At 37.8% G+C, this 129,750-nt stretch overlaps 5 protein-coding genes and 1 long non-coding RNA gene across 10 annotated transcripts; 3 read left to right on the top strand and 3 right to left on the bottom strand.

Annotated features, from left to right (window-relative positions):
* Positions 1-26,176: 26,176 nt before the first annotated feature.
* Positions 26,177-27,438, bottom strand: LOC136239150 (interaptin-like). The gene is made up of 2 exons (XM_066029887.1): positions 27,409-27,438; positions 26,177-27,329 (listed from the first exon to the last, which is right to left on the bottom strand). The coding sequence occupies exons 1-2, from the start codon at positions 27,436-27,438 to the stop codon at positions 26,328-26,330; spliced, it is 1,032 nt and encodes a 343-aa protein (XP_065885959.1). The 3' UTR covers positions 26,177-26,327.
* Positions 27,439-27,479: 41 nt separating this feature from the next.
* Positions 27,480-28,102, top strand: LOC136238662 (uncharacterized). Its single transcript, XR_010693136.1, has 2 exons — positions 27,480-27,920; positions 27,968-28,102. It is a non-coding gene; the product is annotated as an uncharacterized lncRNA (long non-coding RNA).
* An 11,309-nt stretch (positions 28,103-39,411) lies between these two features.
* LOC136238982 (uncharacterized) lies at positions 39,412-42,852 on the top strand. Of its 5 annotated transcripts, none has more exons than XM_066029708.1 (9): positions 39,412-40,007; positions 40,099-40,345; positions 40,428-40,623; positions 40,686-41,235; positions 41,287-41,563; positions 41,628-41,777; positions 41,844-42,015; positions 42,227-42,375; positions 42,429-42,850. In XM_066029708.1, exons 1-9 carry the CDS (start codon positions 39,591-39,593, stop codon positions 42,590-42,592), a joined length of 2,322 nt encoding a protein of 773 aa, XP_065885780.1. In that variant the 5' UTR covers positions 39,412-39,590; the 3' UTR covers positions 42,593-42,850. The 5 variants fall into 5 exon arrangements, with proteins under 5 accessions (XP_065885780.1, XP_065885776.1, XP_065885777.1 ...); XM_066029706.1 differs by having other exon boundaries at positions 39,413-40,007; positions 41,287-41,473; positions 41,522-41,563; positions 41,628-42,015; positions 42,429-42,841; XM_066029707.1 differs by having other exon boundaries at positions 39,413-40,007; positions 41,287-41,473; positions 41,522-41,563; positions 41,631-42,015; positions 42,429-42,841.
* LOC136238983 (uncharacterized) lies at positions 42,238-43,692 on the bottom strand. Its single transcript, XM_066029709.1, has 3 exons — positions 43,199-43,692; positions 42,853-43,071; positions 42,238-42,808 (listed from the first exon to the last, which is right to left on the bottom strand). The coding sequence occupies exons 1-3, from the start codon at positions 43,435-43,437 to the stop codon at positions 42,643-42,645; spliced, it is 624 nt and encodes a 207-aa protein (XP_065885781.1). The 5' UTR covers positions 43,438-43,692; the 3' UTR covers positions 42,238-42,642.
* A 1,811-nt stretch (positions 43,693-45,503) lies between these two features.
* Positions 45,504-46,694, bottom strand: LOC136237695 (uncharacterized). The gene has a single exon (XM_066027909.1). It carries the CDS (start codon positions 46,692-46,694, stop codon positions 45,504-45,506), a length of 1,191 nt encoding a protein of 396 aa, XP_065883981.1.
* Positions 46,695-46,806: 112 nt separating this feature from the next.
* Positions 46,807-115,561, top strand: LOC136239414 (E3 ubiquitin-protein ligase MYCBP2-like). Its single transcript, XM_066030145.1, has 71 exons — positions 46,807-46,934; positions 46,989-47,100; positions 47,182-47,424; positions 48,850-49,003; positions 50,418-50,617; positions 50,764-51,006; positions 51,111-51,176; positions 51,532-51,628; positions 53,948-54,018; positions 55,154-55,295; positions 65,861-65,937; positions 65,997-66,210; positions 66,568-66,735; positions 66,839-67,000; positions 67,785-67,977; positions 68,125-68,366; positions 68,866-68,973; positions 69,080-69,161; positions 69,238-69,352; positions 69,550-69,760; positions 89,882-89,948; positions 90,729-90,865; positions 90,978-91,190; positions 93,113-93,249; positions 93,776-94,204; positions 94,334-94,499; positions 94,875-95,155; positions 95,513-95,633; positions 95,971-96,038; positions 96,093-96,203; positions 96,339-96,425; positions 96,489-96,698; positions 96,756-96,854; positions 97,156-97,328; positions 97,623-97,729; positions 97,786-97,880; positions 98,021-98,203; positions 98,624-98,977; positions 99,166-99,256; positions 100,042-100,145; positions 100,456-100,625; positions 100,861-101,005; positions 103,094-103,255; positions 103,320-103,375; positions 103,581-103,696; positions 104,332-104,528; positions 104,587-104,649; positions 104,759-104,812; positions 104,868-105,002; positions 105,061-105,154; positions 105,302-105,429; positions 105,492-107,348; positions 107,511-107,675; positions 108,746-108,877; positions 109,011-109,196; positions 109,383-109,604; positions 109,675-109,740; positions 110,374-110,607; positions 111,364-111,450; positions 111,651-112,013; positions 112,115-112,373; positions 112,687-112,829; positions 113,166-113,285; positions 113,360-113,461; positions 113,631-113,759; positions 114,004-114,139; positions 114,190-114,503; positions 114,553-114,660; positions 114,713-114,925; positions 114,976-115,083; positions 115,140-115,561. The coding sequence occupies exons 1-71, from the start codon at positions 46,843-46,845 to the stop codon at positions 115,419-115,421; spliced, it is 12,771 nt and encodes a 4,256-aa protein (XP_065886217.1). The 5' UTR covers positions 46,807-46,842; the 3' UTR covers positions 115,422-115,561.
* Positions 115,562-129,750: the final 14,189 nt, after the last annotated feature.

The raw sequence follows: 129,750 nt of genomic DNA on the forward strand, positions 1-129,750 counted from the left end.
CATGTTCTGTTTTTCTAATATTGCTTACAACTGAACTCATCCATCTTGTACCCCCACAATCTTTCAGTACAATAGAGTATCTGGTTAAAAATAGCTTCCAGATTCAATCTTGTGATAGCTATATTCCAAAAATTTCCAGAGGAAGCATCACCGCAGGCTCCCCTAGCTGGAAAATTCTATGTGTATGCACACTGCACGGTGAGTTTATACTTGCCCACTCTTCATTGTTACTGTTTGGACATTATAGTTTGAACCATGAGACTGTAAAGCACACTAGCTATACCTTAAGCCAAGCAATACACTATAAATTAGCAATCTTGTATATTGATGAATTTACCATATAAATTTTAATAATTCGTGAATTGGTGTAATCAATTAGCAAAAAACCAAACTCTAAAATTGTTAAATTTAATGCACCGCTAAATTAAGGTATTTCAAACACAAAATTACAGGCAAGTATTGATTATGTATAGCTGCATCCTTCTCCTTCCTGTTCTTTATGTAAAGAATATATTTTTAGTTACTGGCTGTGCCCTTATTTGACAGCTACCATTACAAGTGTTCTGGAATAATGGTGTCATTTCATCATTATTACACTTAGGTGACTCATAAAAGTATTGTGAATCACTTAACAAAGTGACATCATTTTCAGTCAAACATATTGCCAAATTTTAATACTGAATAGGCTAAATTTGCAAAATTTTTCTGTGGGGGCATGCCCCCAGACCCCCTAGATAGAGCATGTCTGTACACTATAGCTAGTTATTGTCACTTTTCTTAGCATACCAACTATTATGTTAGCACCCTCCTCTGAAATCCTAGATCCGTCCCTGATAGCTACTGTATAGCTATAGGTGATCACTTGCAAAACAATCCCTGTTGAAACTTTAATATTTTATAGAAAAACTCTGAGCAAATTTGAGTGTAAAATTTCAAAGTTCAATTTCACATGATTATAGGAGTTGCATGTACATTCATGGACTATATACCTAATACAGAGGCAAACTAGCTAGCAAGCTATGGAAGATTTGAAGCATTAGCTATATAGTCTCTCACGTAAATATAGTTAATTTTTCTACAAAATATGTATTTTCCTTACAGTATAGTAGGGATAATTATTACAATCAGCTATATAGGATATTTGATTGTGATATAGCATGGTTTCCAAAAACCAGTTTTTAAAACTTCTATATCCAACACTGTGATCACTTGCCCCTGCAGGTAATGAAATGTATGACCAATCTTTGACATCTTCATTACATTTCCCTTAAGTACATGTTTTTAGTAAGCTATGTAGTGTGTTCACAGAGCTATTAGAACACATGTACACCTTAAACTTCACTTAGTTGCTCAATCCATGCATGCACCTGTAGTTGGTGGTTTCTATACCATTACTGTCATGATAAGGTTTTGTTGTGTTACTGTAACTGATTCTCACTGATGACACTATCGATTTACAAACCCATAAATCTGTGTTCTACTGAAGAAGGCATTGGAAAGTCTCATGTTCCTCTTTATGGCAAGCAGTAAACTTTGAACTGATACAATCTCCCATGATTCAGCAACAGGTGTTGCCCAATGGATCCAGCACCTCCTGTTGCAACCTGCTGCTTCCTTAAACCACACTGTAGTCACATGAACAAAACCTGGTGGTATCGAATATGACACAGAATGTGACAATTTATAGACAACCCTTATTATAATAATATAATTATATTTGATGGTGAAATTCTTGTAGTTCTAGTGCCCATCCGTACACTAGAGGCCTTCCATCTGTTAGATGATAACCATTGTGTGCTTGGTTAGTAACTGAAATGGTGGTCTCCTGAGCAGGTGTAGTGATGGGATTGATTTGCTGCAAACATTGTGGTAAAGCATTCTTTCAGGATGACACTAATACTGCCATTCAGCACTATTTTGGCATAAGCAATAACATTGCTGTTCTGTTCTAGCACAGCTCCTAAACCCTCCAAGAGAACTGATTGCATGTCATCAGTCTGCATACACAACAATGATACTACAAACTTAGCTAGGATATGCCAAAAGACGTTCTCCTTTAAGATCACAAAATATAAGTCATCCTGGGCAGCCCCCATGTGAAAAAATGAATCTTTCTGTGTTGGCTGTAAAGCTGATGCAATGGCCATGCAATATCAAAATGCACCAAGCAGCTAATTTCAAGAATGTTCAATTATCTGTTTTATTTTTAGAAGTGGGTCATTCCTGAACTGCATGCAAACACTATCAGGGGACGTACCTCTAGTCCCATACTTGAAACACATGACTAAGCTATGACTCTGCAATATTTCTCAGAGTTATACCTGATAGCCAAGCATTTCTTGCAGATGCAGCAGGTTTGTTTCTTGTCAACAGAGTATACCAGGATGTCATTGACATGGCCACCTGATTCATCAAATGTTGGAATGAGATAGGATTCCATCTGGGAGTACAAATCAAATCAATTAATAGCAAACATCAAACTATAAAACTCCTTTCCAGCTATGTAGGTCATGAACAGAAGGTTGTTTTGAGGCAGCCATGCAGTGTCTGGCTGAAGCTCAGGAGGTCAGTTGCCAATATCCTATAAGTCAAAGATAGCAAAAATTATTGATCTATGCAGTAGCTAATTTATCCTGAACCTCACACTAATGGATATGGATTCTTCTATTCTTTCTTATTCCCTTCATGACAACTGACTGACACAGGGTGTAAGTGTCAGAAATGATTTTACTTCACAGTTTCATAAAGTATCACAGACTTGAACAAACTGTGATATACTTCATGATCATCAACAGCTGCAGGGTACATCAAACTGTGGTGCATTGCCATACCTTGAATATTTGTCTATCATATTAGGGCTTTGGTCACTCTCACTCACTACAGCTGCAGCATATAGCTTGCCCTTTGCCTGTTGCTCTGCTATGGTTCCACCAGTGGTGAGAATGACTCACCTAAACAGATTCATCATGATAAATTGACTGTTGTGGAAGTGAATCTACTTAAAGGTACTCCCAATAGAACTGAGATGGTCTACCATCATAAATTCTTAGTCAATCCTGAAGTTGCAACACTGTGTATTTACTTGGCTGTTTAATGTGATTGTTCTATTAGAGTAAATTAGTTGTAAAAGTGCTTGTGGGGATTATGCTAACTTTCCTTTCCCAACCTATAATATTTAAGTCAACAAAGACTTAACATACTTTGAATATCAATTATTCAGTCTAATATGCATGGTTTCTCATGCTTTTTGAACAATGGTCAAAAAAAAGGAGCAGGACCAGCATTGCCTCCCACCCTAAATCCACCCTTGCCACCAAAATTGTGCAGGTCACATAGGTTTTTTCCTTGATAGTTTAATGAAAGCTGTAATGAAACCCTTTTGAATGTTCAATTAGTATAGTCGACTATGTTCAATTTCACTGTTCTATAAGAGCATTTCAATATTTATCAATTTTATTATTTTTGTTTATTTAAAAATTTTCGTGTAAAAATGTTTTCGTATGATTTACGTCAATGACTGCTCTATTAGACTGAGTAGTTCGGTCTTCTTTTTAAAAAAAATTTCATGCAATAAATTTTCATATATACAAGTTTAGCATTTTTGCAACGAATAAAGGAGAGGGTAAACGGAACCATCATTAAGATGTTCAAACATACAATTACAATGGAACCTCTCTTATCTGGGCGGTCTGGTACATACTACTGTCCGTATCTCAGAAATGTCTGTAACTAAGAATAATGCTATTATGTTAAAATGACTAACTTAAATACAAGTATAATGTTGTTATTACTTCAGTTAGTGGTATGCAGTTTCACCCCCTCCAAAATTTTACCATGTGCAAGCTAGGAAGCTTCTAGAAGTTGCAGTACAGATGCAATTGCATCTTATACGTATGCATGGGCAATGAAAAGATGGAAAAGAAGGGAGAATGGCTAATTTTTCTAAGAAGGGTTCAAAATATATTTTGGTGTGAGACTTAACCTAAAAGCTGCTAAAAATCGAAATATTCTAATAGAACAGTCAACTACTCTAATAGAACATCCATAATAATGTTTTTTCAAGAAGTTGCCAGTGTGTTTTCTTGACCTGTGCACTGCTATCTTACCATTGCTCCAAAATCCTGCCATATACTAATCACTTTCTGTGGACAACTTTTGTCAAATGGTTTAATATTATAGTGGGTATTTTCAGTTGTTGTAACAAACTTGATGCTTGGGTTGACATGCTTAAGTAAAACAGTCAATTTCTTAGAATGTATACAGTGAACCAGGCTTTAACATCTGAGAACTGTTTGTTTTTGCTTTATTAGTACCAAAGTTCCATGCTACATTTATCATTTTTGAATCTAGCATCAATTTAAGCTAATAAAATTTAATTTCATGCAGGGTTTGCACTCCCAAACCCCTTGAAGCTCAACTTTATAAGCTCAAATGATACTGCAGCATTTATGCTCATTTATGCTGTCATGTTATAAGGGGGTTAGTTGTGGCCAAAAACTAGTTGTATATGTAAGTGACTTTGGACTCATGTTGTAAAAAACTATTATGGTGATGCATGGGGCCGTAGTTGTAAAACGTCAGATTGAAATAGCAACAGAATGGTTTGTGGCTATATTACAAAGTTGAAGTTATATTTGTGTGTATTTTAAATCTCTACAATGACCTTAAGATCCAATCGACCTGTATATACTGTCTTTGACAATCTACTATTATGTATTACCTTATAATCCAATATCATTTAAAAGTGTAGCTAGCTTGTTCTGTTTTTCTAAAATTGCTTACAACTGCACTCATCCATCTTGTACCCACAATCTTTCAGTACAATAGAGTATTTGGTTAAAAATAGCTTCCAGATTCAACCTTGTGATAGCTATGTTCCAAAAATTCCAGAGGAAGCATCACTCCAGACCCTGGCCCCCTAACTGGAAAATTCTACATATGTGCACTCTACATGCACACTGATGGTGAGTGTATACAATACTTGCCTTCTCAAGCCCTCAGCTCTTCATTGTTACTGTTTGGACATTATAGTTTGAACCATGAGACTGTAAAGCACACTAGCTATATGTACCTTAAGCCAAGCAATACACTAAATTTGGCGATTTTGTATTTTGATGAATTTACAATATAAGTTTTATTAATTCGTGATCAATTAGCAAAAAAACTATTAAATTGCTAAATTTAATGTACCACTAAATTACGGTATTTCAAACACAAATTTAATGGATCATGTATAGCTGGTCGATATTCATATCCTTCCCCTTCCTGTTCTTTATGTGAAGAATAGATTTTTAGTTACTGGCTGTGCCCTTATATGACAGCTACTAATACAACTATTCTGGAATAATGGTGTCATTTCATTATTACACTAGGTGACTCACAACGCTTTGCAAGTGTTGTGAATCACTTATACAAAGTGGCATCATTTTCAGTCAAAAATATTACCAAATTTAATACTGAATAGGCTAAATTTGCAAACATTTTCTGTGGGGGCATGCCCCCAGACCCCCCTAGATAGAACATGCTCCACATGTTGTGTGTGATAGTTATTTGTATTAACCAGTTGTCACTTTTCTTAGTCAACCAACAATTCATGTTAGCACCCTCCCTTCTGAAATCCTAGATCCGCCCCAGCTACAGAGCATTCATGGTCACTCTCCTGGGCTGTAAAAATCTATTATCACCTAGCAACCAAGTGGTAGTTATTATTAGTAGAATAAACAAGTCACCAAACAGGTAAACAGCAACCTTTAGGCTCCCTCCTTGTGCTTTCATCTAAACCAAACTCCATTATCGTCAATAAACTACAAGCCACATGACCAATTTGGGCTGTCCAGACTGCACTGAAGTGTGGAAAGCACAGCACAGGCATGGCAAGGAAACTATAAAAATAAAATAAACAAATAAAATTCAACACACACACACAAAACAAATTAAATATTCCAATCAATAGGCTTGCATCGATTATGCCGGCATAATTTTTGGCATAATAGGGGATGAAAAGCATAAAGCATAATGCTGGCGTAATGGAGCATAATTAGGAGCATAATGGGCAAATTTCTGCCACAATAAGCATAACTTCTGCTATAACAGTCACAAATGCAAGGGCTAACCTGTTTTGGATGATGTAATGATACCTAACAACAAGTAGAAAATCCACTACTCTCTTACTACAGATTTACATTCAATGGAAAAGATGCTTTCATTGTGGGTTTGAGTTTTATAGGACATATGTAGTCATGTTCCAACTAGCACCAAGCCATGGCAAAGTAGTTTAACTGAGCTATTACATAATGCATCTCATCGTCAGATTATGAATAAAATGTGATATGATGATTATGATTATTGGAAGCTCAATAAAATTAAGCTCTGATGATAATAAAGTTAGTCTGGACATTGAAACTATAGTGAAGTCTCTGCGGGTCTACTGGGGTTAATATCAAACCAGGAAGATATGTCAAAAAATTGAGACTCTAATAGAACAGTCAAACACTCTAATAGAACAGTCATCGCATGCAACAGCCACAGAAAATGAAAACCATTTAGCTAAGTGTTTATCCCCATGCAGGAGGCTAATATGTTCTTTGCAAATGCTAGTCACATATTATACTGAGCAGTTGCTGTCCTTTGAATACCAATTACTAGAACTCAGAAGATCAATCAAAAACCATAAATAATTATTTGCACACAAAATTATACAAAGATAGTACTAGACAATACAATGTCATGTCTATAGCTTCTGACAGACTACCCCCTGCTCTAATATGACTACTAACTATGGAGCACATCCCTTTTTCAAACTAGTGTTATTATTTGTATGCTGTAGTTGAAGTGAAACTTCTCCATTTACATTCTATCGTATGAAAAACTTCTTTGTGCAGAGAAAAAACATACAAAATAAAAACATAATGTATTTCTGAAAAGCATAAAAACAAGCATAATAGGCAGAAAATTGGAGAAATGCCAAAAAGCATAATAGGCAAATTTTGGAGCATAATAGACTCAAGCCTACCAATATATCAAGACACACGGTAGTGTGTCGTGCGACCCAAGAAGCCGCCCCACACCGTGAGTATATTAGCAGGAAGAAAGTAAATGCGGTTTTCACACCTTTGTAGCTCCGTGATTCCTTATCCGATTGAAACCAAAGTTGCTACAGAAGTGCCGGCTAGGTAGGGGAGTCCACATTCCAAATTTGAAGAAAATCGCTCCAGCCATTTCCGAGATACGAGCGGCAAACATTTGGAGTTTTTTTTTCTTCTTTTCGAACACTTCGCAAAATCCGCCGTAAAACACGAATTGGTACTCCAAACGGGCTGAAATTTGGCACACGTGAAGGGCTCATTAAGGCGAATCTCAGTACCAAGTTTGGTAGGAATCCGATGAACATTCACGGAGGTATGACCGATTATTTGCGTAAAAATAAGGCCGAAGGTCTGTCACGCCCACAGGGTAAACCGCTTGAAGGAATGAGCTGAAAATTGCTATGTAGATGGAGTAACTATCGTAGGAGTGCATTTTTGTGGTTTGAAAGGAATCCAGTTAACAGCCATCGAGATATGACACAAAACCCAACCTGTGTCACAATTACGCGATCAATTTCTATAAATAAATTTTTTTAAAAACTATTAGTTTTCACGCCTCCAGGCAAACCGCTTATAGCAATGAGCCGAAAATCGGTGTGTAGCTGGAATAATTATCATAGAAAGTCCTTGCAGTAGTACAGAAGAATCGGAGTACAAACCACTGAGTTATGATTCCAAAGCCAACTACGTGTAACATACGCAAGATCGAGATACTCTAATAGAACAGTCGCCCTAATAGAGCATTCAGCTACGTTTATAACTTACTCCATTATAGAATTATATTACATTGCAACTTATTCTGTAGGAAGTTCAGCTACAAAATGTTAATTTTATAGACAATTCAGCTACAAATATGTTGCTGTAGAGATTCAGAACATTATAAGTCACACTGAAGAGAATTCAGCTACAACAAGTCACTCTGTAGAGAATTCAGCTACAAACAATCACTGCATAAAGGGTTCAGCTACAAAAAAGCTACCCAGTAGAGAGTTCATCTGGATCAGCTACAAACAAGTTACTTTATACAATGTTCAGCTACAAGTAAGCTTAAGTCACTCTGTAGAGAGTTCAGCTACAAACAAGTCACTCTGTAGTACAAACAAGTCACCGTGTAGCTGGAGAGTTCAGCAACCAATCAAAAAAACCACTCTGTAAAGAGTTCAGCTATACAAACATGTTATAACTCTACAGAGAAAGTTATAATTCTATAGGGAGATCAGCTAGAAACAAGTCATCCAGTAGAGAGATCAGCTACAAGACATCACCTTATAGATAGGTCAGTTACAAAGAAACCACCATGTAGAGAGTTCAGCTACAAACAAATCACCCTGTAGAGAGTTCAGCTATGAACAGATCACCCTGTAGAGAGTTCAGCTAGAAAATGTCATCCTGTAGAGAGGTCAGCTAGAAGGATCACTTTGTAGAGAGTTCATGCAACTACAAACAAATCACCCTGCAAATAGTTCAGCTACGAACAGATCACCCTGTAGAGAGATCAGCTAAAAGAAATCACCTTGTAGAGAGTTCAGCTACAAAGAAACCACCAGTAGAGAGTTCAGCTGCAAACAAATCATCTGTAGAGTGTTCAGCCAGAAACAAGTTCACCCTGTAGAGAGATCAGCTATAGAAACAAGTCATCCCGTAGAGAGATCAGCTACAAAGAAACCATCCTGTAGAGAGTTCAGTTACAAACAGATAACCCTATAGAGAGTTCAGCTACAAACAAGTCACTGTGTAGAGAGATCAGCTAGAAACAAGTCATAAAGAGATCAGCTAAAAACAAGTCACCCTGTAGGGAGATCAGCTACAAAGAAACCATCCTGTAAAGAGTTCAGCAAGAAATCAATCACCTTGAAAAGAGTTCAGCTACAAACAATGAGAGTTTCAACTACAGTTCAGTTACAGTATGTAAGAAGTCACCTTATTAACTACAGTATGTGATAATCATCATTCAATGTTAAATATACAAATATTTCATCAGACAAAAGCTATACAAGGTTATGATGTACATAATGACATATACAACTCCAAGGTGCCTATAGAATTCCAAGGGCCACCGAATCGAAATCTTAGCAAGTTATTAACGATTGAGCCCAACTACAAAATTCACTCTGCAAAGTTGCTCAAACAAAGCGCTTTGCAATTGCATGGTGGCGTGTTTGATTGATAAGCAACTTTTGCAAATAAGGTATATATGATATTGCAATATATTCTAATAATTCTAATATAGTATCATTGAGCATGTATTCATTTTAATGAAACAGTTAAGAAACAGTTAATATCACTAGTGAAATATATTGTGTGATTGATCACCAGTGATATATATTGTGTGATTGATCACCAGTGATAAATCTGTGGGATATTTGGGACCCATGAATGATTAGGGACCCGTCGATTTCGCCAGCAAAATGTTTGGCATAATAGTTGGGTAAAAGCAATGAGCAAAATGCTGGCATAATAGGTGCAATTTTTGTGAAGTGGACATAAAAATTGCACAAAAGATCGAGATACTCTAATAGAACAGTCAGACACGCTAAAATATCGACGATGCATAGCTAATTGTTACAGGAACAATAAGTGACAATCGAGGTACCCTAATAAAACAGTCACACATGTTAAGCAATATTAGCTGGCTTCTTGCTTTACATGTTAGAAGTAATTTTTGATCGAGATACTCTAATAGAACAGTCACTTTAAGGCGAAACTGTAGCTTTGCACTTGTAAATATTCAATTAACAAAAATCAGTGCTGAGCAAAATATGGAGCATAATATGTGAAAAATAAAAGAATTGCTGGAAAGAAAAATAGGTAGAAAAAAAAGCAAAATAGACTGGTCCCTACCCATGATCCCAGCGGCGGAGGAAGTAGTTGATATGAGGGTGGGCTGGGCTGACCCAGACTTATTTCTATAGTTTGGTAAGGTGAGACCAAAAAAAAAAAAAAAAAAAAAAGGTCACAACCAACTGACAAGAGCTTTCCACCTCAGCTACCATTTCTAGCTGATAAACTACATAAAAATTCTTACATAGCTCGCTACACACTGACTACTTTATTAGAGTGACTGCTCTATTAGAGTATCTCGATCTTTATCATGGTTTTCAGCCCCACTCCAAGAAAGATAATTTCGGTGTGATATCATTCTGAGGAGGGGCTTTAGCCCCCTAGCCCCCCCCCCCTTTCCGCCGCCTATGCATGATCCCACATAATATATGTTTTCTCTAACTCAGTAAACATATACAATGACCTACATATGATATACCCAAGAGTTATATACCTTTAGAGTAGTTGGCCATGGTCTAGCTGTATAATTATATAATTTTGTACAGATCATGCAGGCTTCACTGGCTCTCAGATTGCTAGTGGGCCTACTTTTAACTCATTATATATACAGGTAACAGTCCTATATACCTTGTTCTTGATGTTTGCATTCATTGTCAGTATGCATATACGTAGGAATACACACACACACACACACACACACACACACACACACACACACACACACACACACACACACACACATGTATAAATATATATATCACATAGCTACCTAAGCAGCTGCAGATTTTCATAAACAGGCCAGGTATGCTGATTGCATGCATGGATGTTACATGCCAATGTGGCCAATGCTGGTATAAATTAAGTCATTAAGTAGTACTGATATGCATGGATAAACTCATTGTTGACATTTACTATATATAACTAATTGTAAGCAAATTAATTACTTAATTAATTAACCATATTCATATGAGAGTCTGTAGAACTTCGTATAGCTGATCGTAAGATAATGCTTCAAATTTTGTATAGCTATAGTTTGCTTCTGCCTTAGGTACCAAAATTTGATAGTCTATGTACAAATCCTAGTCATGTGAAATTGAGCTTCAAATTTTACATTCAAATTTGCTCAGAGTCTTAATATAAAATATCACACTTTCAACAGGGATATATAGTAGCTATACAGTGCATGACATAACATTCTCAGAAAACCTCATTTTGAAAATCCACTATAGAAATTTTTCACAGGGACCACATTATATGGCCTAAGCATTCATAACATATTAGACATCTTTATACCACAAATTGGCCTTCCTAGTAACAGTGTGTAATAATTCTCCTGGCATCAGTGATCACAATTAAGGCTGTCTCATATCTGTATAACTCATATGACTGCTAGAATCCAACAGTTATCTGCATATCTCTGATTCTTCTACCTCACTATCAGTACTCTTGACTACCCAGTAAATACACTAGCTATTGATTGATTTAAAACTTGTGTGAACATTGCCTCAATTAATTATTATTTGATACCATTTAGCTCATTTCCACTAAAAACAACCATCACTGAAATTCTCCTATCATAAAACAGTTCTCAAGAAGATAGCAATGTTGCTACAATAGAGCAAAGCAAACACATACAGTGCTGAAGTCTGCTAGAGTTGTATTATTGATTCCAGAAGGACTGCGCATGCTAGAAGCATATTATATCAACAGATTATTTAAATTGATGTTGCATAAAATGATAAAAAGAGGCTATATTCTTTTATCACACATAAAATGAAACATCAGTGTATAGTTATACCCAAATACATGCTTTTATAACTAGCCATGCCAGGGAAATCTAGGTTATGATTATTTGACATCAATATTTGCCCAAGAAGTTGTGTCAGCAGTACAATAACGGTATTCCTTTTCCTGAAATACTGCATACATATTTCAATTTTCTTTGGAGGAAGTTGCCAGTCTATTAAATTATCACATAACGCAACACCAGATAATATTTCAGCCTACTTCTAAGAGAACTGTACCACGCAATCTTGATTTTGATTTTTCAATCACTCTTACACCAAGGGCTTCTACCAGAAGAATGCAATTATTCAAAAAGGGCAGTCGCACTCAGACTTATAGTTACCACCCTGTCTCCTTAAGATGTATTAAGATCATTGAACATATGCACAGTATGCTCCATCTTCTTCCTATCATAAAATTCTATGAAAAGAAATCCAACTATATATAACAATTATAAATGATTTTGCGAACTGTGTAAGGCAAAATGACAGTATATTTCTGGACTTTTTCATTGCATTTGGGAAAGTTCTATATACTAGATTATGTAGCAAATTTTGTGCCCTCTTTGATCAAACACAAATCTACTTGCATGTCTCTAAATCTTTTCTTGTTGAGGATATCTTTCTGAGCATCCAAAACTGCCAGCACAAAGCATATTCTAAAATTGGTATAGCTAAGGATTTATTGTTTCTGTGTAATGATATCCCAGTTCAGAACTTCCTTTTTAAAACTGTTGGAAATATGTTCTTGCAATAAATACATGAAAAAGAGATGGGCCTGCATTTTAATGAATAAACACTTTAATAGTTATTTGTCACCAACTCACCATGTTTATTAGTGATGTGTAGTATATATCAATAATAACACATTACAAACTATCTAAAAATATCTTGCTGCTCCATAAATTTATTTTATTTACTTTACAACACCAGATGCGAGATTACAGAATTAAAAATGGTTGTACAAAAATAGTGTGGTGGTGTTGAGGCCAGTCAGATGGCAACATGTGCCAACTGCCCAAACTAATATACAAAAACACATAGCTATACTTACAGGGGCAGTTTTAGGGGGATTCTGGGGTTTCCAGAAACCCCTTGGGTTTGGCTTACTTTAGAACAGCTGTCCAGCCATTAGGCAACTGTAGCTATGTATACTGACTCTTCCTTAACTACCTAGCTACAACCAAACCATCCCATAGGGCATAACACATGAATTGTGCTCACCAATATTTATCAGCTAACTAGTATCACTTCCTTACAGCAAAGGATCAGAGGCAAGCAGCGAGGTGGGTGCAGTCAGATTACAGTTTTAAGAGTAGTGTAACAACAATGCTAGACAATCGTAATTGGACCACACTGGAATAGAGACATAAAGCATCTAGATTATCTTTATTTCACAGAATTACTCACCAGCAGGAGCCAGCATTACAAATACCCAATTGCTTTTTGCCACAATCCACCAGCACAAGACAATACCACCCACTCAGACTCATACTGCCAGCAGCCAACACCACCAAATACCAAATGAATTATTTAGAACTATTAAAGAATGGAACAATCTACCCTCCTTATGCTATGACAAAGACTTTGTGATAAATGCACACACTCTAGCTAGTTATCTGTAAAATTAATATCCCCAAACCATTTTTATCTCTTTTTTTTTATTGGATGTAATCAGCATTTTGTTGCCTTCCAATTATAATAATCATAATCATAATCACACCCCAAGTTTTAAACTTCTAATTAATGCCCATCATTTAATCATTATAATATTATTATTATAGTTTGTGCATTACTCAGGGGAGGTGGAGCAGGCCAAACAGTGAGGGGGCCAGGCCAGCTGTAAGCTGAAGACCAAAAAAAAGGGGGTGACTACCTGCTGACAATAGCTGCCCTCCACCAACTATAACTCCTTATTTATAACTACTATGGCACATAGATACCTAGCTAAGTAGCTTGCTACACTGCTTTTCTGAATTACAGCTGTGACTGCTCTATTAGAGTATCTAGATCCTGACTGTTCTATTAGAGTATCTCAATCTTTTCTTGCAAACCATAAATGTGTGGGGGCCATGGCCCCCCGTCTCCACCGCCTATGGCATTACTAGTAGTAAACCTTCCAAGACTACATGCAGAATTCGAACAAACAGAAGAGGTGATGGTAGTAGTGATAACGAAGGACAAATGCCAAGATGAAGAATTGATTAGCTCCTTAGATCGATATACTCTCTAATAGAACAGTCACTTTGTAGTGAAATACTCTAATAGAACATTCACTGCTCAATATGTTCCAAGTTAGTCAGAGAATTGTTAATGAATTACTTACTATCCGACGTAGTCTCAGCACCTACAGGGGCGTAGCCAGGATTTTTTGAAGGGGGGTTCCAGCACCAGCATTGAGTTACTAGAAGCAGGGGTCTGGGGGCGCAGTCCCCAGCCGCTGAGAGATTTTCAATATTTTAATAAATCAAAACTCAGCAAATTGCTATATTTTATGCAAAAAGTACATTAATTATGATGCATTAAGTGCCCCTGGGATGAAGGTAGTACTAGATAAAGTCACCTAGTGGAAACAGACAGCATAACACATAGAGACACATATAGTAAACTGTAAGTGATGGTTATATCTCACTGTGGTATAGGAGCCATGAATCCACTGATACAAATGCATGACAATCAAAACAATATAACTATACAAATATGCATAGCATGAATTCATTTTGCATAACACAAGTGATAAATTGCTGGAGCTCTATATCTTTAAACACTGCACACCAAAGCTATAGCAGTATAAGGTCATGTATTTAATGTTTGAATGTCTGAAAATTTCATATGGACATGGATATTTACATGCATGTTCTATTAGAGTATACCTGACTGCTCTATTAGAGTATATACCTGACTGCTCTATTAGAGTATATACCTGACTGCTCTATTAGAGTATATCGATCTTTTAAACAAGTTTTGAAGAGGACTCATGTTACCTCTGCAAATCCTTCCCTGAGAGATGAATGTAAGTTTTATCAATTGTTGTGCTGTGCCATTACACTATATTGCTCACTCATTTTCACTAAATGGTGTGTTAGGATCCTGCTTGCAGAAGTCTAAATTTTACAGGGGGGGTTCCTGAACCCCCCCGGAACCCCCCCTCCCTACGCCCCTGACCTACTAGCTAGCTAGCTATATCTTCCTTTAAACAAAAACTTGATGGGTTCTGGGAAGTTCTGAGTACAGGACATGGATATGAACAAAGACCTGGAGCCTAAACCTCTATTTTTGAACAATTAGCTATGTATGTATATATATCCATAAATAATTAATAAATAAGATAATTGTTGTTAGCCTAGTGAGCTATTGCTAGTTAAATAAGCTATCAATATAGTAAGAATTTAGTAGATAGATTGACCTATCCATGATCTATTAACTATTGGTCAGTTTGTAGGTTCAATGAGTAGCTACAAGGGCAGCAAATGATTTCCATCAATAATTTAATTTTATTGGAAGGATGCTTTAACTTAGATGAAAATAAGTTTTAAGTACTAAATTAAGTCCCATTGTATTTTACCTAGTACATTTAAGTTTCCTATAAGATAAGCTATAGCTATAGAATATCCGTGAAAGGTATTGGTCTTTTAACTGAACATAGGTTAATGGACTGCATACTTACCACACATAGCTAGATAGAGTGTAAGTACTGAACCCTTTCTAAGTTGGATTCTGGTAAAACTGATAAGCTATAGTCAAGACACCATTGTATTTCTGCCATGCAGAAGTTTCAAGAAACACCAGCTCCGGCAGAAAATGATGACATGAGATCAGTGATTATTCTAGGATTTCTCCTTTGGGGGGGAATCAGGAATTTGGGGAGTGACCAGGTGAAAGCCTATTATAGTTGTCCAAGCTCATAACTATGTTAAAATGTTGAAATAGCTAGTTGTCAAACTGGTTAGTCATTTAATACGTCATGACTCATGAGTGTTGATTTTTGTGATTGGGTGAAGCCAGATCCTATGCTTGATAGAGCTTGATGAATGAGTGATGACATAATGATGTAATATTGAGGACAACCTGGAAAACCATGTACACCTCATGAATACAATTACGTATTGCACTGCGTATGCTGAATCTGTTGAACAAACAATTTATGTGAGATCATGTATTGACCATTATTGTATGATAACAAAGCACTAGCAAATTAAAATGGGTCGGATATTTTCCAAGAAACTTTTATAGGCTATTTGAAAATGTAAATTATAGGTTATGGAGATGTTTTTAAAATCAGACTTTTGGAGATTAAATTTGGGAGTGGCTATATTGCTGGCTGTGCATGCCATTTTGAAAGTAAACTGGCTTAGATTTTTTTACAAAATTACACTATCTGAGAGGACACTTTTTAAACATGCTATTTAGAAAGAAAAAAACTATGAAATAGGTATTGAATAGCCATCACTATATCAGTAGGAATTTTTGTTAGCTAGTTATACATTTACCCTAGGAGATTTTTAAAAATTAAGAGATCTGATAAAGCATGTTATAAGGTTGCATTTGCAATTTTTAACCTGGGAAAATTTTACATATTAAAACACTCTGAGATCTGAGAGCATTTTTGATAAGTTTTGTGTGCTATTTTAAAAACAAGCTAGCTCAACCTAAGTGTAGTGTAGTAGTCACTCACAATGGTGCGTCTGAGATTTTAGGGGGGAAAGTTCCCCCCTAACAGCCCTAGAATAAACACTGCATGAGATGATAGTATATATTGGGATCAGTAGCTAGACCAAAACTAATGTGTATATAGTGACCATCAAGTTTCAAGCATTATAAAATTAAAGCCTTGCCAGCAGCCAAACTGCCCAGACCCCTGCATCTGAGTCCTACATCAGGGGCGGATCTAGGGGGGTTTCTGAGGTTTCCAGAAACTGGTCAAGTGTATTCAGGTAATCAAAATATTTTACAGTGATTTGCAATGGTACAAAAGTTCAGATCGAAATACTCTTATAGAGCAGTCAACCACTCCAATAGAACAGCCACCTTTTGTATTTCTCTTAAGAATTGTAAGTAACTAGCTAGCTACTTTATTTACCTGTGCCAACACAGTAAAATATAGTCCAAAATCTTATAACAGTGTTAAAACCTTAAAATCTTCCTGGGGGCATGCCCCAAGACCCCCAGAACAACATCCATGTCTGTTGTATGCTTCAAATGTCAAATTTGCTCTGTCCCTTATAGTCTTCACCTGATACTGTACCAGAAGCAAGCACAATTAAGCAGCCTACATTATATCTAACATAATTATATTTTTTAACTGTTTCAATATTGCTACCAGATTCAATTTCAAATTACACCATTTTCTGGAAAATCTTTCCCCCCCCCCCCCAAGACTTAAATTTACAAATAGCAAAAGTTTGGAAACCAATCACCAAAATCCCTGGGGCCGCCCTTGTACATCCACCTCTGACTTAGCTACATAAATGATTAATTTACAGGGAAGGACAGTTTAGAGCACTTACAACAGGGACACAAGTAATGAAGTTGTTTACATCAGACAATAAAATGATTCCGGCCAAATATAAGTTCAATTTTGATTTGCCAGATCATGTAGGCAGAGACGGAGGTATTAATCACTTTCAGAGTTTCAGTACAATTTCAGTACTGACAGTTAGTTTATTTATTTATGATTACTGGGCAGTCAGCGCAGCTGGTGTGTCTAGGAAAAAAAAGGGAATCACAGTCACTGATCAGTATAAGTACAATTATATACTAACTAGTGTGGTGCTGGTTGCTGAGTAAAGTGTGATATCAAGTTAGTGTTAAACTCATTGTAGTTTATTATCTCTATAATAAATACAGGCAGTTCATTCCATTCTTAGATTGATCTTGAGTAAATGATTGTTGATATTGAAGATGTTCGGTTGATTATGGTGTGGGCAGGATAAAATGCAAGGGATGATAGTGTCTTTGTTTGTCTCTCTACGCATTGATAATATGGGGAATTGATAGGGATACGTCTTGAGTTTCAGTATTACTGAATCATTGTCGATACAAATGATAATCGATCAGAACGAATCACGTGCAAAATTAATTATTGAAAGCTCTATATAAAGCGCATTACTGATGGATAGAGGGCATCGAGATAATCCCTTGTTAACCCTTCCGACGGAAATATTGGTGTACATAATGTCGTTTGTGACACCGGTACTTGAAAGGATGAAACTGCGATACGTTTCAAGGAGGCTGCAAAGTGCGTGCGAAACGCCGTCACTATGGAGAACATTTTTGTGGCCATATTACCACAGTGGTGATGAAGGTTGCGTGAATAACATGTTGAAAGTATGTGGACAACACATGAAACGTCTGTCCTTTCCCTATCACGTGATGCCAGTATCACAACTGTTGAGTACGTTAGCTACGTATTGTAACAATTCCGTTCATCTCAGCCTGCCAACAACCAAATTAGATTCAGAGCTATTAGAAAACATTTTGGAATGTTTGCAACACTTACAAAGTTTGGACTTTCAATGGGACCATCGAGACATCAGGCGATTGCTTAAGATTGTCAAATGCAGTAGTACAAATTTGAAGGAACTTACAGTCAGAGAAATATGGATGACATATGACTTTTTTGATAGAGCAGTTAAGCCATGGGTAAATTTCTGGATGTCAAATGGATTTGTACCACAAAGATTAAACCTTGTTGTCAAAGATATGGACAATGTTTTGGAAGAGCTACTGATGAGAGAATCCTGCAAGATGATATCCACTGCACCAAGTGGTGCCTCTGGTCTAATTAAGTTCTACAACAGTCTTAAAACGCCATTGAATCTTGCTCATGTGTTGCCTGTATTCCAAGTTGAGTTTGGTCAAACAGCAACCCTTCCAATTGTAAATGCTGATATTTGTGGATTTTCACATATGCAGTTTTTGATATTAACTGACAGCATTGTTCATAATCAGGTGGTATACAAAGCTTCACTGCGACAATTTCAGTTAGCAGTACAAGTAAAATGCACGTTTAGTAATCTTGAATTTTTAACTGAATTTGATGCTTCACATTTTGATGCAAACTCAGACCAGTTGGAACAGCTAGCTTTTGCCTGCCCTAACCTTCAGCGACTCAATTTATACCGAAATAAACAGTGCTTGAAAAGTTTGCGAGGACTATATACCATAGCCAACTCCTGCCATAACTTACATGGACTAAACTTGATGGGCATATCAGTTAAGGATGTAGAGAATCAGATTCAACTATGGGAAATACTGAGAGGCATGGAGTTGACCCATCTAGCAGTAGAATTGTGCATTTTGTTGCCATCTGTAGAAGAAGACATAATGGAATTGATAAACTTGTTTCAGAAATGTGTATATCTGCAAGGGTTAGAATCTTCAGTTACTTGTGATGGATGCACATCAGCCTTTGCTAGTAATAGTTTATCACTCCTGTCACATTTCCAAGCACTTACCTACTTTAATCAATTTGAAGCTCACAATCATTTCTGTACTACTTCTCTGCATGACATTGTAACAAGCTGTAACCAGCTTAAATACTTGGTGTTTTTTGAACATGCTGTGCATCGTCATTGCCTCACCCCAACCCACAGTAATAGTTTAGAACAGTTGTCTATTCGTTCACTTGATCTTGATCTTCCTGATGACTTCATGAGGTCAATATCAGCTCATGGTGGACTGGTACATGTAGAGCTGTTTGTCAGGTCAGTGACCAGTGAAGGTATTACTCTACTGGTAACAAACTCTTCCAATCTCTTGACATTCCATGCCTTTCTTGATGATGAGCCATTTGAATTGCTGGATCAAAATCTTGAAGCTGCTCTTAAAGAGAAAATGTCTGGTCGACAGCTGTTTAGATGTGGGGGCTACCTAGTGGCAGAATCATTTAGTGTTGTTGGTATTGAGCACATGGACAAGTCACATGTGGACCTGGTGTCCTTTTGGAAGTAACTGAACTTGTATTAACATGACATGCATGACTTATGTAGATAGCAAACTATGTATACTAAACTATTCAATTGTACAGGATTGTAATGTTTTTGTGCGATATTTCCTTTACAATGACTTGTGGTTGACTAAGTATGATCAAGCCAAACTTGCCTTCAGAGTGATCCTAAATGCTTTCGACAAGTTCTATGAAACTTTAATGCATGTCCCATTAATGCTCGTGATGCTCTATTGAAGTACAGTGGAACCTCTATTACGGACATTTTGGGACCCACCAATAAGTTTTAATTGTATATAATTATATCGGATTAGTGGATGTTTTTTTCTGAAATGGAGCTCCACTGTAAGGTATCTTAGGAGTTGTTTTAAATTCAAATCTAACTTGGGATGACTTGTGTGCTTTCGTTGCGGCCAAAGGAAACTAGATTGTTGAATCTACTCCATCACAATTAATTTATACCCACTTCTGAGTAGAACTTTCCATGCCCTTGTTATTCCAATACTAGAATTCATTAACTCAGAAAAAAACATTATGTACATAGAAACTGTGAAACACTTCGTTACTTACTTTTAAATGATTAAACCATTACCTGATTGCTGTAGTCACCTAAACTGGTCTGAACTGTCTATCCACCTGACCATCAGTACTTGTCTTTGTTATCTGTACATTATATCTTACAAGGGGTGTATTGCTCTGAAATTTAGTGATTATTCCTTATTCACTGCTACATGTACCAGGTCGCATTCTACTCCATTCATTGTGAATCATCTACAATCCTGCATACTTCATGGTTTAGCTGCATGTTTCTGACTCCCTGTATTCACAGGACGGGTCCCTATGCATTCACAGTGAAATATTTGCATTTTGTAAGCAGTATTTTTCACTGGAACGAGGTTCATGAGTCTGTCTTATGTATATCCCATCATATGATGGCTCTGTTCTTTGATTTTTGTAAATCTAGTTTTATGTTATATGGCCTAGGGTTTATCCTTTTGTACACACCTTGTCTTACAGTTAAATTATAAGGAATAAATTCTGCATATAGCTAATACAAAATTAATACAAAAGGTGTTCATAGCTATGTGATTAAATCAAATTAATTCAACTGTTGTATAAAATAGTGCTAACACCAAGTACCACCATAACTAGAGGACGCCATCTAAGATTCCTATAGCTACCAACAAGAGTAGATGCCTATATGTAAGAACTCCTTTTTTCCTTTCACTATTAAATTATGGAATGAACTTGATGATCACATTGTCCAAGCCTCGACACTTGATTTATTAAATCTTAATAATCATATAAATAGTAAATAATGTAATTTACTTCAAGACATGCAGACATGCATGCATGGCCATGGGGTAACATATAAAAATCACCAAAATTGTAGAAACATCACTGCTTGAAGGTTCTTAGTTTACTAATTTGTTAAGATGCCTTACTGTAGTTATACTGAGAGTAAAGTGTCAGTAAACTTAAGTATATGGAACATAATTATTTTACTAAGTTTTAAACTCTCAGTAAAACATCAGTGAATGCGGGTTTACTGAAAAACTACTAAAATAACAAACAATTAACTGTTCCATATACTGGGGATATACCACTGTAGTAAACTAAGATACTTTAAGCAGTGCATCTAGCTGCATGTTTACAATTGAACTATAAGACTACCGTAATTCGCTTTATTTTCATGCAAAATTTTTTCACGATAGCTAAAAATTTTGTGTAAAAAATAGTTTAGTATGTAAGATTTATGCGAATGACTGCCCTATTAGAGTAGTTCGATCTTGAGCACAAAATATTTGTGTAAGAAATTTTCATACAAGTACTTTGCATATGAAAATTTGAAGAAGAAACAAGAAGCAAATTACGGTATATGAACACAGTTCAGGCATTCCATGGACTTTAAATACTTACTGGCTCTGGATTTACAAAGTTTTAAGTTTAAACTATGGATGGTAAAGGATAAAATGTCATTTTTATTTTGCAAAATTGCTACAGGAAAGAATGACAAAAACTAAATAAATTGTGTTTCCAATGATACGGAAACAAGGAAGATCCCTATGATGACTGGAATAGACAGGTTTTACTGTACAATTCAGTGATTGCCACCAGCTATGAGCTATCACAAATGGTGTCACAGGAGTCAGGGTGGTGACTCTGTGTCTTCCAGTTGTTTATATCATATGTGTGCCTGCATGTCTGTTGAGTCTTAATTGTGGTAATTAAGTTGGGGGATGCCAGCAAGATGTTGTCTGCTATTGCTATTATGTTGATTCAACTGAATCTGCCACCATACGTATCAAGCATATCTCATTCATCACCTATTCTGCCTATATCTCCTTAAGGTATCAGAGTTAAGATTCTATAAGACAGTATACTGTCACTACATCAGAGTAGTGGACTGGAATGGTGGAAGGATTATTGAACTCATGTTTTATAGCAACTGGCCATGGTGTAATATACTATGTACTGATTTCTATAAATGCATAATAATTTATGTTGGTATAATAGGTTCGAATTCATAATATTATTCTTTACTGAAGGATTTTGCACTTTTATTTCTGCTGATTTGTGCTGACAAAATCAAATAACTTTGTTTTCGAAACACATTACACAAACAGTCCAGTGGTAGCTAGCAACCTATAATAACAACATTAAATTGTTGGCAAGCACATTGAATAGAAAAGTTTTAGGTAGCCACAGTGGTCATGTGTTAGACTTGTATAATAATGAATATCAGTTACACTTTAGAAGTATTGGTTGTTTCTGTAATATCAGTTTATCAGAAATCGACAATGAATATTGGATTGGATGTAAAGTGTGGTATCAATGCGTCTTAACTGTGCTTGAGATGGTATGGCCACTACAATGAGGCGGTCTTTACTTATTAATTAGCTCATGAGCATTTATGACCTGTATTGGACTTGGCCACTATAATATTGTTAGTGATGATGTCATGTACTGCAGACCTATTTGATAATATTTCACTGTGGATTGTCATGTTACACATTTGTTTAATAAGTGCATGATGAGTGGCAATCAGTGTTGATATGAAGTAATGACTGGTTATATATAATCAGAAGCTATACAGTAGCTTCTATTAGATTTTGTTGAGATGAATTTTTTGAAATAAATTATAAAGTAGCAATAAGAATAAGGCCAAAAATTGAGCATTATGCTTTTGAGCAGTGCTAAAAAATCACCTATCATGCTTTTGAGAATTTCCCATTATTCCCAAAATTATGCCACCATAATTGGCTAGTAATGCCAGTTTATTGCTGTATCAAACTAATTTCATTGATGTCTTGAATTCTGTAGCTGGTGGCTGTATTAGAGTATTTCATTTCAATGTGACTGCTTTATTAGAGTAAATAATATTCAGTGACTGTTCTATCAGAGTTTCTGACTGCTCTATTAGATTATCTCGATATTTTACTGTCAAAGCTTTATAACCACCTCAAAATGCTAGCATAATTCCTGATTCCCACACATACCGCTATGCCTGAAACTATGCTGGCATAATCACCGCATCCCTAAGCAGCAAGCCAAGGTATTTGTGAAAATTGTGCTATGAAAAACTTTAGTAGGCAGACTTTTATCTGGGTAGGTTCTTTTTAGAAGAAAAGTGGACCTTTTTATATGGTATAATGCAGATTACATTATGGTGTGCAAACACACCCAGCATGTGAAGCATGCTAAACTAGGGGGGTCTGGGAGCATGCCCCTCCCCCTGGAATTTTTTTTGAAAATATATATACTAAGATTGAATTTAGTGGAATTTCAGTCAATAAAATAATTTTTAGGTGAGCTCAAGACAAGTTATATGGATAACATCTGGGAAAATATCTCCACAGCTACTGCCTGTACATACATGTACCTAAATATAATATATTGCAAGATTGGAAATGATTGAGTGCTCTGATCTGTCATGGGGCAGTGTCGTAAATAGCTTCATTGTCTACCATGAAGGCAAAATCAAAGTGCTCCAAAGTGGTATGCAGGGGCGGATCTAGGATTTATAAAAGGGGGGGGCTAACTCAAGGTACTAATCTGTTGGGTATAGGTGTGTGAAGCACACTTCCCAGCATGCGAAGCATGCTGGAACTAGGGGGGTCTGGGGGCATGCCCCCCCAGGAAAATTTTGAAAAATAGATGCTAAAATACTGCAATTTGGAGACATTTCCACATAAAATTCATACCTGTAGATATTTTATATACTGCCTTTAGATTATAGGTGTGGCTCTCTGAAGCATTTTGCTAATGGAAAAGTTTGGGTAGGTACAGACAACCAAGTACATGATGTACCCCTATCACAATTGCACAACACTGAAAAGGTGCATGTTAGAATAAGAATGTTGAAAGTGGAAAATTTTGAAATTTGAACAATACAAGATTGAATCTGAGAGCAAATTAAGTATTGCCATACATATTGACTACACAAGTAGATGAATGAAGCCCTTTAAACAGACCAATGCACTTCATTGTATGTATAGACGCAGGCAGATTTGGAAAAATTCCATAACAGAACCAACTACATGTTTCTAGTGAATGTTCTATTAGAGTAGTTAGCTGACTGCTCTATTAGAGTATCTCGATCTTGTACACCTCCAATGCTGATCAGGGTCCTTGTTGCATAAACTTTAGCATAAATCCACTGACATACCTTGGAAAGATGTTTATAAGGTGGTTTTATGAGTATTTGTATTATTAGTGATCATATAATTATGCTAAGACAAAATTTCATTATAATACTCAGCATATTGATCAAGTAAAGCCTAAATATGAAGGGGGGGGGCTTCAGCCCCCAAAGCCCCCCCCCCCCCTGGATCCGCCCCTGGTATGGGTGGTCAGGATGGAGTTGTATGGTTCAGCAACAGCAGTGGAGATCTGGGGAGCTGGGTACACTGCAAACTCCAATTTGGACTTCTTTCCATACACTATATAGTCAACAGAGAGATGTTCCATCAACAGGGAAGCAAAGGAGCAGAACAAAGAGTGCCTTAGACAATGAAATTTACACATTCCATGCTATTCATGGGCTCTGCATTGAGAGATTGCTGACCAAATTTTAATATTTTAATGAAAGCTCTAGCTAGTTTAGACAATCTCAATATATACATTAAGTAGTCACTAGTTACATACTGCTTTAAAAAGAAAATGTAATGTGACTGTTCTATTAGGGTGGTTGAGTATCTCGATCTTGCACAAGCACTGAATGAGCAACTTGAAACACTTAATCTAGTTTCTTATTAGTGGTATTTAGTAAACTGTAGCTAATGGACTTTTGCTACTGAAAATTTGGACTTGTATATATATACTAAAATTGTGGATCTTTTTGCTAAACTTGTGGACCTTTTTAATGAAATTGTGCACCATTTTTTCAAGAAGGTGGTTCTTCAGAACCCCCCCCCCCCCCCCCCCCCCCCAACCCCCCTGGCTACGGGCCTGATAACAGCATAGCTGCATCAATTTTGACACTGATCAGGCTAATGATATCAGCCACAGTGAGTAAATACAGTAGGAAGTGCATGCAATAAGGGTTTGTGTAGATAGACTGTTGAAGAATCTAAAATCAAGACTAGAATTATGTCACCTTGACATCACATGATAAGCCAGTGAGATCAGTAGCTACAGGATGTTGATAATTTGCAGGATTTGTCAAGGCTGATGAAGTGTGAAATTGCCAAATTAACACATTTATGAAATGTGTCACCTCTGTATATCAGATACTTATAGTTTCAAATGAATCCAGCCCTTACTTATGTACACAACCTGATCAGACAGTCATTAGTTTATGTTAGTCCCAACTGTCTGTATAGCTACATAAAGATTATACTTATACTGACAAGGTTATTATTACTTATAATACTTAGCTGATATTGACAGGTGCAGTTCAGGTGGGGGGGGGTGTTCTCAAAAGGTTCCAATTGAGAACACTAAATAGATCAAACGACAGTCACTATTATACTTCTAAAAGCTGCAAGTACATGGCTATTTAGATTACCAGCATAACAACAAGTGTTTAAAACCCCTGTAGGAGCAAGCACGACCAAGCATCCACGTCTGTTGTAAGCTTCAAACTTCACCCCTTAACTATTTGGCTTGCTCCATCGTAGAGGCAAATACCATACAACAACCTCTATGTTAATACGATGCTGAGATAATATCCACTTGGTAGTAGTTACTAAAAGATTTCGACCACATAATTTAAAATAATTTCCTTTAGGAGGATGCCCTACTTCTGACCCTCATAATTTTTGAGCGTACATGCATGCACCAGGAAGTTTGGAAACCAGTCACCAAAATTTCTGGAGTTACCTATGGTTGATACATACATGTCTACGATTCTTCTGCTGCATGTACTACTGACACCTTGTATGTACGTATGGATGTATGGCAGCATGCATAAGTATAGTTCAGGTGGTAGCTGGTAGCTTTCTTTAAGTTGTCACTATTATTTAGTGTGCATACATTTTACACATGCGAAATTATGAATACGTGAGTTTTAGTTAGTTACAGTGCATACGCTCTTTGATTCAAAGCAGCATATTATATAGCTGCAGACTTAGCAGTGAATGACTATAGACTATAATGATCTGTAAGAATGCATGCATGAGCACGTGCAGTGATATTCATACATATACACCGACCTTAATTGTGATACGTACATGCTACAGTGGTCAAACAAAAAAATCTTATGACTCAAATGTGTCATCAGTTGGATCAGGTAAAAAATTTCTTAAATAAGTTCCATGCATATGCAAAATATTTATTTTCATCTTCTTTTTCTTCCAATTCACATATAAAGTGACAGGTCTCAGCTGGTGCATACTTAGTCGTCTGTTGTTGGGCCTCCATTTCTTCGTAATCACCTTGGATTGTCAAATCCACTTGAGCTGCTCTGAATTTCAAGATTAAACTGATGTGCTTTAGGAACGAATCCTGTATTCTATGATAGTAATCAGCTGAAATACCATTTTTGCAATCCAAATAACCTGAAAACCTTTCCATCTTTATAGTTTCCAAATCAGTACGGGATGTCCCCTTTTGTTTCAAGGTGCAGTATGTTTCTAAAAAAGCATAACACTGGTCCATATTTTTAATTTGCTTGTTAATCATCTTTAACATATTCAACTGATTTTGATATATTGTAGCAATGTACTCCTTTTTACGAAGCCGTTCACTTTGCTCTGTACAATTACGTTGTAAGATTTGCAATTGCTGGGACTGTTCCACATTTGTTTCATTTTGTTCTTTGATCACTTGTGCATTTTTTTCGACTGTTTCTGAGAAAAGTTGTTTTAATGTATTTAGCTCTTTAGTAAGTTGTTCATTGTTTCGTTTTTCTTCAAAGTAAATCAGCTTTAAATCTTCAATTTGGTGGGTCATTGTTTTGTTTACGTGCTCCCATTTGTTCAATAGTTCACATTGTTCTGTATAATTTTGGCGCAAGGTTTGTAGTTGTTCAGTGAATTCCTGTACTTCTTTTAAATTACTATCCCTCAAAACATCAAGTTCTTTGGCAAGCTGGTTACTGACTTGTTTTTCTTCAGTGTATTTCTGCTTTAAGATCTCATGTCCTTGTGTCAGTGTCTTATTTTTGCTCTCCAATTTGCTTAATTCACTTTGGAGGTTTGTATAATTGTGCTTTAAAGTTTCCAGATCTTGGACGAGCGTAAAATGTTTTTGTATAGCTAAACCATGCAACGAAAAGGACGACTGCACCTATGAATACCAATTTACAAAACGACACTATCCTTTCACGTATCATTCCTGATCGCATATGCTCTAGATGTGGACTTACTTCTAAATTTTGATGGTCCTCCATATTCATCGTCACTCTTTCCAAAACCACGCCCACTTTTCGGCCGCCATTTTGAATGGGGCTACTATGCCATGCGCATGGCGTATTCTCCGGCGTATTCAGTCTTTGCAGTGGAGTTGTTTCGTGTATTTTGAAGAAAAGAAGTAGGAAAAGGAAACCACAGATGCTTCTGACGAAATTTAAGACGATGGCCATGATTCTCGGAAGTATAATTTCAGTCAAATTTCCACTCTCCATGGCTTTGTTGTGAGCATAAATTGTTACTCGTGACAATCATTGTGAGTAAGGACAAGGAGTGGAATGTACAGACCGTAGATACTACATTTTGTGAAGTTTCAATCTGGCAGATCAATTCAGTGCAACCCATCTGATCTTACTATTAAAGGATAGGGACGGAGACCGGGAGCTCACAAAGTCCGGAGCTCCTGATAAGACAGATGCTGAGTTGTGCTGTAAACTGAATTTCTGAGACAAAGACAACATCATTTGAGGTGAAACTGCTGCCTCAGCAAACAGTATAGTGGGTATATCATTTCAGATAATATGGCTTGTTAAGTAACTAAGGCATTGTAACTAGTGTGCAGTGGTTAACTGTGCATTTGTAAGAACACATACAGAACTGGTAATCACTTTTCCATGTACGTAGCTTATATAATGTGGCATGATCACCTTATGTGACATCGTTATACATACAGTAATGTATGTTTGTGAAAGTTTCATACGTTAGTATGTATCTTCCAGGACTAACTAGACTCAGTTACTAGTGCTACAGACATAAAGTCCGATTAGACTGAACAGTTTAGATATCTTTTCTCTCTCAGAATGGATACCTGCATTGCACAAATTCTAACCATATAATTATGTTACTCAGTGTTAAGTTTAATCCAAAGAGATATCCAGTGATGTCATCCTTGATACAGTACCATATAGACCTTAACATTTTGATGAGAAAACACTCCACTGGTATTATATTCTTTGATAATATGACTTACTGTTGATAATCAGGGAGCTTGCATGAGTCAGTATGACCAGCATTATATACTTATAGCAGATTTGTAAAGTGTAGTATTTGATAGTTGTATAGCACACATTTTAATCGGACATGTATCTAGTAGTCACATGTGAATGTTGTACTATACAGTGAAAATACCTGGATCTCATTGGCCGCAATTCTTTTCATATGAAGCACTAGGTGTGATCGCATGAACACCTTGGGATGAACTGAATAGAATACAAATGGGACCATGGAAAAGTATCCTTAGTAGAGGGGTATCCTAATTTGTTGAGAGTTTAAATGTGTGTATATACAAATGGGAGTACTGGCAAACATTTTTTAGGTGATTGGTACCATTGTAATAGGTTGCACTTCCGCTTCAACAATTGTCCAGTGGAGTGTGGCGCTTGGCCAGTATCCGAGTGGCCTGCAGATCAAAGTCAGGCTAGGGATAGATTTTTTAAAACCTCTTCTATGTATTTGTCCCGTTTCACATTAGTCAATTTTTGTCTAGGTTCCCTGTCTCATGGTAAACACCTCGTACAGGCTTTGCCTCCAGTGCCTAACTGGTAAAGCAGATAAAAACAAACAATTGTTAAAAGTACTGTATAATAAGAAACCAAAGTTTGTTGATTCTGAAACTGTTGTTGCACACCCCTTATAATACTTCTGAAATGAGTGTGAATTAAAATTTTGCATTTTGACTATATGTTCAATAACCACATTACTATGGTCATAGATAGTATACCATAGACTATCTATGCTATGGTAGCTACTTGTATATCAGTAACTAGCTGAAGACCCAAGTGAATTATATTAACCATTTATACTCCTCACTGACTCTTGTACTGATAATAGTGACTGTAGTGGCAGCTGATCATGCAAACTTGATTGTATGGGCTGACAACACCTCTGACAAAGCAATTACTGTTGTTGACTGCTGTCGATGTCTCATGCCTTGTTCAGCCATGATAACCAGCTGCCTTTAACCAGAAACACTAATTCTGCCACCCCAAAGGTATTGATGGGTTGTTCCTCAACAATACGGCTCTGTTCCAGGCGGATTGCTGAGTACAGGATTCACATAGAAAGAGTTATTGGCAGAGGCCGGCGATTTAAAATCCTTAACCGTCAATTTTCTAATTGTATGTATGATATTGTTAGTGATATTAATTGTGTATGCATGTATCTTACTAACTTTGACAACCCTTTAGTTGTTGGTTAATTTATTGTAACAAAACACTGTAGCCTTAGATCTTGGTGATCACGGTTGTTGTCTCACGAAGGCTTGTGTTAGACTTCATACCAGCATAGAACCATAAACAGATCGATACTCTCTCTAATGCAACATTCACCTACATGCATGGTTTTAATAAAATACTCTAATAGAGCATTCACAAGTTGAGCCAGTGGCGGAGGAAGTAGTTGATATGTTAGTAATTTTTTTTGCATCACTTCCTCCTGTGCATGATGAAAAGGCCACAAAACTTAACAACTAGTGATTATTTTGCAAGATGTGATCATAGAAAATGTTTAGTTATCAATTTCTACATGAAGACCTCAGCTTATTGTAACCATGGATACTATGATGTAACATGGTGCAACAAAGATGCATAAATGCTGCACCAGCTGTTTGTCAGTATTCCATGTCTAAAAGTTGTAAGTGTTTTAATGGAAAGCGTTCAGCACTATGTCTAGATTCAGTACCATGACATCATCACAGGTAGTTACAATAAGATTGACCACATGAAAAACTACTTTAATAGAGATTGAAATTAACTACGATTATCTTCAATCTGTGTTACCATACCACTCTGTTGCTAGGGAGTGATTACCAAATTCAGTAGCATCTGTGTAGTTACTTGGCTACTTGCATATATACTGCATGTGTCAAAATTTACTGTAGTTTGTATATCAATGATACAAGGACAGACATGCATGTCCTAAGAATTCACTGCATGGATGATTGTTTTACTTTGTCTGCTTGCATTCTAATTAATGACTGCTTTTCTTTCAACAACAGAAACTCTTTGGCTCTTACTTGACAACACAGTTTGAATTTGCTAAAAAGTATACATGCAGTAGCATTACCCAATCAAAGAAAGTTGACCAGAAATTTATACAAATAGCTTTCCCAGACAGTAAATATCTTTAATCAAAGAGTAAATAATAGAGAAGAGGAGAGCGTGCAGCCAAGATCCTCTACAAATGATTCTGCGTGAGTTAAAGGGATTCTATCAGACAAGTTAACATGCATGCATATTGGAAGAACAAGGAAATGTGATAATTGGAATGTTTGCCTCTTTACTATAACACAGAAGGGTAGTGCTAAAAGCCGGAATGGAATGGAACGGGGCGCGCGCCAAGTTAATAAATCGTTTTTGCAGATTGTACACCGTTTCTTACCATTACATAGTGACTAGAATAGTGCTGAAGTTAGTTTTCTTCTACTTGTAGGCATGCTAGAAATCGCTTGCTCGAGGTTTCTATTTAATGCCCACTGCACGAAAGCGTTTTGTAATTACATACGCGGAAAAACTATCATTTAACCTGCTACACTATTTTGTAAGCATATGATTCGCAGCCACTAACATGCACCGTGGTTAACTCTCGTAAATTATTGCCCATGCTGGCAGACTTACTATTTGTTGCATTCATGATAGTCTCTACCACAGGAATTCCTTACCATTTAGTGAACATTTTCAGTTGTCCCAAGCTCCCACAAGGTGTCACCCTCTATCTTACTTGTTAGGCAGAACTTTTTTACAAATAGAATAGTCAATCTATGGAACTCCTTACCTGACTTTATCATTTCAGCACCAACAGTTGCAACCTTCAAGCTGCGCTTGGATAATTTTTGGAAGCAATCTAGATATGGGCACCTTCAAAGGCCTGCGGCCTAGCCTGGCAAGTTAGCTTGCCTTGGCATCTACAAGCCCATTAAATAATAATAATAATAATAATCTCTCCGGCCTGTGACATCGTCTATCAATTCGTTTCGTTACTCTTTCTTTGTGAACAGCCCATTTCTGTGGAATACCATACCCCATACCATCCTGCGAATTAAACAGCCACCCTTGTTCCGTTTAGCCCTCCGTCGTTTTCTTTTTTGAATCTTCTGTATACTCAATGTTCTTGTTTTGTTAGTATTTATTTTTGTTCTTGTAGTAGTTTTGTTTTACAGGTGTATTTGCTTATGTCATTGTTTTTGTAATTTCTGGTGTGCATGTGCTTTTTGTGGGAAGTACGCCTACAGGCTTGTCCTTTTGTACAACCCGGTCTTTTGACAAAATTGATAATAACATAACTTCAGAAAACCATCCTCGCTGTTACTAAAGAGTTGGACACGACTATAACATGAAACTACTACAGTAGTTTACCTTTTACAATGATAAGGAAGCAATTCTACATCAAGATTAAATAGAATTTGATGGATTGGTAAGAGCACAACATGCCACGTGACGGGCATTAAATAGAAACTTCGAGATCGCGATTTCTAGCTTGCATATAAGTAGAAGGAAATGAACTCTAGCACAATTCTAGTCACTGTGTGGCAGTTGGAAACGATGCAAAATTCGTCTCAAACGATTTTTCTATTTGGCGCGCCCTAATTGGTTCCGTTCTGGCTTTTAGCACTACCCAACTTAACACAGAACCATTAAATTTTGATCATTTGTAGTGGTGTCAGATATTCTCCTTGTTTTAGGTAATTAAATAGCTAACAGGTTTATTTCACTGTCTAATTAAAGTTTCCGATCAATTTTCTGGCAAGATGTCTTGTCAGTATTTGATGGAGGATTAGGGGTGTAGCTAGCTTTCAGGATTACCTGGACACAAGGTTTGACTGTCTCCATGTGAACTATTTATAATTAGCAAGAAACATGTCTTGAGGCAAGATCATAGTTTACCCAGTATCCCTATGCACCATTGAAAATGTGTAAAACCAAAAATACAATGTCAGTCTTATATACCTATACTCCAGTCCAGTAATTACACTACTGTCAGAGAATAGGTGGATATACACGTGAAGTTGGAATAAGTTATATAGTCTGGTTCACTTTTACAAGGTTCTATATACTGCAATCTCTTATCCAGAGAACTTTAAGTTATGTTGGAAACCAGAGGGTTGGAAATTTTTTGGTAGAGCAGTTGAGCAAGCAGTATAATATTCTATCAACACAAAATACAACAATATAATTATTATATATTGTAGGACTTGTATATTAGTTAAATAAATATAGTAAAGCGCCTGAGAAACCATCCTCAGGTCAATATGAGGAAATAAATAATGCAAAAAGGTGAACTATATAGGTATTAGACATTACGTGAAAATATTGACCAATTTAATAATTTGCACAATCACAGGATGCATCACTTTAGTACTGTATTTACTTGGTTAAATGCTGTGGCATTTGAGATAGTTCTAAAAATTGAGGCCACTATATGTATTCAAATTTTACCACCTCTCGATGCTTGAAAACAATGTTGAAGCTCTTAATTTTTAAAAATTGGTCATTGCACTACTCAAATGCGGCTACTATTGAAAGTGCGGCATTTAAATGGTACCATGTTGTACTGGAATATCTAGACCAAATGGTAACTTTAACTAACTTAATGAACTGAAACAAAGGAAGTTTAACAGTACAGAATTGTGTATATAATCTAAAGGTCTGAAATCAAAGTATGCAGTTAAATGTATTTTGGGTCAGGCGTCTGGAATGGAATGGAGGACTGGAATGGTGGAATTGATGGTGGACTAGCTGGAACAGAATGGTAATTAGATAATTTCACTTAGTGGTCACCTCTTTATAAAGACCACCTTCTAACAAGACCACCTCTTTATAATGACCTTTTTACTTTAATGTTTAAATTGCTGCTATCTTGTTTTAGAGTGTATCCTCATAGTTATTGATCAGTTGTGTGCCACATGCCTAGAAACATCAGAATGCATGATATTTGTGTAATACAGCAATAGTCCCATGCAAAACAGCTTGGCTATACAAAAACGCCATGTCTATTAAACTGACGGCTAAAGAAGCTAATATCTGTTGAGGCTAAGTAATGAATGTTAATACTGGCAACTAATTAACTATAATAAAAAATAGTTTATCATTGACTCATGCAGTCTTGCTGCATTCATAATTAATTCCCTGTAACTCTAATTGACTAGTAATTTGGCCACATTTTTCCTCTACAATGAATATTGAAAAAGGTACCAATTTACTAGTCATTTAGAGGGAATTGCACGAGTCAATGATAGCGAGTCACTGTTATATAGATTTTACATTTGTAAATTATAATTAGTTGCCAGTATAAACATCCATTTCTTGGCCCCACCAGATATTAGCTCCTTTAGTTGCTAAGTTTTGTGGATACATCTTTTTTGTACAGTTAACTGTTGTGTGGGGAGAATATTAACTGTTGTATCATATGTAAATCCATCACTCTGGCTTTTCATAAGACTGTCCTATGGGGATACACTCTAATACAACAATTTAGACATTGAAGTAAAACGGTCTTTATAAAGAGGTGACTACTAAGTAAAATTACCTAATTACCATTCCATTCCACTAAATCCAGACGCCCTTTTGGGTCACATGACTTACAATGATCCTTGCACCCCTGCTGAGGAATTTAATTAAGGATTAGCAATGTCTGGAGTATTTTCTAAATTGGTGACCATGCAAACATTGGAAGAGTTTTGCCACTGCAAACTGGGTTGATTTCAGGTTACTTGAAACAATTCACACACGTTATTATTAACATGGCTATGTGAATGTTTTAGCTAATGTGCGGATACTTAGTTAACTATGCCCCCTGGCATAGAGGAAGTTGGTTATTACAACCAAGAGTACAGCTCCCATATAACTATTATGTACTCTTGTTACAATGTCAGCATGCAAATTGTTGAATTGCATTGCAAGGCCAGAATCTGAAATCGACTGTAGTACAATTGCATGCTCATAGGTGAAGATATGGTTTCAAGAATGTACCGTATAGCCTACTTGAAATATTTTGAGGAGCAATTTTTCAAAGTTGAGCAATGTTGCTAAAAATAAAATTTTCACAGATTTGTAAATACCCCCAAAAGTATTAGACTATGTATATGGAGGTTTAATATTTCAAGGATAAAACTATTTCACTGGTAACCCTCAAAACCGTGAAATCAGCAAAAATCTTCCCCCTCAAATATTTAGGCTATACGGGTAGTACATACTACATGTTGTGGTGAAGAATAAGCCTCTTACTCACAGCACAACTTGCTTATAAGATCTTATAATGCATCAGTATCAAGCTTTAATGGCAGTGTAGTAAAGGACAGTACTATACTCCCTCTTGTTAGGATTACTTGCTGGGGATTGTTACAGTAATTGACTTTGGTTTGATTTGCTATCCTGTACAATGCTATTGTGAATTTTAGTAGCAATATCACATAGGTTGAATCAAGAGCCCTCCCTTTATATATTATGATATGAACTCTTGGTTGATAATGTAAGATGAACTATTGATACTTGTTTTTATATCAAAATGATCTGTCTGGCTGGTGTGACTACAAAATGATGATAACACAGCATGCATTAGCCGGTATGCATTCAGTGGTTTGCCCTTCATGATGTATAGTCTAGTCTCTTATGTCAGTTTTAGGCAATATTGTGATTTACCAGACCAAAGCTCAAAACTTGGCACAGTTATTCCTTAGGATGTAAAAAGTGATTTTAGAAGGGGTGCCACCATTAATTCACCCTGCACCCCTTTGTACGACAGCTATTTTCAACAATCTGCAAAATTAAAACCCATCACATTTACTATATTGAATAACTTATGTTTTGTTAAACACATCTCTAAGTTTAATAATTCCTATTTGTGAGTTAGCACTCTATTATATTTTCATTGGAATATCAAGGCGCTCTATAAAGATACAAGGCTTACACAAAAAATAAGTTTGGCGAAAATTAAAATCACTAAAATTAAATAAAATTATTTTGAGAATTTTCTATCAAAAACCATGTCTATGTTTCCACTACTTTGGCCAATCACTGTATATCTGTTTACTGGATATTTTATCTACTTGGGGGGCAAGCAAGGTCAACCTTATAGAATTAACAAGGTTTCAGAGAGCAATGATTGGAAAAATCTTTGGCTTGAATCTCTTGCCAACATATCTGTCTATTAATTATGTACAGTTGCTGATCATAGTTATCTATTAATAAGCTGAAGGTGTACATACAGGTTTATTTATTAGCCAGTCTTCTATTAGCACTATTATGTTCAGGAAATACAATTCTCTAGATTTAATGTTATGTTTAAAGCACAGATTTCAAATGATTTACAAAACTCTATAGCATATACCATGTAAGTTACTACTTGATGAAGAGTATTGAATGTAAGTAGTACAGTGCTTTTAATCCTGCAACTATGTGTACTGTAACAGTTAGAGATTATAGCTAAGAGCAAAAAATTAATTATCATTAACAATACGGGACAATGAGGAGGTTACACATGCAGCTCTGGACGGATACTTAATCAGAGAATCTGTACAGACTTTAAAAAATAATTAACATTCAATGGTGGATCTAGAAATTTTCAGAGGAGGTTTGATTCCACTCAACTTCAGCCTAACTGTAAGTCGAAGACCAAAAAAAAAAACCATAGTTGTGATTTCAAAGGCATAAGTATGAAGTTTCGCCAGTATAAAGTCCTACTATAACACACTATGTATAACTCGTGGTGATTTTATCAGTCGCATGATGAGTCGTCAATAAATTTGGGGTGCGCGCTATTTTCAGAGGCGGTTTCAGCTGAAACCATTGCAACCCTCCCCCCTGTCTCCACCACTGGCATTACATTGGACTCACCATTAGCTGATTTTGTCACCTCTTGGAATCTGAGTAATGGTTAACTGTGTATAAGGGTTCTAAGCCTTTAAAAACATATCTCTTAATTGGTTAAAAACATGAACCTACAAAAAGTTTTGCATTTACTTTTCGATATGGAGCCACCTCAGATTTGACCTTTGGGCTTCAGTGACTTTTACAGGAATTTAGCATTCAACCACTGTCACTAAATCACATTTACATGATTAAAAACATTGGTTTCAAATTGAAGCTATTGCCCCAAAGGAAAAATAGTGGTTCATGATTGAAGTAGCTGTAACTTTAGAACAGAGTACAAGCTATGTACAGACTTTCTGCAAAAACAGACTAATATTCTTTCCATGAACAAGCTTGAAATATACACAGAACATATTTATACAGTGTACTTAGAAACTTAGCACCTTAAATAGCTAGGCATTATACTTATCAATGAAAAACAGTATAATGGGGCTCTTATGGTAGCAGGTTTATGTTATGTGTGAGGTTCGATTTATGTGAATTTTGACTAAATTTTATACACATTTTGATTAAACCTTCCGGATTTTTTTATTGAATAGCCAAGACAATTGCTTGTGTTTTGTAGCTTGCAATTGTAGAATTTCTGATTTGCAAACATTTACATGTACTTACAAACATAGTTTCAGACAATATTATACACATTATCACTGGTAAATATGTCACACCACCCTATAGAATGCAATTATTTTATTCCAACTAAAAATTTTTTTTCCTTATGTTTATTATCAAAACTACCACAATGAAATCTCTTGAATCCTACATCTCTAGCTCTAATACAGAATGATGATCTGTAATTTGCTGCAACAAGAAAATTTTGTATGTGTGATATTGCACCGATACAGTAATTCGACATCCTTACACAATTTTTCTACCCCACATCGGAATTATAGAGGTTTCACTGCAGTTGTTCAACATAAGCAAACTCTCTGAGTGTCTACAATTTTTATGGTATCACAGCATAGCATGAACTTTTTCTCAATGCCATTTTAAAATAAAGTATATGTTTACTGGGTATTATATTGCTACCAGTCATGGTGCATGCAGGTTTGAAACCAAAACATGTGCGTGATGCGGCTTACATATCTTAAAAATAATGCAGAAACTTATATAGTGCAAGTTTTCTTATTTAGATTTAATATATGTGACCAGATTTGTGAAAAGGGGTCTTCCACACACACACCTAATTTACTAACTTTGACAACTCATAATAAAAAGGCTATTGACTAGAAAGTAGGTCAGTAGTGAGCCCCCACACAGCTTAGTAGGTGGAAAAATTTTTTAAATAATGTGTTTCTTTACCACTATATATATATCGGTCTTCCAAGTTCATAGAATTGGAACATCCCTTTTCACAAATTCGCTCACATATAGTTACTGTGTACTATCAATAGGGCTGCATGACAGCTCCTTTGCTCTTATAACTTAGTGCAAGCTATGGACTTTCTTTAAATGTTAATGTTCTCTTTAGAGCAAAAGTATTAAGCTGATTGAAACTAAGCTAGTGTATACTGAATTGTGTATGGGTGAAAATCTGACCAATTTTAGGCATCAAATTGGATGTAAAGGTCACTTTAGTGGTGGTGTGGCTCTCTATTTAAAAACTAGTTTTAAAGAAACAAACTATGTGGTGAAATTTCATACTTTTTCCAAAAGTGCACAAAAAGATCTTAGAATCCTAGCTAGGTGCATTTTACTAGGAAGTAGAAATGAGTGCAATTCTGGAACCCAGGAGGTGAAGTATCCACACATAGGTGGTGCTCTGTGTGCAGAACTTAGCCATTGTAGTACATGGCTTTTAATGGAAATAAGTAACAAGCTAATATTTGAAAGTTCTTCATGAATAGCCGTGTTCAAATTTTAGCAATTTTAATTTTTGCTAAATGTATAGTTTTGTTTAAGTTATGTATCTTTATACTGAGCCATAATACTATTTCAATGAAACAGATTGTAAGATGTTATGGACTGTTCACTCGCAAAAAGAAATTATTAAAATTGGGAATGTGTTAAGGAAAAGACAACTTATTCAATAGGGTAAATATAATAGGTTGTAATTTCGCGGATTGTCCAACATAGCTGTTGTACAAAGGGGTGCAGGACAAGTTAATGGTGGCACCCCTTCTGAAATCACTCTGTATACCCTAAGAAGTCACGATCACTGTACCAAATCTGGTGCTTTGGCCCAGTAAATCACGATTAGAACCATAAGGAACTAGACTAGGTAAAAGTACCCTGGAATTCAGGCATGGGGCAGATTACATGTGAAAGTACTTAAGTAAAGTACAAGCACTTTGACATTTGTTAAGTATACAAGTACAAGTACATGACATTGTTTTAAGAGGGGTACTTAAGTAAAGTATACAAGTACTTTTGAAAGTATTTAAGTACAAGTACAGATTATACTTGCAGTGTTCACAATTGCATTTATGTAGTTTTAGTTGCACCTAATAAAATTGTGAAAATCTGCCATCAGTAAGGCAAAATCTTTCAGGAGTAAATACCTTTCCTACAATGCTAAAGAGTCTCTCAACAGGCACAGAGGAAGATGGTACTCCTAGGATGTTTTTTGTCAACCTTGAAAGCAGAAGATATTTCTTTTGGTTATCTTATTTGCTGGATTTTGGGCCATTGTTACTGCATCAGTTTCAATGTATTCATCCACCTGTGTACTTTGCTGTTGTTGACTTTCTGTTGAGGACATAATCTTTCTTCTTAGCTGCTGTAGCTGCCTGCTTCTTATAATGATTAACTAAATCTTTCAGGTCAAAAGCAGTGACAACTGTTTCTAAGATCAACAGAGAAATGAATCAGATTGAAGATGGGAAACCTTTTAAATCTAGCTGTTTTTAGAGCAAATGCAGCAATTGTGACTTTAACAAGCTGACCATGTCAATTCAGGAATATAATATTATCCTTGAGCCAATATATTTAGCTACAACTTATTTCACTTGTACATATATGTAAATGGACTTCATTGTACTTCGTGTACTTCAAAGCACTTTAAGTACCTTAAAGGGAGGATTGCATGAAATTTTTGATGTCATTTTTTTTACATCAATATATAGTGCATGTAATGTGTTTACTGTTTGTAAGATTTGTTTTTGAAAATAAAAATAATTTACTGGTGAAAAAGCAAGTAGAAAAACAGGATTCCAAGCCCGTTTATGGCTTCTTCCGTTTTGTGGTCCTGTTACTCGTGACGTCACAGGTGTAAGCGTATAAAGCTATGATATTGGAATACCATGTAAGTTAGTTGTATATTATCGTTTGTGAAGATAATGTCGAAGCGATGCGTGGCTTATGACTGTTCTAACGTACCTGGAGAAAATATTAGCTGCTTTCTATTCCCTAAGGATCCAACTTTGCGAACAATTTGGACGAAAAAAGTACAAAGTACTAGAGCTAACTGGACAGGTCCATCTCACACATCTGTTTTATGCAGCGAGCATTTCACAAAAGACTGCTTCGAAAAAGATACTGAATTAGCAGCAGGTTTTGGAATACAGAAACGACGTAGACTAGTAGAAGGAGCCATTCCAACGATTTTTAAAAGGCCAGAGACTCCCTCTGGCTCTGCTTCATCCCAGTCATTAGAAGGTTGTTCCTCGTCACTAAAACGAGCCATTTCGTCACACCATGAATGGAATGAGCCACAAAAGAAAAGGCAAGCCTTTGAAAAGAGAGAGAGATCTCGAGTAAGTGTAGTCATGCACAGCTATACACGTAGCTATGTAGTCCATGCATATTGCAATAATGATGCCTTAAGATATACTATCAAACATACAGATTGTCGAGGAGGCACTACTTGCATCTTCAAGCATCCAGTTAGAACCAATTAGTGATCCACAGACAGGAGAATCAGGCACCCAGTCAGGACTCAGCCATTCACAGCAGATGACTGTATCATCAGGCACCCAGCCAGAATCCAGTAATTTGCAGTTGGGAAGCAGTAGCATTAACACCATAGAGGCTGAGATTCAGCCAAAATATACTAATTCATCCACACAGGTTATGTCTGAAATGATATCTATAGGTAAGTGCTATATGAGGTAACAATATAGCTATAGCTCATAGCTATTTTAAATTGATGTACTGTATTCTATGCATGCAACTAGAAACTCAAGCTAAACCTGAAGTTCACGACGTTGGTGTACAATGTGACTTGTTGAGTCCAATGCATATGTCATCATCACACCTACCATTAACCTCCACACCTATTAAGGATGCTGCTGATTTCTACGAGACAGACACTACCACTACTGAAGAGGGAATTGATGATACATATGCTCCATCTGAGGAAAGTATGATGTTGTAAGTATTCCACAATTGACAAATTTAGCAATAAAACTTAAAACCAATATTATACACTCTAGATCTGAAGATTGCTCTGATCAGTCTGGTTCACAAGCCAAGTACCAATGCTACTTGGTGTTTGATTCAGCTCTATTGCTGCTTTTTTCACTCTGTACTGCTTGTAGGAGCTCTTCCACAAGTTTAGTCAGAAAGGTGTGTGGATCACTACTCTGCATTCGACAAATCTGTCATGAATGCAATCATGTATTTGTGTGGAGGAGTCAACCGTATTTTGGTAGAACACCAGCAGGCAATATCTTGACTTCTGCTGCCATTCTCTACACTGGTGCACAACCTGCAAAGGCACTGAGACTATTTTCAGTATTCAATTGTCCAACTATCACTACATCAACCTTTTTTCGTCATCAACGAAACTACCTACAGCCAAGTATAGACTTTATTTGGGAGAAACATCAGCAAAGGCTACTAAGGGAATTGAAGGAGAGTAATAGCCACCTGATTATTGGAGGTGATGGAAGGGCTGACAGTCCTGGACACAGTGCCAAATTTGGGTCATATTCAATGGTTGAGTTAACTAAGAATAAGGTGATAGACATTAAATTAGTTCAGGTATACTACATGTGCAAATACTGATTATGGTACTATACTCTGCCCATACAGAGCAATGAGGTTACAGGGAGCTATCACATGGAAAAAGAAGGCCTTTTGCAGTGCATGCAATATTTAGGAGATAATGGTTTACAGGTGGATACACTGATCACAGATCGTCATAAGCAAATAAACAAATGGCTCCGTGAAACGTATCCATCTGTAAAACACCGTTATGATGTGTGGCATGTAGCCAAAGGTAATTCACTGATGTGCAGGATTAAAACATATCTGAACAAACATGCAGGTTTGCGTAAGAAGTTGGAGAAACTAGCTAAGCAAAAGAGCTGTGAGTTAGTAGGAGAATGGCAGAAGAGCATCATTAACCACCTGTACTGGTGTCTCCTCAACAGCAGATAGCAATGAAGATGTCATTAGGGCAAAGTGGTTATCATTAGATAATCATGTGCATAATGTGCATAGAAACCATGGAACCAGACATTTTCGTAAATGTGATCATGGTAGATTAAGGCGGCGTGATAGAAAGAAGTGGTTTAAGAGACGTGAGTTTAAAGCATTTTTTTCTTATAATTGCTTAACTATATGCATGCTGTTTAATATTGGTGTAGATACCAAAGCAAGCGAGAAATTGGGTGCACTATTGACAAACACCTATCTTTGTAATGACATGGTCAAGCTGTCCCCGAAATACCAAACATCGTCTGTAGAATCCTTCCACAATGTCATTATACATTTTGCACCCAAGTCTGTAGCATTTTCATATTTAGGAATGCAATGCAGGTAGGCATAAAATGTTTCATCAAAGGGATTCTGTTATACCTAAAACTATGTGGTCATGGTATCTGATTTAAGATATGTAGGATACACTGTGAGATACACAGGACATGAAAACATATAGTTGTCCAGTAACAGAATACCTTTTGTGAACCTGTTGAAGTATATGATGACTTGCATTGTTTTTACTTAATTAATTAAATTTCCTCACATGCAGGTTAAAACTAGCGGCACTTCATTTCAATGAAAACGCTAACAGACCTCAAGCTGTTACCAAGGAAGGTGATGAATGCTATGACATTGTATTCCCTAAGTATAAGAAGGGTGGGTACATTGTAAAAAAAGTTTTGGTAAAGCCAACATATGGTAAGGAATAGATACATGTGTATTCAGTTACGTATGCAAGCACATTTTGGCAGGTTACATTGAGGAGCTGATGGCAGAAACAGCAAAACGCTGTACAGCTGGAGAAAAACAGGACCATTCCAATGCACCAAAGACTCCAGAGGCTCTTGCATCTGCATATGAAAGGCCAGATAAAGCTAAGGCCATTCAAGAACACAAAAGTAGATTTAAAACATGATTTAAGTGTATTTTATTATAGTTATCATAATATTATGTAATTAGATAACATTAAGAAGGTACAGTTGTAGGATACTTAAATCCTGTATGTGTTGACGAAGGAAACTTATTTCGTATCTTCGTTACAGCACAGGCAGGCAACACTACTCTCATTGATCTTCCAAGCCAACCCCAACACCATCTTGTCAGTTGTCGATATGCTATAAATCGATATTGCCTGCAAGATAATTATAACAACAAATACAAATTATTTTAACTTACTCATTGGCTGATTTTTCTACAAAATCACCATACTGCTGATAATACTGAAAACAAGCAGTTTGCAAGACCCACACATTCAAACAGACAGCTTCAAAGCCTTCATGTTGAGTGATACACAATGCACCTGTCTCAGTTATTTTATCTACTGTCTGATAAATTTCACAACAGCACACACACTCAACTGCAGTTGGCATAATTTCACAATTGTCACATCTGCACCTTGTATGAATACGTACAATACATGAATAATTAGCTGTAGCATAATAGAGTAGCTATCTAGATTAATATCTATGTTATATATAGTATGTAGCTAGCTTTATAGCCCAGCTAGTAGCTCCTGACTTACCAGTCTTTATTCAGTAGCCTTTCGCTGGAATCTTCTTCGCTATCTACCGAGTACGAATCTTCATCGCTGTCACTGGCTACTGGTTCGAATTGATATGGGTCAACTAGGTGCTCCATCTCTTCCTCCATGTCCGCGCTAGCTTGCTCACTGGCTTCGGATGACTCGGTGATTGTACTGGTATCTGAGCTAGTGATGCTTGCTGTATCGCTCAAATCGTCATCGAGGATTCTGAAGGCCATATCATTACAAAGCTTGGCAGAGGATGTATGAAAACAGTCTTTAAAGTCTTACTACACACGAGACAACACTATGCAGGAAGCCCCGTGACTATCAACGCTTACACTTGTGACGTCATGAGTAACAGGACCGCAAAACGGAAGAAGCCATAAACGGGCTTGGAATCCTGTTTTTCTACTCGCTTTTTCACCAGTAAATTATTTTTATTTTCAAAAACAAATCTTACAAACAGTAAACACATTACATACACTATATGTTGATGTAAAAAAAATGACATCAAAAATTTCATGCAATCCTCCCTACCTTAAGTACATTAAATTTGTACAAAAAGTATTTAAGTATAAGTACAAGTACTCAAGAACAGTGTTGGGAGTAACACGCTACTTATGTAACGCGTTACGTAATATTATTACTTTTGTGGTAACTAAGTAATATAACGAAATACACTATAAAAACAGGTAATATAACTCAAGTTACTTTACTTACAAGTGTAACACGTTACCTAAAGTAATATAGTTACTGTAACGAATCTAATATTACTACAAGTAACGAAGTTACTAAACTCGTTAGTAATCCACTGAGTAACGCCTAGCCACAACGAAGTATAACGACGCCTGCTGAATGAAGCTTATATTCACCAGCTTCTTACTTATAACCAACATTTGCACATTGCCCAACAACGCAATCATGCCACGTGATAAGGTGGTAGTTTCACACGTGACAGCTTCAGGCTGTGGACACAAAGTAATATAATATGTAATATTATTACAGTTACTTTATTTTATGGGTAATATGTAACCGTAACTAAATAGTTCAGTTGCAAGTAATATGTAATATGTAACTAGTTATTTTTACAAGTAACTTGCCCAACACTGCTCAAGAATGTGTACTTAAGTGTCCTTAAGTACAAGTACCAAAGTACTTTGCCCCTAGTCTCGCGTGCCAGACGGTTTGTGTGGGGGCGGCAAATAAACAGTTTATTTGCCGCCCCCACACAAACCATCTGGCACGCGAGACTACTTTGCCCCATGCCTGCGGCTGGAATGCAAGGTAATTACACCGACCCATACAAGTAATGAGCAAGGCCTTGTCAGTTATCCCTAGACCATAACTGCATTAACGAAACTAGTTTCATAAACTTGTGGCCACAATCTATCCCATACTTCTAGTGTTAATGTAATTTATTATCCAATCAACATTCCATGGCTTCTGGTAGTGGACCCTACACACCATCCATATAGTGTTCAGCAAGCTTTTGAATTATCAGGTAGAAACTAGCTGAAGGCCAACACTATAGCCTGCAACTGACTTCTGATCTCTCAGTGAACAGCACGAGAAGCCATGTCAAAAACAGCACACGTGACATTCACAAAATTCGGTACATTATATAAAACAGGCTTGGGGTCAAATACATGAGTATTTGTATTTAGCTGTATTACTATTTTTGAGTATTTGTATTTTGAAACAACATGTATTTGTACTTAAATACTTCATGTAAAAACTTAAAATACTCTCTGCAAATACTTCTGCTTGGAAGAGAATCTGTATGACCCAATCCATAAAATTTATTTGGTTGGAAGATGATCTCTTTGACTTATCGACACCTTAATCTATAATTATTTTCTTTGAATGGGAACAGAACTTACTTTTCTTTGAAGTTGAATAGTATATAAGTACAAGCATTCAAACCCTGCATATAGTTCCATAATGTCATCTAAGAAGAGTAAAGAAGTCTACCCCAATTGTTTTCTGGCATTGTAATGTTATAGTTGATTTTACCATACACTTGAAATTTTATTAGAACAATATTAATACAGGTGTGTGTACTATAGGGCAGTTGTGTAACATGTAGTTCAGATCAGAGGAGCAAAATACGCAAGTATTTAAATGCTTTTAAAAGTATTTGCATTTTAAATAGTATTTGCATTTAAATACTTTTCAAAGTATTTGACCCCAAACCTGATATAAAGTCAATGGACAAAACTCGGTCACTTCATTTATATACTGCTGTACAAATACAATAGTGTATTACCATTCAGTAAAGTACTTCATGACCACAACCACTAAACTAAGTCCAGGGAAACAATTCAAATGACTTGGCAGATAAATGATGAGAAACTTTTAACAATGATAAGAATGGATTTAAGTCTTCCACACAATATCTACGGTGAATATCCAGTCCAGATATCAGCTTATCTTGTTTTGCGGACAATTCACAAATACGTTGAATCATTTCGGATGATTTTACAAGGCGTTCATTTATTATATTGCTGCGCATAATGTGGTTCTTGAGCTCTTCGTTTTGTTCTTTTGTTTTGTTTAATGTCTTATGCTCTTCTACTCGCAGCTGCTTTAAAATTATATATTCTTGGATGAGTAATGTTTTATCCTGTTTCATTTTGCTTAATTGTTCACTTTGCTTATAATTCTGGTCACAAGTTTCTAGCTGTTTGGTATACTTTGCATGTTTTTCTTCCCACATCTTAAGGTGTTTTACATACTTCTGTTTCATTGCTTTGCTTTCTTGCATGCACATTTTTTGTTGCATTTCAAGTATACACATTTGTTGCACAGATTTTGACACAGCAGCAGCAAGCCAAACATTTTCCTTCCCCTTGTTAGCAATGATCTGTCGTAAGTATGTAATAGTCTGCAAATGCTGTGCGATGGTGTGCTCCATTTCATCTAGTTGTTTACGCTGTTGCTGATATTGGTGCTCGATTTCATCTAGTCGTTCATGTTGTTCCTGATATTTTTGAGCAAGGATGATTACGAGGATGCCAAGACCAAGAATTGTCTTTTTACAGAGTAGGTTATCAAAGTATTCCTGTAGTACAGCTACTAGTTGAGCTACTGCTAGTACTAGCTCAAGCATGTACCATCCTCGTACCTGATCGCCGTGATTTCCTACTTGGTTCGCTGGGAGCTCTGGTGTTTGATTTTCATGTCGTTCTTGTCCCTCTTCTGGTGCCACTCTCAGTAACTCTATTGTTTCCGAGATTGCTTCTGTAACATTTGTTGATCTTTCACTATTTCTAATTTCCCCATCTTGATGATTTTCTACTTGATCATTTAGTCGAAGATTTCTGGTGGTTCTGGTTGTTTCTCGTCTGGTGTTATTTAATACCTCTGGTGTTTCTGTAACAACTGATACTTGTAATGCTTGATGATTTTCTACTTGACCATTTTGTCGAGAAGTTTCTTGTTCTGGTTGAACCAAATCATCCCAATCAATGCTGCTATATATGTCGTGCTCCATTTTCATTAGAGTGTACTCTTCGAAGTACTCTTCTTGGCTGACTTATCTGAATCACGTGATTCATTATAGAAGTGGTCGGGTGCGCGAAACTACAGTAAGAGCATATAAAAAAAAAATTTATCACGTGTGCTTTTGGCCAAGAGTTGCAATGGAGAGAGAAGGCTCTTTCCTTCTTGGAGCGCTTGGTAAATCCTTTAAAGATGTTCTGTGGAAGGCATTCGACACTGAACAAACAGCTGAGTAAGAGTTTACATTTTGGCGGTCAATGTCTTGACTTGTTTTATGTGTTTGCAGTCATCTGTCTCCTCCCTCTGATAAGGGCACAAAGAAAAAGAAAGCAAGCAAAAAGAAAGGAGCGGACAAGTCTAGTTCTGAAGATGAAAAAGCCAGCAAAGAGAAAACCGAGGTATGATAAGGCGTTTTGATGGTGTACCGTCCGTTTCCGGAGAGTATGCGGTCTTAATTTATAAATACCTTTTGTTTGCAGAAAGAAAGTAAAGATTCTGAAATTGTAGAGAAGAAATTTGTTCCTCGTGATGGCAGCACGTCACTGATAACTTATCCCAATGCATCCAACTTTGCGGTCTTCTCTCATGTACGGAACTTCGTACTACAAAACCAACTCTGTGAGATGTTTAATAACCGATTTGCTCAACCAGCTGAAAGTGAAATGGAAGAAGACGAAACAGAGGAGGAAGCAAAGAAACGAAAGCAGCATACGCTATCAAAGGTGCAACTGTAACTTTGTATCAATGTTCATGTAAAAGCAAAGCTGTGTGATTTTAAATCACAAAAAACAGGACACCGCCATTTATGGTATCACATAAAATGTATTGTATACAAGCATGCCTTTCTGGAACCATTACAATTAGGGCAGAAGCAAATATAATACTCGACTAGTATTCGTTAGGGATTTTGGTACTCAGATAGTAAAATGAGCTTTATCCGAAATTACGTCACAGACATAAAAATGGCCGCTGTAGTGTGGGGACATTCATAAAATTTGTATGGGCGAGTATGTGAAGAAAATTTTTGATTGGCAATATCTCAGCCAAGAAGGAAGATATCAAACTCTAACTAGCAGGTATGGCTATAAGACACTACAATAAGTGTGTAAAAGCGATTTTCGGCTGATTTTAAAAACAACGCTAGATTCCTATTCTTTAAGCTAATTTATAACCATACCTGCTGGTTAGAGCTCGATATCTTCCGTCTTAGCTGAGATATCGCCGTTCAAAAATTTTCTCCCCATAGTCACCCATACAAATTTTACGAACATCCCCACACTACAGCGGCCATTTTATGTTTGTGACGTAATTTTGGATAAGGCTCATTGGTATTCATGTACTCGTTAAGATCTGATCACATGACCTGGCTCACATGATGTATTTGCCATCAGGGAGTGACACAATGAAGGCTATATAGAGTTTGATTGGTGTAATTTATTGTCAGGGACACTAACATTAGCACTTTAATACAGTGTGTGTATCATTGTTGTTACTTGAAAGCTGTAAACTGTTTAAGGTTGGTATATACAAAATGGGTCAAATGGATGTGACTACATGCAACTAGTATTCATGAGCACTCGATCGTTAACTCTAGAGAGTGTTCAAATACTAAAAAACTATGATTGTTTTAGCCCTAATTACAACTGTTCATTGTCATTATCCTAATTTGTTGTGAAAATCACTTGTGAACTGCAACTAAACCAGTCAGGGATAGTGCTGCTTATATAAGTAAAGACCACTGAACTAACCCGTTTGTCTTGTTGAATTGTTTTGGCACTGTAGGCAACAGATAATAACTGTAGTGACCAGACCTGGTCAGATATGGTGCCAATTGTTGACATGGCGACACTATCTAATGACAAAAGTCCCTTTTTGTAGCAATTCATGAGTACTAGTGTTTTCACAACAAAATAATTGAATTATTGGTATGAAATTGTATTGGAGTATCACACAGTGCGGTAGTAGGATGTAGCTCCGGAAGCAAATACCTGCAGTATTTTTATTACATTTCTATGAAGTTTTATTTTATGTGATACCATGAATGGTCCAGTAATACGTGATGTAATCATGCCAATTCACTATTGTGTGTGTACATGTAGGTTATTGTAAAAGTTGAGGGAGATCTTTATTTGATGCCCACCATGTAGGTTGTTAGTATGGGAGTACGTGGAGTGTTTGAAATCATCCGTGAGACATGGCACACCCATCCTGAGCTGTGTATCAAGGCTCTACAAGCTTTCCTGGACCTGCTACAAGGCCAGGCTCCTTCAGGACTGAAGTATGAGCCTAAAGACATTACAGGTAGGTACAGGTAGGTCGTTGGTGATTATGAGATACAACTGATAGCAATATAGTAAAGTTATGTGTTACAATGTATTCTTCTTTTTTTTTGAAACCATTTGTGTAGAATGTCTTAACCCATCATGCCATTACAACTCCATCACAACATTATAATGCCAGACAAATGCTATAGATCGCATTAAGTATCATATCTTGGTGGGATCATGATATAGCAAAATAACATATTTTAGTTCATACAGGTTTGGGCTTTTCTTGCCAAAAAATATCACCCACAAACTAGTCTCACTTTTCCTTCACAACAGATCAGCAGTATTGGTAGGGATTAATGTTTTCAGAGCATTCGAACACGTTTCTATGAAATTTTATTTCTAACTGACTGATGCCTCCAGTCAAGCTTACCTTGACTATGGTAATGCTATGGGCTTGATTTCTTCTCTGTTCGACATCACTTCTGCCCAAGACATGCCTTTTCGCTAACCACAGCAGCTACAATGCATACATCATGGACTTACTTTTGTGCTCCATTTCTTTCTCCACTACCACGTAGGCCATGAGAGTCATCCAGTAGGAAAACATCCATGACTGAAGTAGGAATTAGTATAGCTGCAGGTGTAGATGGCCTATCTCTTGTTTCCTTGCTTTTTATCTATGATCCCTACTCAAATTTCTAATTTTTCCTTACGTAATAACTAATAAACATTATCTTGTGTGATTCTAAAAGTTGTTCATTGTAAAGTTGATGTTTAGCAATACCACAATAGTCACTGTCTTAAGAGTTAAAAAAATAGGGTTTCATGCTTTTTTTTTTTGCGCTTCGACCTTAATCTTTCTTTACATGTCCCTTTCTTCCTTCTCAAAATGTTATGATCCCTTCTTCTGCTGAACCATCTCATTGCCTTATTGGTGTGTCTGTTTCTAGCATGTTATTTATATTTTTATTTGTGTTTTAGAGTGATAGCTAAATCAGTTGTGTGCACAAACCTTGCATTTTTTCTTCATCAGTTTCATTTAAATGCATCTCCTTTCAGCCTTTTTTCTCTAGCTTCATTTTTCTCCTCATCCACACACATACTCCGTGTTTGTAGCAAATACTTTCGGGAATGTGACAGTTGTATAGACAGTTAAAACGAGTACAGCCAGTGTGGGCTTGCCCAAATATGTACTCTCTGAAATGGTTAGACTGATACTGTATCAGGTCCGGAAATTATGTTTTGGAAATGATCTGACAAATCCTGCTATTTGGTTGGACATACTCAATAGTACTGTACAATTTTTTCTAGAAGTGTTCAGACATTAGACAAAAATGGTCAGAAAATGGCAGATGTCTGACCATAATTTTGGGCTCTGCTGTATATGTATTTGCTTCTACAAACCATTCTAGTATTTTTGATTGTGGTGTCTGGTTTTCTTGCAGATCCTCTGTATGAGTTGTTGTCACAAATGGTGTCAGAGGAGTCAGGGGGCCGGAGTGGTGACTCTGTGTCCTCTCAATTGTCTAGTATTGCGTGTGCCTGTCTGTTGAGTCTTGTAGTTGGGCTGGGGGACACCAGCAAGATGTTGTCAGCTATTGCCATGATGTTGATCGGGTCATCCCAGCAAACTGCCACCATACAAGTTTGTAGTGTGTAGTAGTGGTATTGTACCGTGTTTGTAGGTGTGTGCAGTGTGTATGTGTGCGTGAGAGTGTGTAGTGTGTGTAGTATGCATACGTGTGTGCGAGCATGCGTAATGTGCATTAATTAGAATTTCTCTCTTTGCAGGTTCCTCAGATATTCCTATCACTACAAAAGTCAGTCCAAGCTGTGCTACTCAAAGGTATCCGAGAGGTGAACTGGAGTGAACATGGTGTCCAAGCCAACTCGATGGTTGACAGCTGGAACGTTGATGAGCTCACCCTACCCACAGATGGACATTCAGCCATTGCCAGTGATGGCCAGTGGCTATATGTACACTGTGCTGCTGGTCTGCTGAAGCTTGGGTCAGGCTATGGGGGAACGAAAAAGGTAAATATCTTTTAATCAAGTCCTTCAAGTTGTGTTGTTGATATTAATGGAGTGCTACATTGGCAGTGTTGGTGTTGCATTGTTCACATGTGTTTCTTGTGTAGGGTATGGTTTATGATGTAAACAAGGAGTTCTATCCCACTGACAATGGATGGTTGGGATATGGAAATGTGAGTGGTCTGTATGTTGTGAATGTTATGTATGAAGTGTTTCACATGGCTCAAAGATTAATGCAGACTAGTTTGGAGTAGGAGTAGAGAGTAAACGATTACAGTCTAAAGACTCTGATAGTTTATCTGCATCTCAGTTGTTTTGTTTTTTTGTTGTTGTTGCTCTTTAAGCTCCTCGTGTTTGTAACCAAGATGGGGATTTATTCTCTTGCACCCTTTGAATGTTGAAATGTCGTGTGTGTATGCGAGTTAATATGTTTGCTAGTGTGTGTATAAAGCGCAGTAAGTTGAATGATATTATCAAGAGTTCATAATATTCGTATGGGGGATATTATCAGTGTTGTTATTTTTTTAGGGAAAGTTGTATTTCTTCAAACTTGCCTTAGACTCTGAGACTATTCAGGTTATTGATCCCAGCTCCTTGAAAGTAGAATCTGAACTTCAATTGCCAGGTTAGGTGTTTGTGTGTATACATGTATCTTTATGTGTGGGGTCAAGATATGTATAGCAAGTGAAAGTTTTGCAGATAACCTAATTGAAGAGTATGTACGTATTTTGAAGTCTAGTTGGATTTTAAACTTTCTGTTAGAAAATATGGAACAATCCTAACAGTGTGCACTGTATAGAAAACTTGAGAGGTTTCTTTAGTGTAGTCTAAAGTATACAGTTTAGTTGTATCTCCACAAGAGTAGCAGTAAATGACATTATTTTGAGCAACTACTATTGTAATTCAGCTGTTTACTGGCTTATAGTGGCTGTTGGTTTAAATAGTTTCAATCACTAATACAGCAGCTAAGCTGATTCGTAATTATGCTGTTGTTTTTGGTTTCTTCACTGCTACCCAGAATACTAGATATCGAGTGTGTTTCACAACCAGCAAACACACTATAAAATTAATGTCCTTAATATTTTAACCTCCAAAAATATATAAACTCCTCTTTATGTAGTAAAAACCACTAGATGTCAGCCAGACAGACAATAAAAAAGTGTCAGTCAATATTGATCATGTAGTTGCACTGAGCCAGTAGATATTGTGTTTATCTTATTGCATTCAATTTGAGTACTCATTCAGTTTTTTAGTCATCGTTTATTTCTCTCTCTTCTTTGTCTGTTGCATTTTCTTTTTCTGAGCCATTCTCCGTGTAGCTTACTCTGCCACACACACACACACATGCACACACACACACACACACACACACACACGCACACACACACACACACACACTCACGCACACACACACACACACACACACACACACACACACACACACACACACACACACACACACACACACACACACACACACACACACACACACTCACACACACGCACACACACACACACACACCATTGCTGTGACTTTCGGTGGATGTACTGATTGTTGAAGCAAGTACTGCCAGCGTAGGGCAAGAAAAAGTTTTGTAGTAACTCATCCGAAGCATTTTGATTGGTTTGAATGCATGTTTGAGTTAGATTCTACCTGCTAAGTTGTCGTGGAGGAAAGGTATGACTGGTTTTGAGTGATATTTTATGATGGGAAAGTGTAAATCTTTGTGATCCCTACTATTCTTTGCCACAACCCTCCACAGCAGATTATCTGTTCATAAATGATTTTTCTGTCAAAAAGCAACTTCCTGGTGGAACTCCCTACCAAACGATCTTTTCCAAAACTTGTCTTCATTCCGTAATGATTTATATGATCATTTATTGTATGGTGTGTAGTTATGTTTTGCTTGTGTAGTTATGTTGTGCTTTTGTATATGTGACTGAATTTGACAAAACCCGGCTTCGACGCACAAAGCTTCGTTAGGAGATATGGCGATTTTAAGTAATCACTGTGTAATAACTTTTCAGTGCCTACAGCTGTGCAAACAAAATTTGCACCAAGTATGCATCTATTTACTAGCTATCACTGAGTGGGTGTATACATTTCTGATACCCAAAATTAGCCCTGTTTTGGGCAACTTTTCTCGAGCGGGTAATAATATCACAGGTGGTAGTAATAGGGTGGGAGGGTGGGGGGCGGTGGGTGGGCTTAATATAGGGGTATAAAATGAAGCAAGAAGACGATTGGAATCCAGAGGCCAAGTTTGGGCTCTCCGTGGCCCTCAAATCACTCCAAATTGACTGAGAACACTATTGGTGAGCTCTCTGTGAAGTCCCAGGTCACTACACACCACTATCACAAAGCCATGGCCATTCAACGGCACCAGTCTCCCACTTGTGGCTTTGACAGGGTCGGAAGAAAGCTGCCACAGAAACCAGACTTGCCAGTCCTGAAGGAAGTACAGTGTGGAATATGATAGTGTATTAGGCCAGCAATCCATTTCTGGTAAAAACGTAAGTTTGATTTTGTGTGTGTGGAAGCCTTGTTATGTGAAATCCGGTCACATATTACTTTGTTTATGTACTTGTATATGTCACTATGTGTATACTTTGGAATGGAAGAATGGCCTTGGCCGAATTCCAGAGTTAAAAAAAAAATTAATCAATATGTACAGTGCTATCGTACTGTTGAGTTTATTTTTTGGAGAAGGAATATTTGTAATAAAAGATCCAATTCAAAATATCCAAAAATAGAACCATTAAAAATTACTCTCTACATGTGCATAATTATTAGTGTTGTGAAGTGCTAAAATAAGTTTTGTCAGCTATTGGCCTGTTTTTACTTAATTCCATTTTTGGTTGGACTGCACATTATCATCCTACTATAATATCAGTGGCAAACTATAGGTAGTTGCTCGATCATTACTCTATGTTGTTCTTCCAGATGATGCATTAGGATCACAATCTTTGTTTGTTACTGGTGAAAAACTTGGCCAGATAAAAGCTACAAAAGAGGTATGGTGTGTGTGTGCATGTGCGTGCGTGCGTGTGTGTGTGTGTGTGTGTGTGTGTGTGTGTGTGTGTGTGTGTGTGTGTGTGTGTGTGTGCGCGCGCGCGCACGCTTGTGTACAAATGCCCAACTGTCCTTGTCTCGCTTAGTTGTTGGGGTTGCTTTCGAACTTTGAGTTCCTCTACCCCTCTCTGTGAGACCTCTTGTGGTTACTAGTCCTGCTCTTCACTGGGAAGCAATAGCTGTGTTTTACACCACTGCTGTAAGCTTATGCTTTGCTTTGTATTTTCAGTACAATTTAGGCAAACTGCAATACAAAGTAGACTTTGAGTGACCACATTTACTGTACATTGCAATACTGGTGTCCACTGGACAGTTTTAAAAAAGGCCGCTCAATTTCCAACCCTGAACTCTTAATATATGCATGGGTGTTTAGAGCTGTACCGCTATGGGATTTTGGCATGTACTGATATCCGATTTGGATACCACCAAAAGAAGCCAATAACCGATATATAGTTGATCCGATATTTGCATTACAAACAAAAGTCATAGATAGTCTATGCAAAGTGTACTCTACGACAACATGTGGATATATTCGTTACTCACTCTATGCCCATGGTGATAGTGGCTTGGATTTCTATTGTGCAATCCAGACAGTTAGGCACCCACAAGCACTCCCATGAAGCCTTAAACCGATATTTCTGCATTTTATTGGCTTGTGTGAAGGCTGGTACAGTAGGTTTCCTTGTGACTGTTCTTTTATATTACAAAAGTACTATATATAACTGCTTCATTTAAGACTGATAAGCTTTCCAGCAACAAACACTAGAATTATGTGTATGGCTTCTCGTAGCGTAGTACTTGCTGTAGAGTGAACAGTAAGCCACTGCCACTGAACAGCCACATGGATAAAGTAGAAAACCAATATTATAATCCGTTTATGTACAAACTATTGCTGTATAAATATCGGTAGCGATATCAGTTCTTCTACTGTTGAGTACCGATACCGATATTAGTAAAAAATGCCATAATGGTGGCCAATATTTTGGCTGATCTGATTATCGGTACAGCTCTATGGGTGTTTTCACTTTCACATCTTCTGTTGGTTCTTTACTATACCCAACAATGTTAACACTACAGGGAGGGTTTATGATTAGAGAGTTCACCACGCTTGCTTCACCATTGATCTGTGTGGAAGAGAAGCCATTGAATCTTGCCCAGAGGAACTTGTTGTGTATGGGGAAAGCCAAGTATGACTCACAGGAACGTCTTCACACACTCTGTAAGTTGTATGTGTATTTTTGTTATGTAAATTCAAACCCACAATCAAATCCTGCAACCTCCATTATATAAGTAGCAGCAGTGTGAGGTGTAGGTCATGTATGTATAATCGTGTGGCCAAGAAGCCGGTGCGACAAGTGTGTATATTGTTAGCCTTTTGCTAACCGACAGGTATTTTTTGGAGGGCTCTGCTATTTCGTACCAGCAGAAGCCTGGAAACTTTATGCAAAAAAAAAAAAAAGAAGGGTGTTTTTGTGATGTTTCAACATTTTTAGTGATGGCTTCTAAACTGGAAGTTTATTTTAACTAGCCAAACTTATAGGCTACTCATCATATTCTAGTGGTATGCATATATAGTCTTAGTATAGTAAGTACCATATAGCCTAAATATTTTGAGGGAGAAAATTTTGCTGATTTTGAGGTTTTGGGGGTTGACAGTGAAAATTTTATCCTAGACTTGCAAGTCTGAAAATTTTTATCTTAAAGTTTTGTCCCTCGGAAATTTAGGATATACAGTACACTAAGGGCTGATTCCTGTAAAACAATTAATGACTCATGGATGATTTCACACAATCTTGGAATTTGACTCATTTGTTGACCCACTAAAAATATTTCAAAGTCTTCATTCAAATGTCTGACACAATGTTTATGGTCATTATCACCATACATTTCCTATGAGAAGCCATGAAGTGCAGTGTCTATTTCTGGACCACGTGTCTGTTGTCGACACCTTTACCGTTGCCTTTAATCTGGTTGGCTGAAATGTTAACTCTATTAAGAAAAAAAACCCACTTTTCGTTTCCCCGAGGGTTACAGTAGTTGTCTTGTGTAGCTTTGTGTAAATTTGTCTGTTGCCACTCCAACTGCTGCGTACTTCATTTATACAAGGGTAGGTCATGATGTGTTCAAGCCCACGTGCTCTATGAAACGTTAGTTAAAATATTTTTATTAAATGTGTGATACTACCTGTTGGAAATACCATATCGTACATCAATGATCCTATTATAATCATCTATAATCAGTATCAGTGTTGGCGTGAAACCGTGACTGCCATGCATCATCATCACTATTAACCCCATTTCACCATATTGGCTGAGTTTTTTCAATTGAGAATCGCACCGTTGCAAACAACAAACAAAGTAGAATTGAAATATGTATCACACCACGTTGCACCCCTTCCTCTACTTTTTCTACAGAGGCTATTTATTGGCTCACGTGAAATTCTTTCAGCATTTGTGTAATACTATTGCAAATTCACGTGGGCTTGTACTACCCCTGTCATTTATCATACAGTACGATAGTAACTGTATAGTAGGGACCACAAAGGAGTAGGCGTGGCCCACGGGATAAAATCACCCAAAACCAGCCTCGATTTTCCCTGATAATGATGAGGCAGTATTGGTAAGGTAAAACTAAGCCCAAACAAGCTTTCAGATCAGCCCGAAACGCTTTCAACAAGTTGCTACGGAATTTAAAAAAAAATTATTCAATGGAATTTTCTACTGACTGAGTAAGTAACTGACTGAGTAAGTAACTGACTGACTGACTGATGCCTTCAGACAAGCATAACTCGATAACGGCTAAGGCTACGGGCTTGATTTTTGCACTGTTCGACGTCGCTTCAGCCCAGCAGGTGCCTTTTGGCATACCGCAGTACGTACAATGCATTCTTCATGGACTTACCAGTGTCCTCCTTTGTGTCCCATTCATCTTTGCTGACAGCAAAAATTGTTGATTTGGTGGTAGCATGTGATGGCTTCCTTTCGTAACAGAAACTGTCCATATTTTTCATAGTGGCTACTTTGATTGCAGAGGTGCTTTTTGAACAGTTCTTGATTCGTACTGGTGTGTAATGGGTTGTAGCTTACATTAAAGTATAATGGATACTTCACTTTTCAGGTGATAATTGATAGCTGGGGCGAGCAGTGCCATTTCTTTCTTTGATGTGGTATTCCTGGGTTCACCAGTCATAATAGTTATTTACAAAAAAGTTAACAAACAAGTACACAATTTTTTTTTTTTCAAGTAAGTAGGGACCATGACACATCAATAAAAAAGTACTGAAACAAGCTGGAGTAGTGCATGATAGTAAATCACAGTAAAACAATAAGAAGTGTTATTTTGTCTTCGCCTTCCTTACTTCTTAATGAACTCTCAATGTATAAAAGTGATAGCAATAAACTCTTTTCAACAATAGTAGTGTATTACATCTAGCAATACTCCACTGATTCAGATGAGGAATCCACTAACTGAACAAAACCAGGGGTGAATTTATAGTGAGATTTCAAGATTTCCATTATATCTTAATTATCGTTAACTTCTCCAAACTTTTACCAGCAATCTACAACATTTCAGGCTTTCTGCGAATGCCTTGGAGAAGCTTCTTGGGTCTTAAATTAACGAGCCTTCACGGATCACGTGGTCAGTAACCCTATGGTAAAAATTGTGTGTGCCACAAAAGGCTAATGCCTAACAGGGCTAAGGTCCATCTAGTTCTTTCTGACATGAAGGCTAAAAAATAAATCTAAAAATACATTGTTTTGTTTTTTTGGCCCTTGAAAAAATCAAAGTACAAGCTCTGTTATAATCACATGCTTTTTTTTAAATCACTTCCATATGACTGATTGTGGATAATGTCATCTCTCTATGTATTCGTCCTACCAGTGACAAAACTGTATAGAATTCAAACCTGAAATTAACACCATCATTGTATAGTTGCTGTTCGAGATTAGGACATGGTGAAAACTGCTACAACCAAGATGATAGCTACCATAAACAAGTTTTCTGCTTTACAAATAAATGTCTCATGTCAGTATACAATTTATTAGAAATATGTTGGTAAACTAAAACCCACAATCAATAGCTACAAGTGTCACTATAAATAAAATCACACTGTTGGGAATTTTTAAGTCTATCTGTAGAAAGTTCAATTTTTTGGAGAGGTTTTGTAAAATCAACAAAACCTTCAATTATAATTGTTGTTGAATCCTTATTATGTTATACTTAAATATGGTGCTAATAAAGTGTACTATATTTTCATCAGGCTGCTTTATCTTCCCTTGTATAGTAATAATATACACTTTGTGTGACTGTGACACAAAGACCACAGAGATACTGGAATGACCAAAAATCCCCCCCACTAAAAAAGCTGTCAACAACGTTACCATGGTAATTATTAATGGCTACACACACATGCACTATACTCTCCATCATTGTAAATATAGCAACTTCTTGTCCATTACTCACATGCACCATAGTTAGCCTTCCTCAGTCATTCTCCTCATCCTCCCGTTGCACTACTAAGTGAATTCTGGATCTGACGAATAACAAATCATTTGATAACTCAACATTAATAGTTACAAATTAATCTTCTGCTAATCACGAGTAGGCACTAGTTTACTCACTGCCATTGTGGCATTCATAAGTTGTATTATTGGTTAACTTTATTCTCTACTGCAACTCCAGGTTCATACATTAAACCAGTAAAAGCACCACTTACAGTTGTGCATTACAGAAAATATAGCACTTGAGTGTGGTCTCGAGCTAAACATAGCACTTGGCGAGCACTGTTCTTGTGAATCTGTACAGAATGTGTGGTGTGTGTTTATAGGTTGCACACCTTAGTTTCAATGCTGCAAGTATATCAAACAGATAGTTGGCAACTTCTTGCCAACTTAGTGCTTGCTATGAAGTCCTTAGATGGTTTATGATACGGCAAAGATTTTGGCCCAGGTGAATTGGACACTCACAAAGAGCTACAAACCTTTGTGTCATTCAGGCTACCGTAAAGTGAACCATCGATTTACTGGTGACATTTGTAAGCGACTCTATCCACTAGTTACAAAGAGCGTGATCTACAGCTGAAATTATTCTCCTGTTAAACAGTTTGGCATTAAGTGCTGATCCAGTTATGAGGGTATGGGATCGAAGTGAGTGATATATATATAATTACATAGAAAATGGATTTAGTTTCCAAGAGATGATGTTAGTTGCTAAGTACATAGTTTAGGATATAAGTAACAGCTTTTGAATAACAATTGAAGTAGATATTGTCACAGCCACTCTATGCATTTTATTGAAATTACAGAAGGTGATCGCAGGACCTGGATTAGTGACTCAAACATATACAAACAGCATGTGCGTGTGTCTGACTGTTCCAGCACATTATGTGATTTTCTTCAGCATATCCATTTCTGTTCCACAAGTTCTTGTTCAGATATTATGTTATCTTCAAACAACCATGCAAATAACGTAAGTTTTTCATCCTTGAATTGGCAGCTTTAGCTGGAGATACCTGCAGAGTGTTAGCACTTGTACTGGTGGACTAGCATGAGAGTGTGGAGTTGTACGGTCCACCACTTTAGCAAAAGCTTCACTAAAGGCATCCATTGTTGATACCTTCTTATTGCTACTGGGATAGCAGGCGGCTCATTGTAGTCCACCAACTATCATTCTTACCCATAGCCTTAACTTTGATGTTGGATGGTGTATAGTTTTAATTGATTTGAGTCTACCTTCTCTGAGTAATAGACCGATAAAAACTTGCATATTTTTTCTTTCTAGCATGCATAATTTTACAAAAAAAAATATTTCACTTTCGTTTTCTCAATACACATGCTTGTGCAAGCAAGTCAGGTTTTGCTGAGACAGTCACATATACTAGTGAACATTTAATCCCTAATATTCAATCATGACTATAGATTGAAGTGATTAATCCTTAAACACGCATGAAACTTTTAGGAAATTAAGCCTTGTATGTGCATGGAACTTTTAAGGAATGCGTGTTCACACAAAGCAAACTTATATGGTGAGGTAAGATAGCCTTTCCTATAGTATGTGCACGTTGAGCTGAATCCTCAAAAACATTTAATAACTCATGGATGCAATTACACACGATCTTGAAATTTGGCTCTTTTGTAGTACTGCTTGACCCACTAAAAATATTTCAAAATATTTTGTTTAAATATCTGACTTAATAGTTACGGCCAATCAAAATTTTCACAATACATTCCCTATGGGGAGTCGTATAAGTACAGTGCCCTTTCCCAAACTTGTATTGGAGCCATACCGTACGTACCTGTTGTTGACACCTTTGCTGTTGCCACCAATCATCTGGTTGGTTGAAATGTTAACTCTGTTGAGAGAAAAATCCACTTTTAGTTTTTAGTTGTATTTTAGGATTCAGCTCAACTTGTACATACTATAACTCTATTAGTGTATAATCATGCATCAATAGAAAGCTTATTCACTGTCCAACTTGTGAAGGCTAAATAAACATTGTAACAACAAAGGCTTTCTTATTATAAAGCAAAGAAGAATAATGTCTCACTTTTTCACAATGGCACATTCTTCATCTTGATTGTCCTATTGATTGTGGGTTTAATTAATCACATGACCTGCATATGGCTTTATTCGCCATTGAATGGTGATTTGACTAGTACTTCTTTGCTGATTTGGACCAACTGGCAAGGAATTATGGATCATTTTCTAAAGGTATGTAATAGGATAGTTGTGGTTCTTAGTTAAGAATTATTTTGACGGCAAGTTTTCGTTCCTATACTTTGGTTGTAGGGTAAACCCTAGGTACCATTTTAATACTAATTGCATCACGAGTGGAGTGGTACAAATTTTCAGCCATACGATGAACACTTCAAAGGTTACAGTGCTTTGTTTACAGCCATGCGTAAAGGCCTATATATAGGATTATGCATTTTCAAATGGCGTGTGTTATACATTTTCAAGGGGCATGCGTAATTTGCCTATATATATATATGTATATAGACTTATGTGCGTTTAAGGGTTAAATGTTCACTAGTATATCTGCAGGTGTAGGCAACCTTCCTTGTTTCCCTACTTTTTTCCCCCTATTTTTTTTTCTATGATCCCTAATTGAACTTGAAATTCTGAATTTTTCCTTATACTTGTGTAACTTACTTCATAATGGAGGTCACCATCATGGTCGCTATGCTACTGTAGTCAGGCCGAGATGAAGTTCTTTGGAGTTGAATAAAATTACGGTGGCCCTATGTGTGTGTGTGTGTGTGTGTGTGTGTGTGTGTGTGTGTGTGTGTGTGTGTGTGTGTGTGGTCAGAATGATGGTGTAAAAGTGAAAATCATTATTTGATAACCAAAACCCACAATCACTTGTTGTATGGTAGTGTATATAATGGATAGTCACAGCTTCACTATATCCTAGTCTTGCGTAGCCAGGCCCATCTAACGTGCAGGTCGCTTATCAATTAGAGATTATAAGCGCCCGCACTGGATGGGTCTGGTGAACTGAACGTATAAAATCTGTCCAGGCTTGCACCAAGAATCTGGTGCGTTGATAGGTGTAAAATGCCAAAGTGACCAAGATGACTAATTACACAAGTGCGTGTGCTATACCTGACAAGGATACAGCCGGACGTCCAGGCCGTGATCGTTGTGCATCGTGCTGTACGTAACAGCGATGGAAGCACAGGGGTTAGAGTAAAGGTTTGTCCGCTATTTTCGAGAAGTACGATCTTCCAAAAACTTGCTAAAGGTTAGAATCAAAGAACAATAGCACACACACTCAGTGGAATTAGTCACCTCGGTCAGTTTGGCACTTTACATCTATCAACGCACCAGATTCTTGGTGCAAGCCTGGCCAGATTTTATACGTTCAGTTCACCAGACCCATCCAGCGTGGGCGCTTATAATCGATAAGTGACCTGCGCGTTAGATGGGCCTGGCTACGCGAGACTAACTATATCCTACATCCAGATTCTTTTTAATTGTTTAGTGTTGCTTATAAAATTTTTGCAAGGCCTTTACAGGCCCAAAATACAGTGCAACAGTTTTATTACCTCATAGTCACACACAACACATGTTCATGTGTTAATGGTTAAAACTTAGCTATTAGAAGCAATTGTACCTACAAAGTTTTTTGTAATAACGTTAGTAAGGTACACACAACTAGAATATGAGAAAGGAGCCTCATAGTCTTTAGATGTATGTAAGAAGTAATTCTTAATGGAAAGCATGACACAGGATGACACACAAACTCAGCGTACAACGTCTACTTGTAATTATAACAGGTGTGTGTTGTATAGCAAATAATGTAGCTTTGGTAATGGGCCAGCTCATTTTTAACCGGATCTGGCTTCAAACTAATTTGTATAATGTTAAAACTGACATAGAAAAGCAAATACGTTTATTGGACACAGTTGGTTCAAAAGTGTTAACGGTTTCACTATAGATACTAACAAAACAATTACACACCTGTTTATATTATAAGAAAACAAAATGGTTTGTACTTTGACAAAAATTATTGACCAGAAGCCAGTGGCACCTTGACAGTATTGGTTAGGTAATAACCAAGCCTAAAATGTTTTCAGTGCAATCCAGAATGAGTTGTTATAAAATTTTTATTTTTATTTTTACAAACTAGTTGTCGAACTGCTTAATGCCTTCAGACAAGCGTAACTCAATAATAGCTGAGGCTATGGACTCACTACAAAGCATCACTTTAGCTGGACAGGTGCCTTCACTATATAATGCGTGCATTACATTTGTCCTCATTCCATTTGATTTACAGTAGCACACTTATGACTGTTAATTGTCCACAATGTTTACATCATGCCTCCAAAAGTAGAAGTGAATAGATTGGTTGTAAAGTAGTTCCTCTCCTTGTGTAGGACCGTGTTACAGGTAGGTTAGACAAAATGGCTACATTGAGTCTTGTTTTGTTGTTAGCGACATTCTTTACTTTGAGGTGTTATATCAGATGTATTATGTTACAGTTAACAAATAAGTGTAAAGAAAAATTTAAAAATTTTACAAGCTATTAGGACTCATCATGCAAGAACCCTTTCACCATTGAATTTCCCAATGCACTTTACAAGACATACTAAAGTATGTACCTCACTGTGCACTAAACGACTTAGTTACTTTATTTCTATGGACTAATGATCTTGCTGAGGTTGTTTTTGTTTATGTAAATAAAATTGCAAAGTAATTATAAAACAAAAAGCCACAAAATACGCTAAACATGAATTATTCCTAGAAAAATTATGCTTATTGTACATTTCATAGTATGATGCGCTTAACTTGAAATGGGTACATGCCTGCAGAGGTGTTGTTTCTGGAATAACTGTGTAGTTCACACGCTATTGCGGTTTATTGCATAACCCGGAAAAATCCAATTGCAGCCTTGGAAGAATCAAGAATCATAAAGTTTGGGCTTTTCTGACCAAAAATGTCACCCTAAAACTGGCCTGACAATACCTTCATGGTGTCTTGACAGTAATGGTTAGGTATGTCCTCCTTTGTGTCCCATTTATCTTTGCTGACAGTGCAAGGTGGTAGTACCGTGTGATTGTCTTCCCCACATTTTTAATGGGAACCCAAATTCTCTGTTGTGACTGGATTGATTGCAGAGGCCCCTCTCCTAGTGTTTTCATTTGTAATGATGTGTAATGGGCTGAATATAGCTGAAAACGGAGTATAATGGCCACTTCACTATTTTAGTAATTGGAGTGTCTGTGTTCAGATGGAAACAATTTGTCTGGCACCATTCTTTCTTTTACTGTGGTATGCAGAAGTTCACCAGTCATAAAAAGTGTAAACAAACAAATATATTAGGGATCAAAGAAATTAAAGCAGCAAAAGAAGGGAGGTCTGATATACTGGTAGACATTTAATCCCTATTACCGCTACCGTACAACAAGTGACTGTGGGTTTTAGTTTTCACATAATTATCACATTTCAACTTTTATACTGTGTACTATCTAAATATGCATGTGCATGCACACACACACACATGCACACGCACACACACACGTACACGCACACACACACACATGCACACACACACACACACACACACACACACACACACACACACACACACACACACACACACACACACACACACACACACACACACACACACACACACACACACAGAGGTTAAAACTCAACTTGGGTTTTTAGCACAGAGTTATTCTTTGATCTAGACATATAAGACTACTACAGAAACAAAATGAAATAGAGATTGCTAAAAATTCAAGGAGACAAGGATCAAAACAAGCCAGCAAGTTAATCCAATCTAGGAATACAATTGATGATACATGTCAAACCCTTACACCTGAAACTGTCACACACAAATCTCTTAGTGGATATGACACATACCCTGTCTAATAGTGTGACATATGTGAGGCTCAGCTTCGCTCTTGCCCACTGAACCGCTCTCTAAATAATTTAATTATTACCAAACTTTTACTTTACAAAAATAACAATCTATGTAAATTTAGAGCTTTGTCTTTATTGTGGCAATTTTATAATTGTCATTTTTGGAATGATATTTACCGTATTTGATGGTTAATAGCTGTGAGCATAGTAGCCATTCCCAGATAGTATCCGCACCATAGTCTAAAGCTTTTATTTGAATATATGGATGAAAAGTACCTAACATCTTGTTTATAGATTTCATCCCTCTTGTCAATTTCAGTATCAGTTAGGTAATAAAACTACAGAAAATTGCATAAAATTCAAACCCACAATCAAATCCTAAAACCTCTATTATATAAGTAGCAGCAGTGTTAGTTCAGTCAATGTATGTATGTATGTATATTGTGTGGCCAAGAAAGCCGGTGCAACAAGTGTGTATTAAAAATTAACAGAGGGCTCTGCATTCTTCAGTGGAAGTCCCAGAATTTTTATCAGCCGAGTATAAAGAGGAATAAGAGTAGTCATCTATGCCTGTAGTGGACATTTAATTCCTACTTTACCCTATCTAATAAAGCCATAACTGAAGTAAGGATTAACTGTCCAGTAGTACAACACAGCCTCAGTGATCTTACTCAAGTATATTTTTTTCCTTACACTTGTTTGTTTACTTTTTTGTAACATGATTTATGACTGGAGAACCAATGCATACCACATCAAAGGAAAGCAAGGCACTGGTCAGACATAATAAAAATCAATCAGTGACTCTACGCATGTCTCATCTATCACTTACTGAAAACAATGTGGCATGATAGGACCCTTGTTCACAGTGTCAAGTCTACATAATATTGTGGACTTTAAAACAGGTACCGAAATGGCACAATACTACTAGTTTCTTCTGTGAGAAAGGCACTCAGTGGCTTCCACCGAAGCAGCTTGTACTGCTGAACCTTACAGAACTTACTAAACCTACAAGAAATATTAATCTTTTTTCATGCAGTAGCAAGTGAAACATGCCTTGTATCTAACAAGTAATGTCAAATGTACTGTACAAGTAGTGTACTGGGTGTGTGATGCCTGTTTCCAATCCCTATTAAGAGTTGTACATCTATGCTTTTTCTGAATGATTTGTTCTCGTTTGATTCAAGGTTCCTATTTCATTTCTGAGATAGAACCTTGTCAAAAATTCAAATTAAATGGAATGAAATTTACTACACGTGACAAAGATAATGATCAACCATTCAGAACACTGGTTACTGTTTTATAGTGTGACATGTGAGATATGATTGTGGGTTTGCATTGTTTTAGCTGTGTTTCCTGGATACAATTAAGTTTGTTTTACAACTATATGGTTTTAATATATTTTTTTTACAGATGCCACTAGTGCTCATACTATTGAAAGAATGGTGGCCTCACGGACTTTTGCTGTGGTCCAAACTACACAGGGAAAGGTCAGTACAGTGAATACTAATATGAGTGTACCCAGGTATCGTGTTGCATGTCCCTGTAGCTCTTCTATACTGGTAATGGTGAAGTGTTTGGTATTACTGAGAACAAAGAGACAAAAGCTGGGGAATGGGCTGAGGTCCCACCACTGCCAGAAGCTGACAGCAAGATCATACACTGCACATGTGACACTAATGGAACTTATTTTATTATTGTTTGTGAGAATGAGACCGTATATTTTAGTGGGACAAACAAGAAGGGAGAGTCAGGCGAAGCTCGTAAGAATCACAGTTTGATTTATATGTGCATGAGTGTATGCATATATTGAGTGTGGCCTAGTGGGAGTTTTAAGTGTCTGGACTTTCTCAACTCCTATCCATGGAACTTGGTACTGGGTTACTAGTTTTGCCCTAGGAGAATTTGTGTGGGCAGCAGAACTGGAGTGGTCTATAGGTATCCCATCAGTGACAATAATGTGCAATATAACTGCTAAGGCTTTGCTTTGCATATGCTGAGAATAAGTTTATCTGCATGTTGGCCAGTGACTACTGCTTACCTTTAGATTTCCTGCCTGTAACTATGTATTTGTAATCGTCATGTTGATTTGGGTACATGTATGTTAATTACTCTTTTAGCTGCTAACAATCCTAAGCCAACTCCATTTAAGAAGATTGGCAAGGCTAAGGATGCTGGTATCATATCTGCATCATGTGGTAACCATACCACAGCCCTTCTCAACAAGGAAGGTCAACTCTACATGTTTGGGGACCTGCCAATATCAGGGATCACTGATGAAGCTTCTGGTGAGGAAATTCCACCTTGATTCTGGTTGTACTGTGTATGTGTGCTATAAATTGTTTGTACCTGTTTTATTGTTGTTAGCTATTGATTGTGGTTTTCATGTAGGTGTTGTAACTGCACTGCTGGGGATTCCTGTTAGTCAGGTGATGCTGGGCCACTCCCACACTTGTGTGCTAACCCAACTGGGGACAGTGTACACTTTTGGAGGAAACAACTATGGGCAGTGTGGACGTGACTACCAACCCCCAGAGGAAGAGAAAAAACAAGGTGAACCATCCATAGTGCACGTAGCAACCCCATACAATTCATTATGAGTAATAATATGTAAGGATTTGATGTTGGAAGTTTTAAAAGTACAATATACAGTGGAACCTCCCAATTACGGACATTTTGGGACCCAGAATTTTTGGCCACTTTTTGCTGTAGTATAGAGGTTTTCCTCTCTCAGAGATAAAAAAATGTATTAACTAGACCTGTTGTGACCAAAATTATGGAGATATTTTGTTGTGTTCTTAAGTCAGAAAGTTTGTTAAGAGAAGTCACAATGTAGTGAACACATGGTCCGATGATGACAACTAGTCACTGACACATTTTACCTGTGGAGGGACACTAGGACGGGCTGAGGACCATGAGTATTGAGTGTTTGTATGATGTATGTGTGTGTGTGTGTGTGTGTGTGTGTGTGTGTGTGTGTGTGTGTTCTGTGTGTGTGTTCTGTGTGTGTGTGTCTGTATGATGTGTGCATGTGTATGAGTGTGTGCATGCGTGTGTGTGTGTTTAGAATGTAGTGGACAATCAGGGGTGGTTATCTCCTACTTCTCTGGTGGACAGTAGTATTTGTCAAATACAGTGTTTTCATGCGTCACTGCTGTGACAGAACATTTTCTGATACCTTGGCAAAATAGGCTGATGCCCAGGTGTAGCTATGTATGTCTCTGTACACTTGTATAGTCGGAATGAGTAAGTGAATGAGCATGTCTGTGTGTGTGTTTTTGTTCAAGATAGATGTGTACATAATTTAATACTTGTTTCATATTGTCCATCATTGCAGACATGCCAGTAGAAGAGTCATCTAGCAGTGAAGAAGAAGAAGAGGAAGTGTTGATCAGGTCTCATGGTGAAATAATGTGCAAGGGAGGCCACTCGTGGTCGCGTGGCGAGTGTCATGTGTGCAGTGTCTGTGGTTACTGTACTGGCTATGGTCCCAACTGTGTCAACACTGACAAGTATCTTGATCCTGGAACGTGAGTGTGTTTGTAGAATTGGGTTTATCTCTCGTTTGTAGTGTGTGCATACCTAGCATATATGTAAAACTGTTATCGGTGACAAATAGGTGGGCTTTAATTAGAAGTAAACCAATCTGATACTTTACTTCACTTGTTCCTTTCTAGTGTGTGTGGTTGTGGTGCTGGTGACGCAGGCTGTGAGGATTGTGGTTGCTGCAAGGTGTGTGCTGGTGACCTTGACCCTCATGAAATGATCAACCACGACAACTCCATTGATGATGACATTGAGTACATCTACGAGGATGGACGAGAAGATGTGAAGGCTCGTATGGATGCCAATGAGATTGAGATCAAAAGGAAGGTGAAGAAGAAGAAAAAGAAACAAAAGAAGGACGACAAAAAGAAAGGTACTTAGTTGATTATTTTGCCTGCTACTAAGAAGCCTACAAGTATGCTACATATGATTGTATGTTGTACCTCTAGAGATCTTCTAGAATTTGAAAACCATGATATGTTAAGGGATTTGTTGTTTTGAGTAATTAACACCGTGAGAAATTTGCCACTGGTCTGTCAAATTAACAATTGTGTCAAAAAATATCTTTTGCTTAGTATTTCCACTCTACAGTATTGTAAGCTTTACTATTCAATGATGTTTACAGTTGTTGTTTTTGTGTTGTTTGCCACATGGGGAGGCCACCATTAGCTGCTAACTATTCATGGTCACATGATACGATGTGAGTGCAGCACTATACTGTCTTCCCTACACTAATGTAGAGCATCTCTGTCAGTTTGGTTGTAGTGTCAGCTAATCTGATCGTTCCTGCTCTAACATGTGTTGCTGTCTATGTCACACAGACATGGGTCACACGTACACGCACATACATTTCAGCAATCTTCCTGTTACAGATAAAGATGCATTAGCTCAAGACCCCAACTACTTACCAGTACCATCAGAGGTCCACTTCCCTGATGACATGACTGCTATGCAGATTGAGTGTGGAACATTTCACACAGGTGTGTCTATATGTATTGTTTTCTACTATTGTATTTAGTTGTGACGCTGTTTGGTAGTGTGTTCATTTGTTACTGAAGTGCTTGTCATCTTGTCTTGTTTTTGTAGTGGTGCTCCTTCATAGTGGAGATGTGTACACGTTTGGTAATAACAATCATGGACAACTGGGTCTGGGAAATACCAAACCATGGTATGTGTTGTGTGTGTACGTGTGTGTGTGTGTGTACTGTATAGTGTGTACCCTGAACATTACTTATTCTCTACAGTGGTGATCCAACTATGGTTGATCTACCAGGTCCAGCCTCTCATATAGCTTGTGGTGACAACCACACTGTAGTGCTACTGTCCAGTGGAGAAATATACACCTTCGGCAAACACAAGGTACTCTATATACTGTGTACAATGGAACCTGTGTAATATAGTGACCTTTGACCAACTAATGGTGTCCTTATCATTAAGTTCCTTGTTGTTTTATACCAAGGTATTTGGGAACTAATCGCCTGGATTATGCATGTGTCTTCATTTCTTTGAATGTCCAAAGTAAAGCTCAATATGTTACTTTCCTTTATATTCTATAGGAGGGCCAACTAGGTCGCAGTAAAGGAGAAGGTGATGATCTCTGGCATGCTAAACCTGGTGCCATGGCATCTGTTGGTGATGCTAGTGGACTGCGTAAAGCTTCCTGGATCAGTGCCCGTGGCAACCAGACATTTGTTAGTGTGCACGAGTCCCTTCTCTCAGAGACCTCAATTAGCCGATGCTTGATATTTGCCAACAGTGAAGTAATAGGTGAGATTTTGTGGTGTTGCTAACCGTATGCCTTTTATCTTGTTGCCATAAGTTTCTATGTACATGTTCTATAGTAGTGTGTGATACAAGTAGTGTTGTAAATAAGTCATTTGGTAATGATGTCAGACGGATATGTTAATGTAACCTTAAAGTGCTGCCACTGCAACCAAAAATATAATGAGGTAGTCTTACAATGTATATGTGCACGAAGAAGCTGTTTGTTTCATTGATGCTCGCATCCCGGCACTACAGAATTAGCATATAGATTAGCTTGTAAACATTTGAGAATGGTTATAAATTTTGGTGCAGGACAGAACTGATTCCTAATATTTCTTATACCATTTTATGACTAGTTAAATTAATAATAGCAGGTGCTATGCAAGCAAGCAATGTACTCTTCCTTCTTATTTGATCATACAAAGGATCACATTAGAAAGTGAGGTAATGAAACAAGGGAGGTTGCTTACACCTGCAGCTATACTAGTGGACCCTATATAAGTCACCACTATACTATTGACAAGCTATATGATCTCTTACATATTCTACTTATGTACTTTCCTTCAAAGGCCCCATCAGCATGATAGGTACCATCCAAAAATGGAAACTATGACCTCTATCCGAAATGATGTCACAAACATAAAATGGATGCCAATAGTGGGTGGGGGGGGGGGGCTTTAATATTTTCAAGTACTGATGCCTATGGAGAAAAATTTTTGATCGGTCATATTTCAGCCGAGAAAAAAGATACGGAGCTACAACCAACAGGTATCATTATAAGACATTACAATAAATCATTTAAGCATCAAGTTCATCCTTATTATTATTATGTATGACCATACCTGTTAGTTAGAGCTAATATGATCGATCAAAAAAATTTTCTCCATATGTGCCTGTACTCAAAAATATTAAAGTCCTCCCACTATTGGCAGCCATTTTGTATTTGTGACGTCATTTCGGATAGAGGTCATTGTATTATAAAGAAGACATGGTTGTTAAGGTTACGGTATAGTCACAGGCAGCCATTCAAATATTTGAATGCCTATCGATACTTTTTGAGAAGGTCATAAAACCAGTCTACTGAGTCTAGCAGCGTGAAAGGTTTAAAGTGATCATATTTAATGTTTTTATGTTGCTACAGTGTAGTTTGAGGAAGGTGGAACACTACAAGTAGTTGTAGCAAGACAGGTAAGCTAGCCCATACATCGCTCAACTCCAGCTGTCACTACCATGTTTTTCTGCTGCCAAATGCAGCAAAAGCTGTAGGCTATACAGGAAGTTCTGGGGCATGGTGATACTGTACAGTTTATTAGGTCCTGTGGAAATGTTTTTGATGTATTTCTTCCCAGTGACAGAGATACAAGCCTTCAAAGAGCTTGTTTCACTCAAAGAAACTACTAAAAGTTTATTAAAACATCTTCACAAACAGTAACTTCCACAAGGACCTAGATATTTAGTTGCTTAGTCACTTGTGTCAAAATTATAGGGATTCAGTATTCTGTTAGTCTGGTTTTTAGGGCGCGTTTTTGAAAAACATTGCTCTATCATGGACCACACACCCAAGAACAGTTGTTCTGCAGTAGTGCTGTACCGATATGCATATTTTCACATTTACCAGTACCGATTTTTCACTCATTCCTGTAGCTGATATGCTGATATTTACCGATATTCTTCAATTCTATAGGTCAGGGAAGGAGCAAAAATCATCCAAAGTTTATGTGTGCGTGTAACATTAATTACAATAATTTAATTACTTGCGTGGGCGGCCGTTTCTACAGTGTTTACTACCAGTGTACCACTAACCCCTTTCATGGAAATGAAAGTCAAGTAGTTATAAAACACCAAAGTCAGCTTCTCAAACGGGAGTTTTGGTGGGATTCCAGACCCTTTGCAATAGTGATTGGTTAATTGCATGGGCGGCAGATAAATATACGCAGTTTTGCAGCCACACTATTCACAGATAAACAAGCCTAAATAGTTATAAACAGGTACAGCAAATAAATGTTTACCGCTTACCTCTGCATTCACTGCTTTCTTTTAATACTGTCACGTGTTTATTATTGTCGTTAATGATTGATTGTGGGTTTAGGTTATCAGCAAATAATTTCGTCTTTGTAGCCAGTACTGATACTTGCAAAATCACCATAATATATCGGCTGTTACCAATTATTCCACTGATGATTGGTGCAACACTATTCTGCAGTATAAACAAACAAGTACAAATAGTGGTATTACTTCCAAAACACAGTTGGTAAAATTATTTATCCCTTGCTTGGTGTAGAGCAGGTTCTGTAATTTGTTCCATCCACACATTTTAAAATATACCATAACCTTACCTAACTTCTGAGTTATTTATAAAGCAGTTATAAAAAGTGATTGTGGGTTTAATTTTTATTTGCTAAGAAGCTGACATCAGAGGAGGTTTGTCATATGTCATCAAACATCTTGTGATCTCAAAAAGAAAGTTCAACCCATAATCAACCCCTACACCTCAGCATCGATATATAAAGTATTCTAATTTGCGAACTGATATCAATAAATTACAGTTCCCAGAGCCCTTCTTTCTGATACCAGAATATTAGAATTGGCAAGGGAAGATGTTTAGGGAAATGATTGACTGCAAATGCAATAGCTTGACAAATACTTTTATGATATCAGAATGTCTGGAAGATGTTACAACAGTAAAAATGTTTAAACAAGGTAGGACATATTTCATTACTTTTTATTTTATTGCAATAGAATTCCTTGTAACAAGGTCCCATCAGGATTGATATGTACCATCCAAAATATACCATAGATTATGGATTTTAAGACTACTTGATTTCTGTGATTTTATTTGTAATAGTAGTTGGAGAAAGTGGTTGTAGCTTTTATTTTTTATTTACTGAAACAGTTTTACAGGAACCTAATGATCAGTGCATGTCATGGTACATCAGGGAATTCCTACTTGCTTTGGTATGGCAGTTTGTGAGTGGACGTTATTCAGTGGTTCAGCTCAGTAGTACAACACCCGGGATATACAGAATGGTTTTTGGTTTCTGGGGTAGTTTTGTTTTGGTATGAAAATGTAATCCTTATTGTGTCCGTAATATTGGAAGTGAAATAATTAAAGCCCACAATTAATTATTCTACAGGTCATTATAAATCACATTGGAACAATGGAGTGAGTTGTGTTTGTTACTAGTGCTAAAACGAGTACTAGAATTGAGCATTCGAATGTTTGAATGAAAAACTACGGATGTTTCTAATATTTAAAACCCACAATCTAAATTTTTAATTTATTGAATCTAACTAGTAAGACCTATTGTTGTGAGAATTCTATTCACTTACTTGTTGAAATACTCTTTCATATAGACAGTAATAAAGTGAGTGTAAACAGTAGCGAAGTAGTAGTTTATCACATAATCAACCTCATGGTGTGCTAGCCATAGTGTATAGCATTTTTGGGTGTAGCGTTTTTGGCTTCACATACACCTGACTGTAGACAACAGGCTGTTAACTAAGTGTAAACAATAGTGAAGTACATGTTAACAACTTGGCACCTGGTGCGTGTAGTGTCCTGTACTATTTTCAGCTGCATTTGACCTAATTATATACATTGGGTGCTGTATATAGGATTCGAATGTTATGAGTTCATATCCGAATGCTCCCAAACGAACAAACATTTGAATTTTAGAACATTTGTTTATGCACTATTTGTTACACATGTTTGGAAAATTATTTTGTGAAGTATATGAGATATAACTATTTTATATCCGAGTGCGCGGAAGTTTACGGATAGTAAATTATTATACACGAAAAGGTCCACATAGCTAACAGTAAAAATGGAGTACCAAAAAGGTTCAGAATATTAGAGAAGTTTACATGAAAAGTACGTATACTGTACATCGATAGAACACAAAAAAAAAATGCCATCTAAAAATTACAAAAAAAAAACTGTTCAGTGGGAGAATCAAACCCACTATTTCATACTTTTAAAGCACTTGCCCTAACCACTATGCCACATGAATATCAAGACACATGGTAGTGTGTCGTGCGGCCCAAGAAGCCAGCGCGTAACACCCGTGAGTATATTGACAGGAAGAAAGAAAACGCAATTTTCGCACCTCCGTAGTTCTGTGCTTCCTTGATGAAACTAGACGATTTTTGCTGTGGACACTCCCTCCACCTTCAGCACTCCACATTCCAAATTTGAGCGAAATCGCTTCAAGCGTTCCCGAGATATGCGACTTCAAAAATTGGTTTAGTTTCTTCGTTTTTTTTTTCTTCTTATTTTTCTTCCTCTTTTCGCACACTTACAAAAACTGCTATAAAACGCGAACGCCATATCCAATCGCCTTGAAATTTGGCACACAGAAGGGGGGTATAAAGGCGCATCTCTGTACCAACTTTGGCTGGATTACGATAAACAGGCAAAGAGTTATGAGCGATTATTCACGAAAAATAACACCAATATGTTGTCACGCCTACAGGGTAAATCGCGTATGGGAAGAAGCTGAAAATCGGTGGGTGAATAGGTTAACTATTGAACCTCGAACCTTTTGTGGTTTGAAAGAAATCGAGCTAAAAACCAGGAAGATACAACGAAAAAACCAACAGTGTGTAACAATTATGCAATCGAGATTAGCTAATGAAAAACGACTGCTTGCCACGCCTTCTAGGTAAACCGCTTGGGGTAATGCTTTGAAAATCGCTGTACAGATGGAGTTATCATCTTAGAAAGGTTCTTCAATGGTGTAGAAGAATCAGACTTAAAGCCACGGAGTTATAACACGAAATCCAACTTGGTGTAGCAAGTGCGAGATCGAGATACTCTAATAGAGCAGTCATCCCAATAGAGTAGTCACCCTGAAGAGAATTCAAGAGATCAGCTAGAAACAAGTAACCTGTATAGAGATCAGCTACAAACAAGTCACCCTGTAGAGAGATCAGCCACAAACAAAGGACAAGGAGCTAGTAGTTGAAGAGTGAGATGAGTTTGGTATAAAAGGCATGCATAAGTTGAATAGCACAGGTGATTACTTGCAGTTTGCATGCAGTTTACAGAAAGAATGTAGACAAATTTTGGCTCTACACCCGTGCATTCAACACACTGTAAACAACGGCAGTTAGAAGCTTCATTACTCAGATGATGAGCACTTTGTTTGGTGCAAAAATTGCTTTGATACATGCAGCGGCTGGCGCAAAAAGTGTGAGATCAAATGGACAGGTGGACGCTCAGTTTTATATATAGCAACCACACTGTATGATACAATGAAATATGCTTTCATATGCTAATTCAACAGTTTTATGCAGTTCATACATGAGCATGCAATACATAAATAGTTAATTAATATAAGATCCGTTTGTGTTCTCCTTTGTTGTGCTTGTAAATGGAACAGATTTATTATATAGTATCACAACTATCACACTCTGTATGTTGCCAAAGATGAATGAAAGTAATATTATTGTCAGAAAAGCAGCCCTGGCCTTTGGGTAGTGGACCATTCAGCTGTCCATAGTCTACTCTGATGTTCCAACTAAAAACGAAATCATAAATACTAGCATGGTAGCTCTAAGCAGGTATGAGTAGCAGTTGTGTAAGAAATCAACCTATCCACATTCAGCCTTTATTTTTGATAATATACTGGTAGTCATTCTTACTATTGTTATATAAGAATAACACTACAGACATCACTGGAATCACTGCTCCTGCTATTACCAGGTAAAACTAGAAAGGTGATATGATCCTTTTTCGGGAGTTACGTATTTTGATCACAGTTTCGTCAATGTTTGGGACACCATAGAAGTTGTCAGCATAGACACAGATGACTACTTCAAGTCTGTAGCAGTGTATGGGATTGTCTTGTCTCTGAATGATGGTTGCAACAACATCTTTTGATGTCAGAGCCTATTTTACACAGTATACGGCACTGAAAGATAAAGCCAATACAACAGAATAGCATATCTACAGCAAACGCTAAACGATTTCCACCAACAAATTCAGTAATAACATATACAATATAATATATATAAAAATCAACAGGTGGTAAATAAAGGTTAACGCTGGATGGCATGGAACTTCCTTTCTAGAGCTGCTATTGAACCGTACATCCTGTAGTACATTCACATCAAGCTCACACAAGAAAGCCACAAACAACAACTGTGCATAAATTCCTTTCTTTTGTACTATCTTCTTCCAAGCTTGTGAGTTGGGTATCATTCTTAACACAAGGTCCCATCAGAAATGACAGGTACCGTCCAAAAAATAAAATCGATTATGGGTTGCCCAAAAACTATCCACTGATGCTTCTGTGAATGTATTTATAACAGTAGTTATAGAAATTGATTGTGGTTTTTAATTTTTATTTTCTGAGGGACTGATGTGTTGTATTGTAAGTTACTCTTGTGAAAAATTTAATTACCAAGGATTGAAAGCATATAGGTTTACACTCATACTATCTTCATTTACTGCTTTATCCACCGTGTGTTATGATTATCTATATACTAATTCCCAATCACCCTGCACATGTGTATTTTGAGCACAGTCTCAATTTATAGGTGGATGCACTTCAGAGGGGTACGCCGTTAATCTATTTTAGAAGGTGCATCTTTGGTGGAGATTAGGTGGCGACTCGTTGCTAATGGATTTTTGGCTTTAAACAGCCACTACTACAAGGAGAAGCCGACGTTGGCCCCATTATCTGTGGTAGCCACCACAATTCCTCTAACTGACAAATTCCATTCAGATAGTGAATCATTAATTTCTTGAACAATATTTTCTGCAGTGTGACTCTCAGGAAGCTCATGCATATGTATCAGAAAGCTTTGCAGCTTAAGGTCCACAATGAAATGAACGGACACAGCACAATAAGCATGTTTAGCACGAGATGTCCACTTATCAGTGGTGATTGCATACCACTCCACATTATTCAGCTGCTGCTGGACTCTTGCCTTCTCTTGCTCATAAAAAAATTGCATGTAGTAGTTTGAAATAGTTTTCCTATCAGGTGGTTGGTATTGTGGCTCAAACATATTTATTAGATGTCGGCTGTTTGCTGTATTGAAAGGTAGCATATCCTTTGCTATGAAGTAGCATACAGAATCAGTTAGCTTCTTCCATCTTGGATGACCATTGGGAAGTGGCTGTTGAGCTTCGTAAAAAGCTGGAAGCTGATTTTCCACTGGTGTAGTTTTTGATTTAACTTGGACATTTTGCAGAGTCAGTTTCTTTTTCTTCTTTCTCCATCATGGCAAAGTCGCTGAGGTGAAGTGCACTTAAATGCGAGTGTATGTTCGAAGTATTCCCATTCTACTCGAAGCATTTCCTATAGTGACCATAAGTTACTTCGTTTCATTTCCGCTTGTCCCTCTTATTGTACTGGCCATCTTTACCAGGAAACCCAAAGTATTTCCATATTTTGCTGCTACAACCTTCCAGTGGGATTGATTCAGTTTCCCCAGAGGTGCTTCTACTGTTCTTCATTTGTGATGATTGGAAATGGGCTGAAAATAGCTGAAAGTGAAACATAATGGCCACTTCATTTTTGAGATAGTTGGGACTTGTAGTCAGTCGAAAACATTACCTCTGACATTATCCTTTCTTTTGATCTGTTCACCAGTCATAATAATGTTACAAAAAAGTAAACAAGTATGAGGAAAAATTAAGAATTTCGATTAGGGATCATAGAAAGGAAAGAAGGTATAGGCTGAATTTGGAACAGTTATTGAACCTGATCCCACAAAAGTCTAGGAGGAAGGTTGGTCCGACTGCATTATACTATAGTATGTTGACATTATGCTCATACCAAGAAAGCCACAATAGGCTAGTAGTGGTCATTGTAATCAGGTATGTGTTAACACATACACAAGGTTCCATCAGTAATGATAGGTACCCATCCAAAAAATCCACAATCGATTGTCCATTTTGAGCAAACTAAGTACAGTAGACCCTCGCAAATCCGACCCTCTCTAATCCGGACGCTCGGGTAATCCGAACAGGTTACCCAATGCCAAAAAAAATTTTTAATTAAAAATATTCTATTTAACGCCTAGCGAAAATGCGCGTGTAGCCAGAGTTGAGGATGCCTGAACAAAAGAGAAAGTACAAGACATTATCATTGAAAGCAAGTTGAAAGTGTTAATATTTGTATACAGTAATATTACTCTTGCTTTTATTAACACTTGTGAATTAAACATGCTTGTACAGTAATGTGCTATTGTGATTCACAAATCCGAAAATTTCAGTAATCTGAATAGCCTCTGGTCCCAGGGGGGTTCAGATTTGTGAGGGTCCACTGTACTCAGTTGATTTCTATAATTTTATTTATAATAGAAGTTGTAGAAAGTGATTGTGGGCTTTAAATTTTATTAAGATTGCATAAGGAAGCTCAATTATTATTGTACTATTGGACAGTCACCACACCAAGTGTCTAAGTAGATTATCCTTTGGAAAAAAAAAATGTTACCAAGCAATTAAAACATAAGTTGTCTGCCGAGTTATGGTATACAGTTTATACTACTGTAATACTGAGAAAAGTAACCTGTTAAACTCTTACGAGTTTACCTTGGACATGGCTTGTGGTCACCACAAACCAGCACACAAGTCTACCTTCTAGTACTAAACTCTGCTATGTCCATGAAAGGAAGGAGTTTCTTTCTGGACAAATTCAACTGTGGCCTGACAAATAATGTAATTTGACCAGTAATTCAATAATTATTTTGTACAGAAGTGTTGAAATCATATTCAATGGGTGTTACATTAGAACAATCTGCCATATAGTGGCTGCAGCCATACGCCTTAAATATAGGCACATTGCAGAGGTTGTATACAATCACTGGACTGGACTAGTGGACTGGACTGGTGGACTCAGTTTTCTTTTCATTTCAGCACATATTTGGGTAATTGATTGTAGCTATTGCTACATTGAATGTAAAATATGCAGGTGGACCTGTCTACTTGGCACTATCTCTTATCTTAGGATCATGTGCAATTCTCTTTCTTGACATAATCTCTATTGTACGACTACCATTTGTCTTATCATGAAGTACAAACCATACAGCACATGTGTATGTAGTGTTGTAGTTACCATGTATCCTACAAGTTATAGTCATGGAGTCAGCTAAATTAAGTGGTGACAGTTAACTGTCTTGCTATTCGATAGCTGATACAAAGGTTCTATAGTTTTTGCACGGCAGCAACAACAAGTGAAATCATGTGCTCAAGATTTCAACCAATCAAGTTGATTCAATTTGAATTCTAAACTATAATTACCGCATGTGACTTCTGTTTTAGATTTGTTGACATGCAAGAACTATTAGAACCTCTGTACATAGCTGAAGCTGGGCAATGTTGACAAGTCTGGCATGATCACATCTTTCTTTAGTTTGTGTGTGGGTTTCTTTAAATGTGGGGGAGTGGTCTAACTACATGAGACTAGCATACTTACAACCAGTTTCCCAAATGTTTGATTTTAAAAGGGAAAATACCTGAGTCCAGTAGTCCAGTCCACCAGTCCAGTCCACTAGTCCAGTCCAGTGATTGTATACAACCCATTGCAGAGCTGGCTGAGTGTAAACTATTTGTACTTTAATAAAGTATATTTCAACACATACTTGATCCCATGCCTAAGATCCTTTATTTTCAGCACACAAACAATCATTCACTATAAAGTTTGGCTTATAAGTGTATTGACAAGAATTAATAATGTAACTCTTAAAGGGTACTCAATGATTGAAATGCATCTACTTGTAGTTGGCCAAACTTTCAGACATTGCCTACCTCCGAGTATGATAATAATTAGGTCCCATCATAAAATGACAGGTACCGTCCAAAAAATCAATCGATTGTGGGATTTAAAAATCTACTCAACGTGGGTTAACAAATTTCTGTGAGTGTATTTATAATAGTAGTTGTAGAAAGTGATTGTGGGTTTTAGTTTTTATTTACTAAGATAGTATAAAGAAGCTGACATGTTGTATTATTGGACACATGTCTTATCTCATCAAGTACCTGGTGTAAAATATACTGTAATACAATATCTTTACTTAATAATTTACTTCATGTAATAGTTTGCTTTTCTGTCAAAAGTACTGTACCGCCAAAAGTAATTCAACAATGTCCTTATTGTACTACTCTTGAGTTTTACAGGTTTTTGCAATTGGCTTTGTCCCATTTGCAGTAGAATTCGTCCTGTTTGCAATTGGATTCGTCAGTTTTGCAAATGAATTTGTCACTTTTGCATTAGACTTCATCGCGTTTGCACAAGAATTCATCATATCTACATTGACTGCCATAAACCAGCCACTCATCACAAGGTGGATCATTTTCACCATGGAGAATACCACTTGAGGCACTACAAGGTATAACTGGAGCTGGGCTGTACGTGAAGCCATTCGAGTTAATTAGCTTGTTTGCAAGTGACCACACCCATCACCATATGGTAAAGCACAATTGTGACTGCTAGCTGTAGCAAAAGAATTATTGCCTTATATTGAGTTGTTTACAGTTGTACTTCAACAAGATCATGAAACAGCTGCTATGTCTTGTTTTCGTGTTTTCTACAGCTGCCAATCTTATCACAGATGAATTCTTGTGCAAACATGATGAATTCAATTGCAAAACCGATGAATTCAATTGTAAATGGGACGAATTCTACTGCAAAAGCGAACTCTACTGTAAACGGGACGAAGTCAATTGCAAAAGTGACAAATTCAATTGCAAAAACCTGTACTATTTAGTAAGAATTTTTCATAGTAGTTATAATGTTGATTGATTATCAGGTGTAGAAGAATTGGTGCAATAAAGTTTGTTGTCTTGGTACTATTGAATTCACCATGTTTGCAATAGGGCTGAGACGAACTATTCGAATAATCCGAAGCTTCGAAGCTGACAGAGGCTCCGGATCTGCCAGTGCCCATTCGAATATTCGCACGTTTATATATACGCATGCGCACTGCGCACAAGTTTAGAAAAGAAAATGGCGTCAGACAAAAGCGACCTGGGCGCGGTTGGAAATAGAACAGTTTCGGACGTGTGGAACTTTTATAAGAAACTTCATGACCGTAGGAAGGCCATGTGCACTATTTGTAAGAAGGAATTCGCCTATTTAGGCGGGACAACAAACCTCCGGAATCACCTCGCGTCAAAACACTCGACGCTTTACTGTCCGGACGTTGAGACGACCACGACGGAGAGTAGGAAGGCGTCTACCCTTGATGGATTCGTGAAACCTGCGAAATGCAGTGAAGCACGTGCAAAGAATATAAGTGACAGAGTGACTCATATGATTGTTCAAGACCTACGCCCCATTCGAACTGTTGAATGTAATGGTTTTCGTAACTTGATGAAGTACTTGGAGCCAGGTTATGTCTTGCCAAGCAGAAAACAGTTTACCGCCGATGTCAACCTTAAACACGCAACGTGTAAACAACGCCTGAAAGAGAGGCTAAGTGAGGAAGCAGTGTTTATATCGTTAACCACAGATATATGGACAAGCATCGCCACAGAAGGTTATATCACCGTAACAGCGCATTACATTGATAACAGCTGGGTGCTACAGGCTTTTGTACTGGAAACCTTACCTTTCTCAGAGCGGCACACGGGGATAAACATTGCACAAAAGTTGAAGGAAGTTGTGGAAGAATGGGAGATTGTAGATACTGTCAGGATGGTTAGTCATGACCAGGGATCCAACATGAAGGCCGCCATGGAAATTTTGCATGATGAACTAAACTGGCAACACTTGCATTGCACTGCTCACTGCCTTCAACTCTGTATACTAGCCGGGTTTAAAATCAACTCCATTGACAGGCTACTTGCTGCTGCGAAGAAGATCGTCACACACTTTCATCACAGTGTAGTAGCATCTGAAGCACTTAAACAGAAACAAATTGACATGAACATGTCTGGTAAAAAATTGATCAACAGTTGTGTCACTCGATGGAACTCGACATATGAAATGTTAGATCGCCTGTTGAAACTCCGGTGGCCTATAAATGCTGTACTTTCAGATAGTAAGGTAACAAAACCCAGTGATAGATACTTGGATTTAAAATCTGAGCAATGGAAACTAGTTGAAGAATTGGTAGAAGCTTTGGAAAACTTTAGTACTGCAACGACCTTTTTGAGTTACGAAGAGAATGTGTCAATGTCAGGTGTGTTTCCAATATTACATGGTATGCTTGACCAGCTAGAGCCAGATGTGTCAGATTCTGGTGTAATCAAGCAATTCAAAGAAATCGTGTCATCAGAAATCTCTGAGAGATTTGAACTCAATTCTCTTCATGCTGGACACCCAATGCTATTGACAGCTATTATTGACCCTCGATTTAAAAATCTTACCTTGGGTAGATACACAGAAACCGAAAAAGAAACCCTAAAGAAAGGAATAATAGAGCTGATGGAGATGTATAAAGAATGTGAGCATGATTCACACGAGCCTTCTCCATCTGAACCTTCTCCATCTGATGTAAAACGACCAAAGAGATTGACTGCTTTGGACAAACTCCTTGGTGAGGAATCAGCAGTAGCAGAACCCTCCCTCAGCACAGAGTTGGAAAAGTATCTGGCTGAACCTCCTCCACCTAGACGAGACAATCCACTTATATGGTGGCAATTGAATGCTGGTCGCTTCAAAGCTGTTTCAAATGTGGCGAGACGACTACTGTGCATGCCAGCTACAACCACTTCTTCAGAAAGAGTTTTCTCTACAGCAGGTTTGACAGTCACTAAGTTAAGAAGTTCTTTAAAACCAAAAAATGTTAACGCATTAATTTTTTTGAACAAAAACTTATCCAAGTTATCATTACATTAGTAGTGAACTTATCCTACTTATCATTACATTAGCAGTGAGTTGTGTGTTTGTACTATAGCTATTCAACCCACTGTATTGTAACTACCGTTTTGTATTCACCGTATTGTACTAACTATTCAAACTACTGTTTTGTACTAACTATTAATAGTACTGTATTGTACTAACTATTCATAGTACTATTACTACTATATAATATTATTACTGGTACTGTTGATGTAATGGAAACTTCTTTGTTTGCATCCTGCTGCCTGTAATTGAATACATACATTGTTATAACAGTATACTCAATTGAAAGAAGCTTCGAAGCTTCGGTAGTTATCTTGGAAGAAGCTTCGAAGCACTACTTGAAAGATTCGTTTCAGCCCTAGTTTGCAATTGGATTAGATGCGTTTGCAGAAAATATTGTCATAGCTAATCAGTGGGTAACTGGTGAATTCACAAAGATTGACTGCCCAAAATTAGTGGTAATGAGTTGATTTGGTCCCAAGCATAAGGAGTAGCTAAGGCATATTTCATAACCTTATTAGTGAGACCAGCCCGATATAGTAATCACATAGTTTGAAGTTTTGTTTTGCAAAGTGTTTAGCTTCCTGTTATTAATTTGAATGGTCCTACTAAAAAAAATCATAAAACAACAACCATATTTTTAATCCCATGGGTGTACCTATTAATGAGGTGTTCATTAGTAGTTTTCCATCCCTCCAAAATGTTGTGATGCAATTTATATGTGATTGGCAATGTCAACCAACTCTTTGGTGGCTGTATCTATAATAATGGTACGTTGATAAAGTGATTGTGGGGTTTACTTTTTTTCTTATTTACAACTTCACTTCTTTTACCATATGTGGTTCTCTTTCATTTCAAGCTATAGGACATATGAAATGATAGTGGCTTTATTCTTTTTTAAATTACATGGTCAAAGTATAATTAAATTTGCAGTTTAGGGAATGATCCCATTGTTAAACACTTTTTATTCTTGTAAACATTCCTAATTTTTCCTTACACTTGTTGTAACATAATTCATCATTATTTCTGTATCACCACATTAAAAGAAAGAATAGTGTTATACATATGAGGATAAGTGTACGACAAAATGTGTACCTCCATACTATTACTAATCAACGATGTAGTTGAGTTCTGTCCGTTATACACGAAGAATGACACATAAAGCTAGTGTGATTACTTTGACTGTTGTGGGGAGTGGTACGGACAATTCCCGTTTTATTCTTATCCACACGAAACTATGGTATGCTGCAGTGAATTGACACCTTATGCTGTTAGCAAAAAGTAATGGAACACAAAGGAGGTCAATGATAGGTGCATTGTATGTGCCGCTAAAGCAACATTAACATTGATATCATCAAGCTGGTAGCCTTGGCCTTAAATACATTGTCAGTTAAATGCTTTGACGTAACTTTTTAAAATGTCGTAGCGGTTTATCGGGGTTGCACTAAGGGGTCTTGTGCATTACTAAAGACTTAAATGGTAATATTTAACAGTGAAACATTACTGGAGATTGATTATTTGATAATTATTACTACTAATTAGCTAGACCTGCAGTTACCATTTTCTCCCTCCTTTTTAAAGTCTGGATCCTCATTTTTGTTGGGTGATCTATGTACACCAATAGAATCACCATTGTGTGCTCAGTCTAATGGCATTTAGTTTAGCATTGTGGGATGAAGATATGGCCAATCAAAGTATTGGGTGTAGAGTTATTATGGAAGAGCTACTTACTTTGTGTTGTCTAGCAGCTGAAGTGTTCCTTGAATGAAGGTACCATTTTATCAAGCGGGTCATGGCAATTATGGTGTCTATAGTAACGGCTACAAAGTTTAAAGAGTTTATGCAAGTCTGTGTGTTGGCATCCAATATATTGGACATTTGCTGTCGAAGGATTAATGAGATCATGAACATATACCTTGTATGTAATGTACCTGACTTTGCCACTTGTGACGTCACAGGTAAAATTTCCAATTCTTTTGTTCTAATTCTGTCATTGTAAATTATCCTAAATATGTTCCATTTTAATACTTTGAGACCATCTCAAAGAGTTGATTCTTTGATAGAAGGATATCCTTCATGTGTATACAGCTAGGGGTTGAAACTTTTAACCAAATATGTATCTCTTCTAGTCTATATTCACAGCATCACTAATACACAACACTGACATTCTTTCCAAGACATAACCACACTCCATTGTTCCAGAACAAAGGATGGTTTCACATGGTTACACTCCCTACACTAGAAATAATTATGGTCAAACCAAAGTCAGTCGTAGGACAGTCCTGGGAGGGAACAAAAGTTTACCCAACACTGTGAATATGCTTTAAAGTCAGGATTACTATCTACCAGTATTCTTAGAAAAACAATTTTTGTAAATGAGTTTTCTTGGAATCTTACAACCAGTAGTACCTTGTATAAAAGGGCTGGACCCTGTCGTTTAAAATCACTTACAAGTGTTCGTTGGTTGTGCTACAAAATGGCAAGAAGAGGAGGGGTAGTCACAGTAGAACATTTTGCAGATGGTGTTGCTTTTGAATTAGCAGAAGATGGAACAGCAACAGCTGTTGTATTTCGTGTATTTTATATTGGATTTTCTCGCTTCAACTTTAGTGTAGAAGAAACCAAATATGCTTTTGGTGAAGCCAAGCAGTTATTGTCTACTGCAAAGAAGATACCGTGTGGTTTGGTAGGAAGACTGATATATCGTCTGTTTCTCTTAAGTTTCTTTTTGTTCCAGTTTTTGTATCCCATTATTGCATTTGCAGTTGATGGTGAGAACGTGCTATTCAATGTATTGTGCATGGTAATCTCTTTGGCTGGACTACTTGCTCAGATTCTTGACCTGAAGAAACTGTGGATTGATCTTAAGAGAGTCTATAAATATTGTAGGGCACGCTCACGTGGAGAAGAATACGACATTAACACAGAGGAAAAGACTTGTTGTGATTGTGAGATTGAATGTTGCTCTGGCCCATGTGGCTCCATATTTAATGAGTTTGTCCTTGGATTTCTCGGAGAACTGTTGATTTATCCATCAGCTATTTGTAACATCGTAGGATTTATCAATGGAAGGAGCTGGGAATTTGAAAGTGGATGGGACGGCATGGACACAATTCTAGTAGTAGTCAGTGTTCTCACAGATCTTGTCTATGCCAAGTGGCAGTATGTGATACAACTAAGTAGAGCCATGTACACTACTTACCAGAAATATGATGAAGCAATAGATAGCAAATTGACCTGTAAGCAATGTTGTAATAAAAGTCGACTATGTACCCCGACTGCTCTGCTACCAGTTTACTGCTTTTTGTTATCTGTCTTGCACGTAGCTATGTTGTTGTGTATTTCATTCCGTGTTTATGCTGACAACTTTTATGCCGTAGCAGTAAACCATACCATCACCATCAATGGAACTATGACTGTAGTCACTGAACATGTGAGACCTGAAGAAGGAGCATATCACCTTTCTGGTTTCACCTGGTACATGATGATAACAGGAGCGGTTATTCCACTGGTGTCTATAGCTTTATATTTATACTTCAACCAGTACTGGTTCTTGCAGTTGCTCTACGTCATCAGGAGCAAGGAAGATAAAACTAACTCAAAGCGTGCCAAAACAATAGAAAACATTCCAGACAAAGAGAAATTTCTTTCATTATTATGTAACCCACTATCATTCCTGTTAGGACCAGTTCTCGTGAGCATGATGATTTTTTTTATTCTAGGAACTGTTGGGTATGACTATGGTGATTTCTATGAACAGAGTAATGCACTACCTGAAGGTCTTGTTACAACTAGACTTATTTTGCTGATTGTCATAGTCATATTATTTGTGTTGACCAACATACAAGCTGTAATAGTCTACTGTGGACTTGGGCACTTTTATATAACATGTTTCTTCTGTTATCGATACCACCATAACCGCCAACACTGCTGAACACTAGTGTGTTGGTTTAGCTCATGTGTGTATTTACATTGTACTATGCAAATTAGTAGGCATTGTGTGTAGTGTGTGCTTTTTCCATTGTATGTATGTTTTACTTTTCTTGCAATGTTAGTAAGAGGACTGAACTTGTTGTGCAATCTACCTGAATGCAGCAGAGCAAAGCGTTTAACAATAGTTGTTATTTACACATCATGCATTTACAATGCTGTGTTTTGTGTTGTGTCATTAAGGGATTGATAGGTGCCGGTAACTGTATTAGTGGCCACACCTTATTTATTGAATTCATAATGCTAATACTGTCCTTGAAACAATCAAATAGTGGGGATCACTGAGGATTTACATTTTTCTGCCAATAATGGACTTTATCCACAATGATGTCACGGAGCACAAGATGGCCGTATTATTTGGAGGACTAATGTGCAGGCGCCTATGGAGAAATTGTTTTGATTGATCATATTTCACTCGTGAAAAAAGATACCGACCAGTAGCCAAACAGGTATGGGTATAACATAACAAAAGCCATTACAAACAAGCATTATCTGGAAAAGTTTTCAGCATATGATACAAATCGTTCATTGTGTTGTCTTGTAACCATACCTGTTGCTTATAGGTCGATATCTCCTTCCCTGGCTGAAATATCATTGATCAAAACAATTTCTCCATAGGCGCCTGTACATTAGTCCCCCTAATAACAACACAGCCATCTTGTGCTCGTGACGTCATTGTGGATAAAGTCCAGAAATTAGCCTCACAATGCCTTTATGACACCTTTGACACTATTGGTGGGATACTGCCAATCCCAAACTTGCCTTTGAATTGATCCAAAATGTTACTAATAATAATTTTCTTATTTTACACTAACCTACTAACCTTCAGAAAAGGTATAACGAAATCTTATTTGCATGTCGGGTGATAACATAGTTTTAAAAATATACCAAATGGCTACTTTGTTTGATTTACTAATAATTAGCGTAAGGGTATATTTTGTTGTGCGATTATATCTGGCACAGTACTTTCCTTTGATGTGGTGTTGTAGAAGTTTATTATTGATGAATTTGTCACAAAAAGTTAACAAGCTAAGATCGTAAAGTAGTAGTACTGGACAGGGGAGGTCATCATTCCTGTTACACAGTCCTATATACCAACAAAGAACAATATATGCGCTACTTATACGTGTTGCAAAATATGGACGATTCTTGTTGTATTGATACCACCAAATTGACACTTCTGTGCTGCGAGCAAGAAAAATGGGTCGCAAGGGAGTACATGATGTGTGCATTGCATGCATTGTAGTATGACAAAAGACGTGTACTTATCAGGCCAAATACAACTTCTGACTCTTAAGAAAGAAATACTGTAGTGTTAAACATTATTTAGTCAGCAGAATATCACATTAAGGTTTCATTTTTTCATATGGGAGCAATTGAATTCTGCCTCAAAAGCATGATAATCATTGTACATTACTCAGAACCACATAAACGAATACTCTCTGTGTGACAGAAAGTTATTTGTCACTACGCTATACCCAATCTATAATTAAAATAACAACAAAAGCTGTTCATTTAACAAACATTAGGTATAGCAAAAGTAAAACATGCAGCAACTTGTTTAGCAGTTCCTTCTGTCCTTTGGGTAACAAAGTAGTATTATGTGGCATTGTGCTAATCCATAGCTAGCTATCACTGTTTGTATGTTGCCCAGCCAGATGCAACTAACAATAGTATGAATCATGCTATGACAAGATCTTCAAGCAATGGACCGTCAAGTTGTCCGTAGTCAACTCCCACTGCTCCTAAAATGAAAAATACCATCATAGCCGTAAGAAGCGGTGCAAAGACGTATGATGGTGGACTACACAGTACCGACAGACATTTCTCCTTTTCTGGTATGACGTCAATTTTGGCAGCACACCTGAAGTTATTTTTGTCCTCTCCGCTTCTGATGACATAAATATCTGCAGGAACCAGTACTTGTTGAAGTACGTATATAAATAGGGGAAAAGACAACAGTGGAATCACTGCTCCCATTACTATCATATACCAGGTAAAGTTAGAAATATGATATGCTCCTTCTTCAGGTTTCATGTATTCGGTGACTATGGTCATAGTTCTATTGATGGTGATGGTACGGTTCACTGTTAGTCCGTAAAAGTTGTCTGCATAAACACGAAAGGAGATGCACCCCAACATTGCTAGATGCATCACAGACATCAAGAAAATATAACCTGGTAGTAAAGCTGGGGAATTGCATAACCTTCTACTGTCTACTGAACTACCTTTCAACTTGTCACATTTCCAGGTAGTTTCTTTGCATTCTTGTAGGGCTAGGCAATAGTAAAAAAATACCGAGTATCGTGATATTAATTTCAAGTTGTATCGTGGTATTTAGCCTCTACGCTATCGTGATGGACGTAACACTTCTAAATGACTACTAAGTAGTTCTATTCACATATTCTTGTATTTCACAAGAAAGGAGCAATGATTAGGTCTAAACAATGCATAAATTAGCAAGTTTGTTCACAAAATTCTCAATTGTACAAGCTGATCTGTCATTTAGATACTATCGTGGTACATATCATTATCGTGATATATTCATCACTATCGATCGTCTTGTGAAAATTTTGCTATCGCCCACCTCTACATTCTTGTAATATTTTGGTTGATCTGCATGTGTCAATTGACATGTTAAGTACATAGCTCGGTACACTGAATAACTGAAACACATTGTTTGATGAAGGCTGATGTTTATGAAAAGCTATTACGGTTACAGCCATAGTGTTCTGCTTTGCATTGTGAGGGACTGATCAAATCAAAGTACTGACTATGGTGCACTTGGTACTGCTTGAGTCAACTGAGTTTAGGTTTTATTCACAGTACACAATTATGTAATAAGAAATTTGAATGATGACATTCTACTGTCGGGAGCCCATAAGCACCACAATGTGCCTTGCAGTGCTTATATATGGGCTCCTGCTACCGTATAGCCAGAAATATTTGAGGGACAATTTTTTCACGAATTATGATAGCTTTATGAAAATATAATCATGAAATGTTGTTTAAGGTTTGCACAGCCATAGGTTTTCCTTTATAGACTTTTATTTTACTCCAAATATTGTTGGTGCCCTTTTGGTACATGAAACAATCAAAGCAGTTTTGTACGTACATTATTCATCATGAAATTTTTCTGTACTAACTCTCAAGGTTGCTGTGTTAAAATAATAGTACACTTCGAAAGCAACTGCTATTTCTGGTAGCTACAGGTACATGCCCACAGTTGGGTGTAGAGATACAAAAAAATACCTGTCCTTATACTTCTTTCTTTGTAATAGCTGGGTCTACATCTGATTACAGCTATTTGTTACCAACTGTTGTACCTCTACAGGTATTCTACCACCAGAGAGAGACATGCATCTTATTGTACTGGACCAGCAAACAACCACAGCCAAAAGGTACGCTGACTATTATCCTTGTATCGTTGTACTCTTGAAAGTAGAAGATCCCACAATTTAGCATGCTGCAAAGACACTTATGTATGTAACAGTGATTATGTTATTGGCCGTTATAATTATGATTGACTAACCATCTTATATTGTAAATAGTAAAACTATAATTCTATTTTTAGAGACTTTAATCAGGATTCTCACAAACTGGCCAGTGGCCACTGCATGTAATCTTAATGATCGGTGTAAATTCAAAAAGATACTGGATTTTGTATAAAGTAAAAATTGTTGTGCAGAACCATACATGACCAGATCTGCAAGAATCCCACATGTTAGCCTGCAATGAGTGAAACATTTCATAAATTTAAGTACTTGTTTCACAATGAAGGAAAGTGGTAACAACAAATATCTTGGTAACATTGTGATCCACAAACCAAGAGGAGTTTTGAAATCTTTGTTTCGTGTCAGTACTCCCAAGGAGATGGAAGATATGAGCATTAATCTGCCTCACATAGGATGAACAGTTTGGTATCATTTCCCCTCACGTTTTCACCTCTGCCCTGGTCGTAGGAAGACAAAACTTATCCAGCAACAGATTCACCTGTTCATGGAGAACCCGATGGTGTAAGTTGCAGGATTACATTCGTAAATTACGACCATTTGATTATGCACCTGTAGTTTTTGAAAATGTGATAAAATAGAATTCAAAAAATGCAATAGCATGTGGGGTTCTCGCAGATCTGGTCACATTATAGTGTTGCCATCTACCATGTTGCTATATTGTTACAGGTTTGATAGTAGTGATCAGGCTGAACTACATGGCAAGGCATTCTGTATTGATCCTGTATATAATGTGTTGTGGACTCATTCATTGTCCAAACAACAACTAGTGTGTTGTTATAACCCTATTGCTGCCGGCATGCAAGGTAGTGTGTGTGTGTTTGTGTAGTATGTTTATGCATGCGTGTGTGCATTTGTGTGGAGTGTGTGTGTGTGTTGTGTGTGTTTAAGCATACATAGCTACTTACTTGTCACTAGGTACAGATCCAGCTGGTACCATTCTCAGTCCCTCATTAGTACTACCCTCTGGCTCATCATGTGGTCCCATCTCCAAACAACTAGCTGCCCTCAACCTTCTCTCCTGTCTCAACACACTGGCCTCTTGTAGTGAGATGTCCCTAGATATGGTGCTGTTGCCAAGTGGAGCTAAACCCAACCCTGATGACTTCTCAATGGTGAACAGGTTTGGAAGTAAGTTATGTGTGTCTGTGTGTTGTTGCATGGGACAAAGTGCATTTTCTAATTTAATTGCTGTCCTAAAGTTGATGGTTATTAAAGTGACCATATATCAATTATATGTGTGTATGTAACTAATTTCCTTAAAATAAACAATAACTGTGATATGGTATGTGGGAGGCATCGTGCAGTACAACAGTACTGTATAGTAGGGACCACAGAGGAGTAGGCATGGCCCATGAAAAAAACATCACCCAAAAACCAGCCTCACTTTTCCCAGATGACAATGACGCAGTATTGATTAGGCAAAACTAAGCCAAACAAGCCTTCATATTGACCCGAAATGCTTCAACAAGTTGCTACGGAAATTTTTTTTAAAGATTATTTAATGGAATTTTCTAGTTGACTAACTGACTGATGCCTTCAGACAAGCGTAACTTGATAACAGCTAGAGATACGGGCTTGATTTTTTTCACTGTTTGATATCGCTTTGGGTGCTTTTTGGCATACCGCAGTACGTACAGTGCATTCTTCATGGACTTACCAGTGTCCTCCTTTGTTCATCTTTGCTGACAGCAAAAAGTGTCAATTTGGTTGTAGCACGTGATAGCCTCCCTTTGTAACGGAAATCATTAGTATTTTTCATAGTAACTACTTTGATTGCAGAGGTGCTTTTCTAACAGTTCTTAATTGATTCATAATATTGTGTAATGGGTTGAACATAGCCGACAATGAAGTGTAATGGATACCTCACTGTTCAGATGATAATTGATATAACTGGGGCACAGCACCATTTTTCTTTTTTGGTATGCATGAATTGCAGAAGTGCTTTTCGAACAGTTCTTGATTCGTAATGTTGTGTAACTGGTTGAACATAGCTGACAATGAAGCATAATGGATACTTTACTTTCAGACGATAATTGATATAGCTGGGGTGTGTGGTGCCATTTCTTTCTATTGATGCGGTATGCGTGGGTTCACCAGTTGTAATAATTATTTACAAAAAAAGTTAAACAAACAAGTACACAAAAAATTTTTGGAATTTTCAACTAGAGTAGGGACCATAGCACATCGATAAAAAGTACTGAAACAAGCTGGAGTAGTGCATGATATTAAATCACAGTGAAACAATAAGAAGTGTTATATCCCTACTGTTTATTTCTGTTATGGTATCTTGAGCACAATAGGGATATTATTGTTTCACTGTGGTTTAATATTGTGCACTACTCCAGCTTGTTTCAGTACTTTTTATTGATGTGCTATGTATGGTCCCTACTCTAGTTGAACATTCCGAACTTTTCTGTGTACTTGTACAAATTCAAAAGAAGTACTTTGGAAACATTTTGGTTCAGTATGAAGAAACATTTGGGCTTTATTATTATACCTAACCAATATACCGCAAAGTTTTGAAGGAAAAACACACCTATGGTTGATAAATTTCAGCAAGAGAATGCAAACTTTGGATGTTGAATGTACGTATTTGTTGTGGGTTTGAACTTCACATCAGTGAAATACTTGCGTACATGCGAGCGTGCGTGCATGTTTAGAATGACATAGTAGACGGTCTAAAGTTGACATAATATCTGAGACCAACAGTCAGTCACTTGTTGTGTGGCAACACAATCTTTATGTCGCCGTAGACTCAACTTTTACTCAGTAGCAAAGATACTATGTTAGAAGAAACTTAGTTCACTGAAAGACTACAAATACATTTACTACAACATCTTTCTAAACAGAAACTTAAAAATCACTACCACAAGACCTAGCTAATTGTTATATTCTTTGTGTTGAAATGTTTATATCATCCTATGGACCAAACACTTAAGAAAGTTGTGGCATAATGATGATAAATTGCAAATGTGTAGTTGTAAATTAATAAATAGAACTCTTGTTTTGTATTTAATGCTGTGTCTTTTGTACATAATTTTTTCTTGTAGAATTCAGTGGCAGTTGGGGTTATGGGTCAGCATCCAATCCAACTTATGAGTGTATCCGATTTAGCCCTTCCCAGGAAGTGTTGCTTGGTGGATTTGGACTTTATGCTGGTCGTGGACAATATAAAGCTGAACTGACGGTAAGTGTTGTTAATTCCACTTTAGAGAGTAAGTATGTATTAACCATCTCTGTTTAGGAAAATATTCCTGAAAATAAAGTTAATTCTCTTTTTGTAGTCTCCAATGCTTATGTACCAAATTTGTCTGAAAATGTATTCCCACATATTCCCACTGCTTCCTAATTGTGTCGTAAACCTCTATCTGCAAGTACATAACATTCCTCTGATTCTCAGTACTACACTAGACCACAAGTGGTTCAATGAGTGTTGTACAGGACAATGAGGTATAGTAATGGAGTGGTCTCCCTTGGATGTGGGTGGATATTGTGTGTATGACACCTTCATCTGCTTTGACCATACATTATATAATTCAGGGACAAACTTGTCCCTGAAACTTAGATGCCACTAAATAGTATAAAATTCTTCCTCAATACATTTTTTGTATGTGCTGAAGACCTAAATATAGTAAGCACGGAATCCACTGGAAAAGACTTGTTTCTATGAAAGTTTTCTGTTGCAAATATAATATGTTTGCTTTTTTTCTCAGGTGTATGATTTGGGCAAAAGTGGCGGAGACAAAGAGCCAACAGGAAAACTAACAATCCTTGCTCAGCACAAAGAAGATGCTTACAAAACTGAATCAAAAGAAATCAAAAAAGTATTCTTCAATGCTCCAGTAGCTCTAAAGGCCAACTTCTGGTACATGGTCAAAGTATGCATCACTGGTCCAAGCTCGGATGCTGGTGGTGATGGGAAGGAATCCATTACTGGGACAGATGGGGTCAAATTTTTGTTTAAGGACTCAAAATCTGCTAACAATGGTACCACGACCAAGAGTGGCCAACTACCAGGGATCATTTACCGGCTGTCCAGTGAAGATGATGATGATAAGAATGTTGCTGAAGTGTCAGATGACAAGAAGGATGGGAGTGTAGTGCATATGATTAAGAAGGACTTTGCTGGAACTGTGTCCGAGGTGTGTGTCCGTCTGTGTGTGTCCGTCTGTGTGTGTGTGGTAGGGGAGGGGTAATATGTGTACATACGATGCATGTATGTAGTCTGTGTAGTACGTGTGCATGCATTAGTAACATACATCTTCCTACAGGTTGGAATTCAGGCAGTGCTGAAGTTACTGGACTGGTCATGGCACTTGTTCTCAGACTCTGGTCTAGTAAGAGGCAGTGATATGGGCACTACAGACACCACCTTCATTGCTACCACCTGTATTAACCTGTTGAGAATATACATCACTTATGCCTATCCCATCCAAGGTATAGATAGGATTGAATTCTTCTGTATATCCTTATGTTTCTACTATGCCCTTGGATATGGTTAAAGTGTATCAACTACAATTTTTTAAAAGACAAGGCTTACTGTTTAACTCTGATATGGGGACCATTTTTACAATGAGCCTTTCTAAATTACAAGCCATTGTATTGGGCTGTTAGCTCAAAAGTTTGAAATGCAAGGCACAGTGCTTATTTAGGATGAGCCTTAACTTGGAATGTATACATTTTCTTCATACACTAAAATCTTTACAATTATTGGTGCCAAAAACTTTGTTTTAGTTAGTGAAACTCTTATGGGTACAAATTAGAAATGTTTCAATGTGTAGGACTTTAGTAATATATTTACATACTCCACAGGTATATACAGGCCATCGTTTGACAACCCCACAATGGCTCAGAGCATCCATGAGGTGCACTGCTTGTTGAAGTACATACTGTCCAGCAGACAGCAGCAGCAGCAGCAGCAGCAACAAGCCCCACCCCCCAAGGATATCCGGAGCAGTAGGGCTGGTAATGTTCCTATTCAACAAGTGATCAACGCATGTCACCTCATGTTCCGGGAGTGTTTCCATGTATTCTACCCCTCTGGGGTACTGAAGTGGTACGCTGCCTGCCGATTCTTGGAGAGACTTGATCCAGTGAGTTGTGTGTACAGTGTATGTTGTGGACAGGGAATCTTTCAAATGAAACTTTTACTTAAGCTTACAAGTATTCATGTCACCAAATAGAAAGCACAGTGAGCAGCAAGGTATATGTACTATTGTGTGCATCAGTACATGGGCAGTAAATTGTGCAATTTTTCTTTTAATTGTTGGTTGCAATCTGTTGTTTGTAATGTACAGTGTGTTATAGTTTGTTGTACTCAACAAGTGACTCACCCATCAGTGCATACACTCCCTGTAACTGCATGTGTAACAGTAGCATAGTTGTCTCTAGGAGTCCCTTTTGTGTTGTTAGTCGCCGTACATGGCCCTGTATTCCTCTCTCTGTTCTAGCATGACATCTATACTGGTATTCCTGGGGAGAAGTTATTGTCAGCTGTATTGGATGCTCTGTCTGACCCAACCACCAGCTACATTGGATTGAGCTATGATAGCACCATCAGTCTGTCTGCTGGTGAGTAAGTGTGCATGGATTGTTATACAATGGAACCTGTTAATGTTAAAGATGAGGACTCCTGCACAACCCGGACACTTGGAATTAGTCCCCAAGTGTCAAACTGACTTAAAAAATCAAGGAACCTTGATAATCAGGACACGTTTAGTTAGGCCAAGTATAATAGACGGGTTTCACTGTATGTTTTGTACAAAGAACTAGTTTAATATGTGGCTGGTATGCATGTATGTACATACCTAAAGAGGCAGACACACACACGGAGGCACATACATGCACATTTTTGGTCTGAGATATTTCATGCATATATTCTTATTATAACATGGGCTGTGTATTACAGTGTTACAGAGCACAGAGCCAGAGAAGAGGTACCCGGTACTAGCTGAGTTCATGCACATGAAGGCATTGGTGAGATACACTTGTGGCTTCTGATTGTGGTAATGAGTTATTGTTGTGTGCTAGGAGGAAGAAGGTGATCGTGAGCTGTTGTCATTTGAGATAGTTGCCTCTAAGCTGCTTGCTGTTGTTGCCATGCCACTGCATGCATCACTCGGTGGTAGCCATGGTGATAAGGTAGGTACTATCATTAAATAAATGGAATCTCTAGTCCAATACTTTATTTTGTATTGTGTGTATGGTTTGTAGTTCTTGCTTTTATGTTTTTGCGTTTTGTAGTTTTATTTTTGCACTTATGTATATTTTTTGCAGGTTCCAGTGTCATCAGTAGTAGAGAGTTCAGGAAAGTTTTTGGTTAGCAGAATGACCGAACTATCTCTGGCTGCTTCACACGAAGAGGTACAGTTGTGTTTACCCTTTATGTATCACAACTTGAAGGAACTATCTCTCTCTCCCCTAAAGGCTGCTAAGCTCAGTTCCCTGTCAGTGGAAGAGAGCAAGAGCTGTGTCTTATACCACTTACCATCACGATATTCCAGTCACCGGCAAAACTTACCTCAAGTAGATGTCACTGATTTATTGTTCTCTGTTGATAAGCCAATTGTGCTTCACGGCCTCCATTTGTTTGGTGCATCCGACGTGGAATACAACTACACAGTGGTGGTTGCTAAGGTAGCCATTTTGTTGTTAGAGTGTTACACTATGAGTACCATTGTACTTCCATATTAGGAATGCGACAGTGTGGCATTAGTTGGTAGTGAAGGTAAAGGAGTTGTTAACAAGGATGGTGTTATTAATGTACACCTCAGTCAGGCCATTGAGATTGCTGTAAGCACAATTTGTATTGCATCACATGTAGTTAAACACATGTCCAGTCACTAAAGCCTTCAAATTTGTGATAAATGAAACTATGTAAATCCTCTAATAAACTGAAACCGTTCACAAGTTTTCACATACTTGAAGTCACTGTGATTTTTCAAGTAGGGTTCTATTAAATCAACCAGCTATTTATGCTAACTGTAAGGTGCACACACTGTTTGTTTGTTTGTTTGTTTGTTTGTTTGTTTGTTTGTTTGTTTGTTTGTTTGTTTGTTTGTTTTATAATGTATTGTGGTATTCTGATTAACAGGCTGGACTGGTTCATCGTGTGCAAGTGTTGCTGAAGGGATCTTCCTACAATATGGGAGAAAGTGGCAAGGATGCGGTGACCACCAGTGAGGGAGTTATGTTCACTTTCCACAACTCTGAGCAACAGTATTGTGACTACAGGACCAGTATCATTGCTTCATTTGTTTACTCCTTGTATGTTTGGCTATATCACACACACACACACACACACACACACACACACACACACACACACACACACACACACACACACACACACACACACACACACACACACACACACACCACACACACCACACACACCACACACACCACACACACCACACACACCACACACACCACACACACCACACACACCACACACACCACACACACCACACACACACACACACACACCGTGCACGCACGCACGCACGCACACATGCACACAAATGGAGACACATTACTGGTACCATATATTTCTTATAGTGGACATGATTCCAGTAATCCAGTAGAACTATCCATCTCACTCACTGCAATGTTCATGGAGACACTAGTCAACTTCTTAGAGCAACTCTTGTCTACCCAGTCACCAGGTACAGTAGCCAATGCATGTCTAATACTTCACCACACTATCTCCTCTCCTTGTTAGGATCACTGGAGCAAGCAGGCAACTCATTCCTTCTGTCTACCCTCTTGCCAGTTTCCCTAGCAAATATTGCACCAATTGTTTGCTACCAACCTAAGGTGTGTAGTGTGTGTGTGTGTGCGCGTGCGTGTGTGTGGATGGTTGTGCACATGCGTACATACGTGCATGTGATAAAAATAACTGTATGTAACATTATGTCACATCTTAATACCAACTGTACATGTCATTCTCTTCACAGTATGTAATCAAGGTGTTGACTCTTATGAAGAGGGTTATCCCCATTGTGTCTGCAGTCAATCAGAAGGTGGGCATAGCTGATGGCACTGCAGAAGCAGCAGCCCCACCCATCACAAATGGCATGCACTATGCACTAGTGGAAACAGACCATCCTTACAAAGCTCCAGGAGTTAGCCTGTTTAAAGTAAGGAACTGAATGTTGTTGAAGATGTAATGTATCCAAAAGCAAAATTTTATGCTATGGTTAGGCAAATTGGTATGTCAAGCAACTTACAAATTTACCTTGCAGCTACAGTAACATAAAACAATTGTCAAATATATTTTTAAAAAATTTAATTTGTCAAAATTTGAGGGTCCCACCAAACTCTCGATGTTATAGCAATCCAAAAATAATAACAAAATTGTTCACAGACTGCTGTGTAAAGGTTCTCATGAGCACTAAGAAGTTAAGAAAGAAAGTAAATTGTTATAATTGATGTTTTCACCTACAAAAAGACTGTACTATGACTTACATTAAACCAAAAGAATTTTTAGATGTAGAGGCTATGAATGAAGTCAAACTTTTATATTCTGTTCGCTTTACAAAAATTGTTTTCTTTTTTAGGTCAAATTCCCTGAGGATGTGCAATGGATGAGCCTTGAGTTTGACTCGCGATCAGGCTTTGCTCAACAATGGGACAAGATGCAAGAATTTATCCTTCCACAACGTATCACTCCAACTGCCGATGACACCAACAAAACAAAAACCCCTTCCACCATCACTATCGACAAATCTGAAATACATTACAATTGGGGTGAGGGGCAAGTAGAGATTCCGAATGGACTTGTTCTGTTGCCTGGCAATGTGGTCAACATCCAAGTTGTCATGGATACAGAGTATGAGAAACATGAAGAAGCTAATCACTATGGTATCCGTTGTCAAGTGGTTGGGTATGAGTGGGGCACTTCAAACAAAGAGGCAAGTAGTTTTATAAGATGTCACTAAATTTGTTTTAACATGCAAAATTATAAGTTTACTAATTTTATTTATAACACGAAATTTTAATGTCACAAAACTTTTTTGTTGAAATTTTAACACACTAGATTTTAACTTTGCAGATATTTGTGCATATACACCTGTACTATGTAATATTGTTTGGTGTACAGGTGTTGAGGGTGTTGGAGAAGGAGCTTGTGAACATGACTGCCTTGTTGGCATCATTCTTACTACAGGAGAACACCAAACTACCTTGGATAGGTATGATTATGGGTTTGTATTATTGCACAAGATAATCCCTCAGTTTTTCCCAATCACCACTAACTGCTTGATTTGAATGCCTAGATAAATAAATGTTTTTTTCAGCTGTCCCAAAATACATCAAAACTATGTTTCCTCTATACACCACACCTTGGGACCAAAAATAAAAGCTGTCCTTATTAGATAAGTGTCTTGTTTGGATCAGACACTTGTAAATGAGACCATAAACAAGTGTCCTGATTATCAGTGTGTCCAGGTGTGCTTTGTGAAATGGTACCACTGTACACAATTTATAAGCTATGATTGTGTGGTACTCTTCAATCACTTTGTACATATGCCATAAATTAGTTACATGCCACCATGCACATTTACTTTCGCATGTTAAATTTTGTGGATGTACAGTAGCAACCCATGACAATTCTTTAACACCGAAAATATCTATCCGGCTGAGTGTCTGGTGAATGAATCAGAAGTGTAAAAATAAATTTGGCTTTTCATTCCTAAAGGTGTGAAGCAATGTCTTGCTAAAGATGTAGCATATGTACGTAGCTATATCACTCGTCCCCCACATGACATGCAGATTTCTATCACTGCATCCAAAATTCAGTATCCGATCAAACTGTTATTCATCATACTGTAGCTAGTGACAGAATCACAGTTCTGTGCAACACGTACAATTTCCAATTTTTTTTGTTTTGTTTTTTTCGTCTGGAAAACAAAAACGGAAATTTTATTTTATAGCATGAAAATTTACCGATTTACAGTACATTATATTCTCATTACAGAGGAGCTACCAGTTGATGCTTCACTAGGAGGTCCTGGGGACAGCAACTCTTCCACTGAGCTGGAGAAAGCTGACATGAGAATTGTGGAGTCTGCAGCTACAGATGTATGTACATTATTGAATATATAAACAATCATTGGATTGGATTTGAATGAATAGCTTATGTTTTTTATATATATATAAGCACATTGATTTGCTGAGAAAATTGTTTTCCCATGATGCATTGTTTGTAGAGGGTTCATGGTTGTTAATGTAACTCTTCTGTCATTAATGAATTCATCCTGACAGTTAAATTATTATTGTTTTGATAGTCAAGCAAAGTGGGCTATACAGTATAAATCTGCGTGTACACAAAACATTTACCTTCCTCTGTTTCCACTGCTTAATATGTTACACATCCATGTGTTATCCACAGGTACTGATCAATCATCCTCAGCTACTGGGTAGAGGAATATTATCAGATGTCCCCAGTATTGATCAAGTGTTGTTGAGGGATATACCAACCAAACGCCTCACCAGTGAACAAGTCTTCCTCAGAGACTTCATTGCTTGTTCTGGAGACACCGCTGGTGCTAGAATGGCCAAGTATGTCTGTGTGTGTGTCTGTCTGTCTGTCTGTCTGTCTGTCTAGTGTGTGTCTGTATGGGTACATGGTACGTGTGTGTAGTGTGTGTGTTTGCATGCATGTGTACGTGTGTCATGAAAAATGAGTGACGTTGTCTTGGTTTCCTTCATGTTTTGATGCACAAATTTGCATATACAACACATACAGTACAGTATATGCTGTTGTGCTTGTCTTTTGAGTCCTTTTCTTCACCAGGTGGCTACAGCCAGACAGGTCAGTAGACATGCAGGCCTCGGATCTTGTGGTCCCTTCCATTAGTGCCACATGTTGGGAGACAGTCACTTGTAGTGCCCAGACCAGGGACCATGATGGGACTAGAGTCTATGTCCCTCAAATGAAGGTAACATGTGTGTTCTTTTCACTGCTGTGAAATAGTGTTCTGCGATACAGTGTATTTTGTGTATCACATATCACCATCAATAATCTGTTCGATACAATACTGTATCACAATACTATAATGAAGTGGTCATGGCTAATTATGACTGGCATATTAGCTAATAAGTATAATCAAGAGTTAATAATAAGAGAGGAGAGTGTCTAACGCTGTATAGGCCTGTAATAGATGATTGCGCAGAAGTTAAACAGCTTCCTTTCCGTGTAACGTATAGGGTTCTAGTATTTGTTCGTTTCCTTACTGCAATTAGTTTAGCCGCACCGTGATGAATCCTCGAGAATATTCGAAGACTGGACTAAAGACTGAGCTGTATGTACAGGGAACAGTGCTCCTTCAATTGAAGAATGCTCAAAGGTAGGGTAACATGGCGACGCAGTGAAAATTCGAAGCGATACTCCGTCTTTGGCTCGTGTTTATTGGTTTCTCAGACGCTCTCCCCCAGAGTTATCTTCGAGGTTAACAGCTACACTTCTTTATGCAACAGAGCGATGCTCTTCGTGGTGAACTTGAACATCGAGTTGAATGCACGCCCTTGTGTCTGGGATAGCCTTTGTGGTTAAATGCGAAAATATACTAGCCAGTCTGTACGTTACGCGGAAAAGAAGCCGTTTAACTTCTGCGCAATCATCTATTACAGGACTATACGGCGTTAGACACTCTCCTCTCTTATTATTAACTCTTTGTATAATAGTATCCTATTTATCAGAGCTAACACTGATTCTACATTCACTGTGTATACAAATTCTTTATTCAGTGAATGCTGATAAACTACCGATGTGACAAATAGCTAGTGTGTTCTGATATATATGGAAAACAGAGTTGCTGTCACAAAGCACATCTCTACCTGGATACTGGCCTCTATTACACCACCCAGACAATTAACTACCACAAACATTTTAATGCATGCTCCCACAAAGGCTTGTCCGGATTACTCCGCATTTTGATGAGTTGTCAAGATGGCTACTACATACAGTAGATTGTTTACTGCTTAGTGGTGCAGTTCTTTATACTTAAAGTAACAGCTACTGTTTTTAGAAGACCCGGGTAAGAATATTTTAGCCGTAACAGCAGCACTTATACATGTGTATTTGTATGGCTTCTCATAACGTTGCATTTTGTAGCACAGGTAAATAGAGAGACCTTCTATTTGAGTATCTACATCACTGTTACAGTAATAGAGCAATCACTGACTTCTACTAGAAAACTACTCTGTGCAGCTACCTTTTTTATCTTCACTAGCACGGAAGTACTTATGTATTCCAGCTACCTCTGTACCCTCGGAGAGGGCATTCAGTGTTAGTGGTAACATCATCACCTCAAAACGGTCTTGCCTACATCCAGAAAATGCTGAGATGTTAACATTTTTGGCCTCTAATCTTTAAAAAACTTAACAATATAATCATGTAGGACACACCATACTACTGTACACAATGTCATGTATGAAGTTTTTTTTACTTTTTAGCTTTTAATTATTATCGTGATAATCGAGATAATTGGCCTTTGTATCAAGATAATGATTTTTTCATTATCGCACAGCTCTACATATCAGCAGCACTTATACATGTGCGTTTGTATGGCTTCTCGTAACGTTGCGTTTTGTGGCACAGGTAAATAGAGAGACCTTCTATTTGAGTATCGGAGATCACTGTTACAGTAATAGAGCAATCACTGACTTCTACTAGAAAACTTTGATATATCAATATTTTCTAAGTACAGTATCGTATCGTGATACTTCATTGCTGTATCGATGTATTGCTGTATCGATATGTATTGCAGATCCCTACTGTGAAACCCCTATTAGTGAGCTCTCTAAATGAAAGACTTGCAAACAAACAGTTGCAGGAGGTTCACTGTACAACATATAAGCCAGATTTTTTTCTATGCTGCTGCAGTTTGTTTTTTTTTAATTTGCAAATACAAATGTGGGCATGACACAACTATCAAGGAATTTTAAAGCTATATAGAAATTCACAATAATTCTACTGTAGATTGTCACCGATACACCACTGCTAGTATTGTTTTTCTCTGGTTCAGGTTGAGATCAAGTTGCTGTGGTTACATCCTGACCCTGATGCTATGCCAGTGGACACAACATACATAGAGTACATGACTGGTGTCTACAAGCCATGTTCTGACAAGTCTTACAACTCCACTAAGATTAACAACTACCAGTTCAACTCCGTCTCTGCCATGATGGTGAGTTGAAGAGTGCCACTGTGTGCAGATCAGTATCTACTGTTTGTTCTCTCTTGATGTATAGGCCTACTCTGATTACTCTTTTGAAGAGCTGCGGTTATTCAGCCCTAGGGGTCAAAAGTAAGACACGTAATTCAAATACACAGTAGCAGTATTTTAGATTACTGAAATTATGGTAGTATTTAGTGACATAATGACAGTATTAAAAACATAATAGAAATTGTACTGTTTATACAGTAGAATGTTTCAAATGTTGATATAGATAAATATTTAGAAATAGAGTGAAATATGTACATGTTTTCTAAATTTACTGTTGTAATTGTAGAAATCCAGACTACATGATGATAATAAATCAAGAGAACGGCAACTACACTGCTCAATGGGTCCCTACTGTACCTGGTGTGTATAGTGTACAGTTGTATGTGGACGGACGACATACTGGTGAGTAACACAATACCACAATCGATTCTCTCAGATGGGGAGTGGGCTGTATACTAACATAGCAATATGGTGCTCTATTGGTCCAGTGACACGTAATGGCCTACATACCCACATGACTTCTGCTTCATTTTTCTCCACTTCAGATTTATGGCTATTACCCTACAAAAGTACACTTCCAACTTGAAGTGATTGGTCCTTTGAAGAATAATGTAACTACTTGTAAGGGTAGTGTTGACTGCTCTATTAGAATACATCTTACTGCTCTATTATAGTATCTTTATCTTCTGTTTCCTTGTAGTATATTCTAGTTCTCCATTAATCCCCTAGTTTCCTGATACAACACTATTTATACTGCTCTGCTCTATTCGCATTCTCCTCAATAATAAGGCCATTTTAGGACAATGCATATGACCTCAACAATGAGTTGTACCACGATAAGTCGTGAAGTACATATTCAGTATCATATTCTAGCCACTATAGCAACGTTGTCTTTAAGAAGTAGCTTCTACATAATATAACGTGTGGGCAGTTTAGTAGCAACTAGTAAATTATTCTAATAGAACAATTACTTTGGATTCTGTTCACTGAATAATAACTGATACTCATAAAGCTGAGGCTCCACTGTACTGTTGCAGGTCAAAGTAAAGAGTTTGTGGTTAAGGAGAAACCTGCTCCAGAGAATGAAGAACCGGAAGAAGCAGACAGCAAACAAGCTGAGGCAGCAGCAGTCAAGGAAGAAGGAGAAGACAAAGAGAAGAAAGATAGTGAAACACTGGAAGCACAAGAAAAGCCTTCCCAACCAGAGTTGATGTCACTGGCAGTAGCTCCCAAGGTATGTGTATATTGTATGAGATGTTTATTATTTAAGTGGGTAATGGATGATTACTTAGGTGAAGAAATTTTTTGGCCGAGACTCCAGTGGCCTAAGGGTTAGAGCTGAGCCATCATTGCTGGTAAGAAACTTAATATGATTTGTCTGTTTGTCTGTGTACATGTCTATACACACACGCATGCACGTGCACATACACACACACATACACTTATGATATATTACTACTGTAGGCAGGTATGGTAGGACTACTTAAACCTGGTGACACAGTCAATTATACTGAAGAGGTTAGCTAGTGTCATTTACTGGTCAATAGTATATTAGTGTATGTGTGACTATTAGGTGACAACTGAGGCTGGACGTTGGGTTAAACTGACTGAAGACTCCCTGGCCAAATATTGTGATAAGCCAACTGCTGTGGGATATGCTCTCTGCTATAGTGATGCTGCCAAGAAATTGTTATTGGAAGATGTAGAGGTGTGTGTTTGTGTATGTGTGTTTATATATACGCACTTACAATCTCATCATTATACAGGTTCCTCTGGGAGCTCCATTGTTCCCACAACAACCTGAAACAGCTCCTGCTCCAGAGACAAAGCGCAAGAAACCTCGTAACAAGAAGCGAATGAGTAAGCAACCTCCTTGTATCTCTGTACATGCCAAAAAATTTGGAGGGGAGGGTAAACATCTTCTCCCAATGAAATCCTGGCCCTTCCATGACCTCAAGTTTTGCCTTTAGTCATTCATGTACATTAAACCATTCTGATGTTTATTAGGTGGTCCTGGAGAGTATGAAGTAGTACAGTGCGGCTCAGCTGGCCACAACATCCGATCACAGCCCAACATGAGTGGTGCGCCTGTTGGAAGACTTACCTTAAAGAACACCATCACTGCAGTAGAAGAGGTAAAATGATAAAGAAATAATATCCTTACCAATTTCTGTACATTTACACTCGTCTATCACAGATTGAGAACAAAGATGGCATATGGCTGAGGCTCTCAGAATCAGATGCAAAGAAGTATTGTGCTGATGAAAAGAAGGAAGCTGCCTGGACACTAGCGTGTGCGTCATCAGGGAGATTGTTCATCAGAATGATCGGAGATGATTATGAATTTGGTGTACCCATTGTGACTGCGGTTCCTTCAAAGGCAACAGTATCTCAGCAATTGTTTAGTGCTCCAAAAGCTGCTGCTGTATTCCCCACATCTGGAGCCGTCAGTAAATCAGTTAGTGCCCCTGTGAAGCTGAGCTTTGGACAAGACAAACCAACTCCTGCAGCACCAAGTAGTAGCAGTAGCAGTAGCAGCACCCCTGCTACTGAGAAAGAAGAGAAGAAAGACAGCAAAGAGGCCAAGGATATGAAAGGGAAAAAACTCCAAAAGCAGGCAAGCCTTGCGCGGCGTCGAGCAGGAACTAAAAAGGCCGCTTCTTTGACCAAACAAGATACTGAGATAGAAGATAGTACGTCAGCAGCAGCTAAACCAGCTGAGTCTGTAAAGATCATTCAAGCACTTTCCCCAGCTGTGGCAGAATGCCAACGTGCAGTGTATGCTGCATTCCTATGGCAGCAAGGATTGGTACATGATGCGATGGCCTCTTCATTTCACCTCAAGTTACACCCCAACTTGAGTAAAGAAATGCTTTCCGCTAAGAGCAGTGAAGAATCAGCTATTGAAGAGAAGAAAGAAGGTGAAATGGAAGAAGATAAAGAATCTACCGTTGTTGAAAAGAAATCTTCTGCTGATTCAAAGAAGTCTAGCAAAGATGGAGTTCCTACTTTGCCACCGACCCTCAGCCATTTGGTCACTTTTTGGGAAGAAATGTCTGCTAAAGTTCTGGAGACAAGCAACCAGCCATTGCGTCCTCCAAAGATCCCCTCAATAGTCCGTGAATTACAGAAAGAATTTGAGGAGCACAGAAAGACAGAGGACAAGAAAAAGAAAGAAGCTAAAAAGCCGCAGGAGAAATCTCAGCAGGGACCAGCTCTTTGCGAGCTCTGTGATGGAAGTTTCGCAGATCCAGTGACATACCACATGAAAGAGGCCCATCCTGGTTGTGGCAAGCATGCAGGAGGATATGGGTACAATAGCAGAGGCAGTTTCTGCAGTGGCTGGGCTGGAAATTGTGGAGATGGAGGCAAGGGTGGCAGTACTTGGTATCTGATGTGTAAGGACTGCCATGAGAAATATCTTGCAGAAAAGACGAGCATAAAGAAGGCTACCAAACCTGTCATGGTTGCTGTCACTAAGACTGTCCAACAGCCGGGAAAACCACGTGTTCTGCAGTCAGTGCCATCAGTGCAAGGGATGATACAGAATGCTCAGTTCTTATTGGAAGTTAGAGGAATGTCAGATTCTTGCCTGCTGCCTGCCAAACCATCCGAACTACAAACAATCTCAAGTACTTCCTCTGCCATTTCTCCGACTGAACTGAAGAAAGCTGATTCTCTTGACACAGATGTAGTCATGAAGCTGAGTGAGCCTTCTATGGCAAGGCCAAAGTTCTCCCGCTCAATTTCCTTGTGGCCAGAAGGCGGCAAACCTCCAGATGAGCCTACAGATGCTGACAAGTCTTCCTCACTCAAACGACACCAGCATGGCTCTCCAGAAGATGACGGAAATGTGTTTGACCGCCCTGGTCTTGTTGAACGTCCATCCATGGCTTTAGCTCGACTGGTGTACAAACGGTCAAGACACGAAGACAAGGAGGACCCCTACGCTCCCATTATTGGGTTTATTGCTAACAGATATGATCTGGAAGGTTTGAGGGCAACCATGAAACAAGCTATGTGTACTGCTGCAGTGAAGAGTCATGCATTAGAGGTACAGGGGCTGTAGTGTATCTGTGGGACAATTAATGTACATATTGTGATAGAATACTTATTGGTAGCTGCTCATCATGAAGTATGTTTATGTATACTTCGTTCTTTGGGATCTGTTTGACATGACCACTCTAACGAGGACTGTTTCTCTGTTGTGCTACAGGTGCTACAGTGGTTGCTCCACATGGTGAAGGATACTGGAGCAATTCACGACACACTGTGGCAGTTTGTCACCACCATTTGTCCCCATCCCATGGATGAGAAGGTAGCTAAGTCAAAGGACAAAGACAACAAGGATAAGGATAAAGACAAGGACAAACAAAAAACAGTGAGCAAATACATTTAATAGTTATACCACGGCTGCGAGGGATTTGCTGATGTATACACCCAAAACCCAAGTGCTGTGGGTGTATAATATCAACAAATACCAAGCAGCCATGGTATAAGTGATATATATCACTTGGGGCGCACTCACCTAATAGGTGAAAGAACTACTGAGAACTCATCCTGTTTGTTTTATACAGATTGATCGTGGTTTTAATAGCGTGTGCTAATAGCCATCAGAACGTTATCCATACGTTAAAACGTCATTAATATGTTACTATGCTTCAACACACAATGTTAGAAAACTTGCGATTGTGGGATGAAGTTTATGTTGTTATCATTTTTGTACTAAGTTAAGCCAACTAACTTCGCTATTGGGACAGTAAGTAAGTTATTATATTAAGTTAAGTACTTAGGACTGTAAGTTACTAACCTATTTTTCAACGTAGTAGTAGTAGTAGTAGTAGTAGTAGCTTTGCTATTCCGTGGTTTGTTCAAAGGCTGATACGCGGTGGGTAAAAATACGCATCCACAATCGCCCAAGCAATTATTTTGTGCCTTCATTATCCTTTAGTAACAACCAACTAGTCTATCTTAGCAAATGTACTAAGCTTAGCAACCACTACAAAAATGAGTCCCACAATACAAAGCTCTATGTCGCTCAATAAAACGAGTCAAATCGTATCGCTTCTTTAAACTGGCTGGGCGTCAAAGTCATTGGCAAACTACTTTCCCATGATATTGCCCGGGCAATATGCGAGTTAAACCCCAAGTGTCGCCTTTGAACACCCATGCTAAAGTGGTATATAGTGAAATAAATAATAACAGTGGCACCTCAGTTATGTGTGTGAACAGCTGTGTTCCAATTCAATCACGAGTGAATTTGTTCAGATAAAAAAAACACTTGATTCCTTTACAGACTTCCTTTCAATAACGCTGCGATAGAACATACTAGTAGGACCAACAAATACTCTAATAGAACAGTCACTTTTTAAAAATTATGTAGGTACCACTGTAATTGCAAAAAGGTATAGTTTTTGTTGTTGTTGTGAGAGATAGCCTTCTTTTTGTTAGGCTGAAGGAACTGAGGTTGAGCAGTTGGGGAGACATCCGTTGCTGGGGCTGGATGGAGCAGGAAATGGTCTGGTGAACTTGAGGAAGCAGTTTCACTGTTTTCTGCAAGTTGTGTCCGAGTTGATGCCAAAGGTATGTGGCTATTTGTTGCATCATGTGTGCATATGTATGCATGTACTTCACGTACTCGTGCGCACGTACTACAACACACACACACACACACACAAATAATATAATGTACTCCCTCTCGCATATGTACTTACAGCTCCCTATGGGATCAGCAGTACAACAAATGGCAATGAAGTGTTGGTGTCTTCAGTTCCAACCAGAGGATCAGTCCTTCCTCATTCAGAGCAACGTGTTTGCCAACATCAGTACTGTCTTGTCTAGTGTTGAGGAAATATCAGAGGAGAAGAAGGCTAAGCCTAGTGGTCAAGAAGCTGCAAGTAAAGTAAGTACATTCCTACATGTTGTGTGCATCCCTGGGTAGAAGCCAACTCTCCATTTAAGCTTTCAGCATAGCAAAAATTCTCTGGTTCTGAAAGCTGGAGGTGCTTTAATAGAGCAGTCACTTACATACTTGTTCCATGCCCTCTTTCTGGCTACATCCTTGTCGTGTTGTACTTGTTTGCTTCAGGGTGTGGGTGTGTGGGTGATGCAGGATGTGCTGCCGACAGCCAGACTGAAGCCATCATCCAATGACGCTATGATGAACAGTTTGACTGATGGGTCTACCGAGACTTTCTGGGAATCACGAGATGAGCCACGATCTAAGGCTAAGTCACTCACTGTCACTTTTAATGATGAAAAGAAATTGTTTGCTGCCGCTATCCATAATGATAACAGCAAGGACTCTGGGGTATGTGTGTTTGTCTGTCTGTGTGCATGCGTGTGTGCACAGTCTAGTCTAACAAGAATAATTTTTGTAGCAACGGGTCACAGAAATGTCTCTACTTGTTGGACCAGATGAAGCTAACCTGAAGAAAGTGGATGAGGTACGTAGGTGTGCAGTGTAGGGCATGTCTCTTAATTCAGAATCTGTTTATAATATTTCAAAACTTGACATTTTTTATCATTTTTGTCAGTAAAAGAAGTTCTTTATTGACTCACAATTGGATGAAAGTGTGAGAAATACCTGATATTGGTATATACGTAAAAATTACAAGTCCTGTCAAGTAACTACTTCCACTTTCCCACAAAAAATGTACACCACTTTCTACTGGCAATTTTAATTCAATTACTGTATAGTAGAGAACTTTGACAAAATGTAATTGGCAAAAATAACTTTGACAAATCACCACACTTCGTCTTGTGTCACTACACATTGCAAATAGATAAACACAACTGGAAATATACTCCAGCAGAAAAACATCTGGTGAACTAAAGGACAATTTGCTAATGATTTACACTGTCAAAGTTTTCTCCACTATATGATATATGAATAAAGTTGATCACAGTGGCTACTCAAATAGTATGAATGAAGCTTAAATGTCACGGTATATGCCATAGATGTTACATAACTTTACAATTTGATTAAAACTATTGCCTCACTTCTTTGTATTTTTATAGTCCGTTTTACCTTCAATCGAATTATAGTATAACACATTTTATCTGTTGTATGTGTATAGTGTAACCTGACTACCTCTCATGCTGGTTGGAGTGTACTACTGGTACCTGCTGATATGACATGTTTGGTACTACGTGTGGAGCTCAAGGGATCTTCAAACAACATCAGGGTCAGACAGTTACAGGTGCTGGCTGAAGACAAGGCCAATCAAGACTTCTCTATACCTGCTGTCGTGGCTCAGCAGCGAGCTTGTGAAGTGGAAGCTCTTCGGATATTCAGGCTCCTTACCTCACAGGTAATATGATTGAATAAAAATTCTGGTTTGATTTTTTTGCAGTTGAGTACCTTATTTGTTAGAGCTCCCTTGTTCCTTTTACTAGGGCTGGCACAAAACTTCAAATGTTTCGTGGGTTCAAAGGTTAAGTAAACTTCGAATTGTAAAATTATCCTTTGAAGCTTCATAACATACTTGTATTCTACGAAAGAATTACAAATAAACGTTGTGCAGCTGCTTATTCATATTGCACAATTGATGTTCATGATTTTGTAATCGATGTTTGTGTGCCACGCCCACTTTTAAGCCATCACAATTTGGCTTGCTACCATAGTTGTACCTTATTACCTATGCATGATTGCAGTAATGTGGACATACCCTTTTGCAATTGATGGGTCATTCAGTACTGCTGCTATGCACTTACAAAATGCTTATAAAATTATTAAATAGGATTAGAAAGATAAAGCTTAAGAACAGCGTGCATAAATACAAGAAAATCTGTAGCTTGAAAGCTAGCACCAAAGCTTCGAATGTTTGAACATTTTTATTAGTGAATGTTCAAAGGTAAATTTCAATATTCGTGACATCGTCCCAGCCCTACCTTTTACCATGATCCATATTAAATCATTTTATTTTTAGGTGTAATGTGCGTATGTACAGTATTTCAAATGGGACCATCCAACTGGTTATTGAGGTATCCAGGGCGTCCTTCGCTTATTTCTTAGGGCTCCATTGCATATGGTAATATAATGGTACAAAGATGTTATTTTGTTGTAGGTATTTGGTAGTCTGCTGTCAACCAAGGTAGACACAAAGGAGGAAGATGAAACTGATAGTGGAGAGAAAGAGGAGGGTGACCAACAGGTACTGAAAATAATTATACTGCATACACTGTGCTACTCCATTCACATGGCTCACTTCAATTCCATGTTGCTCCCTCCTATTCCATTCCAGTTCCTCCATTCTCATTTTGTACTCCTCTAGTTTCATTCCCATTCCAGACTGTGTTTTATTTCTATGTTACATTTCAAGTATGCTTTAAATTCTGTTTCTTGTTGTTCCAGTCCTCTGAAACAGATCTTCACGAGCAGTTAGGCAGTCTGTTTGGCAAGGACCAGTTGAATAGGATGCAGAAGAGGGTATGTGAGCATGTCATCAAGTCCATCCACTCTGAGGCTGAGAGGATGAAGGAAGACTGGAAGAGCAAGCTTGGAAAACTGGTTAAACAAGATGAGCAGGATAAGTCACAAGAGGGTGAAGATGATCAAGAACAATCCAGTCCTGATACCTACTGTTTTGAACTTGTTTCCATGGTGATGGGATTGTGCCAATCAGAAGTAGGCCGACTGTTCTTAGCCGAGCAGGCAGAGTTGATAAGAGATTTGTTAGTATTGCTACATGTATCAACCAACAGAATACAACTACAGGTAACTGCAATGATATAATTCTGTATAGGGACACACACATACACACACACACACAACACATACACGCACTAAAGCACAATATTACACATATTTATCTGCAGGTGGTAGCACTGCTAGAGAAGGTCATTCCAGTCATAACACCTCGTAAACTTGCAGACTATCTGGACATATCCCTGCTTCCCCCTGAAGGCTACAGTGCCATTGCTGCAGCCATTAGCAGTGGAACAGCAGTCCTCAATCACGTCGGACTACTGGACATCTTCCTAGCATGTGTATCCAAAGCACTGTCAGTACAGGCTAAGGCTAAGGGACGATCTGCTAGCCTGTTACAGGACATTGGTGGTGGGCCTAAAGGACCAGGTGTGGATTAGTTTTTGTGTTGTGTTTATTATGTTATTATAATATTTGTGTGCTTGTCTATATTTAAGTTATTAATATGTCGGGTGTTCAGTCATGATTCCCTTCAGTAAAATGTCAAACATAGCATATAAGAAACCTCAGAAATTTAGCTAGAATAAAGAAATCTCCTGTCACAGTTGGTACAAATGTGCAGAATTAGACTTCTTGGAACCTAATATTTCTTTTTGTCAACAAACTCAGTTAAAGAAAGGTCCCACTACTTTATAACTCTCTTTCTTTGTTCATGGGACTAAAATGTCATATTATCCAACAGGAATTACTCTGGCATCACTGTTAGCCAGTGAGAAACCAGTGACAGTTGAGACAGAAGTGAAGGAGAAGAGATGGTGGTTGAAGGGTACCATATCAGTTGAGGTAGCCACAGAAGTCATAAAATTCCTTGGCAACATGACCAAGGTAACCCTATACACTACACTAGCTACTTTTGTTACACCAATAACACCCACCTAAATTCCCTTACTGACCTATTTTAAAGCTTTCGTTTTTAATATTTCCCTTGTGTACAATTCCTGTAACTTTATATCCAGTAATGTTTATATTTTTTATCAGCAGAAACTCTCTGCCTAGCATGTACCTGGGGGAAAGGGAGTGATGGGACACCTGTGTTTAGATAATTATTAAAGGTGCTTTATTTTTAGAATTCTCTTATTTCTACTAGTCTAGTTAGTAATTTTATAGCATTGTTCGGTGAAATGGTATATGTGGTTATGAAGATTATTTTGTGTGTTGTAGGGAGAGTATGGTACTTCATGGTCTGAGATAGCTAAGGCTGCCATTGGTCAAACTGTACTACATCTTACTAAGTTGACTGAAGACTCTCGAGTGCCCATCCCTGGAATGTACTCACAGACAGTAAGTGTGTGCATGCGTGCGTGTGTGTGTGCATACCTGAGATCATGATTGACTATATATGTTATCACTTATAGTTGTGGTTGTGTCTTGGAGCTCTGTGTGTGATTGATGAACATCACGCTGAGGTGCTGTCCTCAGGCCAGTGGATGGGACAAGATGGCAAGCCCAGAACTAAGGTATATACTACAGAAATTTATTACAGCATAGCTACTCTATACTGGACGCCTTGTGGCTTGTGATATCTATTTTTCAATTACTTATACAAGTCCTAGTTCCAAATCAACAAATATAGAAGATATTGTATAGTCTTACTGTTATACTCTACATTTTCTCCTTTTCTTGTAGCCATTATGTGATAATCATGATGATGGGACTACTCAGGCGTTAATCTTGTGTGACGTGTGCGGTAACCTTTGTGGTGACTGTGATCGTATCCTTCACTTGCCAAAGAGGATGAAGAGCCATCAGAGACAGGTGTGAAATGTGTTCTCTTGTTTCTTTGCAAACAGATGATTAGGCGAATGTGTCAACTAGCAGGAAAATGTACAATGACAATTGCTTGTATTAAGAATCATAATTATTGTGTTTGATCTTTTAACGTAAACAAAAATTTTTGCTTTAACTATCAGCTGTCTGTGTTACACATACTGTATATGCAGGAAATGATACTTTTAGAGGTGGATATAGTGTGTGGTGATACCATCCCTTCATTTTATAGGTATTCAAAGAGGAAGAGGAAGCTGTTAAGGTTGATCTTCATGAAGGCTGTGGTCGTATCAAGCTCTACTGGGCTATGGTGTTGGCTGATTGCAGGACACTTAAAGGATTAGTGGAGTTTAGGGAAACCACCAGTGGTTAGTGAATATGTGATTGTGGGTTTGATATATGTGTCTGTTGTTATCAGGGACTGGTGGAGGACAGTGCAGGTTCTGTGGTTCTACCAATGATACTGGTCTGCTGGCAATTGGTACAGTATGTGCTGAAAAAGACTGTCAAGAACGTGCCAAGGTTATCTGTACCAAGACACTGTCATGTGGCCACCCTTGTAATGGCGTTCAAGGAGAAGAAGAGTGCTTACCTTGCTTGCATGGCTGTAAGACAAAACAGGAAGGAGATGAAGGCGAAGTTAAGAGCAAACTACAAGAGCTCAAACAAGACGCTGATGACATGTGTATGATATGCTATACAGAGAACCTTTCCTGTGCCCCATGCATACAGGTCAGTTACACATCTCCAGTAATGCAGTATTACACTGTCCCAATTGTAGCTGGAGTGTGGTCATGTATTTCATTACCATTGTTGTAACTTGGCACTCACGAAGAAGTGGTCTGGTCCAAGGATTAGCTTCCGTTTTATGTTCTGTTCACTGTGTCAGGTAAACAACCACCAAATATATTACAAATTACTTATCATGTATTTTTGTTTAGAATGTTCCTATTGCTCATCCGAAACTAAAGGCTGTTGTTGATCCAGTCACCATGTTGTATGAAGATGTGAAGCGAAAATGTCTTCTAAGGTTGGAGTACGAGAACAAGAAGAATTGTGAAGCTCTCACTAACCCAACATCGAAATGGTACCAGCTACCATTTGAATATGCAATGTCACTCTACTGTTACTACGTGTGCTTCAAATGCAAGAAGGTTGGTTTTGTTTAAACTGGATGGAGTCTTTTACTATTCTTTATTTTTAGTCTTACTATGGAGGTGAGGCAAGGTGTGTTGAACAAGCTGGTATTAGTGATGAGTATGACCCGAGTGAATTGGTCTGTGGAGGCTGTTCTGATGTAGCCCAAGCTCAGGTATTCATAAAGTATTGACTTTCATGTGTTGTGGTAATCAAGGTATTTGATTTTAGGTCTGTGCTAAGCATGGGACCGACTTTTTGGAGTACAAGTGTCGTTACTGCTGTTCCGTTGCAGTGTATTTCTGTTTTGGTACAACACATTTCTGTAATCCTTGCCACAACGACTTTCAGAGACTTACTAGTATGAAGAAATCAGAGTTCCCTCAGTGTCCGGTGGCACCACGGGCCAAGCCACTGGAAGGAAATGAGTGTCCACTTCACGTCAAGCACCCACCAACTGGTGAAGAATTTGCTCTGGGCTGTGGAGTATGTCGAAATGCCCAAACCTTTTAAAAGAATTTGACCAGGATTTTGAAACTTAAACTATTAGGCTGTTAATAAAACTGATAGGACTATATATTTCATTTAGAATTATTCTAGGTATCATTGTTTTAGGAAATATTATTGACATTTTTAGTATGTCACAAACTATATATTGTGGCATAGCTGGTTGGTAGTAAAGAAAATTGAATACATTTGACTAACAATAGTTGTTTTGCGTCAATGCAAAATATTTTTGCACCAAATCAGCTAGTAGATAAACGTATTTGGTGTTATAGTGAACTTTGGTATACCATAGTTCCTTCAATGATTTGGCAAGTGAAGTGGTATACATGTTAAAGCAGCATACCCAACTTCTACCTGGGGTGCTTAGTAGAGCAGGACCCAGTGTAATTAATACACTACGTAAACTGCAGTGAGAAGTGCTGTCAAATACATAAAACAGGTGTGTGAATGCTTTAAACCTGTTCCTTGGTAGACATTATTTCTGGGTTTGATGTAATACAGACCAAAGTTCACTGTCGTAAAACAATATAACAAATTTTAACTAACACACTTCAGTGCCATTCACAAATTCAAGCTCCTTAAACGTAATAGGACAGCCAAAAGGATTTCATTACAAAAGCCTGTAGTGTTTCCCTCTGTGCATGCGCTGCCATCTTATTATTGTGTTGAAATTGAAATTCTATACCTCATCCATAAAATCTTTTGTGCTTTAGAATATTTCAAAAATGATTCTTGGATAGTTTTTGAAGTTGACGTTTTGAGTTGAAATGCTTGCTATGCACGCTACTAATTCCTATGGCTTCATATACAGAATCTTGTTTTTCAGTGATCTGTGCTTGCTTTCCATTTCTTTTTGTATCAGATGTGTTTGTGGTAATTAAAAATCAGCATCTCAGCTTGATATTTTAGACCTAAGGTATGATAATTCTACAAATTTTAGATCTAGTCTCACAATTTTAGTTCTACACTTCATAAACTTTGTCATTTGCTACCTAAGTATGTAACAAAAGTATGGAAGTAATTTTTTGAAGTACTTTTAGCTATTGAACTCTAAATTCTCTATGAAAAACAGTTTGAAGCCATAGTAGTCATTCCTAAAAATCTGTTTCCATACTTTTAAAGATAATGTTATTACAAGTCAGTGGGAAGCCACAACAATAATTTTTGGGAAGTTTCACAATTAGCTTTAGGAGGAGAATCAATTTTAGTGCTAAAATTACAGTGTTTTGTAACCGCGCCATAATTTGTACATACTTCAGAGGATTTCACTCAGATTTGCACTAAACACAAGTTCAATGTCTCAACTAAAACATGTGTTATTCATCAGGTGGAGAACAGTATCTGTGTTGGTTTTACAGCTTCATATAAAACACATAATTTTATTCATGGAAGGCATAGGACATAGTTGATTGTCCCCTTAATTCTTGGGAAGTTTTAAGTTAACAAACCTACAGCATTTGCTACTTGCTTTCAGGTGTTATAGACTTAATCAAACTCCATATACATCTAAGCATTATAGTAGCAGTCGTATAAAGTATTTTGTAAGACCAGTTATCTAGGATATGCTAGTTATACTGCAAAGCAATTCTCCTTTTCAAAGCCTGTTTTTCTGATACTTAGTGGTGATCCACAGTATATAGTGTACTAGATGTTTTGGTGTTGAAATATTGTTCAGACTCTTGTCTATGTGCAGCTATTGCAACTCCAGTAAAAAAAAATGAAACAATTATGAAATCAGGCAGTTACCTTAATTAGCTTTTATTAAATTACTTTTCATGCAAAATTTTCTGTGTGAATATATTTTCATATGATTTAGCTACATTCAATGAAATGTGAATGACTGCTCTATTGCATTTGCAGCACTGGTAACTACCATGGTAAAAAAAAGATTTAGATTCGTTGTTGATGCTTAGTTAAACCACATGGTTAAGGGGCGATGTGCTGTTTACAACATTTGGTTATTTTGGGGCCCAATAAAATCATGTGATGCTTGTACTTTACCACCTGCAACATGAACTTGACAAGATACACAATGCAACCAGCTGGTCTTGGACAAGCAATGAGTGGCTTCTGTACATCAAAACATTACAGTATATAAACAGCATATTGCTCCTTTAATGCTAGGAAACTTGGAAGTTAACCTTGCATGTGCATGCAAAAAAATTTGCATATAAAAATTTTGCAACGAAAAGAAGTTGAATATGGTACAAACACTATTAACTACCAGGCCAGTTTCTGATGTGTTCTGGAAGTCTCATTGGCTATTAAATATGTGGAAGCACATCATATTCTAGGAATTAACAGATGTTATGTAGCAAAATGTGCTACACGAGTGTCAGAGAATGCACTATGCATATACCTGGTACTGTAGGTTACTAGGTTTGCCAATAGTCCATAAATTCCTTTGAAGTTGTTTAGATTTCAGAATTTCAAATAATATATAGCTACTTACCATGATGCCTAACAAAATTCAATAAAACTTTTAACTGCAACATGTTAATTGCTGAGGGCAAACCTTCCCACATTTACAAAAAGTATCCTAAATTCTTCATGTATAAGACATGCCGAAGCCAAACAATAGAAGCAAGATAGAAGTGTATGTGTAGGAGTTCAACATGTCACTTCCTGTGGTGATTATTATAATAATAAACCACATGCAATAGAGTGTATCAGTTGCATTGGTGGAAATAGTCTACAGCTGGTCACTTGCATCACTAGTCTACCATAATGAAGCTGGTTGTTTTGATGTGTATTTGTGTTCTGCTGGTTGCTGTTGATTGTAGACCTGTTAAGAGAGCTGAATCACCACCAGTTACTGCTGAAGAAGGAAATAGTATAGGCAATTTCAAGGTGGGAACTACATACACAGTGACACTAGAATCAGGCAGTGGCAGTGGCAGTGGTGAAGAAGAGATAAAACCAGATTTTGAAGCTATATCACTGACTGACTTTGCACGTATGTTTTATGAAGCATTTGGTGCTAGTCCAGAGGAATGGTTAAGGAAACACCAAAACCCCTAGAACTTCTGGCAGTGAGACAATTATAAGAGTAAAATGATTATTTATGACAACACGTATACTGTACTTGCATGTGCACACTTGAAAAAATACTCAGTAATCTATTATAGCATCAATTGCAAGTTGTGTCAAATGTAATTATTGTGAAGCTGAGCTAAACATAAGATGGTGGCTTTTTATCTATATAAACAACATTCCTTACACAAACAGTGTTCACTGGTTATTCTTGGTGGAGCATCACCCAAAAATCCCTCTACATTTCAATTTGGCCAGCTATAATGCTACGACCATATTTGTCCACCAGTCAAGAGAAATAAACAAACTTAGTACTGGGTGTGGGGCTACTGTGTAAACTGCCTAACCCAATAACAATTATTGCAGTAATGATAATTGTAATTATGAATTGCATTCCTTACACACACTTAGTGCTAATGGATGCACTATAGAAGTGCGTACTCTTAGTAGATAGAGTTGGATTGGCGTCATGACATACCATGCAAACTGGCATGGACTGAACATGAAGCAGTAGCTGGCATGACTCTCCTATAGTCTACCTGCAAGTAACTGGTGATGACCTCTCCATTATGCAACACGCACAATTGCAAGACTACATGTAAAATTGTTCACTTCAACTTGAGAACCACTTCATGTTAGCTACATAGTTCACTGAAAGTAGATACAGTACGTAGCTACTGTAGCTTGCTAATCTGCAGACCATATTAGGGCACATGTAAGTACCACTATATAGATCATGATCAAACAAAAAGATTAACGCAAGTTTAAAAAAATGTACATAAGGCCAGGCAAAGTTGATTGTTAGTTTCCCATTTCAAGATTTTCAAAATATCACACGGGCGGGCGGTAATTATTCATTATGGCTAAAACCTTGAAGAAAACACTAAAATAAACCCACTATTACAATAATGAAATCATTGTGAATATTTGAAAATCCATGTGGTGGAAATAGCCATATAATGAAAATTCTGTGGCATTTCTATTAAACCATGCGGGCGGAAACGGGAAACTAACAATCAACTTTGCTTGGCCTAATATAATTTGCATCCATAGATCTGCCACTGATGGTAAGAGTGTAGACATGTTCATTCTTGTATAGTTCCCCAACTATTCATTACTACTTGGTATCTAACACATGTTGTGAATGTAGTCATGGGTAATAGTTGAAAGCTCATGTAAGGCTACCATTAGTACCATAATATAATAATTATATTCTAATTCCAATAGCAGACTGTGACACTGATACTGACTCGTACACCTGTAATTATTGTATTTGTTTGCAGTCAGTCAAATATCATTTTAGCCATTGGTGCCACAGATATCATTTCCTAATTACATTGTACATAGCCAGATAACCATTGCTATTTCTGTCATGTACTCCTACAGTCAATGATTTTTAAAAACAATGTAGCTACTGCACATAGACTGATTTAGGAGACAGAAAGGGAGGCACACAATTAGAATACTTATAACATGCATGCATCAATGTATTTTTACACTGTAAGTATGAATCCCACAATGCATAAAATATATACAATTATGTGTCCATATGCATCTATGCTATTTCGGATAAGACATGTATGAGTCACAAGGTGTAGCTATACTTCTGTAAAATATGGTATTAGATATCTCTACATATATAGAACATTGTGTTCTTTGAGTCACAATAAATTATTAACCATACTGCTGGTTTTAGTTTCAAGTTGCTACACTAGCTTTAGTGTAGCTCTTCCTTGCAGGTCCCAATAGCTAGTTGCTACTTACTAATAAAATTTTGAGTGACATTAACAGTGATCCATTTAGTTACACAAGTGCATGACGTTAAGGCTTTCTGGTACTTTGCTCCCTGTAAACATACAAGCTAGAAATCTTATATGTGTAAAAATTTCCCTCATTTCATTCAGTCATGTAAAAAAAATTCTATACTGTAGCTGGAACTAAGACAAGGCATTGCCAATGTGATTATTGTAATAAATTTTTTTGTAATTTTCGTATGCAACACTTGTTAGAAAATTTCTTACACGAAATTTTTTACATAAGATCAAAATACTCTAATAGAGCAGTCATTCACGTAAATCATACGAAAATATTTTATCACAGAACTATTTTGCATGAGAATAAAGCAAATTATGGCATTTAGTTACTCTCCAAGTTAATTACCTTCCCATGAATACACACTCACAGGTGCTATGCACACACTGACTCATGTGCTACACACACAGTCAGTGGTGGATCCAGGGGGGGATGGCACAGGGGGAACGTGCCCCACCCCTCTCCAAAAAACTAGATTGAGATACTGTAATAGACCAGTCAGTCAAAGTCAAATACTCTAATAGAACAGTCACCACACTTACTTAACACTATTGAAAATCCTCCATAGTTGTTGAGTATGAAAACTAGCATCTGCAGCACTATCCCTTGGGTTTCTTAGCTATGCTAAGAATATTTTTGCAAATAAATGCTTGTGTATTCCACTCTTTAGGCTCATGTGTAGCTAGCTGAACTGACTACTCATGACTGTCACTTATCCCTATACAACTCTTGAACAATGTAGTCCACTTAGAAAGTAGTATAATGTACCACTCTACATCAAAATTTCAGTCCTGAAGATTGAAAAGGGGGAAGGCCGTGCCCCCCAGATCTGTCCACACACACACACACACACACACACACACACACACACACACACACACACACACACACAAACACACAAAAGCAAAGCCTCCAGCTGCCGCTACGTGGTCACTATGCGGTCACGCTGCCCAGTGGCCAGCACTGGGGCACTTGTGCGCTACTCGGGTGCTATGAGTCAGCACAGGCATGCCCTCCTGGGGCAGGACTAGTAACCCGCAGGAGGCTGTGCCATGTCTCACAGGTGAAAGTGTGGGCACCCGAAGTCCCACCTGGACCATCAACTGCTATATGAAACATGGACAGTTGAGCATTTGCTTCCCCAGGTACATGTACCCATTGATGTTACAGCTGGGTGGGATGCTTCCCCAGTTGACACCAGGCCACCAGGTCCGCATTTTAACAGCTGGGTAGACTGGAGCAATGTGAGTAAATCACACACACACACACACACACACAAAGCCTTTGGTTATAGTGCAGGTATGGTCATGCCTACCCAGTGAACTAGCACTGTGACACTGGCGCCTGTGTGCTATTCAGGAGTTAAGAGTCAGCACAGGAAAATCCTTCTAGTGGGGCAAGACAGTGGTGGAGGAAGAAGTTGATTTGAGTAGGATCTCTGGAAGCAGGAGGTTCCTCCCAGAAGCTGTAGCATTTTAGCTTTCATGTTATCTCCAGAATTAATTTATGGGTATACTATTTGACACTAACTTATGTAGTCCTTAGTATCTACAACAAGTTATATTTTACAGTCAATAAAAAGCTGCTTTGCAAACACTGGGTGAGACCCCCCTCCTTCCTCTTTGGGGGGCACCTATAAAAAGGTCGCAACTGGCTGCACCAGACTAGGTGGGTGCTGGAGGCAACAACCTACACAAACCACATGCAAAAAATATATACATTTTTTTATTAAGGCTTTACAGCACAAGTGCTGAAGGTCTGTAGGACACTTGGTCCTACAGCCTGTTTAAAGTTGTTACATAAAGTATAATAATTAGAAAAGGTGGGAAAAGGAGAAAAAATTCATGACTGGACCTGGGCAACCTTGAACCTTCAGCCATCCGATACATATGCACCATAGGTTATTAATCATACAAAATAATACCCGGTAAACCTAAACGGAACAAAGAAACTATACAAAAGGAGGCACGATGGGAATTGGACAAAGTGCTGAATCCACAAAATGAGATACTATTTACAAAAAAGGAAAACTTATATGAGTTTATGGAAGACTGCTTCCATAAGAAGGATAGTGAGTGAGATTTAGTTGGAGCAGTGCAGAAGCCACTAAAAGGTAGGGAGATAGCATATCATATGCAGTTGTCAATGACAAACATTTCCGGTGGAGAAAGATAGCCAGAGCAGCTCTTCACACAGCATTCTTCAGAGGATTTGGACCATTAGAAGGTGTAAGAGCAAAATCTGCTTCCACAAACCCAGTGGGAATCACGGTTTTGTATTTTCTCAAGTGGAGTAGTGGTTTTCTGAGTATGGGGATTCCATACAACACTTGCACAATCCAGTAAGCAGGGATTCCATGATAGTTTAGTGTCTACAACAGCACCTAATTAAGTATTTTACAGATGTGGCTTAATGGGTTAGCATTTATTTGAAATGCTAAGTTCATGATCATCACACATAGAAAATTTAAATACAAGTAGTGATCAGGTCTAGGTTGTGTTGGAAGGTGTTACAATCAGTGACTGATGCCACTGAGCAATACATAATTATAGCCACATTATCACCAATCAAAAAGAACAACCATTAACCACAACTCACTGTCTCTGTGTGAGGGGAAATGAATAAGCATGGATCCATTTCTTAGCTATCATAATATAAGCTTCAACAGTAAATGTTGGTGAAACACAGAATCAAAGGCTGTTGCAAAATCTATGAATATACATACAACGAGTACTGAGCCGGCTATTTAGATTTGATGCTCAGTCATTTACAGCTGACAAAAGCAAAGATATAGTAGAGCTTTTTTTTGTAAGCACAAATTGAGCATCATGCTAGCATTTAGAACTTCCAATAGTGAATATACGTAATTTGAAAATGATTCTCTCCAAAGGATACAAGTCAGACTAATTGGACAATAGCAATGCATAATTATTGTGGCAGGTGCAGCTATAGTATGTACGCGTTGAGCTGGATCCTCAACATTCAATAACTCACGAATGCAATTACACACGATCTTGAAATTTGGCTCATTTGTAGTACTGCTTGACCCGCTAAAACTATTTCAAAATCCTTTCTTTCAAATGTCTGACATAAATATTTATGACCAGGAGCTTATGCAGGAGCTTATGAGCCGCCGAAGGAGCATGAAACTTATGCTGCCTGCCGGGTGCCATTGAAATCCAAATTCATTCAATAGCGATTAGTTTCCATATAAGGAACGCAAAATCTCATTAGTTGATGCTGTATACTAATTGTGCACGACACTCGTAGCAATTTATTCAAAAAACATGACGTAATTTGGATTGTGATGGAATCAAGTTTCATGCTCCTTCGCCTCCTTCGGCGGCTCATAAGCTCCTGTTATGACCAATCAAAACTTTCACCATTATAGCAAATTGATGGTGGAGATGTTTGGCAGCATAAGATTTGCCGTTGTGTTTCACTTTATACACTATCCCATAACTGCCACTGCCTAATAGGCGAGCCTTGCCATAATACTGACCTTCAGGAACACAGATGTCACTGTAATCAGGGTATAAAGGATCTATGCTGTAATTCATCAAGGGGGTGTCACTCCAATAGGCACTGTACTACGATCTGCGACAGCGGTCAAAACTAAAGGTCAATGAACAAGGCCGATTTTTCACGAAGAACAACGGTCAAACTGCTTTCCCAGCACGGTCAAAGCTTCGCGAGTAAACAGTACACGAAAATATGGCGAAAATAAACGGAACCAGATCAGTGGTCAAGAGAAATTTTCGATGAAAGTCAACGGTCAAAATCGAAAATCGATCTTGACCGGCTTTGACCGCGGTCGCAGATCGTAGTACAGTGTCTATTGGAGTGACACCCCCTTGATTCATCATGAGTACTGGAAGAACTCTCACAGTAGCAACTAACTAGGCCTATCACCGATGACGAGATTCGGGTTAATATAGTTAATACACCTAGCTCCTAGTACGTAGTTGGACTAGATCAATAAAGACCAATTGACCGGTAGATTAGCTAAAGACTACTAGAGGCTAAATCCGAGGCTAAATCTACAACCGCGTACAATCGTTGGCAAAGTTAGTATATTATAGTATACTAACGCCAGATTCTAAAATTCGCATGAAATTTAGCCTCCAGTTCCCGCCAAGAGTAGTGGAAACGCCAGCTATGGGTGAGTAAGAATTATAATACTAAAAATACATTAAAAGTTGAATAATTTGGATAAATTCTTTTTAATGCGCAACATTAATTGGCAACCCTGGCGCAGCCACCTCTTCGCCCTGTTTGCGAAGGGGCGGCCGCGCCAGACTACCCTTTGACAGCATGTCAGCCCACCCTCTGCATATTTTTTATGTAGCATAAACTTTTCTATAGAGGATAGTACATGATATAGCTGCACTGGTGAGGCAAGTTCTTGAGGTGTGTTTCACTTTTTTTTCCATATGTTCAGTACTGTATCCTCTAGCTGGAGCCTAAAGGTAGTTTGGAGCACTCACGCTTAGTAGCTATATACTTTAATGACTCAACTCAACACATACAGCAACTAACTTGTAACACAATCTTGAGCCATTCCATGTCAAATCACCAAGGAATTGTAGGGTCAACTTTCGGATTTCGACGAAACTTGGTGTGTTTGTAGTACCTATGGTGCTCATCACACATTCAAATTTTTAATCCCATACACCCCATAATTTCTGATTTATGACCACAAATATTTTGAATATTTTATAAAAAATTGGTCCTTCTCTAGTTACAAAATCAACTGTAGCTCACCACTGTGGTAATATTTTTAAAAAATTTCAGTGATAAAAGACTAACCTTTCAAGTAATCCATAAATTATGGAATATCAACTTAATTATTGCTATATGGGAGTGTACACCTCTAATAACCACTAGGCCATTCTTACACAATGAAGGTGTCCAAGTACAGTGCAACCTGTATTAGTGACTACCTGTATTGAAAGACCACCTTTGTGCTGCAATTTATTTAGTCAGATTTGTTATATAATTCACCCAGCTCATCTTCTTGAGCAGGTGGACTTAAAAATGCCTTTTGTATTCAGTCAAATTCACAACAAACTTAATTTATTTACCATATACGTAATGGGTATTTTATAATGGGTAGATTTTGAACTAGCTAATATTTCAAAAAACATTTGTCTAGTGCACCACCCCTCTGATTTTATTGCAGCATAGCATTTTTTTAGTTTAAAACCAGCTGACAGTTTTTGAAATTTTCGAAAATTACTCATTACATGATACATGTTAGAAAATGGTATGCGTATATGCTTTGATCTTTGGAAGATAATGAGGTCTTTAAAAACCACTAAGCAGGTTCTTAAAGTGGTTAGAAACCTGCTAAACAGGTTTATAGCTAACTTTAGAGACCTGCCAGCAGGAAGACCTCAAGCATTGCAAATCTCACATTCGATCATTGATTTGCTATGCTCTTCCAAGCATATTCAGCCTGCAGTGAGCAACCAGCCGCCCAAGCCAATACGAGTTGAACCACTGGATTCCTTTTATATGCATGCCTAAAAGAATTCGACTATGGGAGATAGAATGTAATGTTGCAGCTATGTTTGTTACAACGAACGGACAAATCCAGAGATATCACAGAAAATTCTATTTAAAGTATATGTGTTTTAGTAAGCGTTTTATGCTTGTTTCGTCCTCTATTAAAGGCCTAAATGGTTAAGCTTTCTTGTGAAATGGTTATTTTGTGTTATCTGTAATGTGGGTGAGGTCCGCAATTGAAACCGTGCTGTGTGTCAACTGTTTGCCATCCTTCCCGGTACTCAAGCCTCGTCTTCGAACTGTAACAGTGTCTATACACTTGTTCTTCACACTGCTGTGATGCCATGGGCACTCAACAACTTGTAACTTTTCTTGTTAACACTTATTCACGTATTTCACTATAGTACTGTTCTCAGTTTGACTTCTAACTTTCAGGAAGCAGCAATAAAATGCAAGCTTTAATTTCTCCAGCCCTTAGACAAATCAGTACATGTTTGGTCTCTGCACTTACAGAAGCATGCATTGGAGCTAACATTGCAAAGCACAAGCCTTCTGTTTAATTTATCATGAACCACGATAGTGGGTTCATAATAGGGATCGCCCATGTTTTTTGCAAAAACTCTAATAGAACGCACACCTAAAAACCACCTTGAAAAGCATCCTTCAACTCAAAACAACACTCCAGTGGTTCTTTGCAATGAGTATTAGTCCACTAGTAAGTATCAAGTGAAAAGGAAACAGTATGTGTATTTCAGACAAAACTGAAATTTGCCGTTTTGTTCATAATTATTATTATTATTCATAATATTATTATTCTTTCACAGAAGTTTACAACAAAGAGAATCCTGGGGTAAAAAGTAGCAAGGCTTGCTGAATGGATCATTGTGCGTGTCCATGACCTGTTTTTGATTTCGTTTTTGGATGGAAACAGCCCAAACTGGGCCGTTTCTTCTTGCCAAAATGCCATTACGCTAGAGAAGCCATACAAAATCGTACTCAGAGTTAGGTTTTTTGGTGCGCGCTGCTTGTGGCTAATAGAATCTGTCTAAACTCAGTATAGGCCAGGAAGCTTTATCTGTGCTGAAGACTTTGTTGCAAGGTGGTTTATTTTCTCTCCGTGATTATTGTACGTGGGTGGGTTATCCAGATTAAATACTCTAATAGAGTAGTCATGTAAATACTTTAATAATGCAGTCAAGTGTATAACAACAATCCTTGCACTGAATTTGACAGCTATTAAAGGCACCAGTAATGTAAATTGTAGCTCATATTAGGAGACTCTCAGTCTGTATGCACATTGCAATTTGATCAGTTTCATGTGTGTACCGAAATGTTGACGGTGTTACTATGCAGAATGCAAAATTACACTATTCACAACAGTCTTCTTCATAATCCATTACTGAATTAATAAAAAGTACACAAACTAGATGAATAAAAAATTGGAAATTTTAAAATGGGAATAGGGATCGCTGAAAAAAACCACAAAACAAGAAGGGATCGCTGGGCTCGTCGCTGGGGTGGTAATGTAAACCACAAATCCCTACTTCAAAATGACAGAGCGTGTAACTAAATATTTATGACAGAGTCAAAATAGGGATTTGTGGTTTACATTACCACCCCAGCGATCCCTTCTTGTTTTGTGGCTTTTTTCAGCGATCCCTATTCCCATTTTAAAATTTTCAATTTTTTATTCATCTAGTTATTATTCTAATTATTCATAATATTTTGTTTCACAGGCACAACGAATTATACAAGGAGAATTCCGGGATAAAAAGTAGCAAGGCTTGTTGAATGATTTAGTGTGCGTGTCTGTGAGGTATTTTTGGCTTCGTTTTCTAGCAGGAACAGTCCAAACCGGGCCCTTCTCTTCTTGCTCAGCCACCATTCCATACGAGAAGCCATACAATAATGTGCTTAAATGTCTTGAAGATGGATTTGCTTGCATATTCAGCTTGTTATCCATTATATTAAAACTTAATACAACTCAGGAAGCCTATCCTGTGCAAAAAGGTTTGTTTATAGATAGGGTCCGCAATGCGAAAAATCGATATCCTCCAATCAACTACCTAACTATTGTCATGTACTAGGCTAAGTGTAACTTGAATAACACCAGCGTGGCAGCCAAGTTTGTTACTTTCTTCTGGTAGAAAACGATACAAATGTCTTAAAATCACGTGATTTTTCGTTGCAGCGGTTCGTAGGGTTCTTCGTATGCCACGATATTCACTCTCAACATTGTTCAAGTAGTCTATCATCAACTCAAAGTATTGGTGGTTTGATTTTATTGGTCAGTTTCTGGTGGCAGCACGATCTGTGCAGCTTTTTGACGACAGACAAAATGTTTCTTCCTCTGGAGCACAGGACAAGCAGAGCAGCAACTGCGCCGTGGGTCAGCAATGACCAGTACTAGGTAAAGTACCTGCATGCGGAGTATGGTTATAATTGAAGCTTGTTAGCCATCTGGCTGAGCCATCTATATGCTGAAATTCGGCCAAAATGACGCGATTTTTGCGAACAAATACCAGAATGGTTGATACATCAGTGAGACAGTCTCCAACAGCAAGGATACGAAGCTTATAAACACCTAACAATATGGCTATCTCGCCCAGTAAACGCATAGAGCAGTCCAATGCATGAAATAGGCACTCACGTGATTGATATTCAAATCTCCGAAAATACAACTATAATCTATTCCAATGACCTTAAAATCACTTGGAATCAAGTGACAATCAGTTTGTGTGCGTTAGGTTCAGCATCTCGACTAGCCCAGCAGTCTAAGACTTTTCCTACGATACCATCATAGTACAAAACACACCTGCACTGGCCCAGACCACGTCTGAGTGAACAATTAACACAAATATTTACAAAAGGAGCACATTGCATGGTTCCTATTCAGAAATGAAAGCGATTTCATGGGTATTTCCGCAATTTGAATTTCAATCACGTGAGTGCCTATTTCATGCACTGGATTGCTCTATGCGTTTACTGGGCGAGATAGCCGTATTGTTAGGTGTTTATAAGCTTCGTATCCTTGCTGTTGGAGACTGTCTCACTGATGTATCAACCATTCTGGTATTTGTTTGCAAAAATGCGTCATTTTGGCCGAATTTCAGCATATAGATGGCTCAGCCAGATGGCTAACAAGCTTCAATTATAACCATACTCCGCATGCAGGTACTTTACCTAGTACTGGTCATTGCTGACCCACGGCGCAGTTGCTGCTCTGCTTGTCCTGTGCTCCAGAGGAAGAAACATTTTGTCTATCGTAAAAAAGCTGCACAGATCGTGCTGCCACCAGAAACTGACCAATAAAATCAAACCACTAATACTTTGAGTTGATGATAGACTACTTGAACAATGTTGAGAGTGAATATCGTGGCATACGAAGAACCCTACGAACCGTCGCAGCGAAAAATCACGTGATTTTAAGACATTTGTATCGTTTTCTACCAGAAGAAAGTGACAAACTTGGCTGCCACGCTGGTGTTATTCAAGTTACACTTAGCCTAACACATGACAATAGTGAGGTAGTTGATTGGAGAATATCGATTTTTCGCGTTGCGGACCCTAGCTTAGAGCAATGAGCTGAAAATCGGTGTATAGCTGGAATAATCTTCATTGAAAGTCCTTGAGGAAGTACAGAAGAATCCGATTACAAACCACTGAGTTATGATTCGAAAGCCAACTCCGTGTAGCAATGCGAGACCGAGATTCTCTAAGAGAGAGAATAAACGTCTTAATGATTAAGACAAAATATACATTACAAGCATACTGGGGCCTAGACACAGGGTACCATGTGCTGATGGATCAGTACAGGAGCCCTGGCAAGACTTACATTAACTAAAAGTAAATTAAATTACAATACACCAAAAAAAAAATCTATATGTAATACTTAAAGTTTATAAAAGGTGGTCTAAAAGATCCCAGCCCCGGGAGGCTCTAGAATTAAAAATTCTGTAAGAACAGGACACAGCATTGCGAG

The sequence above is a fragment of the Dysidea avara genome, chromosome 11, assembly GCF_963678975.1.
Source record: "Dysidea avara chromosome 11, odDysAvar1.4, whole genome shotgun sequence".
Lineage (NCBI taxonomy): Eukaryota > Metazoa > Porifera > Demospongiae > Dictyoceratida > Dysideidae > Dysidea > Dysidea avara.

Excerpts from the sequence above, each read along its gene's own strand:
- LOC136239414 (XM_066030145.1), top strand. The coding sequence starts at position 46,843 with ATGGAGAGAGAAGGCTCTTTCCTTCTTGGAGCGCTTGGTAAATCCTTT. Across the intron at positions 47,425-48,849 it reads AGCAGCATACGCTATCAAAG|GTTGTTAGTATGGGAGTACG; the intron begins GTGCAACTGTAA and ends CCCACCATGTAG. Across the intron at positions 98,978-99,165 it reads GGGGCACTTCAAACAAAGAG|GTGTTGAGGGTGTTGGAGAA; the intron begins GCAAGTAGTTTT and ends TTTGGTGTACAG.
- LOC136238983 (XM_066029709.1), bottom strand. The coding sequence starts at position 43,437 with ATGGCCTTCAGAATCCTCGATGACGATTTGAGCGATACAGCAAGCATC. Across the intron at positions 43,072-43,198 it reads AGGCTACTGAATAAAGACTG|GTGCAGATGTGACAATTGTG; the intron begins GTAAGTCAGGAG and ends TATTCATACAAG. Across the intron at positions 42,809-42,852 it reads GTAGAAAAATCAGCCAATGA|GCAATATCGATTTATAGCAT; the intron begins GTAAGTTAAAAT and ends ATTATCTTGCAG.
- LOC136237695 (XM_066027909.1), bottom strand. The coding sequence starts at position 46,694 with ATGGAGCACGACATATATAGCAGCATTGATTGGGATGATTTGGTTCAA.
- LOC136239150 (XM_066029887.1), bottom strand. The coding sequence starts at position 27,438 with ATGAATATGGAGGACCATCAAAATTTAGAA. Across the intron at positions 27,330-27,408 it reads AGGACCATCAAAATTTAGAA|GTGCAGTCGTCCTTTTCGTT; the intron begins GTAAGTCCACAT and ends TGGTATTCATAG.
- LOC136238982 (XM_066029704.1), top strand. The coding sequence starts at position 39,591 with ATGTCGAAGCGATGCGTGGCTTATGACTGTTCTAACGTACCTGGAGAA. Across the intron at positions 40,624-40,685 it reads TCTGAGGAAAGTATGATGTT|ATCTGAAGATTGCTCTGATC; the intron begins GTAAGTATTCCA and ends TATACACTCTAG. Across the intron at positions 41,236-41,286 it reads TAGACATTAAATTAGTTCAG|AGCAATGAGGTTACAGGGAG; the intron begins GTATACTACATG and ends CTGCCCATACAG.